Genomic DNA, 139,077 nt, shown 5'->3' with positions numbered 1-139,077 from the left:
GTTCACAAGTTCATGAGGTCACACACTCGTTGTGCTGCAGGGGACTCAGATGATGACGTCGATGGGCCAGGCTACAGAAGGCGGCTCATGGGCTTACAGCAAGAAATGCCTGGTGCACTGGGACACCTGCCGGTGAACTTGCACACAATGTCACGGAGTATGGAGGGGTCCAGCTCCAACTTAGCTCAGGGCTTTGAGCAGAGCTTGGAGCCCATCCTTTCCAACGTGGGATGGGTAGTCATCTCCATCAGCACAGCTGTGGAACTCACCATGATGCAGCGTCTGATGACCAATCTGAGAGCTTCCATCACAACTCAAACTGCTGCCATGGAAGCTCAGACAGATGCCATCTTGGCTCTGGGAACCACTGTTGAAAGGGGCTTCCAGGGCGTCACATCAGTCCAGCAATCTATTCTCCAACAGAGCCCTCGGATTGCTGAGGCTCCGTCCCAGGAGAGCGGCCTTGGCTCCATGGGAGAGGCACTTGCTGTCCTCTCTCAGGATGACAGCATGCCTGCTGCCCCGCCAGACACTCCGCCAGTGCCCTTACTGGTGCCACTCAGCCAGCCGGCCCAGACTGCTGCAGCCCAGGCCGAGATGGTGCAGTCTGCAGCCGGGCCCTATAGGCCCAGAGCTGCTCGAGGTCGTCCTCCAAGGTCATCTGCAGTCTCCCCAATGGAAGCTCAGCAGCCTTCCACCTCCCAAGCTCCAGCCACTGGGGCAGCTCCTCGTAGGAGCACCAGGATAGGGAAAGGTACACGAAAGACAGGCGCTAAGGGAATGCACAAGGTCATTTGTTTCATTTTGTTTGCAGAATGCAATGATTAGTTTGATAAATTGAGGTTTGAATTTACATTTGGTGTTGGTTTTTCTGTCTGTGGTCAAGTGAGGGCGGGAACAATAAGTGTTGGGAGAAGGAGGAGGATGTGATGGTGATTGACAGAGGAAAGGGAAGGATTGTGGGACTGCTGGTGAATGGGGAGGTGGAGTTGAGGTTCGTGGAATCGCTCCTCAATGAGCTGATCTCTTGGAGCCCTGGCAGAAAGGGGCTGTGGAGATCGCTGCCTCTCCTCCTCCTCCTCCTCCTCAGTTTGTCGGCTGATGGAGGATTTTAAGATTATGAACGGGTTTCATAGGGGAGACGGAGAGAAAATGTTCCCACTTGTGGGGGAGTCTAAAACTCGGGGTCATCAATATAAGATCATCACTAATCCATCCAATAGGGAATTCAGGAGAAACTTCTTCACCCAGAGAGTGGTTAGAATGTGGAACGTGCGACCACAAGGAGTGGTTGAGGTGAATAGCACGGATACATTTAAAGGGAAACTAAATAAACACGAGGGAGAAAGGAATAGAAGGAAATGCTGATAGGGTGAGATGAAGAGGAGTGGGAGGAGGCTCGTGTGGAGCATAAACACAGGCATAGACCAGTTGGGCCGAATGGCCTGTTCCTGTGCTGGAGACTCTGTGTAATTCTGTATAATCACTGCACCACACTTCACGAAACATCCTTCTCCCCATCCTCACACACTCAGCACTGTCACAAACTTCACTCACCCACAACTCACATCTCACACACACTCAGCTATTCCACCATGACAGCCACATTCTCCAAACACCTCACAAGACTGTTTCACATGGCTCAGTGATCGCACTCTCACCTCTGAGTCAGAAGGTTGTGGGTTCAAGCCCCACTCCAGCAACTTGAGCCGAGACTTACTCTCCAGTACAGTACTGAGGGAGTGCTACACTGTTGGAGGTGCCGTCTTTCGGATCTGATGTTAAACCAAGGCCCTATCTGCCCTCTCAGGTGGATGTAAAAGATCCTACAGCACCATTTCAAAGAAGAGCAGTCTCCTGGTCAATGTTTATCCCTCAACCAACATCACTAAAGCAGATTATCTGGTCATTATCACATTGCTGTTTATGGGATCTTGCTGTGTACAAATTGGCTGCTGCTTTTTCGACATTACAACAGTGACCACACTTCAAAAACACTTCATTGTCTGTAAAGTACTTTGGGACGTCCCGAGGTAGTGGAAGGCGCTATATAAATGCAAATCTTTCTTTCCTTTTGACTCTCACTGACACACTTCCCTTTCTTGCAGGACAATTAGGCCAATTAGTGCAACACCTGCTGTGGGGAAGTTTCTCGAATAAGAACATTAGAAACAGGAGCAGGAGTGGGCCACACGGCCCCTCGAGCCTGCTCCGCCATTCAATAAGATCATGGCTGATCGTCTAACTCAACTCCACTTTCTCACCTTTCCCCATATCCTTTGATTCCCTCAGCATCCAAAAATCTGTCGATCCCAGTCTTGAATACACTCAACGACTGAGCATCAACATCTGTTATTAGGGACAGAGTGACTGGAGGGTTTTTAATTTACTCTTTAGGGTAATCAGAGGCAAGATCAAACAAGGCTTTAAACTTTTCTAACCAATTGGTTTTATTAATATTAAAATACCAGTTTTACAGATAGAGATTGATACAAGCTTAATTAGAAGCACAACTCGAAACTCAGAATGGCCAATTCTTCTGCTTTGGGAGACTGAGAGGTTAATTCTCCATCACCATCCTGTGCTGTGATCTTCTGGTCTGTCTCTGGTCTCTCTCGTGGACTGTCTCCTTCGATCTCACGAAAATGGCTGGTTTTAGACCCTTCTTGCTGCTCAAAACACACCGTTGTTCCTTTTCCCACTCTCTCTCTTTCCCATGGTTTAAACAAGTTGATACGACATCATCTGATGTTTACAACAGCTTCTCACAGACTTTCAAGGCCTCACCGCTGTCTTATCTTTAACCGTCGAGACAGTCTGCTGAATAAGACTTTTCCAATGTGACCAACCTTCCCAGCATGCTGCCTTGAACAGTCAGTTTAACAGTTCCTTTGTTGAATTAATACTTTTAACCAAACTCAGCTCCTTTAGCAGGTAATTCATAACTGGGATTGAAAAGTCCAAAATCCTTCAGTCTCCCCTCAAGTGAATGTGAGCGATCGAACAACTGACTTTAAATCATTCAATGAATCTGAATTGCACTCACCACAGATAAGGTTAAGAATTGTTGTTTCAAGAAGTTTAATCACCGTGACATCGACACAAAAGTTCTTTCAAATATGACAAATGAAAGAAAAGTGTTCCAATCATAACAAGCTGAACAATAACAAAAAGTATAGACATGATTTTCACCCAAGGATGCTGTCCCACATTATAGACGACCTCCCACCATTCATGATTCCCAAGGGGAGAGGTCCCCTTTTCAATCTCAGCATTATGTTGTTTCATGTGCACTGTCAGTCTATCAATATTAGGGGTTTTAAACTACAGAAGTAATCGAAGAAAGTGCTTTCCCTTCTTACTTCTCAGTCTCAATCTTCAACAGCCCCTCCCTCCCCCTCCTTTGTGGGATCCTGGGGGCCTTATCCAAGGTCCTCATCTTGTTAGCATCACAGACCGATCTCCAGCCATTTGCTCTTCTAATCTAAGTTTCATTTGGTTAATATTACACATCATGATAGAGACAAAGAAAATCATAATACATTGTGGATAATTCAGGCTAAGTATTATTTCTCCCCGGCCCTCAGTTGTCCCAATTTCATTGTTAACTCAAAGAAACCCAACCCTGAATTCTGGAAATCCAAATTCTCTGTCCCTCTTTACTTTAATTTCAATCCCTCTGACAGGTCCCAGTGTGTTTAACTCGATCCTGATTGTTTCATTAACTGGTCGGTTTATGGAGTTTGTGTCAGTGCTTTGATTAAAAAAAGTTCAGATCAGTAGTGACCCAGGAGATGTCCTCACTCTCCTGAGCACATTAACCATTTCATGTAGTGATGTTGTCAACGTGACTGAGCGTGTCTGAGACCCGTTCTTCAGTGCATCTTCATCATGCATTCCACATACAAGTTGCCTCACACGCAACATATCACATTTACACACAGCGGTTTCCCAAAATCATCCCAAACGTGACATCAAATACAAACCATTCCTGCACTTTCAGTCTGTCTTATCAACAGATCGGGGGGTGTCTGGAGGTCTTTGCTTATCTCCCCCTGCACGGTCCCGATGTCTCGGGTAGTGGCCAGGTTATAAAATATTCTTCTCACTGTTCAGTATAAGCAAGGACACAACCATCTCCAAGAGAAAGCTGTCAATGAACTATTCTTAACTGCCCTTCCCTGACTTTCACTGGATTGTGCACTGATCCCTGATTGATGTCCTTTGGGGGTTGTTCCCAGGTGATCTTTGTTTCTCACCGGTCACTCACACATCTTTTTCCCGACCCGCTGGTTTTGGTCATCACAAAATGTCCCATTATCACCCATGGTCACCTGGGACACTGATTGTAGACCCCAATTGGTGGGGCAATTTTCCTGTTTATACCTCACACACTCAGTCACTTCCTCGTGTCTAATGAAGTTAAACATCCCATAATATTACCATTTCATGTTGGTCGTGAGCCTGGAGGAACCTTACTGTCCAATAAACTAAAAATCATTACCCCATAAACCATAGATTAAAAGTTCCCAGTCTGGTCCAATCTATCAATACATTGACTTAGTTTAGGACAGATGTGTTACCCCCCTGGGCAGTCCCAGAAGCTCTCAGCGATGCCCAGGAGACCCCGGGGGTGGAATTAGTCTCTGGTGTTAGTGCAACACGGGCGATAGTGAATGGACAGCCCATTTTACACCCCGCACGATTTTCCTTTCCACTGAAGTCAGTGTAACTCGGGCTGTCGATTCACCATCGCTGTTTTGAGCTACGGCCAAAGAACAATTTCAACCCCAGCCTCAGCTTTTCAGAGCAGCTCTTTAAAGAGACCGTGACCTGTCACTACTATCATTCACGACTGAGATTAATACAGTCACACCTGTCACTACTGTCATTCACTACTGAGATTAATGCAGTCACACCTGCCACTAATATCATTCACCACTGAGATTAATACAGTCACATCTGCCACCACTATCATTCACTACTGAGATTAATACAGTCACACCTGTCACTACTATCATTCACATCTGAGATAATACAGTCACATCTGCCACTACTATCATTCACTACTGAGATTAATAGTCACACCTGTCACTACTATCATTCACTACTGAGATTAATGCAGTCACACCTGCCACTAATATCATTCACCACTGAGATTAATACAGTCACATCTGCCACCACTATCATTCACTACTGAGATTAATACAGTCACACCTGTCACTACTATCATTCACGACTGAGAGTAATACAGTCACACATGCCACTGCTATCATTCACTGCTGAGATTAATACAGTCACACCCGTCACTACTATCATTCACTACTGAGATTAATACAGTCACACCTGTCACTACTATCATTCACTACTGAGATTAATACAGTCACACCTGCCGTTACTACGATTCATTGCTGAGATTAATCCCACAACAATTATGGATCTAAAGTAAAATTATACAAGTGAAGAAAACAATCAATTGTAACACTACAGTGTCACACCTGGAAGTGACATCATCAGAGTCTCAGCTGTGAGGATTAATTTAACAGTTTTAGGGATTTATTCAGACAATAAAATGCTGGAAACACGGGTTCAGTGAATGTGGTTTGAAATGTGTGTAAATGTCTCAGTGAGTCAGTGACCCGGTGAAATGACAGAGTCCCGGCCTCGTAGTCCAACTGAACTCGGATCCTGATGTTAGACGGGATCGGTGGGAGGTGAGTGAACTCGGAATTGTGCCAAACTCTGAGAAAATCAGCAGAAAATCCCAAACACCACGATTTACGGCTGTTCCCAAGATATGAGATTCCTCCCTCTCTCTCTGCACTCCCACACACAATCCCTATTCCCCAGCAATCCCCATCAGTCTCCACATCCCAGGAATGGGATCCTGAGGAGAAACTCTGGGAGCAGAGGACTTGGGGACAGTCTTTAAACCTCTCTGGGTGAGGTGGGTAGGGCTGTTCCCATTCAGTCCATGTTACTGATCTCAGATCATCAGACAGAACCAAGTTCCAGTTTACTGTCTTTGGATCCAGGCTCATCGGTGACCTTTGCCCTGGAGAGGAGAGAAGAGATTGGTCAGACAGGGTTATTCCACTCAGATCAATGATTGACAGCTGCAGGGTGGGAGAGTCAGTATTTCCCAGACAGTGTCAGCCCCATATTACCTCTTAGACTGGATTCATCCCATGTTAAATCAATGGCCTTCAATCAGAATCCCTGTTAAATAGCAGTGTGTGGGTCCCAGTGCTGGACACTCAGTGCAAACACTGCAGTGGAGACACACAGTAGCAGTCAGTTTAATCACACAAGCCCCTGGCACTGTGCTCAAGCTCTCCCAGAAACAATGGAGGGGATTAACCGGCACACAACACATCCCACAGACTCACAGTTCCAGCCCCACAATCTCAGCACCGGCTGTACTGGGAACACACAGCTCACAGGAGTGTGCCCTGGGCTCTCTCCCTCCTGTTACTGTCCCATCCTGAATACAGGAGTGTGCCCTGGGCTCTCTCCCTCCTGTTACTGTCCCATCCTGAATACAGGAGTGTGCCCTGGGCTCTCTCCCTCCTGTTACTGTCCCATCCTGCCCACAGCTTGATTATGACAGGGCGTGTGTGTCTGTGTGAGTCTCTGTGACAGGGCGTGTGTGTCTGTGTGAGTCTCTGTGACAGGGCGTGTGTGTCTGTGTGAGTCTCTGTGACAGGGCGAGTGTGTCTGTGTGAGTCTCTGTGACAGGGCGTGTGTGTCTGTGTGAGTCTCTGTGACAGGGCATGTGTGTCTGTGTGAGTCTCTGTGACAGGGCGTGTGTGTCTGTGTGAGTCTCTGTGACAGGGCGTGTGTGTCTGTGTGACTCTCTGTGACAGGGCGTGTGTGTCTGTGTGAGTCTCTGTGACAGGGCGTGTGTGTCTGTGTGAGTCTCTGTGACAGGGCGAGTGTGTCTGTGTGAGTCTCTGTGACAGGGCGTGTGTGAATGTGTGAGTCTCTGTGACAGGGCGTGTGTGTCTGTGTGAGTCTCTGTGACAGGGCGTGTGTGTCTGTGTGAGTCTCTGTGACAGGGCGAGTGTGTCTGTGTGAGTCTCTGTGACAGGGCGTGTGTGTCTGTGTGAGTCTCTGTGACAGGGCGTGTGTGTCTGTGTCTTTGTAATTTGCTGAATTATTTTGGATATTCCCAGCTGTCTGAACACAACTAACCCGACCTGCTCTCAGTCCCTCATATTGGAGAAAAGCTGCACGTTCTCACCAATGTTTCCCAATATGTCTGAGTGATACTTTTCCGATCCATTCAGCCTCTTCTGGATAAGTTGAGATATATTGGACAGGTTCAGGGTGAGCGCTGGTACATCTGGGTCTGTGACTCTCTGAGTCTCAGTCACTCTGGAATGAAAGAGGAGAGAATGTTTTTATCAGTGGGGACATTTCAGATGAGAAACCCAAAGGGGAACGAGTGATCAGTGCAACAACCTGCACCCCTTCTAATGCTCGTACTGAGACCCCGCAGCAACCCATCCTGAAAATGGCAGAATCCCGGGATTTGCAGTCTCCCTGCATTCACACTGATCTCCACACGTGCAGTGGGATCCTGGTCTGCTGCCACTTCAGCTCAGTTTGTGATTTTCAAAGCCGTCTGTGTTCAGTCCAGTTTCTCTGTACTGGAGCCCTCATCTTTCCATTATTAATAATTATTATTATCCAGAGGGTCTCCAGTCTGTGCTCCCCCCTCTCTGCAGGATCACACTCTCTACAATCATGTGAAGTGAGGAGAGAAAGAACTGCTTCCAGGTAGAGGTAGAGGTAGAGAGGAGGAGAGGTAGACGGAGAGAGGAGGAGAGGTAGACGTAGAGAGGAGGAGAGGTAGACGGAGAGAGGAGGAGAGGTAGACGTAGAGAGGAGGAGAGGTAGTCGTAGAGAGGAGGAGAGGTAGACGTAGAGAGGAGATGTTTAGGGGGAGAATTCCAGAGCTTCGGGCCGAGACAACTGAAAACATGGCTGCCGATGGTGGGGTGAAGAAAATCGGGGATGCACAGGAGGCCAGAATTAGAGGAACGCAGAGTTCTCGGAGAGTTGCAGGGCTGGAGGAGGTTACAGAGACAGGGAGGGGCGAGGCCATGGAGGGATTTAAAACAAGGATGAGAATTTTAAATTCCAGGTGTTGCTGGACCGGGAGTCAATGTCGGTCAGTGAGCAGAGGGTGATGGGTGAACGGGACTTGGTGCGAGTTAGGATACGGGCAGCAGAGTTTTGGATCAGCTGAAGGTCATGGCGGGTGGAAGATGGGAGGCCGGACAGGAGAGAATTGGAAAAGTCGAGTCTGGAGGTAACAATAGCATGGATGAGGGTTTCAGCAGCAGATGCTGAGACAGGTGATATTATGGGGTGGAAGTAGGAGGTCTTGGTGATGGAGAGGAAATGGGGTCGGAGGCTCAGCTCAGGGTCAAATAGAACGCCGAGGTTGGGAACAGTCTGGTTCAGACTCAGACAGTGGCCAGGGAGGGGGATGGAGTCGGTGACTAGGGAACGGAGTTTGTGGTGGGGACCGAAGACAATGGCTTCGAACTTCCCAATATTTAATTGGAGGAAATTTCACCTCATCCAATACTGGATGTCGGACAAGCAGCGTAACAAATCAGATGCTGTGGAGGGGTCGAGAGAGGTGGTGGTGAGGTAGAGCTGGGGGTCGTCAGTGTACATGTGGAATCTCCCATTTCCCACAGGCTGCCTGAGCCAATAACCCCTCAAACCACAGTTAAACATCACTCAATATTCCCACCATTTGAAAGCACCTTATCTGGGAAGGTTTCCAAGCGGTGATTCTACTTTCACTCTTCTCCCAGATACAGGGGAAGGTTCCCTATCAGCAGCAGGTACTGTATGACTGAGAGGAACTTACCTGGAAAGGAGCTGCTTCGAGTTCTGTGAATAAAGAGAGGAGATCAAATCAGTCAACGAACAAATCAACACCCAATGGAACCAAAGAGTGAATTTGGGATTGAGAGTAAAGAGTTCAGTGTATAACAGTAGGTGGGGCCAGTCACAGGAATGGGCAATAATCCCACATTTCACTGCACTCCATCCTGGGGCAGCGCCAACACTCCGAGGGCAGGGCCTAGGGGGCAGCACCAACACTCCGAGGGCAGGGCCGAGGGGGCAGCACCAACACTCCCAGGGCAGGGCCGAGGGGGCAGCGCCAACACTCCCAGGGCAGGGCTGAGGGGGCAGCACCAACACTCCCAGGGCAGGGCTGAGGGGGCAGCACCAACACTCCGAGGGCAGGGCCGAGGGGGCAGAGCCAACACTCCGAGGGCAGGGCTGAGGGGGCAGCGCCAACACTCCGAGGGCAGGGCCGAGGGGGCAGAGCCAACACTCCGAGGGCAGGGCCGAAGGGGCAGCACCAACACTCCCAGGGCAGGGCTGAGGGGGCAGCGCCAACACTCCGAGGGCAGGGCTGAGGGGGCAGCACCAACACTCCGAGGGCAGGGCTCAGGGGGCAGCGCCAACACTCCGAGGGCAGGGCTGAGGGGGCAGCACCAACACTCCGAGGGCAGGGCTCAGGGGGCAGCGCCAACACTCCGAGGGCAGGGCTGAGGGGGCAGCGCCAACACTCCGAGGGCAGGGCTGAGGGGGCAGCGCCAACACTCCGACGGCAGGGCTGAGGGGGCAGCGCCAATGCTGGGCCCCACCAACAATCTTCAAACAATTCAGCCCTCTCACCAGCCTCACAGAAACGCCCCATTCCCCAGACATGGCCCTGTTTATATTGAAGATGTACCTGAATAAAGGAGAGATGGTCCCTCTGTACCAGACTCTGGGTTTCTCCATCGATTAATGTAATCTGTTCCATCCTCTTGTTTAATGCTTCAGAACAGCTTCTAATCTGAGAGAGAGCTCGGAGACCCTCCTCATCGATCAGTTTCAGTGCGTATTCTTCATCTTCTTCCAGCTGTCTCCTCCATTCAGAGAAGCTCTTCGATAGCTTTCCTTTCAGCTCATTGATTCGTGTCTGAAACCCAAACCAACTCTCCTTACAAACGGCCCTTCCACACAGCTCTTACCCTGAGCACACGGCACTTTCCAGGGACGGGACAGTTTGTTTCGATCACTACTCGATCACCGTTAAAGATGGACAAGCAGTGGGGGAGGGTCTACTGGGAGAGAAAACAGAGTTTAACAAGTGTTGCCTTGAGCCTTGAGTTTAATAGAAAGAGCACTGTATTTAGACTGTGTATGGCACTGCCACCTGGTCCATCCACACCTGGAGTGATGGGTCCAGTTTTGGTGCCCACACCTGGTGAAGGAGATTGAGACTCTGGAGAGGACGGTGGCCAGAACGACACGTAGTCTGATGGATTTTAGTTCTGAGGATCGGCTCCAAGAGGGAGGGCGATTTCGAGAAAGGCAGGCCGAGAGGGACATGATTGAGGTTTTTAAAATGATCGAGGTATTATTGGACTCACTCGTTGGGTGAGGTACTTGAGATGGATCGGGATGGTGGGACTAGAGGGCCTGTGTATAAAATCCATAGGCACAGAGTTAGGTTAGACCCCAGAGTCCTCGATCTCTGGAACAGACCCCCTGAACATGTGGGGGGTATGGAGTCACTCCCACCCTTTAAAAGGGAGCTGGGGAGGAATTTCCCAGAGTTTGTCCGAATTGTCTGCAGGTGTTTTTTCTCTCTTCTGTTTGCCTTTCCCAGGTGAGTCCATGGTTCGGGGTGGATCAGTGGTGTGTGTGATTGAACCCTGTCTGCATGGGGCAGGCTCGCTGGGGCTAATGGTCTTTTCTTCCTCTTCCTTTCTATGTTCATCTGACACAGGCTTCAGGGCAAGTCTCCAACTCCCAGCCTCTGACTGTGTCTGTTTCAGGAAATCCAGTGCCCAAGTGATGTAATAATATTCCCTGGGAGGTGCAGGGAGAGTTAAGCAGCTCCCCCTCACATCAAACACACGGGGAACTCAGTGTAATCAGTGACTCGGCCCCAACACAACCAGCCTGGTTTGGAAGGCCTGTTTCTGATGTGCTCATTGACTCAGCGGGGAGAGAAACCCTTTCTAAATCCAGTCCCACTTTACCCACCTTTATTTCAGCTTCTGATCTCTCCAAGTCTCGCTGTTTGCTGGAACAATTCTGCTGGACTCCCCGAAGCCTCTCGATTTCTCTCTCCAATTCTTCCTGTAAAGGTGATTGGAATGTGTTTAAAACAATAACAACAGCCTGCATTTATATTGTGCTTTTAACACAGTAAAACCTCCCAAGGCCCTTCACAGGAAGGTAACCAGACAAAAATTGACACCGAGCCAAAGAAGGGGACATTGGGACAGGTGACAAAATGATTGGTAAAAGAGATTGGTTTTAAGGAGGGAATTAATGGAGGAGAGAGAGAGATGGAGAGGCGGAGAGATTTTGGATGAGCTCAAGTTTACGGAGGGTGGAGGATGGGAGGCCGACCAGGGAGCATTGGAATAGTCGAGTCTCCGGGTAACACATGGATGAGGGTTTCAGCAGCAGATGGACTGAGGCTGGGGCGGAGATGGGTGATATTACGGGGATGGAAGTAGGCGGCCTTAGTGATGGAGAGGACATGGGGACCGAAGCTCAGCTCCGGGTCGAATAGGATGGTGAGATTGCTGTAAGTCTGGTTCAGCCTGAGACAGTGGCCGGGGAGGGGGATGGAATCAGTAACGAGGGAACAGAGTTTGTGACGGAGGGGGTCTCAGACAATGTCTTCGGTGTTCCTCATGTTTCAGTGGATGAAATTTCTGCTCATCTCAGACTGGATGTTGGATAAGCAGCGTGACCAATCAAAGGCAGTGGAGAGGTCGAGAGAGGTCGTGGTGAGGTCGAGCTGGGTGATGTCAGCGTACATGAGGTACCTGACATTCTGTTTTCTAAATGATGTCGCCAAGGGGCAGCATGTAAGTGAGAAATAGGAGGGGGCCAAGGATAGATCCTTGGGGGACTCCACAGGTAACAGTGCGGGAGTGGGAATAGAAGCCATTGCAGGAAATTCTCTGTCTATGACTGGAGAGATGAGAGTGGAACCAGGCGAGGGCAGTCCCACTCAGCTGGACAACGGAGGAGAGACTTTGAAGGAGGATGGTTGGTCAACCATGTCAAAGGCAGCAGACAGATCGAGATGGACGAGGAGGGATTGTGCACAACGGCCACAGTCACATCGGATCTCATTTGTGACTTTGATAAGGACCGTTTCAGTGCCGTGGCACAGATCGAAATCTGATTGGAGGGGTTCAAACGTGGAGTTGTGGGAAAGATGGGCTCATATTTTGGAGGCGACAACACGTTCAAAATCTTTGGAGAGCAAAAGGAGGTTGGAGATGGAGCGATAGTTTGCGAGGACAGAGGGTCAAAGGTATGTTTGTTGAGGAGGGGGTGATGATGGGAGATCTGAAAGGGAGCTGGACAGTACCAGAGGAGAGGGAACTATTTATAATATCAGCGACCATGGGGGCCAGGAAGGGAAGTTGGGTGGTCGGCAGAATAGTGGGATTGGGTGGAGGGAGCAGAAAGTGGGTCTCATGGACAAGATGAGCACGGAGATTGCAGGAGGGGAGTTAGGAGAGAAAATGGAGATGTGAGTTCAGGGCTAGGACAGGGGGGAAACTTGGGAGAAGATTGGTTTGGTCAGCTATGGGAAGGGAGGGAAGCAGCAGAGGCAGCTGAACGGATTGTCTCAATCCACCTGATAAAGAAGATCATGAGCTCTTTGCACTTGTTGTTGGAGGTGAGGGTGGAGGGGCAGGAGAGAGGGGTCTTGCTGATAGTGGAGAATAGAAGCCGGGAATTATCTTACATTCCAGGATGATCCTGGAGTAGTGAGCAGTTTTGACAGAGGAGGAATAAAAGGGATTGAAACTGGAATGTAAAAGGGAAATGATTCCGTTCCAGGAGTGACCCCACTGGGTGTGGATAGAAAGTGGTTTGGGGATTCTCAGTGTCTGGGCCCTGAGCAGAAATATTCCCTTCTGTGACTCTCAGTAAAGAGGCGCTCCCTGCCCTGTATAAACTGAGGAACCACACACACACCGGCTTCTTTTCACACTGACTCACCGTGTGCTGCATTTTCACACGGACTCAGCTCCTCCATTTCCAGGAATCAGCCGAGGGGAAAGGGAGACAGACTCAGTCACACCAGCATTTCTCAAACACCAATTCCCTCTTGTTGTGAGAAACAGTTTCTCCCCCCAGCCCCTGAGTCTCCCCCCGTGGGTGTCCCTCACTCCCCCCACTGGTGATGGTCCTCTCCCTGCTGGTCAGATGGCAGAATACCCCAGCGTTACACAGGGCAACAACATGCTCTGCTCTACAGCCCTATGCCATGGAGTGCCAGTTCTCACAGGTGCCCACACAGTGAATTACTGAGCTCTACAGTGCCCTCACCAGGAGGGGCTGAGTGTGGGTGAGGGGCAGTCACCCTGGGCCACTCTAACACCCTCCCAGAGCCCACCCTGTTCTCTCAGACAGACTGTAAGAGAAAGGGGAGGGAGAAAATCTGACTGATGAAAAACAAACAGCCGTAAACCCAGACCCAGTGAATCAGCACTGTCTGCAATCAGTTCGAATTAATGTTGGTCATTAACAGGAAAATTCTCCCTCACTGTATTTAATATCAGGAATTGTGTCACTCACCTTAATTGCAGCTTGTGCCTGATCCAGGCTCAGCAGTGTGTGGGATTTATGTTTCCCTATTATTGTACAGGAAACACACACACACTCTGCATCATCTTCACAGTAGTATTCAAGGATCTTCTTATGGTGAACGCACTGCCTGTCTGTAAGATCCGCCTCAGGTTCGATTAGGGTGTGTCCACTGAAGGCCTTGTTCAGCAGATGTGGTTTTAAATGACTGGAGCAAAAAGATGTTTCACATTTCAGACACGTCTTCACAGCTGGGGATGGATTCTCGACACAGTAATCACACACGACATGGGCTGAATCAGCTCCAGGCTCCATCCCTGCAGCACCTGAAGCAGCTTTCACACAGCACAAGAGAGACTGAGGAACCAGAGCAGGAAGTGAAATTCTTATCAACACTCGGTGCAGGGAGTGACGATGTTAGTTTCACTTTCATGATTCACTCTGTCTGAAGATTAACCCTTTCAGTCCTGCAGTAGCAGGTCAGAACCAAAATCAGTAAAACATGATTACAATTTTACAATCTGGAGCCAGAATACAGCAAACTGGGCTCAGTAAACAAACCGAAAACTAATCAGCTCAGACCAGACGCAAAATGGTTTAAGAAACAAATTAAAACTGATATAAAGAGGAACAAAAAACCTTTACAAATCCTGCAGAGAGGAAGGTGAAGGAGATCTCTGGGAGGAATAGAAAAATATACAGAAAAAGTTGAAAGGTTCATCAGAGGGGCAAAGAGAGATCAAACAAAGCAAACCAGCAGAGGCTGCAAGTCTCAGTAAACTCAACACGAAACATGTCCAAACAACACAGAGCTGTGACCAACAAAGGTAAAATAATGTTGGACAACAAATCCAAAACAGCAGAATACAGTCAGAGGAAGTCATGATCAAACTGTACAGGGTCTGGTCAGACCCACCTCGAGTACTGTGTCCAGTTCTGGTCAGACTGCACCTCGAGTACTGTGTCCAGTTCTGGTCAGACCCACCTCGAGTACTGTGTCCAGTTCTGGTCAGACCCACCTCGAGTACTGTGTCCAGTTCTGGTCAGACCCACCTCGAGTACTGTGTCCAGTTCTGGTCAGATTGCACCTCGAGGACTGTGTCCAGTTCTGGTCAGACCCACCTCGAGTACTGTGTCCAGTTCTGGTCAGACCCACCTCGAGTACTGTGTCCAGTTCTGGTCAGACCCACCTCGAGTACTGTGTCCAGTTCTGGTCAGACCCACCTCGAGTACTGTGTCCAGTTCTGGTCAGACCCACCTCGAGTACTGCGTCCCGTTCTGGTCAGACCCACCTCGAGTACTGTGTCCCGTTCTGATCAGACCCACCTCGAGTACTGTGTCCAGTTCTGGTCAGACCCACATCGAGTACTGTGTCCAGTTCTGGTCAGACCCACCTCGAGTACTGTGTCCAGTTCTGGTCAGACCCACCTCGAGTACTGTGTCCCGTTCTGGTCAGACTCACCTCGAGGACTGTGTCATGTTCTGGTCAGACTGCACCTAGAGTGCTGTGTCCAGTTCTGGTCAGACCCACCTCGAGTACTGTGTCCAGTTCTGGTCAGACTGCACCTCGAGGACTGTGTCCAGTTCTGGTCAGACCCACCTCAAGTGCTGTGTCCTGTTCTGGTCAGACTGCACCTCGAGTACTGTGTTCAGTTCTGGTCAGACCCACCTCGAGTACTGTGTCCAGTTCTGGTCAGACCCACCTCGAGTACTGTGTCCAGTTCTGGTCAGACCCACTTCGAGTACTGTGTCTAGTTCTGGTCAGACCCACCTCGAGTAATGTGTCCAGTTCTGGTCAGACCCACCTCGAGTACTGTGTCCAGTTCTGGTCAGACCCACCTCGAGTACTGTGTCCAATTCTGGTCAGACCCACCTCAAGTCCTGTGTCCAGTTCTGGTCAGACCTACCTCGAGTACTGTGTCCAGTTCTGGTCAGACCCACCTCGAGTACTGTGTCCAGTTCTGGTCAGACCCACCTCAAGTACTGTGTTCAGTTCTGGTCAGACCCACTTCGAGTACTGTGTCCAATTCTGGTCAGAACCATTGTGTCCAGTTCTGGTCACAGGAACATAGGGACGGAATAGCCTCCGCAGCCCCTCGAGATTGTTCCACAATGAAATTTGGTCCTGGCTAATCTGTATCTTAGCTCCATTTACCCATCTTGGTTCTGTAACCCTTAATAACCTTGCCTAACAAATTCTACCAATTTCAGGTTTGAAATTTTCAATTGACCCCCACCCTCAACAGCTTTTTGGGGGAGTGAGTTCCAGATTTCCACTCCCCTTTGTGTGACGAACTGCTTCCTGACATCACCCCTGAATGACCGAGCTCTAATTTTAAGGTTCTGTCCCTTGACTAATTAACTAATTTGAAGGTTATGCCCCTTCTTCTGGATTACCGCACCAGAGGAAATAGTTTCTCTCTATCTGGTTAAAAAGCAGGAACTCAAATATAGTAATCTCTGGATTACTCCCAGTGCCACGCACGAGTGAGTATTGGAATAGTCGGATAAGACAGGTTAATGCGTTGCTGGAGAAATGGTGCAGGAGTCAGAGCGTCAGATTCCTGGGGCATTGGGACCAGTTCTGTGGCAGGAGGGATCTGTTCAAAATGGACGGGTTGCACCTCAACAGAGCTGGGACCAATGTCCCCCCGGGGAGGTTAAATAGTGCTGTGGGGGGAGGGTTTAAACAAATTTGGCAGGGGGATGGGCACCAGGAGGAAACATTCGAGAGGAGAAACAAGGTGCACAGAGGACTGGGAGGGAGACTAAAGAATAGTTCAGAAATAGGAGGGAGCAGATAGGGGGGTAAATGCGAGGCAGTCGAAGATGAGTTTAGAGTGCGTGTGAATAAATGCAGGTATCGTGATCAATAAGGTTGGTGAGCTGCAGGCTCGAGTCACCACATGGGACTATGAGACAGTGGCAATAACAGAGACCAGGCTCAAAGAAGGGGAGGATTGGGGGCTTAATATCCTGGCTACAAGGTATTCAGGAAAGATAGGGAAGGAATGAAAGGAGTTGGCGGGAGGCGGGTGGGTGATGGCAGTATTGATCGAGGAAACCGTTATAGCACTGGAAATGGATGATGTATCTGAGGGTCAAAGAGAGAATCTATTTGGTTCGAAGTAAGGAACAATAGAGGATCTATTACACCAATGGGTGTACACTATAGGGCACCAAATAGTGGGAAGGAGATAGAGGGGCAAATTTTCTGGCAAATTACAGAAAGATGCAAAAACTATAGAGTAGTGAAAATGGGGGTTTTCAATTATCACAATATAGACTGGGACAGTAACAGTGTAAAGGGCAAAGAGGGGGAGAAAGGCAAGAAATGTGACAACATAAGAATATAAGAACATAAGAAATAGGAGCAGGAGTAGGCCACATGGCCCCTCGAGCCTGCTCCGCCATTCAATCAGATCAAGGCTGATCTTCGACCTCAACTCCACCTTCCTGCCCGATCCCCATATCCCTTGATTCCCCGAGAGTCCAAAAATCTGTCGATCTCAGCCTTGAATATACTCAACGACTGAGCATCAACAGCCCTCTGGGGCAGAGAATTCCAAAGATTCACAACCCTCTGAGTGAAGAAATTCCTCCTCATCTCGGTCCTAAATGGCCGACCCCTTATCCTAAGACGATGCTCCCTAGTTCTACACTCTCCAGCCAGGGAAACAGCCTCTCAGCATCCACCCTGTCAAGCCCCCTCAAAATCTTGTGTGTTTCAATGAGATCACCTCTCATTCTTCTAAACTCCAGAGAGTATAGGCCCATTCTACTCAATCTCTCCTCATAGGACAACACTCTCATCCCAGGAATCAATCGAGTGAACCTTTGTTGCACCGCCTCTAAAGAGGGTAAGGAGACTAAAACTGTACAAAGTACTCCAGGTGAGGTCTCACCAAAGCCCGGCACAATTGAAGGAAGACTTCCTTACTATTGTCCTCCAACCCCCTTGCAATAAAAGCCAACATACCATTTGCCTTCCGAATTGCTTGCTGTACCTGCAGGTTAACTTTCTGTGTTTCGTGGACGAGGACACCCAAATCCCTCTGAACACCAACATTTAATAGTTTCTCATCATTTAAAAAATATTCCCTTTTTCTATCCTTCCTTCCAAAGTGAATAACCTCACATTTCCCCACATTATATTCCATCTGCCACCTTCTTGCCCATTCACTTAACCTGTTGATATCCCTTTGCAGACTCTCTGTGTCCTCCTCAAAGCTCACTTTCCCATCTAGCTTTGTATCGTCAGCAAACTTGGGTACATTACACTCGGTCCCTTCTTCTCAGTCATTAATATAGATTGTAAATAGCTGAGGCCCAAGCACTGATCCTTGCGGCACCCCACGAGTTACAACCTGCCAACCTGAAAATGACCCGTTTATCCCTACTCTCTGTTTTCTGTCCATTCACCAATCCTCTCTCCATGCTAATATATTATCCCCAACCCCATGAGCCCTTATCTTGTGTAACAACCTTTTATGTGGCACCTTATCGAATGCCTTTTGAAAATCCAAATAAACTACATCCACTGGTTCCCCTTTATCTACCTTGCCAGTTAGATCCTCAAAAAACTCCAGTAGATTTGTCAAACACGATTTCCCTTTCGTAAAACCATGTTGACTCTGCCGAATCATATTATGATTTTCTAAGTGCCCCATTACCACGTCCTTAGTAATAGATTCCAGCATTTTCCCAACGACTGATGTCAGGCTAACTGGCCTGTCGTTCCCTGTCTTCTCTCTCCCTCCTTTCTTGAATAGCGGGGTTACATTTGCAACCTTCCAATCCACAGGGACCATTCCAGAATCTGTGGAATTTTGGAAGATCACAACCAATGCACCCACTATCTCTGCAGCCACCTCTTTCAGATCCATGGGATGTTGGCCAGCAGGTCCAGGGGATTTGTTGGTTTTTACTCCCATTAATTTCTCCAGTACTTTATTTTAACCAGTACTAATTACTTTAAGTTCCTCACTCTCATTGGACCCTTGGTTCCCCACTATTTCTGCTATGCTTTTTGTGTCTTCTACTGTGAAGACAGATACAAAATTCTTGTTTAATGTCTCTGCCATTTCCTTATTCCCCATTATCATTTCTCCTGTCTCAGACTTTTTTTGTCGTTCATGGGACGTGGACCAGCATTTATTGCCCATCCTTAATTGCCCTTAAGAAGGTGGTAGTGAGCCGTCTTCTTGAACCGCTGCAGTCCTTATGGTGAAGGTTCTCCAACAGTTAGGTAGGGAGTTCCAGGATTTTGACCCAGCGACGATGAAGGAACGGCGATATATTTCCAAATCGGGATGGTGTGTGACTTGGAGGGGAACGTGCAGGTGGTGTTGTTCCCATGTGCCTGCTGCTCTTGTCCTTCTCGGTGGTAGAGGTCGTGGGTTTGGGAGGTGCTGTCGAAGAAGCCTTGGCGAGTTGCTGCAGTGCATCCTATGGATGGTACACACTGCAGCCACTGTGCGCCGGGGGTGAAGGGAGTGAATGTTGAGTGTGGTGGATGGGGTGCCAATCAAGCGGGCTGCTTTGTCCTGGATGGTGTCGAGCTTCTTGAGTGTTGTTGGAGCTGCACTCATCCAGGCAAGTGGAGAGTATTCCATCACACTCCTGACTTGTGCCTTGTAGATGGTGGAAAGGCTTTGGGGAGTCAGGAGGTGAGTCACTCACCGCAGAATACCCAGCCTCTGACCTGCTCTTGTAGCCACAGTATTTATGTGGCTGGTCCAGTTAAGTTCAGCCTCGAAGGGACCCACATTTACTTTTGGTACTCTCTTCCTTTTTACATACTTGTCTTACAATCTGCTTTCATATTTCTTGTTAATTTACTCTCATATTCTACTTTCTCCCTCTTTATCATTTTTTTGGTCATCCTTTGCTGGTTTCTTTAACCTCTCCCAATCCTCAGGCTTACTACTCTTCTTGGCAATATTGCAAGCCTCTTCTTTTATTCTAATACAATCCTTAACTTCTTTAGTTAGTCACAGATGGATCACTTTTCCTGTGGGGCTTTTATTCCTCAATGAATAATCCCGCGGGTCACCGAATAATCCCGCGGGTCACCGAATAATCCCGCGGTTCACCGAATAATCCCGCGGTTCACCGAATAATCCCGTGGTTCACCGAATAATCCCGTGGTTCACCGAATAATCTCGTGGTTCACCGCCCTCTCTCTCGTCGTTCACCACCCTCTCCCGTGGGTCTCCCCTCTCTCCTGTGTTTCACCACCCTCTCCCGTGGGTCTCCCCTCTCTCCTGTGTTTCACCGCCCTCTCCCGTGGGTCTCCCCTCTCTCCTGTGTTTCACCGCCCTCTCCCGTGGGTCTCCCCTCTCTCCCGTGTTTCTCCGCGCTCTCCCGTGCGTCTCCCCTCTCTCCCGTGGGTCTCCGCTCTCTCCCGTGTTTCTCCGCCCTCTCCCGTGGGTCTCCGTCCTCTCCCGTGGTTCTCCGCCCTCTCCCGTGGTTCACCGCCCTCTCCCGTGGTTCACCGCCCTCTCCCCTGGTTCTCCGCCCTCTCCCCTGGTTCTCCGCCCTCTCGCCTGGTTCTCCGCCCTCTCCCGTGGTTCCCCGCCCTCTCCCGTGGGTCTCCCCTCTCTCCGGTGGTTCTCCGCCCTCTCCCGTGGATCTCCGCCCTCTCCCGTGGTTCTCCGCCCTCTCCCCTGGTTCTCCGCCCTCTCCCGTGGGTCTCCGCCCTCTCCCGTGGTTCTCCCCTCTCCCGTGGTTCTCCGCTCTCTCCCCTGGTTCTCCCCTCTCTCCCGTGGGTCTCCCCCCTCTCCCGTGGGTCTCCCCTCTCTCCCGTGGTTCTCCCCTCTCTCCCGTGGTTCTCCGCTCTCCCCTGGTTCTCCCCTCTCTCCCGTGGGTCTCCGCCCTCTCCCGTGGGTCTCCGCCCTCTCCCGTGGGTCTCCGCCCTCTCCCGTGGGTCTCCGCTCTCTCCCGTGGGTCTCCCCTCTCTCCCGTGGTTCTCCCCTCTCTCCCGTGGTTCTCCCCTCTCTCCCGTGGTTCTCCCCTCTCCCGTGGTTCTCCCCTCTCTCCCGTGGGTCTCCGCCCTCTCCGGTGGTTCTCCCCTCTCCCGTGGTTCTCCGCTCTCCCGTGGGTCTCCGCCCTCTCCCGTGGTTCTCCCCTCTCTCCCGTGGGTCTCCCCTCTCCCGTGGTTCTCCGCTCTCTCCCGTGTTTCTCCCCTCTCTCCCGTGGGTCTCCGCCCTCTCCCGTGGGTCTCCACCCTCTCCCGTGGTTCTCCCCTCTCCCGTGGTTCTCCGCTCTCTCCCGTGGTTCTCCCCTCTCCCGTGGGTCTCCGCCCTCTCCCGTGGGTCTCCGCCCTCTCCCGTGGTTCTCCGCTCTCTCCCGTGGTTCTCCCCTCTCCCGTGGTTCTCCCCGTTCTCCCGTGGTTCTCCCCGTTCTCCCCTCTCTCCCGTGGTTCTCCCCGTTCTCCCGTGGTTCTCCCCGTTCTCCCGTGGTTCTCCCCTCTCTCCCGTGGGTCTCCGCTCTCTCCCCTGGTTCTCCGCGCTCTGCCGATTCTGACGGTTGTGCTGCTGCCGCTCTTTAAATCTTCTCCTCAGCCTCTCCCGTGGTTCTCCGAGTACCGGGAGGGAGAACGTCATCCACAGGCTCAGTCAGGCATGTCCCAGGAGTCAAGCCAATTCAGTAAAGGCTTTCGAACAGGCTTAAGAGAAACGTGTGTTGCTGCGAAATGCTGGATTGGGAGAAACCGAGGCAGGAAACACACTCCCACTATTTGTGCTCTCACATGTTTGGAATCTGCAACCAGCAAGGAAGAAAGAAAGAACTTGCATTTCTATAGCGCCTTTCACATCCTCGGGACGTCCCAAAGCGCTTTACAGTCGATGAAAAACTTTTGAAATGTCGTCCCTGTTGTAATGTAGGAAACACGGCAGCCAAATAATGCACAGCAAGATCCCACAAACAGCAGTGAGATAAATGACCGGGTCATCTGTTTTAGTGATGTTGGTGGAAGGCTAAATATTGTCCAGGACTCCGGGGAGAACTCCCTTTTGCTTCTTCGAATAGCAGCATGGGATCTTTTACATCGAGCTGAGAGGGCAGACAAGGATTCGATTTACTGTCTGATCCAAAAGATGGTACCTCCGACAGTGCAGCGCTCCCTCAGTACTGACCCTCCGACAGTGCAGCGCTCCCTCAGTACTGACCCTCCGACAGTGCAGCGCTCCCTCAGCACTGCACTGAGTGTCAGTGTAGATTTGTGCTCCAGTCTCAGTTCCACCATGGATCAGTCAGTTTACCTGAGACACGGATTTGCCTTTGTTTTGCTCTGAAACGCGTCAATGATGCAAAGTGATGGAAATGAAAGTTTACTATTCCCGTATCCATCGTCACTTTTTGTGTTGGGCAGTGAATTGATTTGCTTGGAAGCTGCCAGAAAATTTTCCCTCAAACTGTATTTCAAAGTTGAAGCCAAGTTGGCTGCTCAACAAAATGTCTGAACTTCACGATGAGAACTGACACAAATCTATGGAATGACTGGCAGGGAAACAGTGAGACTTAGTGCAACTAAACTGTGTTGATAAGGTTTGTTTCTGCAAAACTTTTTGACGACCATTTCCAATCAAAGTAGAAACCCGTAGAGAGAGTGAGGTAACAGACAGGGTGGGTGAGATGGGGGGGCTGAACAGACAGGAGGTATTGCGAGGAGGCATTGCACTCCTAATTTCGAGCTCAATAATTACACGAACACGGTGTTCCTGGCACGGGCACAGTAACTGCAACAAAGAACTCAGTTACTCTTTGAAACCACAACTCGAAACAAATGGCGTCCAATCATCTCGATTTCTCCTCATCCCCAAATATTCTTTTAAAAACAACTTTAACGTTACAACATTATCTGAGCCAAATCTAATAGATTTGGATTCCAGAGTACAGGAGGGAAAGACCATTTGGTCCATCAAAGCTGCTTCTTCTGAAAGACCCATGTGCTGTTTGAACTACAGTGGAATCTCCCAAACTGTTGTGAGGGAGGTTGAGCAGCCACAAGGGAAATTCCCCAGAGGAAACCCTGTGAAATTTCTCCAACCTCTGAAGTAACCAAACAGAAACTCCAGTGGACTGGAGAGTGGCCCAGGTTGTGTTTGACCTTGCTTATAACCTTCCATCCTTTCCCCCTGAGCTTTGTTCTTTTCTTCTGAAGGCACTGACTCTTTGCTGGGGTTAGTTCAACAGGTGCGAGTGTCCCACCACCATTCACGTGTGAGCTCCAGCAGTGTGGGCTGACAGGCTGTCCCATTGTGAAGAGAACCAGAGGCGAGCTGGGATTCTCTTCACATCCCACATTCCAGGAGGGGACACTGGATGGTGATCAGAAGTGGGGACCTTGCCTGATTTTACTGTGAATTGCAGCATCCTGACCTCTGACCTGGTTAAAATAAGCAGTCGCCAGCGTGTGACTTCCTGCCCCTTGGCTTTAATGGACAGAAAACCACAGGTTGGTGACCAGAGAATGGGGAAACTCGGGCCCACGGATCAAACGAGGGCCTCCTTGGACTAAATGGCTTATTGTCCCACCATTACCACTTAAACCGGGCTGGGACCAGCGTCCTGGTGAATTTAATAACTCGGGCTGTAGATAGGACTTTAAACTAAAAGTGGGGCGGAGGGGTCAGGGGAGGGGAAATTTAGAAATCTAATGAGAAAAGTCAAGGGAACAGAGCAGTGTAGTGATTTGGGTAAAGATAAGCAGAGTGTGGCAGGAAGGGACAGAGAGTTTACCAATAATAGAACATCAACAAGTAAGGTCAAAGCAGGAAAAAATGGTAAAAAGTCAAGATTAAAGACTCTTTATCTGAACACATGGAGCATTCGGATCAAGATCGATGAATTAGTTGCACAAATAGAGATAGGTGGGTTTGGTCTAACAGCCATTACAGAGATGTGGTTGCAAAGTGACCACGGTTGGGAAGTAAATATTCGAGGGTACGAGACTCTTAGAAAAGACAGACAGAATGGAAAAGGAGGGGGTGTAGCCCTAATAATAAAGGACATAAGGACAGTGGTGAGAAAGGATCTTAGCTCAGATCAGGAAGTAGAATCAGTGTGGGTGGAAATAAGAAATAACAAGGGGCAGAAAACACTGGTGGGAGTAGTTTATTGGCCCCCTGATAGTAGCTATACCATTAGACAGAGTATTAACCATGTAATAATAGGTGCTTGTAACAAAGGTAATCGTCGGGGACTTTAATCTTCATATAGACTGGGCAAATCTAATTGGCAAAGGTAGTTTGGAGGATGAGTTCATGGAATGCACTCGAGATGGTTTCCTAGAGCAATAAGTCATGGAACCAACCAGGCAACAGGCTATTTTAGATCTTGTATTGTGTAATGAGACAGGGTTAATTAGTAATCTCACTGTAAAGGATCCTCTGGGGAAGAGTGATCATAATATGATAGAATTTCACATTGAGTTTGGGAATGATGCACTTAGAAACTAGAGTCTTAAACTTAAACAAAGCCAATTACATTGGTATGAGGGGTGAGTTGGCTAATGTAGATTTGGAAATTAATTTAAAGTGTGTGACGGTTGAAAAGCAATGGCAAACATTTATAGAAATGTTTCAATCTTCTCAACAAATATACATTCCATTCAGAAATAAAATCTCCATGGGAAAAGTGACACACCTGTGGCTAACTAAAGAAGTTAAGGATAGAATTAGATTAAAAGAAGAGGCCTATAATGTTGCCAAGAAGAGTAGTAAGCCTGAGAATTGGGAGAGTTTTAGAAACCAGCAAAGGACGACCAAAAAATTGATAAAAAGGGAGAAAATAGAATATGGAAGTAAACTAGGAAGAAATATAAAAATGGATTGTAAGAGCTTCTACAAATATGTAAAAAGGGAGAGAGTAGCAAAAGTAAACATTGGTCCCCTCGGGGCTGAGACAGGAGAAATTATAATGGGGAATCAGGAAATGGCAGGTGCGTTAAACAAATATTTTGTAACTGTCTTCACAGTAGAAGACATAAAAAGCAGACCAGAAATAGTGGGAAATGAAGGGGCTAATGAGAGTGAGGAACTTAAAGTAATTTTTATCAGTCGAGAAAAAGTACTTCAGAAACTAATGGGACTAAAAGCCAATAAATCCCCTGGACCTGATGGCCAACTTCCGAGGGTACTAATGGAGGTGGCTGCAGAGATAGTGGATGCACTGATTGTGATCTTCCAAAATTCCCGAGATTCCAGAATAGTCCCAGCGGATTGGAAGGTCGCAAATGTGACCCCACTATTCAAGAAAGGAGGGGGAGAGAAAACAGGGAACTACAGGCCAGTTAGCCTGACATCAGTCGTCAGGAAAATGCTGGAATCGATTCGTAAGGAAGTCGTAACAGGGCACTTCGAACATCATAACGTGATAAGGCAGAGTCAACATGTCTTAATGAGAGGGAAACCGCGTTTGACAAATCTATTGGAGTTTTTTGAGGATGCAACTCGCAGGATAGATAAAGGGGAACCAGTGGATGTGGTGTATTTAGATTTTCAAAAGGCATTCGATGAGGTGCAACGTAAAGGTTGTTACACAAGATAAGGGCTCATGGGATTGGGGGTAATATATTAACGTGGATAGAGGATTGGTTAATGGACAGAAAACAGAGAGTAGGGATAAACGGGTCATTTTCGGGTTGGCAGGTTGTAACTAGTGGGGTGCTGCAAGGATCAATGCTTGGGCCTCAGCTATTTACGAAGGGACCGAATGTAATGTATCCAAGTTTGCTGATGAAACAAAGCTGGGTGGGAAAGTAAGCTGTGAGGAGGACACAAAGAGTCTGCAAAGGGATATAGATGGGTTAAGTGAGTGGGCAAGAAGGTGGCAGATGGATTGTAATGTGGGGAAATGTGAGGTTATTCACTTTGAGGTAGGAAGAATGGAAAACCAGAATATTTTTTAAATGGTGAGAAACTATTAAATGTTGGTGTTCAGAGAGACTTGGGTGTCGTGGTACAAGAAACACAAAAAATTAACATGCAGGTACAGCAGGCAATTAGGAAAGCAAATGGCATGTTGGCCTTTATTGCAAGGGGGTTGGAGTACAAGAGTAAGGAAGTGTTACTACAATTGTACAGGGCTTTAGTGAGACCTCACCTGGAGTACTGTGTACAGTTTTGGTCTCCTTGTCTGAGGAAGGATATACTTGCCTTAGAGGCAGTGCAACAAAGGTGGAGTAGATTAATTCCTGGGATGAGAGGGTTGTCCTTTGAGGAGAGGTTGAGTAGAATGGTCTTAGACTCTCTGGAGATTAGAAAAATGAGAGGTGATCTCATTGAAACATATAAGTTTCTGTGGGCACTTGACAGGGTAAATGCTGAGAGGTTATTTCCCCTGGCTGGAGAGTCTAGAACGAGGGGCACAGTCTCAGGATAACGGGTCAGCCAATTAGGACTGTTTTTCCACACTGCCTGAGGAAGGGGAAAGCCCCCGAAAGCTTGTGGGATTAAAAATAAAATCGTTGGACAAAAACTTGGTGTTGTAAAATTGTTTACAATTGTTAACCCCAGTCCATCACCGGCATCTCCACATCACATTTAGGACTGAGATGAGGAGGAATTTCTTCACTCAGAGGGTTGTGAATCTTTGGGATTCTCTACCCCAGAGGGCTGTGGATGCTGAGTCGTTGAATATATTCAAGGCTGAGATCGTTAGATTTTTGGACTCTGGGGATCAAGGGATATGGGGATCGGGTGGGAAAGTGGAGTTGAGGTTGAAGATCAGCCATGATCTTATTGAATGGCGGAGCAGGCTCGAGGGGCTGTATGGCCTACTCCTGCTCCTATTTCTTATGTTCTTATATACTGATGTGCTGGCTTAACCCACAAGACCATTGGGGGAGATATTAGTCACCTTCTCAACCAGATATTTGTCCAGTCCTTTTTAAAGGAGTTCACATTAACTGCTGTTGATGGAATTCTATTCCGCGACACTGATCTGGAAGAAGTGGGGGGGTCATAAACTGATCAGGAGAGTGACCATGGGCAGGAAGGTGGTCCCGTGCCCACTCTCTCTGTTCATACAGACAGGGAAGGAAAATACTTTACAAAACAATAATTTGGTTAAAAAATAAGAATATTTGGAGCAGGAAACTGGTGATGAAAAATGAGGATCTTTGCTGGAATTGTTTGTGTCTGAATAATTATGTATCCCATTCATGGATAAAAGGATTAGAAAAATAACCAACTGCGGCCAATTTGGGGAAAAAGTCTGAGAAATGTCTCCCCCGCTCCACAAGACAAGCTGCAGGAGACTGGAGTCACCAATGACCCATCACTGCTTCAACAATGGGCCTGAAATCTCCCCCTATCCCCTGCCCTGTGTGACAGTTTACATTTCCCACACCAACTGGACTTGTGCACAGTGAGGCTGCCAATTGGATGCTGAATAACGGTCGGCTTCTGTGCAATTAACCCAACAGGAATTGCACTGCAAACTCCCAAACTCATTTCATTACTTTCCTTTGAATAAAGATATCTCGGTATATCTACTGGCTGTACTCCCGCACACTGAAAGCCTGAATGTCACAATAATTCACACGTACTTACTGGACAAGAATTTGTCTTTTTTATGTGTTCGGGGAAATCAAACATTAATTTTTTCCTTTGGAAAAACGGGGCCTTAAAATCAATTTCTCCTGTGACCAAGGGCAAGAGTTTGAGGGATTCATTGAAATGTGGATGGAATCGTGCAATCCCCAAATCATCAGGTCCCCTTGGAATAATCAGGGAACTGACTTTTCCAGTCAAGGTAAACCAGTGACCCCAATTATAAACAGACAGAACTGCTGAATGCCATCCCCAAAACACCAGGTGAAAACCCAACAATCTCAAAATAACAACAGAATCTGACTTTGAGTCACAGTAAAGCAGTGGCTCTGATTATGAGTAACAAAGCTGGGCGAGGTCGGGAGAGGGAGAACAAAGGACGTCAGCAAGGCTGCCTGAAGATGGGAGTCTTATCTCGGGTTTTGAAAACCACTTCTGAAACCAATGAGATGGTTCGAGTCTCAGTTTTCACAGTCCCAGGATGTGATGTTAAAAACACACACAGACTTATTTTCATGTAATCACCGTAGATGATCACGTGATAAATTTGCAGTGGTTAGATTACAGTCATTAATCCTCGAGTGTGAAAGACATCAAGCATCAACTGCCTGGGCACCTCTGCCCTCAACGAGCTGGTGTGGGAGAACGGACATTGTCACACTGGTACAATTTGGTGAACACTGCTCAAACAGTACAGTAGGAGTTCTGAAGAGAGGCCAAACACATGCAGTTCTGCAAATTCATAGAATCTTGCAACACAGAAGGAGGCCATTCGGCCCATCGAGCCTGTGCCGGCTCTTTGTTAGAGCTATCCAGTTCGTCCCATTCCCCCGCTCTTTCCCTGTAACCCTGCAAATCTTTTCCTTCAAGCATTTATCCAATTTCTTTTTGAAAGCCATGATTGAATCTGCTCCCACCGCCCTTTCAGGCAGTGCATTCCAGATCATAACCACTCGCTGCGTAAAAATGTTTATCCTCACGTCGCCTTTGATTCTTTTGCCAATCACCTTAAATCTGTGCCTTCAATTCTCAACCATTCCACCAACAAAAATAATTTCTCTTTATTTACATTATTTAAACCCTTCATGATTTTGAACATTTCTATCAAATCTCCGCTTAACCTTCTCTGCTCGAAGGAGAACAACCCCAGCTTCTCCATTCTATCCACGGAACTGAAGTCCCTCATCCCTGGAACCATTCCAGTAAAAGTTTGTACACATTTTCCAAAGATTTTAAAGAAAGTTTTAGGGAGGAATTTCCACTTCCCATTTGATCAAGAATATTATCCGACCATAACAAAAGTCATTTTTATTTTGGGATACAATCCCTTCACCGTATGTTCTCCATTCACCGAAACCCAGCTGGTTAAGAGGGTGATAAGACATTGGATTAATGTCCTCCCACTTGGTATCTGAAACCATCAGCAAGGCAGAGCACCAGGACCCAGTGGAACACGGTCAGCATGGAGGGCATTAGGCTTATTCAGTACATCAGCTCAAAACACACTGTTGTTCCTTTTCCCACTCTCTCTCTTTCCCGTGGTTTAAAACAAGTTGATACGACAGCATCTGATGTTCACAACAGCTTCTCACAGACTTTCAAGGCCTCACCGCTGTCTTATCTTTAACCGTCTAGACAGTCTGCTGAATAAGACTTTTCCAATGTGACCAACCTTCCCAGCATGCTGCCTTGAACAGTCAGTTTAACAGTTCCTTTGTTGAATTAATACTTTTAACCAAACTCAGCTCCTTCAGCAGGTAATTAATAACAGGGATTGAAAAGCCCAAAATCCTTCAGTCTCCCCTCAACTGAGTGTGAGCGATTGAACAACTGACTTTAAATCATTCAGTGAATCTGAATTGCACTCACCACAGATAAGGTTAAGAATTGTTGTTACAAGAAGTTTAATCACCGTGACATCGACACAAAAGTTCATTCAAATACGACAAATAAAAGAAAAGTGTTCCAATCATAACAAGCTGTATAATAACAAAAAGTATAGACATGATTTTCACCCAAGGATGCTGTCCCACATTATAGACGAGCTCCCACCATTCATGATTCCCAAGGGGAGAGGTCCCCTTTTCAATCTCAGCATTACGTTGTTTCATGTGCACTGTCAGTCTATCAATATTAGGGGTTTTAAACTACAGAAGTAATCTGAGAAAGTGGTTTCCCTTCTTACTTCTCAGTCTCAATCTTCAACAGCCCCTCCCTCCCCCTCCTTTGTGGGATCCTGGGGGCCTTATCCAAGGTCCTCATCTTGTCAGCATCACAGACCGATCTCCAGCCATTTGCTCTTCTAATCTAAGTTTCATTTGGTTAATATTACACATCATGATAGAGACAAAGAAAATCATAATACATTGTACAGAAAACTACAGAAACTCGGCTCCCCCAAATACTACCATATTATGAAGAAATCTTGGACTTCAAAGATCCTCCAGCTCCCCCTTTTCCCATTATCCATCTTGTGGATAATTCAGGCTAAGTATTATTTCTCCCCGGCCCTCAGTTGTCCCAATTTCATTGTTAACTCAAAGAAACCCAACCCTGAATTCTGGAAATCCAAATTCTCTGTCCCTCTTTACTTTAATTTCAATCCCTCTGACAGGTCCCAGTGTGTTTAACTCGATCCTGATTGTTTCATTAACTGGTCGGTTTATGAAGTTTGTGTCAGTGCTTTGATTAAAAAAAGTTCAGATCAGTAGTGACCCAGTAGATGTCCTCACTCTCCTGAGCACATTAACCATTTCATGTAGTGATGTTGTCAACGTGACTGAGCGTGTCTGAGACCCGTTCTTCAGGGCATCTTCATCATGCATTCCACATACGAGTTGCCTCACACGCAACATATCACATTTACACACAGCGGTTTCCCAAAATCATCCCAAACGTGACATCAAATACAAACCATTCCTGCACTTTCAGTCTGTCTTATCAACAGATCGGGGGGTGTCTGGAGGTCTTTGCTTATCTCCCCCTGCACGGTCCCGATGTCTCGGGTAGTGGCCAGGTTATAAAATATTCTTCTCACTGTTCAGTATAAGCAAGGACACAACCATCTCCAAGAGAAAGCTGTCAATGAACTATTCTTAACTGCCCTTCCCTGACTTTCACTGGATTGTGCATTGATCCCTGATTGATGTCCTTTGGGGGTTGTTCCCAGGTGATCTTTGTTTCTCACCGGTCACTCACACATCTTTTTCCCGACCCGCTGGTTTTGGTCATCACAAAATGTCCCATTATCACCCATGGTCACCTGGGACACTGATTGTAGACCCCAATTGGTGGGGCAATTTTCCTGTTTATACCTCACACACTCAGTCACTTCCTCGTGTCTAATGAAGTTAAACATCCCATAATATTACCATTTCATGTTGGTCGTGAGCCCTGGAGGAACCTAACTCTCCAATAAACTAAAAATCATTACCCCATAAACCATAGATTAAAAGTTCCCAGTCTGGTCCAATCTATCAAGACATTGACTTAGTTTAGGACAGATGTGTTACCCCCCTGGGCAGTCCCAGAAGCTCTCAGCGATGCCCAGGAGACCCCGGGGGTGGAATTAGTCTCTGGTGTTAGTGCAACACGGGCGATAGTGAATGGACAGCCCATTTTACACCCCGCACGATTTCCCTTTCCACTGAAGTCAGTGTAACTCGGGCTGTCGATTCACCATCGCTGTTTTGAGCAACGGCCAAAGAACAATTTCAACCCCAGCCTCAGATTTTCAGAGCAGCTCTTTAAAGGGACCGTGACCTGTCACGACTATCATTCACGACTGAGATTAATACAGTCACACCTGTCACTACTATCATTCACTACTGAGATTAATACAGTCACACCTGTCACTACTATCATTCACTACTGAGATTAATACAGTCACACCTGTCACTACTATCATTCACTGCTGAGATTAATACAGTCACACCTGTCACTACTATCATTCACTACTGAGATTAATACAGTCACACCTGTCACTACTATCATTCACTACTGAGATTAATACAGTCACACCTGTCACTACTATCATTCACTCCTGAGATTAATACAGTCACACCTGTCACTACTATCATTCACTACTGAGATTAATACAGTCACACCTGTCACTACTATCATTCACTACTGAGATTAATACAGTCACACCTGCCACTACTATCATTCACTCCTGAGATTAATACAGTCACACCTGTCACTACTATCATTCACTACTGAGATTAATACAGTCACACCTGTCACTACTATCATTCACTACTGAGATTAATACAGTCACACCTGTCACTACTATCATTCACTGCTGAGATTAATTCAGTCACACCTGTCACTACTGTCATTCACCACTGAGATTAATACAGTCACACCTGCCACTACTATCATTCACTACTGAGATTTATACCACGACCGTTTTGGAGCTGAAGTCGTAAAATTCTACAACTGAAGTGGACAATCAATTGTAACACCACGAATTACAAGCAAACTCACCTAAAGTTACTATTTTTAGCGTTAGTGACAGACCCGCACAAAGAAAAGCACAAAGACCCCACGGATCCTTAAAAACAGCAAAGCTCTGCGCTCCTGACATCATCAGAGGGGCAGACCCGGGAGTGACATCATCCGAGGGCTGACCCGGGAGTGACATCATCAGAGGGGGCAGAACCGGGAGTGACATCATCAGAGGGGGCAGACCCGCTAGTGACATCATCAGAGGGGCAGACCCGCGAGTGACATCATCAGAGGGGGAGATCCGGGAGTGACATCATCAGAGGGCCAGACCCAGGAGTGACATCATCAGAGGGCCAGACCCGGGAGTGACATCATCAGAGGGGGCAGAACCGGGAGTGACATCATCAGAGGGGGCAGAACCACTAGTGACATCATCAGAGGGCCAGACCCAGGAGTGACATCATCAGAGGGTCAGACCCGGGAGTGACATCATCAGAGGGGCACACCCGCGAGTGACATCATCAGAGGGGGAGATCCGGGAGTGACATCATCAGAGGGGGAGATCCGGGAGTGATCCAATCAGATCCAGCCAACCCGTAAGTGAAGCCACAGTGGGCTGAGAAACTGGAATTAACGTCATCCGAGTCTCAGACATCAGGATTAATTTAACAGTTTTAGGGATTTGTCCCCACAATAAAATGCTGGAAGCACGGGTTCAGTGAATGTGGTTTGAAATGTGTGTAAATGTCTCAGTGAGTCAGTGACCTGGTGAAATGACAGAGTCCCGGCCTCGTAGTCCAACTGAACTCGGATCCTGATGTTAGACGGGATCGGTGGGAGGTCAGTGAAACGATTATTTTGCCAGGCTGTGAGAGAACCAAGAAAAAAGCCCAAACACCAGGATTTACTGCTGTTCCCAAGAACAGAGTCTTTCCCCTCCCTCTCTACACTCCCACACACAATCCCTATTTCCCAGCCTTGCCCATCAGTCTCCACATCCCAGGAATGGGATCCTGAGGAGAAACTCTGGGAGCAGAGGACTTGGGCCCAGTCTTTAAACCTCTCTGGGTGAGGTGGGTAGGGCTGTTCCCATTCAGTCCATGTTACTGATCTCAGATCATCAGACAGAACCAAGTTCCAGTTTACTGTCTTTGGATCCAGGCTCATTGGTGACCTTTGCCCTAGAGAGGAGAGAAGAATCAAAGAATCATGAATCATAGAAAGGTTACAGTATGAAAGGAGGCCATTCAGCCCATCGAGTCCGAGCTGGCTCAATGCAAGGGTAATCCAGCGAGTCCCACTCCCCCACCCTGCAAATTTTTTCCTTTCAAGTACTTATCCAGTTCCCTTTTGAAGGCCATGATTGAATCTGCCTCCACCACCCCCTCAGTCAGTGCATTCCAGATCCTAACCACTCGCTGTGTAAAAAAGTTTTCCTCATGTTACCTTTGGTTCTTTTGCCAATCACCTTAAATCTAGGTCCTCTGGTCCTTGACCGATCTGCCAATGGGAACAGTTTCTCTCTATCCACTCTGTCCAGACCCTTCATGATTTTGAATACCTCCATCAAATCTCCTCGCAACCATCTCTGTTCCAAGGAGAACAAGCCCAGCTTCTCCAGTCTATCCACATAACGAAAGTCCCTCATCCCTGGAATCATTCTAGTAAATCTCTTCTGCACCCTCTCAAAGGCCTTCACGTCTTCCCTGAAGTGCAGTGCCCAGAACTGGACTCAATACTCCAGTTGTGGACGAACCAGTGTTTTATAAAGGTTCATCATGACTTCCATACTTTTGTACTCTATGCCTCTATTTATAAAGCCCAGGATCCCGTATGCTTATTTAACCGCTTTCTCAACCTGCTCTGCCACCTTCAACGATTTGTGCACACATACCACCAGATCTCTCTGTTCCTGTACCCCTTTTAGAGTTGTGTCCTCTAGATTATATTGCCTCTCCTCGTTCTTCCTAACAAAATGTATCACTTCACATTTTTCTGTGTTAATTTTCATCTGCCACGTGTCTGCCCTTGCCACCAGCCTGTCTATATCATCTTGAAGTCTATCACTATCCTCCTCACTGTTTACTACCCTTCCAAATTTTGTGTCATCTGAAACTTTTGTAATTTTGCCCTGTACTCCCAGGTCCAAGCCATTAATATATATCAAGAAAAGCAGTGGTCCCAGCACCAACCCCTGGGGAACACCACTGTACACCTCCCTCCAGTCCAAAAAACAACTGTTCACCACTGCTCTCTGTTTCCTGTCACTTAGCCAATTCTGTATCCATGTTGCTACTGCCCCCTTTATTCCACGGGCCGCAATCTTGATGATAAGCCTACCATGTGGCACTTTATCAAACACCTTTTGAAAGTCCATATAAACCACATCAACTGCATTGCCCTCATCTGCCCTCTCTGTTACCTCATCAAAAAACTCCATCGGGTTAATGAAACACGATTTGCCTTTAATAAATCCGTGCTGGCTTTCCCGAATCAATCCACCCTCGTCCAAGTGACTGTTAATTCTGTCCCGGATTATCATTTCTAAAAGTTTCCCCACTGCTGAGGTTAAACTGACTGGCCTATAGTTGCTGGGTTTATCCTTACACCCTTTTTTGAACAAGGGTGTAACATTTGCAATTCTCCAGCCCTCTGGCACCACCCCTGTATCTACGGATGTTTGGAAGATTAGGGCCAGTACCTCCACAATTTCCACCCTAACTTCCCTCAGCAACCTAGGATGCATCCCATCCGGACAGGGTCACGTATATACTTTAAACACATACAGCCTTTCAAGTACCTCTTCCTTATCAATTTTTAGCCCATCTCAACGATATCTTCCTTGACTGAGACTCTGGCAACATCTTCTTGCTTGGTAAAGACCGATGCAAAGTATTCATTTAGTCCCTCGGCCATCCCCTCTGCCTCCATCAGAAGATCTCCTTCATGGGTCCTAACCTGCCCCACCGCAAGAGATTGGTCAGACAGGGTTATTCCACTCAGATCAATGATTGACAGCTGCAGGGTGGGAGTGTCAGTATTTCCCAGACAGTGTCAGCCCCATATTACCTCTTAGACTGGATTCATCCCATGTTAAATCAATGGCCTTCAATCAGAATCCCTGTTAAATAGCAGTGTGTGGGTCCCAGTGCTGGACACTCAGTGCAAACACTGCAGTGGAGACACACAGTAGCAGTCAGTTTAATCACACAAGCCCCTGGCACTGTGCTCACGTTCTCCCAGACACAATGGAGGGGATTCACCGGCACACAACACATCCCACAGACTCACAGTTCCAGCCCCACAATCTCAGCACCGGCTGTACTGGGAACACACAGCTCACAAGAGTGTGCCCTGGGCTCTCTCCCTCCTGTTACTGTCCTATCCTGAATACAGGAGTGTGCCCTGGGCTCTCTCCCTCCTGTTACTGTCCCATCCTGAATACAGCAGTGTGCCCTGGGCTCTCTCCCTCCTGATACTGTTCCATCCTGAATACAGGAGTGTGCCCTGGGCTCTCTCCCTCCTGTTACTGTCCCATCCTGAATACAGCAGTGTGCCCTGGGCTCTCTCCCTCCTGTTACCGTTCCATCCTGAATACAGGAGTGTGCCCTGGGCTCTCTCCCTCCTGATACTGTTCCATCCTGAATACAGGAGTGTGCCCTGGGCTCTCTCCCTCCTGTTACTGTTCCATCCTGAATACAGGAGTGTGCCCTGGGCTCTCTCCCTCCTGTTACTGTTCCATCCTGAATACAGGAGTGTGCCCTGGGCTCTCTCCCTCCTGTTACTGTTCCATCCTGAATACAGGAGTGTGCCCTGGGCTCTCTCCCTCCTGTTACTGTCCCATCCTGAATACAGGAGTGTGCCCTGGGCTCTCTCCCTCCTGTTACTGTCCCATCCTGAATACAGGAGTGTGCCCTGGGCTCTCTCCCTCCTGTCACTGTCCCATCCTGAATACAGGAGTGTGCCCTGGGCTCTCTCCCTCCTGTCACTGTCCCATCCTGAATACAGGAGTGTGCCCTGGGCTCTCTCCCTCCTGTTACTGTCCCATCCTGAATACAGGAGTGTGCCCTGGGCTCTCTCCCTCCTGTTACTGTTCCATCCTGAATACAGGAGTGTGCCCTGGGCTCTCTCCCTCCTGTTACTGTTCCATCCTGAATACAGGAGTGTGCCCTGGGCTCTCTCCCTCCTGTTACTGTCCCATCCTGAATACAGGAGTGTGCCCTGGGCTCTCTCCCTCCTGTTACTGTCCCATCCTGCCCACAGCTTGATTAAAGCCTCCATCAGTTTACAAACAGTACCGCGGATTCACCTGAGAATTCGGATGAATCTTATGCCCCTTCGGTTAGTCCCTGTTCACTGTGAGTTCCCCAGGACCCCCCTCCAGCCCTCAGTCTGAGACTCGGACCAATTCCGAGTTGAGGAGAGGACAGAGGTGCAGGAACTCGACCCTCGAATCCTCTGAGCTAAACCCTGACTGAAGAAACACCAGAGAAAAACAAAGAGTTGAACAGAAATGAATCACTGCCCCCGTGATCCTTGTGTAAGATTATAAACAGACCTTGGGATATTCCCGCTCTTCCCGTGATCCCAGTCGACAGCTGGAGGACATTCCCTGGGACAGGAGCTGCCCCAGAGGTGCTGTGTGGGGGAGGAGTTACATTCGATGGGCCACTGTATTCGGTGGAAGCTGGCACTGTAAACAAAGCACACGGTGATTGGGAATTGTGACCCAGCGAGGTCCAGCCTCCTTCATATTACTGGATGGTGGGGTTATATAGTCTGTACATTTCTCTGTAATTAAATATTAGCAGATCCCCCGTGGCATTGCTCACACTCAGCGGGCCAGGCAGCATCTGTGGAGAGAACAAACAAGTCCATGCTTCGGGCGTTGACCCTTTCATACGTCGGGGTCAAAGTTCCTCGGGGGTTCCGCAGGGTCACTGCCATTTCCAGGGGTTCCCTCTGCCCACCCCTTACAAGGCCACTGATGGCGAGGGTGCAGAGCCTGAGACAGGGACTCAGTACCCCAGGATATCCCACTGTGTTTGGCCCTGCCAGGACCCAGACAATCAGCGGAGGCCGGTTCAGTGAGTGAGTCGAGGTGTACCGGTCTCCCGAGGGGCAAACGTGTACCCCTGAAGAAAAGGCCCACGGCCTGAGCAACCCCAGCCCAGGGGCGGGCGGGCACGGCAGGAGTGGTCTGGGCACCCACTGGCCCCGTGTAAATTCGGAGCCTCGCTGACCTCGCAAACTCCAGCAGGAGCAGGAGGGCCGGGATCTCCACCCACTGATTCCCATATCTGGGTATTTCTGGAATGGGTGGGTGGGTTTCTGAAGTGCCTGGTGTTACACTGGAAGCTGTTGTTTCTCTAGACACCTGCTGCCTGTTCGAAGCAGACCGGATTGTTTGAGCCAGTAATTAAGGTCAGAGCTTGTGGAGTCTGGGGACAAGCAGCAGAATGGATCGCAAGCTGGATACAGAACAGAAAACAGAGAGCAGTGATAAAGGTAGTTACTCAGAGTGGAGGAAGTGGACAGTGGTGTTCCACAGGGATCGGTGCTGGGACCACTGATGTTCATTGGAAATACAATCTCTAAACTTGTGGATGACAATAAATTCAGGAGTATCGTTAATACTGAGGAGGACTGCGACCAAGGACAGGAAGATGTTAATAAACTTGCAGAATGGGTGTGTAAATGGCCAATGAATTTCAATATCGATAAGTGTGAGGTGGTGCGTTTTGGTGGGAGGAATGAGGAGGCCACATTCTCCTTGGAAAATAAGAGTCTGAATGGGGTCGAGGAGCAGAGGGACTCAGGTGCACAAATTCACAAATCATTCAAAGTGACGATGCAAGTTAACAAGGCCATAAAAATCGCAAACAAAGCACCATGGTTCATTTCTAGAGGAATAGAATTGAAAAGCAGGGAAGTTATGTTAAACTTGTATCGAACCTTGCTTAGACCACTCAGTGCAGTTAGGGCCTCCAGATTACAAAATGGATAGAGAGGCACTGGAGAAGGTGCAAAAAAGATTTACCAGGATGACACCAGAACCGAGATGTTTTCACTATCAGGAAAGGCTGAACAGGCTGGGGCTCTTTTCTCTGGAAGAGAGAAGGCTGAAGGGTGACCTTTTTGAGGTCTTTAAAATTATGAAGTGAGTTGATAGGGTGGATGTGGAGAAGATGTTTCCACTTGTGGGGTCGTCCAAAACGAGGGCCACTAAATATAATATAGTCACTAATGAATCCAACACAGAATTCAGGACAAACGTTTTTACCCAGAGAGTAATTAGAATCATAGAATCATGACAGCACAGAAAGAGGCCATTCAGCCCATCGAGCCTGTGCCAGCTCTTTGTAAGAGCAATCTAGTTAGTCCCATCCCCCCGCTCTTTCCTGGTAGCTCTGCAAATTTTTTCCCTTCAAATATTGATCCAATTCCTTTTTGAAAGTCACTATTGAATCTGCTTCCACCGCCCTTTCAGGCAGCACATTCCAGATCAGAACTACTCGCTGCGTAAAAAAGCTTTTCCTCACGTTGCCTTTGATTCTTTTGCCGATCACCTTAAAATTAGAATGTGGAACTTGCTACCACTTGGAGTAGTTGAGGTCAAAAGGACAGAGGCCTTTAAAGGGAAGCTAAATAAGTCCATGAGGGAGAACGGAATAGAGGATATGCTGATAGGGTGAGACGAAGCAGGGTGAGAGGAGGCTCGTGTGGAGCATAAACACCAGCACAGACTAGTTGGGCCGAATGGCCTGTTTCTGTGCTGTAAGTTTTATGTATTTGTAAGTTTTATGTAATTCTATGTAATTCGAATGGTAACCTCAGGATTATTAGCCGAGCCACGTGCTAATTGGCATCGGGACAAACGGATCAGGAAGGTGAACATGTGGCTGAAGGAGTGGTGTGGGAAGGAGGGGTTCCATTTCATGGGACACTGGGACCAGTACTGGGACAGGAGGGAGCTGGACCACTGGGACAGGAGGGAGCTGGACTACTGGGACAGGAGGGAGCTGGACCACTGGGACAGGAGGGAGCTGGACCACTGGGACAGGAGGGAGCTGGACCACTGGGACAGGAGGGAGCTGTACCATTGGGACAGGAGGGAGCTGGACCACTGGGACAGGAGGGAGCTGGACCACTGGGACAGGAGGGAGCTGGACCACTGGGACAGGAGGGAGCTGGACCATTGGGACGGACTCCACCTGAACCGGGCTGGGACCAAGTTCCTCGTGGAGAGGATAAACAGGGTGCGAAGATGTCTTTGTTCAGAAGTGTACACAATGTCACACTGTTGAAACTGGAGGCAAACACAAGACTGGGCCAATCCTGTCGGACTTATTTGGACACAAGACTGGCCAGGCTGAAGGATTTTCTTACACAGAAGCAAATAAAAACAAAGGTATTACCTGGGGTGAGGACATACTCAGAGAGCACCTGGAGAATCTGAAGAAATATATCCCAGGAACAAACATGATTTTTACAGGTCTCCGGAAGAAGAGTGATTGTGAAGACTTGAGAGCTGACCTTAAACCTGCCACAGCCAAGTAATGTTCAACCACAGCATCTGCTGCCTTTATTTATTTAAAAAGGGCTTTAAATTAATATACTGGGGGGAGGTCTCAGTCAGAAACAATAGTAAAATGATAGGTTAATGATTGATAAAAGGGATAAGAGCAGAGTTCAGGTTATAAATAGTGATAGAGACACTCCAGGTGAAGGGAACACTGAAATAACTAAAGTCGTAACAGCAGGAGTGAGAAATAAGAAACATGTTAAATTACACAAAGTGAGAAAGGCAGCAACAGGGCAGAAGGTCAGGTTCGGGTCTTTTGCCCAAGTAAGGGTTTTATTTACTAATGCACGGAGTACAAGAATTAAATTGAGTGAATTAGAGGCTCAAATGCAGCTTGGGAAGAGCAGAGTGGCTCAACTCAGAAAGGTGGTGAATTTCTTGAGTGCATTCAAGATAGTTTTCTGGAACAGTATATTCTAGAACCATCAAGAGGACAGGCCATGCTAGATTCAGTAATGAGTAATGAGCCAGACCTAGTTTATGATCTAACAGTAAGGGAACATTAATCAAACAGTGATCATAATATGATAGTTGACATTACATAATATAAATGTTAGGTTTGAAAAGGAGAAACTTAACCCAGTTACTAAGATTCTAGATTTTGATCAGGCTGACTTTAATGGGATGAGAGAGACTGACGACAGCACACTGGTCAAAACTGTTATCTGGTAAAACGACAGATGATCAGTGGGAGGTGTTCAGAAAAAGATTTGAGCTTAATACAGGATCTGTATAAACCCCTAAGGAGCAAGAGCTCAACTTACCAAATAAAACAGTCACGGTCAACAAAAGAGGTGAGAGATAAGATAAAACGAAAGGGAAGAGTAAAGTGTAGATCCAGGGGACTGGGAGAGATTTGAAGAACAGCAAAGGAAGACAAAAAAGATAGTGAGAGCTGCAAAAAGAGAGAATGAAAACAAACATACGAAGGATATCAAGATTAACACAAAAAGATTTTACAATTATATTGGAGAATGGGTAGACAAGGGGAATGTGGGCCCTTTAAAAATAGATGCAGGTAATATTGCAAATGAAAATAAGGAAATGGCAGACTTGTTGAATAATTACTTTGTGTCAGTCTTCACCACCCTAAACATTCACTCCCTTCACCACCGGCACACTGTGGCTGCAGTGTGTACCATCCACAGGATGCACTGCAGCAACTCGCCAAGGCTTCTTCGACAGCACCTCCCAAACCCACGACCTCTACCACCTAGAAGGACAAGAGCAGCAGGCGCATGGGAACAACACCACCTGCACGTTCCCCTCCAAGTCACACACCATCCCGACTTGGAAATATATCGCCGTTCCTTCATCGTCGCTGGGTCAAAATCCTGGCACTCCCTCCCTAACAGCACTGTGTGAGAACCTTCACCACACGGACTGCAGCGGTTCAAGAAGGCGGCTCACCACCACCTTCTCAAGGGAAATTAGGGATGGGCAATAAATGCCGGCCTCGCCAGCAACGCCCACATCCCATGAACGAATAAAAAATAAATGTTCCCTATTTTTATTAATGACTTTGATAACACAATAAAGGGCCTTATATCCAAATTTTCCAATGACACAAAGATTGGAGGCATATTAAATAGTGGAGACAGGATCATAAAATTATAAAGAGACATTGATAGATTAAGTGAATGGGCAAAACTGTGGCAGATGGATTTCAATGCTCATGAGTATAAGGTCATCCATTTTGGTCCAAAACAGGATCGATGTGAGTATATTTAAACGGTGAAAAGCTGGAGCAGTGGAGGTCCAAAGAGATGACGGGGTCCGTGTAAACAGATCACTGAAATGTAGTCGTCAGGTCCAAAACATAATCAAAAAGGTGAATGGAATGTGAGCCTTTATAAGTGGAGGACTGGAATATAGAGGGGAGGGAGTTTTCCTCCAGCTGGACAAATCCCTGGTTAGAGCACATCTGGAGTACTGGGTACAGTTCTGGGCACCGCACTGAGAAAGGATATATTGGCCTTGGAAGGAGTGCAGTGTCGATTCACCAGAATATTACCAGGGCTCCAAGGGTTAGATTATGAGGAGAGATTATATAAACGAGGCTTGTATTCCCTGGAGGTTAAGGGGTGATTTGATTGAGGATTTTAGGATTTTGAAAGGAATTGATCGGGTCGTTAGAGGGAAATTTTTTCCACTGGTGGGGGAGTCTAGGAAAAGGGGACATGACCGTAAAATCAGAGCCAGGCCAATCAGGAGAGAAGTTAGCAACTCATCATTTTAAATCTGAGATCGATAGATTTTTGCTCGCCAAGGGTATTAAGGGATAAGGAGCCAATGTGGGTGGATGGAGATAGGATACAGATCAGCCATGATCACATTGAATGGTGGAACAGGCTCGAGGGGCTGAATGGCCCACTCCTCACTGTAATTAATGAGATAAGACGACAGTGAGTCTGTGTGAGTGACCAGTGTCCATGTGTCAGTATTATCATCTCCTGGTATTGCAGGTGCTGGGTGTCATTGCAGATTGACATGGTTGCTGCCACTGTGTGGTTTGTGCTGATTCTGATTGACAGTTCTAGTAACGACCCAGCTGGGGGGGAAGTGTGACAGCTGCTGCTGTTTGCTTTAATTCACCTGTGTACTGTTTAACCCCACGTTACAGCACTGAGCTCTGTGGAGACTGAGCACCAGAGTTCTAAAGACTCGGAGAAAAGGGCAGCAAATACTCAAAAACACTTGTTCTGTTGGACCCAGGAAGCCAATCGATGTGTGGGAACAAGTTAAGTCCTGTTTTGTGAACTCATCCACTGATTGGCTCTTGCTTCTGTATAGTTTTGCTTCATGATAAATACTAATTACTGTTTTTCACCCGTAGAGAGAACAAAACAGACCGACTGTGTATTGTGTAGAGTGAACCAGACAGCACGGGTGTGACAGACCCGAACACAGTGAAACTGACGGGGCAGGTATTACAGTCGGTGAAACCGACAGGAAAACGGGGTGGGAATTACAGAGTGAAACAGATCAGTCAAGTATTAGAGAGTGGAACAGATAGGGCGGGTATTAAAGGGAATGGAATAGAGAGTCACAGTAATACAGAGAGTGAAACAGACAGGGCAGGGATGGGAACAATTCAATAAATAAATCCTTTTGATGCCAACTGTGGGAACAGTCAATGTTCCTTAAATCAGTCAGTATCAGGACTTCCATTGATTTCAATCTCTCTCTCTCTCTCTCTCTATCTGTTTATATTTGTGTATTTATTGATTGTGTCTATATCTATCCGAGTCTATGTGTGTCTCTGTGACAGGACATGTGTGTCTGTGTGTGTTTCTTGGCAGGGTGTGTGTGTCTGTGTGAGTCTCTGTGACAGGGCGTGTGTGTCTGTGTGAGTCTCTGTGACGGGGCGTGTGTGTCTGTGTGAGTCTCTGTGACAGGGCGTGTGTGTCTGTGTGAGTCTCTGTGACCGGGCGTGTGTGTCTGTGTGAGTCTCTGTGACAGGGCGTGTGTGTCTGTGTGAGTCTCTGTGACAGGGCGTGTGTGTCTGTGTGAGTCTCTGTGACAGGGTGTGTGTGTCTGTGTGTGTCTCTGTGACAGGGCGTGTGTGTCTGTGTGAGTCTCTGTGACAGGGCGTGTGTGTCTGTGTGAGTCTCTGTGACAGGGCGTGTGAGTCTGTGTGAGTCTCTGTGACAGGGCGTGTGTGTCTGTGTGAGTCTCTGTGACAGGGCGTGTGTGTCTGTGTGAGTCTCTGTGACAGGGCGTGTGTGTCTGTGTGAGTCTCTGTGACGGGGCGTGTGTGTCTGTGTGAGTCTCTGTGACAGGGCGTGTGTGTCTGTGTGAGTCTGTGTGACAGGGCGTGTGTGTCTGTGTGAGTCTCTGTGACGGGGCGTGTGTGTCTGTGTGTCTGTGTGACAGGGCGTGTGTGTCTGTGTGAGTCTCTGTGACAGGGCGTGTGCGTCTGTGTGAGTCTCTGTGACAGGGCGTGTGTGTCTGTGTGAGTCTCTGTGACAGGGCGTGTGTGTCTGTGTGAGTCCCTGTGACAGGGCGTGTGTGTCTGTGTGAGTCTCTGTGACAGGGCGTGTGTGTCTGTGTGAGTCTCTGTGACAGGGCGTGTGTGTCTGTGTGAGTCTCTGTGACAGGGCGTGTGTGTCTGTGTGAGTCTCTGTGACAGGGCGTGTGTGTCTGTGTGAGTCTCTGTGACAGGGCGTGTGTGTCTGTGTGAGTCTCTGTGACAGGGCGTGTGTGTCTGTGTCTTTGTAAGTTCCTGAATTATTTTGGATATTCCCAGCTGTCTGAACACAACTCACCCGACCTGCTCTCAGTCCCTTATATTGGAGAAAAGCTGCACGTTCTTACCAATGATTCCCAATATGTCTGAGTGATACTTTTCTGATCCATTCAGCCTCTTCTGGATAAGTTGAGATATATTGGACAGGTTCAGGGTGAGCGCTGGAACATCTGGGTCTGTGACTCTCCGAGTCTCAGTCACTCTGGAATGAAAGAGGAGAGAATGTTTTTATCAGTGGGGACATTTCAGATCAGAAACCCAAAGGGGAACGAGTGATCAGTGCAACAACCTGCACCCCTTCTAATGCTCGTACTGAGACCCCGCAGCAACCCATCCTGAAAATGGCAGAATCCCGGGATTTGCAGTCGCCCTGCATTCACACTGATCTCCACACGTGCAGTGGGATCCTGGTTTGCTGCCACTTCAGCTCAGTTTGTGATTTTCAAAGCCGTCTGTGTTCAGTCCAGTTTCTCTGTACTGGAGTCCTCATCATTCCATTATTAATAATTATTATTATCCCGAGGGTTTCCAGTCTGTGCTCCCCCCTCTCTGCAGGATCACACTCTCTACAATCATGTGAAGTGAGGAGAGGAGAAGGAACAGCCTCCCAGGTAGAGGTAGACGTAGAGAGGAGGAGAGGTAGACGTAGAGAGGTGGAGAGGTAGACGTAGAGAGGTGGAGAGGTAGACATGGAGAGGAGGAGAGGTAGACATAGAGAGGAGGAGAGGTAGACGGAGAGAGGTGGAGAGGTAGACATAGAGAGGAGGAGAGGTAGACGTAGAGAGGTGGAGAGGTAGACGTAGAGAGGTGGAGAGGTAGACATGGAGAGGAGGAGAGGTAGACGTAGAGAGGTGGAGAGGTAGACATAGAGAGGTGGAGAGGTAGAGGTAGAGAGGTGGAGAGGTAGACATGGAGAGGTGGAGAGGTAGACATAGAGAGGTGGAGAGGTAGAGGTAGAGAGGTGGAGAGGTAGACATGGAGAGGTGGAGAGGTAGACATGGAGAGGTGGAGAGGTAGACGGAGAGAGGTGGAGAGGTAGACATAGAGAGGAGGAGAGGTAGACGTAGAGAGGTGGAGAGGTAGAGGTAGAGAGGTGGAGAGGTAGACATGGAGAGGAGGAGAGGTAGACGTAGAGAGGTGGAGAGGTAGACATAGAGAGGTGGAGAGGTAGAGGTAGAGAGGTGGAGAGGTAGACATGGAGAGGAGGAGAGGTAGACGGAGAGAGGTGGAGAGGTAGACATAGAGAGGAGGAGAGGTAGACGTAGAGAGGTGGAGAGGTAGAGGTAGAGAGGTGGAGAGGTAGACATGGAGAGGAGGAGAGGTAGACGTAGAGAGGTGGAGAGGTAGACATAGAGAGGTGGAGAGGTAGAGGTAGAGAGGTGGAGAGGTAGACATGGAGAGGTGGAGAGGTAGAGGTAGAGAGGTGGAGAGGTAGACATGGAGAGGTGGAGAGGTAGACATAGAGAGGAGGAGAGGTAGAGGTAGAGAGGTGGAGAGGTAGACGTAGAGAGGTGGAGAGGTAGACATAGAGAGGTGGAGAGGTAGAGGTAGAGAGGTGGAGAGGTAGAGGTAGAGAGGTGGAGAGGTAGAAGTAGAGAGGTGGAGAGGTAGAGGTAGAGAGAAGGAAATGTTTAGGGGGAGAATTCCAGAGCTTAGGGCCGAGAAAGCTGAAAACACGACTGCCGATGGTGGGGTGAAGCAAATCGGGGATCCACAAAAGGCCAGAATTAGAGGAACGCAGAGTTCTCGGAGAGTTGTCGGGCTGGAGGAGGTTACAGAGACAGGGAGTGACAAGGCCATGGAGGGATTTAAAACAAGGATGAGAATTTTAAATTCGAGGCGTTGCTGGACCGGGAGTCAATGTGGGTCAGTGAGCAGAGGGTGATGGGTGAACGGGACTTGGTGCGAGTTAGGATACGGGCAGCAGAGTTTTGGATCAGCTGAAGGTCATGGCGGGTGGAAGATGGGAGGCCGGACAGGAGAGAATTGGAAAAGTCGAGTCCAGAGGTAACAATAGCACGGATGAGGGTTTCAGCAGCAGATACTGAGACAGGTGATATTATGGGGTGGAAGTAGGAGGTCTTGGTGATGGAGAGGAAATGGGGTCGGAGGCTCAGCTCAGGGTCAAATAGAACGCCGAGGTTGGGAACAGTCTGGTTCAGACTCAGACAGTGGCCAGGGAGGGGGATGGAGTCGGTGACTAGGGAACGGAGTTTGTGGTGGGGACCGAAGACAATGGCTTCGAACTTCCCAATATTTAATTGGAGGAAATTTCAGCTCATCCAATACTGGATGTCGGACAAGCAGCGTAACAAATCAGATGCTGTGGAGGGGTCGAGAGAGGTGGTGGTGAGGTAGAGCTGGGGGTCGTCAGTGTACATGTGGAATCTCCCATTTCCCACAGGCTGCCTGAGCCAATAACCCTCAAACCACAGTTAAACATCACTCAATATTCCCACTGTTTGAAAGCACCTTATCTGGGAAGGTTTCCAAGCGGTGATTCTACTTTCACTCTTCTCCCAGATACAGGGGAAGGTTCCCTATCAGCAGCAGGTACTGTATGACTGAGAGGAACTTACCTGGAAAGGAGCTGCTTCGAGTTCTGTGAATAAAGAGAGGAGATCAAATCAGTCAACGAACAAATCAACACCCAATGGAACCAAAGAGTGAATTTGGGATTGAGAGTAAAGAGTTCAGTGTATAACAGTAGGTGGGGCCAGTCACAGGAATGGGCAATAATCCCACATTTCACTGCACTCAATCCTGGGGCAGCACCAACACTCCCAGGGCAGGGCCGAGGGGGCAGCGCCAACATTCCCAGGGCAGGGCTGAGGGGGCAGCGCCAACACTCCCAGGGCAGGGCTGAGGGGGCAGCAGCAACACTCCGAGGGCAGGGCTGAGGGGGCAGCGCCAACACTCCGAGGGCAGGGCTGAGGGGGCAGCGCCAACACTCCCAGGGCAGGGCTGAGGGGGCAGCGCCAACACTCCCAGGGCAGGGCTGAGGGGGCAGCAGCAACACTCCGAGGGCAGGGCTGAGGGGGCAGCGCCAACACTCCGAGGGCAGGGCTGAGGGGGCAGCGCCAACACTCCCAGGGCAGGGCTGAGGGGGCAGCGCCAACACTCCCAGGGCAGGGATGAGGGGGCAGCGCCAACACTCCGAGGGCAGGGCTGAGGGGGCAGCAGCAACACTCCCAGGGCAGGGCTGAGGGGGCAGCGCCAACACTCCGAGGGCAGGGCTGAGGGGGCAGCGCCAACACTCCGAGGGCAGGGCTGAGGGGGCAGCAGCAACACTCCGAGGGCAGGGCTGAGGGGGCAGCGCCAACACTCCCAGGGTAGGGCTGAGGGGGCAGCGCCAACACTCCGAGGGCAGGGCTGAGGGGGCAGCAGCAACACTCCGAGGGCAGGGCTGAGGGGGCAGCGCCAACACTCCGAGGGCAGGGCTGAGGGGGCAGCGCCAACACACCGAGGGCAGGGCTGAGGGGGCAGCACCAACACTCCGAGGGCAGGGCTGAGGGGGCAGCGCCAACACTCCGAGGGCAGGGCTGAGGGGGCAGCGCCAACACTCCGAGGGCAGGACTGAGGGGGCAGCGCCAACACTCCGAGGGCAGGGCTGAGGGGGCAGCGCCAACACTCCGAGGGCAGGGCTGAGGGGGCAGCGCCAACACTCCCAGGGCAGGGCTGAGGGGGCAGCGCCAACACTCCCAGGGCAGGGCCGAGGGGGCAGCACCAACACTCCCAGGGCAGGGCTGAGGGGCAGCGCCAACACTCCCAGGGCAGGGCTGAGGGGGCAGCGCCAACACTCCCAGGGCAGGGCCGAGGGGGCAGCGCCAACACTACGAAGGCAGGGCTGAGGGGGCAGCGCCAACACTCTGAGGGCAGGGCTGAGGGGGCAGCGCCAACACTCCGAGGGCAGGGCTGAGGGGGCAGCACCAATGCTGGGCCCAACCAACAATCTTCAAACAATTCAGCCCTCTCACCAGCCTCACAGAAACGTCCCATTCCCCAGACATGGCCCTGTTTATATTGAAGATGTACCTGAATAAAGGAGAGATGGTCCCTCTGTCCCAGACTCTGGGTTTCTCCATCTATTAATGTAATCTGTTCCATCCTCTTGTTTAATGCTTCAGAACAGCTTCTAATCTGTGAGAGAGCTCGGAGCCCCTCCTCATCGATCAGTTTCAGTGCGTATTCTTCATCTTCTTCCAGCTGTCTCCTCCATTCAGAGAAGCTCTTCGATAGCTTTCCTTTCAGCTCATTGATTCGTGTCTGAAACCCAAACCAACTCTCATTACAAACGGCCCTTCCACACAGCTCTTACCCTGAGCACACGGCACTTTCCAGGGACGGGACAGTTTGTTTCGATCACTACTCGATTACCCGTTAAAGATGGACAAGCAGTGGGGGAGGGTCTACTGGGAGAGAAAACAGAGTTTAACGAGTGTGGCCTTGAGCCTTGAGTTTAATAGAAAGAGCACTGTATTTAGACTGTGTATGGCACTGCCACCTGGTCCATCCACACCTGGAGTGATGGGTCCAGTTTTGGTGCCCACACCTGGTGAAGGAGATTGAGACTCTGGAGAGGACAGTGGCCAGAATGACACGTAGTCTGATGGATTTTAGTTCTCAGAATCGGCTCCAAGAGGGAGGGTGATTTAGAGAAAGGCAGGCCGAGAGGGACATGATTGAGGTTTTGAAAATGATCGAGGGATTATTGGACTCACTCGTTGGGTGAGGTACTTGAGATGGATCAGGATGGTAGGACTAGAGGGCCTGTGTGTAAAATCCATAGGCACAGAGTTAGGTTAGACCCCAGAGTCCTCGATCTCTGGAACAGACTCCCTGAACACGTGGGGGGTATGGAGTCACTCCCACCCTTTGAAAGGGAGCTGGGGAGGAATTTCCCAGAGTTTGTCCTGAATTGTCTGCAGGTGTTTTTTCTCTCTTCTGTTTGCCTTTCCCAGGTGAGTACATGGTTCGGGGTGGATCAGTGGTGTGTGTGATTGAACCCTGTCTGCATGGGGCAGGCTCGCTGGGGCTAATGGTCTTTTCTTCCTCTTCCTTTCTATGTTCATCTGATACAGGCTTCAGGGCAAGTCTCCAACTCCCAGCCTCTGACTGTGTCTGTTTCAGGAAATCCAGTGCCCAAGTGATGTAATAATATTCCCTGGGAGGTGCAGGGAGAGTTAAGCAGCTCCCCCTCACATCAAACACACGGGGAACTCAGTGTGATCAGTGACTCGGCCCCAACACAACCAGCCTGGTTTGGAAGGCCTGTTTCTGATGTGCTCATTGACTCAGCGGGGAGAGAAACCCTTTCTAAATCCAGTCCCACTTTACCCACCTTTATTTCAGCTTCTGATCTCTCCAAGTCTCGCTGTTTGCTGGAACAATTCTGCTGGACTCCCTGAAGACTCTCGATTTCTCTCTCCAATTCTTCCTGTAAAGGCAATTGGAAAGTGTTTAAAAGGGATTGAAACTGGAATGTAAAAGGGAAATGATTCCGTTCCAGGAGTGACCCCACTGGGTGTGGATAGAAAGTGGTTTGGGGGATTCTCAGGGTCTGGGCCCTGAGCAGAAATATTCCCTTCTGTGACTCTCAGTAAAGAGGCGCTCCCTGCCCTGTATAAACTGAGGAACCACACACACACCGGCTTCTTTTCACACTGACTCACCGTGTGCTGCATTTTCACACGGACTCAGCTCCTCCATTTCCAGGAATCAGCCGAGGGGAAAGGGAGACAGACTCAGTCACACCAGCATTTCTCAAACACCAATTCCCTCTTGTGAGAAACAGTTTCTCCCCCCAGCCCCTGAGTCTCCCCCCGTGGGTGTCCCTCACTCCCCCCACCGGTGATGGTCCTCTTCCTGCTGGTCAGATGGCAGAATACCCCAGTGTTACACAGGGCAACAACATGCTCTGCTCTCCAGCCCTATGCCATGGAGTGCCAGTTCTCACTGGTGCCCACACAGTGAATTACTGAGCTCTACAGGAAAACTCTCCCTCACTGTATTTAATATCAGGAATTGTGTCACTCACCTTAATTGCAGCTTGTGCCTCATCCAGGCTCAGCAGTGTGTGGGATTTATGTTTCCCTATTATTGCACAAGAAACACACACACACTCTGCATCATCTTCACAGTAGAATTCAAGGATCTTCTTATGGTCAACGCACTGCCTGTCTGTAAGATCAGCCACAGGTTCGATGAGGGTGTGTCCACTGAAGGACTTGTTCAGCAGATGTGGTTTTAAATGACTGGAGCAAAAAGATGTTTCACATTTCAGACATGTCTTCACAGCTGGGGATGGATTCTCGACACAGTAATCACACACGACATCGGCTGAATCAGCTCCGGGCTCCATCCCTCCAGCACCTGAAGCAGCTTTCACACAGCACAAGAGAGACTGAGGAACCAGAGCAGGAAGTGAAATTCTTATAAACACCCGGTGCAGGGAGTGACGATGTTAGTTTCACTTTCATGATTCACTCTGTCTGAAGATTAACCCTTTCAGGCTTGCAGTTGCAGGTCAGAACCAAAACCAGAAACACAAGATTACAATTTTACAATCTGGAGCCAGAATACAGCAAACTGGGCTCAGTAAACACAAACTGAAAACTAATCAGCTCAGACCAGACCCAAAATGGTTTAAGAAACAAATTAAAACTGATATAAAGAGGGAAAAATAAACGTTACAAATCCTGCAGAGAGGAAGGTGAAGGAGATCTCTGGGAGGAATAGAAAAATATACAGAAAAAGTTAAAAGGTTCATCAGAGGGGCAAAGAGAGTTCAAACAAAGCAAACCAGCAGAGGCAACAAGTCTCAGTAAACTCAACACGAAACATATCCAAAGAACACAGAGCTGTGACCAACAAAGATAAAATAATGTTGGAGAACAAATCCAAAACAGGAGAATACAGTCAGAGGAAGTCACGATCAAACTGTACAGGGTCTGGTCAGACCCACCTCGAGTACTGTGTCCAGTTCTGGTCAGACCCACCACGAGTACTGTGTCCAGTTCTGGTCAGACCCACCTCGAGTACTGTGTCCAGTTCTGGTCAGACTCACCTCGAGTACTGTGTCCAGTTCTGGTCAGACCCACCTCGAGTACTGTGTCCAGTTCTGGTCAGACCCACCACGAGTACTGTGTCCAGTTCTGGTCAGACCCACCTCGAGTACTGTGTCCAGTTCTGGTCAGACTCACCTCGAGTACTGTGTCCAGTTCTGGTCAGACCCACCTCGAGTACTGTGTCCAGTTCTGGTCAGACCCACCTCGAGTACTGTGTCCAGTTCTGGTCAGACCCACCTCGAGTACTGTGTCCATTTCTGGTCAGACCCACCTCAAGTACTGTGTTCAGTTCTGGTCAGACCCACCTCGAGTACTGTGTCCAGTTCTGGTCAGACCCACTGTGTCCAGATCTGGTCACAGGAACATAGGGACGGAATAGCCTACGCAGCCCCTCGAGACTGTTCCACAATGAAATTTGGTCGTGGCTAATCTGTATCTTAACTTCATTTACCCATCTTGGTTCCGTAACCCTTAATAACCTTGCCTAACAAATTCTACCAATTTCAGGTTTGAAATTTTCAATTGACCCCCAGCCTCAACAGCTTTTTGGGGGAGTGAGTTCCAGATTTCCACTCCCCATTGTGTGACGAACTGCTTCCTGACATCACCCCTGAATGACCGAGCTCTAATTTTAAGGTTCTGTCCCTTGACTAATTAACTAATTTGAAGGTTATGCCCCTTCTTCTGGATTACCGCACCAGAGGAAATAGTTTCTCTCTATCTGGTTAAAAAGCAGGAACTCAAATATAGTAATCTCTGGATTACTCCCAGTGCCACGCACGAGTGAGTATTGGAATAGTCGGATAAGACAGGTTAATGCGTTGCTGGAGAAATGGTGCAGGAGTCAGAGCGTCAGATTCCTGGGGCATTGGGACCAGTTCTGGGGCAGGAGGGATCTGTTCAAAATGGATGGGTTGCACCTCAACAGAGCTGGGACCAATGTCCCCCCGGGCAGGTTAAATACTGCTGTGGGGGGAGGGTTTAAACAAATTTGGCAGGGGGATGGGCACCAGGAGGAAACATTAGAGAGGAGAAACAAGGTGCACAGAGGACTGGGAGGGAGACTAAAGAATAGTTCAGAAATAGGAGGGAGCAGATAGGGGGGTAAATGCGAGGCAGTCGAAGATGAGTTTAGAGTGCGTGTGAATAAATGCAGGTATCGTGATCAATAAGGTTGGTGAGCTGCAGGCTCGAGTCACCACATGGGACTATGATACAGTGGCAATAACAGAGACCAGGCTCAAAGAAGGGGAGGATTGGGGACTTAATATCCTGGCTACAAGGTATTCAGGAAAGATAGGGAAGGAATGAAAGGAGTTGGCGGGAGGCGGGTGGGTGATGGCAGTATTGATCGAGGAAACCGTTATAGCACTGGAAATGGATGATGTATCTGAGGGTCAAAGAGAGAATCTATTTGTTTCGAATTATGGAACAATAGAGGATCTATTACACCAATGGGTGTACACTATAGGGCACCAAATAGTGGGAAGGAGATGGAGGGGCAAATTTTCGGGCAAATTACAGAAAGATGCAAAAACTATAGAGTCGTGAAAATGGGGGTTTTCAATTATCACAATATAGACTGGGACAGTAACAGTGCAAAGGGAAAAGAGGGGGAGAAAGGCAAAAAATGTGACAACATAAGAAGATCAGAACATAAGAAATAGGAGCAGGAGTAGGCCACATGGCCCCTCGAGCCTGCTCCGCCATTCAATCAGATCAAGGCTGATCTTCGACCTCAACTCCACCTTCCTGCCCGATCCCCATATCCCTTGATTCCCCGAGAGTCCAAAAATCTGTCGATCTCAGCCTTGAATATACTCAACAACTGAGCATCAACAGCCCTCTGGGGCAGAGAATTCCAAAGATTCACAACCCTCTGAGTGAAGAAATTCCTCCTCATCTCGGTCCTAAATGGCCGACCCCTTATCCTAAGACGATGCTCCCTAGTTCTACACTCTCCAGCCAGGGAAACAGCCTCTCAGCATCCACCCTGTCAAGCCCCCTCAAAATCTTGTGTGTTTCAATGAGATCACCTCTCATTCTTCTAAACTCCAGAGAGTATAGGCCCATTCTACTCAATCTCTCCTCATAGGACAACACTCTCATCCCAGGAATCAATCTAGTGAACCTTTGTTGCACCGCCTCTAAAGAGGGTAAGGAGACTAAAACTGTACAAATTACTCCAGGTGAGGTCTCACCAAAGCCTGGCACAATTGAAGGAAGACTTCCTTACTATTGTCCTCCAACCCCCTTGCAATAAAAGCCAACATACCATTTGCCTTCTGAATTGCTTGCTGTACCTGCAGGTTAACTTTCTGTGTTTCGTGGACGAGGACACCCAAATCCCTCTGAACACCAACATTTAATAGTTTCTCATCATTTAAAAAATATTCCCTTTTTCTATCCTTCCTTCCAAAGTGAATAACCTCACATTTCCCCACATTATATTCCATCTGCCACCTTCTTGCCCATTCACTTAACCTGTTGATATCCCTTTGCAGACTCTCTGTGTCCTCCTCAAAGCTCACTTTCCCATCTAGCTTTGTATCATCAGCAAACTTGGGTACATTACACTCGGTCCCTTCTTCTAAGTCATTAATATAGATTGTAAATAGCTGAGGCCCAAGCACTGATCCTTGCGGCACCCCACGAGTTACAACCTGCCAACCTGAAAATGACCCGTTTATCCCTACTCTCTGTTTTCTGTCCATTCACCAATCCTCTCTCCATGCTAATATATTATCCCCAACCCCATGAGCCCTTATCTTGTGTAACAACCTTTTATGTGGCACCTTATTGAATGCCTTTTGAAAATCCAAATAAACTACATCCACTGGTTCCCCTTTATCTACCTTGCCAGTTAGATCCTCAAAAAACTCCAGTAGATTTGTCAAACACGATTTCCCTTTCGTAAAACCATGTTGACTCTGCCGAATCATATTATGATTTTCTAAGTGCCCCATTACCACGTCCTCAATAATAGATTCCAGCATTTTCCCAACGACTGATGTCAGGCTAACTGGCCTGTAGTTCCCAGTCTTCTCTCTCCCTCCTTTCTTGAATAGCGGGGTTACATTTGCAACCTTCCAATCCACAGGGACCATTCCAGAATCTGTGGAATTTTGGAAGATCACAACCAATGCACCCACTATCTCTGCAGCCACCTCTTTCAGATCCCTGGGATGTTGGCCAGCAGGTCCAGGGGATTTGTTGGTTTTTACTCCCGTTAATTTCTCCAGTACTTTTTTTTAACCAGTACTAATTACTTTAAGTTCCTCACTCTCATTGGACCCTTGGTTCCCCACTATTTCTGGGATGCTTTTTGTGTCTTCTACTGTGAAGACAGATACAAAATTCTTGTTTAATGTCTCTGCCATTTCCTTATTCCCCATTATCATTTCTCCTGTCTCAGACTTTTTTTTTCGTTCATGGGACGTGGACCAGCATTTATTGCCCATCCTTAATTGCCCTTAAGAAGGTGGTGGTGAGCCGTCTTCTTGAACCGCTGCAGTCCTTATGGTGAAGGTTCTCCAACAGTTAGGTAGGGAGTTCCAGGATTTTGACCCAGCGACGATGAAGGAACGGCAATATATTTCCAAATCGGGATGGTGTGTGACTTGGAGGGGAACGTGCAGGTGGTGTTGTTCCCATGTGCCTGCTGCTCTTGTCCTTCTAGGTGGTAGAGGTCGCGGGTTTGGGAGGTGCTGTCGAAGAAGCCTTGGCGAGTTGCTGCAGTGCATCCTATGGATGGTACACACTGCAGCCACTGTGCGCCGGTGGTGAAGGGAGTGAATGTTTAGTGTGGTGGATGGGGTGCCAATCAAGCGGGCTGCTTTGTCCTGGATGGTGTCGAGCTTCTTGAGTGTTGTTGGAGCTGCACTGATCCAGGCAAGTGGAGAGTATTCCATCACACTCCTGACTTGTGTCTTGTCGATGATGGAAAGGCTTTGGGGAGTCAGGAGGTGAGTCACTCACCGCAGAATACCCAGCCTCTGACCTGCTCTTGTAGCCACAGTATTTATGTGGCTGGTCCAGTTAAGTTCAGCCTCTAAGGGACCCACATTTACTTTTGGTACTCTCTTCCTTTTTACATACTTGTCTTACAATCTGCTTTCATATTTCTTGTTAATTTACTCTCATATTCTACTTTCTCCCTCTTTATCATTTTTTTGGTCATCCTTTGCTGGTTTCTTTAACCTCTCCCAATCCTCAGGCTTACTACTCTTCTTGGCAATATTGCAAGCCTCTTCTTTTATTCTAATACAATCCTTAACTTCTTCAGTTAGTCACAGATGGATCACTTTTCCTGTGGGGCTTTTATTCCTCAATGAATAATCCCGCGGGTCACCGAATAATCCCGTGGTTCACCGAATAATCTCGTGGTTCACCGAATAATCCCGTGGTTCACCGCCCTCTCTCTCGTCGTTCACCACCCTCTCCCGTGGGTCTCCCCTCTCTCCTGTGTTTCACCACCCTCTCCCGTGGGTCTCCCCTCTCTCCTGTGTTTCACCGCTCTCTCCCGTGGGTCTCCGCGCTCTGCCAATTCTGACGGTTGTGCTGCCGCTGCTCTTTAAATCTTCTCCTCAGCCTGTCCCATGGTTCTCCCCTCTATCCCGTGGGTCACCGCTCTCTCCCGTGTTTGTCCACTCTCTCCGTGGGTCTCCCCTCTGTCCCGTGGGTCACCGCTCTCTCCCGTGTTTCTCCGCGCTCTCCCGTGCGTCTCCCCTCTCTCCCGTGGGTCTCCGCTCTCTCCCGTGTTTCTCCGCGCTCTCCCGTGCGTCTCCCCTCTCTCCCGTGGGTCTCCGCTCTCTCCCGTGTTTCTCCGCTCTCTCCCGTGGGTCTCCGCTCTCTCCCGTGTTTCTCCGCTCTCTCCCGTGGTTCTCCGCCCTCTCCCGTGGTTCTCTGCCCTCTCCCGTGGTTCTCCGCCCTCTCCCCTGGTTCCCCGCCCTCTCCCGTGGGTCTCCCCTCTCTCCCGTGGTTCTCCGCCCTCTCCCGTGGATCTCCGCCCTCTCCCGTGGTTCTCCGCCCTCTCCCCTGGTTCTCCGCCCTCTCCTGTGGGTCTCTGCCCTCTCCCGTGGGTCTCCGCCCTCTCCCGTGGTTCTCCCCTCTCTCCCGTGGTTCTCCCCTCTCCCCTGGTTCTCCCCTCTCTCTCGTGGTTCTCCCCTCTCCCGTTGTTCTCCCCTCTCTCCCGTGGTTCTCCCCTCTCCCGTGGTTCTCCGCTCTCTCCCCTGGTTCTCCCCTCTCTCCCGTGGTTCTCCGCCCTCTCCCGTGGTTCTCCGCCCTCTCCCGTGGTTCTCCGCTCTCTCCCGTGGTTCTCCCCTCTCCCGTGGTTCTCCGCTCTCTCCCGCGGTTCTCCCCTCTCTCTCGTGGTTCTCCCCTCTCTCCCGTGGTTCTCCCCTCTCCCGTGGTTCTCCGCTCTCTCCCCTGGTTCTCCCCTCTCTCCCGTGGGTCTCCGCCCTCTCCCGTGGTTCTCCGCCCTCTCCCGTGGGTCTCCGCCCTCTCCGGTGGGTCTCCGCCCTCTCCCGTGGTTCTCCCCTCTCTCCCGCGGTTCTCCCCTCTCTCCCGTGTGTCTCTGCCCTCTCCCGTGGGTCTCCGCCCTCTCCCGTGTGTCTCTGCCCTCTCCTGTGGGTCTCCGCTCTCTCCCGTGGTTCTCCCCTCTCTCCTGTGGGTCTCCGCTCTCTCCCGTGGTTCTCCCCTCTCTCCCGTGGGTCTCCGCTCTCTCCCGTGGTTCTCCCCTCTCCCGTGGTTCTCCGCTCTCCCGTGGGTCTCCGCCCTCTCCCGTGGTTCTCCCTTCTCCCGTGGTTCTCCGCTCTCTCCCGTGTTTCTCCCCTCTCTCCCGTGGTTCTCCCCTCTCTCCCATGGGTCTCCGCCCTCTCCCGTGGTTCTCCGCTCTCTCCCGTGGTTCTCCCCTCTCCCGTGGGTCTCCGCCCTCTCCCGTGGTTCTCCCCTCTCCCGTGGTTCTCCGCCTTCTCCCGTGGTTCTCCCCTCTCTCCCGTGGTTCTCCCCTCTCCCGTGGGTCTCCGCCCTCTCCCGTGGGTCTCCGCTCTCTCCAGTGGTTCTCCCCTCTCCCGTGGTTCTCCCCTCTCTCCCGTGGGTCTCCGCCGTCTCCCGTGGTTCTCCCCTCTCCCGTGGTTCTCCGCTCTCTCCCGTGGTTCTCCCCTCTCCCGTGGTTCTCCGCTCTCTCCCGTGGTTCTCCCCTCTCCCGTGGTACTCCCCTCTCTCCCGCGGTTCTCCGCCCTCTCCCGTGGTTCTCCCCGTTCTCCCGCGGTTCTCCCCTCTCTCCCGTGTGTCTCCGCCCTCTCCCGTGGGTCTCCGCTCTCTCCCGTGGTTCTCCCCTCTCTCCCGTGGGTCTCCGCTCTCTCCAGTGGTTCTCCCCTCTCTCCCGTGGGTCTCCGCTCTCTCCAGTGGTTCTCCCCTCTCTCCCGTGGTTCTCCCCTCTCTCCCGTGGTTCTCCCCTCTCTCCCATGGGTCTCCGCCCTCTCCCGTGGTTCTCCGCTCTCTCCCGTGGTTCTCCCCTCTCCCGTGGGTCTCCGCCCTCTCCCGTGGTTCTCCCCTCTCCCGTGGTTTACCGCTCTCTCCCGTGGTTCTCCCCTCTCCCGTGGTTCTCCCCGTTCTCCCGCGGTTCTCCCCTCTCTCCCGTGTGTCTCCGCCCTCTCCCGTGGGTCTCCGCTCTCTCCCGTGGTTCTCCCCTGTGGGTCTCCGCGCTCTCCCGTGGTTCTCCCCTCTCTCCCGTGGGTCTCCGCTCTCTCCAGTGGTTCTACCCTCTCCCGTGGTTCTCCCCTCTCCCCTGTGGGTCTCCGCTCTCTCCCGTGGTTCTCCCCTCTCTCCCGTGGTTCTCCCCTCTCTCCCGTGGTTCTCCGCTCTCTCCCGTGGTTCTCCCCTCTCTCCCGTGGTTCTCCGCTCTCTCCCTTGGTTCTCCCCTCTCCCCTGTGGTTCTCCGCCCTCTCCCGTGGGTCTCCGCCCTCTCCCGTGGTTCTCCCCTCTCCCGTGGTTCTCCGCTCTCTCCCGTGGTTCTCCCCTCTCCCGTGGTTCTCCGCTCTCTCCCGTGGTTCTCCCCTCTCCCGTGGTTCTCCCCTCTCTCCCGCGGTTCTCCGCCCTCTCCCGTGGTTCTCCCCTGTGGGTCTCCGCGCTCTCCCGTGGTTCTCCCCTCTCTCCCGTGGGTCTCCGCTCTCTCCCGTGGTTCTCCCGTTCTCCTGTGGTTCTCCGCCCTCTCCCGCGGTTCTCCGCCCTCTCCCGTGGTTCTCCCCTCTCCCGTGGTTCTCCCGTTCTCCTGTGGTTCTCCGCCCTCTCCCGCGGTTCTCCGCCCTCTCCCGTGGTTCTCCCCGTTCTCCCGTGGTTCTCCCCTCTCCCGTGGTTCTCCCCTCTCTCCCGTGGTTCTCCCCTCTCTCCCGTGGTTCTCCGCCCTCTCCCGTGGTTCTCCCCGTTCTCCCGTGGTTCTCCCCGTTCTCCCGTGGTTCTCCCCTCTCTCCCGTGGGTCTCCGCTCTCTCCCCTGGTTCTCCGCGCTCTGCCGATTCTGACGGTTGTGCTGCTGTCGCTCTTTAAATCTTCTCCTCAGCCTCTCCCGTGGTTCTCCGAGTACCGGGAGGGAGAACGTTATCCACAGGCTCCCTCAGGCATGTCCCAGGAGTGAAGCCAATTCAGTAAAGGCTTTCGAACAGGCTTAAGAGAAACGTGTGTTGCTGCGAAATGCTGGATTGGGAGAAACCGAGGCAGGAAACACACTCCCACTATTTGTGCTCTCACATGTTTGGAATCTGCAACCAGCAAGGAAGAAAGAAAGAACTTGCATTTCTATAGCGCCTTTCACATCCTCGGGAAGTCCCAAAGCGCTTTTGAAATGTAGTCCCTGTTGTAATGTAGGAAACACGGCAGCCAAATAATGCACAGCAAGATCCCACAAACAGCAGTGAGATAAATGACCGGGTCATCTGTTTTAGTGATGTTGGTGGAGGGCTAAATATTGTCCAGGACTCCGGGGAGAACTCCCTTTTGCTTCTTCGAATAGCAGCATGGGATCTTTTACATCGAGCTGAGAGGGCAGACAAGGATGCGATTTACTGTCTGATCCAAAAGATGGTACCTCCGACAGTGCAGCGCTCCCTCAGTACTGACCCTCCGACAGTGCAGCACTCCCTCAGTACTGACCCTCCGACAGTGCAGCGCTCCCTCAGTACTGACCCTCCGACAGTGCAGCGCTCCCTCGGTATTGACCCTCCGACAGTGCAGCGCTCCCTCGGTACTGACCCTCCGACAGTGCAGCACTCCCTCGGTACTGACCCTCCGACAGTGCGGCGCTCCCTCGGTACTGACCCTCCGACAGTGCGGCGCTCCCTCGGTATTGACCCTCCGACAGTGCAGCGCTCCCTCAGTACTGACCCTCCGACAGTGCAGCGCTCCCTCAGTATTGACCCTCCGACAGTGCAGCGCTCCCTCGGTATTGACCCTCCGACAGTGCAGCACTCCCTCGGTACTGACCCTCCGACAGTGCAGCGCTCCCTCGGTATTGACCCTCCGACAGTGCAGCACTCCCTCAGTACTGACCCTCCGACAGTGCAGCGCTCCCTCAGTACTGACCCTCCGACAGTGCAGCGCTCCCTCGGTATTGACCCTCCGACAGTGCAGCGCTCCCTCGGTACTGACCCTCCGACAGTGCAGCACTCCCTCGGTACTGACCCTCCGACAGTGCGGCGCTCCCTCGGTACTGACCCTCCGACAGTGCGGCGCTCCCTCGGTATTGACCCTCCGACAGTGCAGCGCTCCCTCAGTACTGACTCTCCGACAGTGCAGCGCTCCCTCAGTATTGACCCTCCGACAGTGCAGCGCTCCCTCGGTATTGACCCTCCGACAGTGCAGCACTCCCTCGGTACTGACCCTCCGACAGTGCAGCGCTCCCTCGGTATTGACCCTCCGACAGTGCAGCACTCCCTCAGTACTGACCCTCCAACAGTGCAGCGCTCCCTCAGTACTGACCCTCTGACAGTGCAGCACTCCCTCAGTACTGACCCTCTGACAGTGCAGCACTCCCTCAGTACTGACCCTCTGACAGTGCAGCGCTCCCTCAGTACTGACCCTCCGACAGTGCAGCACTCCATCAGTACTGACCCTCCGACAGTGCAGCGCTCCCTCAGTACTGACCCTCTGACAGTGCAGCACTCCCTCAGTACTGACCCTCTGACAGTGCAGCGCTCCCTCAGTACTGACCCTCTGACAGTGCAGCACTCCCTCAGTACTGACCCTCTGACAGTGCAGCGCTCCCTCAGTACTGACCCTCTGACAGTGCAGCGCTCCCTCAGTACTGACCCTCTGACAGTGCAGCACTCCCTCAGCACTGCACTGAGTGTCAGTGTAGATTTGTGCTCCAGTCTCAGTTCCACCATGGATCAGTCAGTTTACCTGAGACACGGATTTGCCTTTGTTTTGCTCTGAAACTCGTCAATGATGCAAAGTGATGGAAATGAAAGTTTACTATTCCCGTATCCATCGTCACGTTTTGTGTTTGGCAGTGAATTGATTTGCTTGGAAGCTGCCAGAAAATTTTCCCTCAAACTGTATTTCAAAGTTGAAGCCAAGTTGGCTGCTCAACAAAATGTCTGAACTTCACGATGAGAACTGACACAAATCTATGGAATGACTGGCAGGGAAACAGTGAGACTTCGTGCAACTAAACTGTGTTGATAAGGTTTGTTTCTGCAAAACTTTTTGACGACCATTTCCAATCAAAATAGAAACCCGTAGAGAGAGTGAGGTAACGGACAGGGTGGGTGAGATGGGGGGGCTGAACAGACAGGAGGTATTGCGAGGAGGCATTGCACTCCTAATTTCGAGCTCAATAATTACACGAACACGGTGTTCCTGGCACGGGCACAGTAACTGCAACAAAGAACTCAGTTACTCTTTGAAACCACAACTCGAAACAAATGGCGTCCGATCATCTCGATTTCTCCTCATCCCCAAATATTCTTTTAAAAACAACTTTAACGTTACAACATTATCTGAGCCAAATCTAATAGATTTGGATTCCAGAGTACAGGAGGGAAAGACCATTTGGTCCATCAAAGCTGCTTCTTCTGAAAGACCCATGTGCTGTTTGAACTACAGTGGAATCTCCCAAACTGTTGTGAGGGAGGTTGAACAGCCACAAGGGAAATTCCCCAGAGGAAACCCTGTGAAATTTCTCCAACCTCTGAAGTAACCAAACAGAAACTCCAGTGGACTGGAGAGTGGCCCAGGTTGTGTTTGACCTTGCTTATAACCTTCCATCCTTTCCCCCTGAGCTTTGTTCTTTTCTTCTGAAGGCACTGACTCTTTGCTGGGGTTAGTTCAACAGGTGCGAGTGTCCCACCACCATTCACGTGTGAGCTCCAGCAGTGTGGGCTGACAGGCTGTCCCATTGTGAAGAGAACCAGAGGCGAGCTGGGATTCTCTTCACATCCCACATTCCAGGAGGGGACACTGGATGGTGATCAGAAGTGGGGACCCTGCCTGATTTTACTGTGAATTGCAGCATCCTGACCTCTGACCTGGTTAAAATAAGCAGTCGCCAGCGTGTGACTTCCTGCCCCTTGGCTTTAATGGACAGAAAACCACAGGTTGGTGACCAGAGAATGGGGAAACTCGGGCCCACGGATCAAACGAGGGCCTCCTTGGACTAAATGGCTTATTGTCCCACCATTACCACTTAAACCGGGCTGGGACCAGCGTCCTGGTGAATTTAATAACTCGGGCTGTAGATAGGGCTTTAAACTAAAAGTGGGGCGGAGGGGTCAGGGGAGGGGAAATTTAGAAATCTAATGAGAAAAGTCAAGGGAACAGAGCAGTGCAGTGATTTGGGTAAAGATAAGCAGAGTGTGGCAGGAAGGGACAGAGAGTTTACCAATAATAGAACATCAACAAGTAAGGTCAAAGCAGGAAATAATGGTAAAAAGTCAAGATTAAAGACTCTTTATCTGAACACATGGAGCATTCGGATCAAGATCGATGAATTAGTTGCACAAATAGAGATAGATGGGTTTGGTCTAACAGCCATTACAGAGATGTGGTTGCAAAGTGACCACGGTTGGGAAGTAAATATTCGAGGGTACGAGACTCTTAGAAAAGACAGACAGAATGGAAAAGGAGGGGGTGTAGCCCTAATAATAAAGGACATAAGGACAGTGGTGAGAAAGGATCTCAGCTCAGATCAGGAAGTAGAATCAGTGTGGGTGGAAATAAGAAATAACAAGGGGCAGAAAACACTGGTGGGAGTAGTTTATAGGCCCCCTCATAGTAGCTATACCGTTGGACAGAGTATTAACCATGTAATAATAGGTGCTTGTAACAAAGATAATCGTGGGGGACTTTAATCTTCATATCGACTGGGCAAATCTAATTGGCAAAGGTAGTTTGGAGGATGAGTTCATGGAATGCACTCGAGATGGTTTCCGAGAGCAATACGTCATGGAACCAACCAGGGAACAGGCTATTTTAGATCTTGTATTGTGTAATGAGACAGGGTTAATTAGCAATCTCACTGTAAAGGATCCTCTGGGGAAGAGTGATCATAATATGATAGAATTTCACATTGAGTTTGGGAATGATGTACTTAGAAACTAGAGTCTTAAACTTAAACAAAGCCAATTACATAGGTACGAGGGGTGAGTTGGCTAATGTAGATTTGGAAATTAATTTAAAGTGTGTGACGGTTGAAAAGCAATGGCAAACATTTATAGAAATATTTCAATCTTCTCAACAAATATACATTCCATTAAGAAATAAAATCTCCATGGGAAAAGTGACACACCTGTGGCTAACTAAAGAAGTTAAGGATAGAATTAGATTAAAAGGAGAGGCCTATAATGTTGCCAAGAAGAGTAGTAAGCCTGAGGATTGGGAGAGTTGTAGAAACCAGCAAAGGGGCTAATGAGAGTGAGGAACTTAAAGTAATTTTTATCAGTAGAGAAAAAGTACTTGAGAAACTAATGGGACTAAAAGCCGATAAATCCCCTGGACCTGATGACCGACTTCCGAGGGTACTAATGGAGGTGGCTGCAGAGATAGTGGATGCATTGATTGTGATCTTCCAAAATTCCCTAGATTCTCGAACGGTCCCAGCGGATTGGAAGGTCGCAAATGTGACCCCACTATTCAAGAAAGGAGGGGGAGAGAAAACAGGGAACTACAGGCCAGTTAGCCTGACATCAGTCGTCAGGAAAATGCTGGAATCCATTGGTAAGGAAGTCGTAACAGGGCACTTCGAACATCATAACGTGATAAGGCAGAGTCAACATGGCTTAATGAGAGGGAAACCGCGTTTGACAAATCTATTAGAGTTTTTTGAGGATGCAACTCGCAGGATAGATAAAGGGGAACCAGTGGATGTGGTGTATTTAGATTTTCAAAAGGCATTCGATGAGGTGCAACGTAAAGGTTGTTACACAAGATAAGGGCTCATGGGATTGGGGGTAATATATTAACGTGGATAGAGGATTGGTTAATGGACAGAAAACAGAGAGTAGGGATAAACGGGTCATTTTCGGGTTGGCAGGTTGTAACTAGTGGGGTGCCGCAAGGATCAGTGCTTGGGCCTCAGCTATTTACAATCTATATTAATGACTTAATGAAGGGACCGAATGTAATGTATCCAAGTTTGCTGATGAAACAAAGCTGGTTGGGAAAGTAAGCTGTGAGGAGAACACAAAGAGTCTGCAAAGGGATATAGACAGGGTAAGTGAGTGGGCAAGAAGGTGGCAGATAGAGTATAATGTGGGGAAATGTGAGGTTATTCACTTTGGGGTGGGAAGAATAGAAAACCAGAATATTTTTTAAATGGTGAGAAACTATTAATTGTTGGTGTTCAGAGACTTGGGTTTCCTGGTACAAGAAACACATAAAGTTAACATGCAGGTACAGCAGGCAATTAGGAAAGCAAATGGCATGTTGGCCTTTATTGCAAGGGGGTTGGAGTACAAGAGTAAGGAACCCTTACTACAATTGTACAGGGCTTTGGTGAGACCTCACCTGGAGTACTGTGTACAGTTTTGGTCTCCTTATCTAAGGAAGGATATACTTGCCTTAGAGGCGGTGCAACAAAGGTTCACTCGATTAATTCCTGGGATGAGAGGGTTGTCCTATGAGGAGAGGTTGAGTGGAATAGTCTTAGACTCTCTGGAGATTAGAAAAATGAGAGATGATCTCATTGAAACATAAGTTTCTGTGGGCACTTGACAGGGCAAATGCTGAGCGGTTGTTTCCCCTGGCTGGAGAGTCTCGAACGAGGGAGCACAGTCTCAGGATAACAGGTCAGCCATTTAGGACTGAGATGAGGAGGAATTTCTTCACTCAGAGGGGTTATGAATCTTTGGGATTCTCTACCCCAGAGGGCTGTGGATGCTGAGTCGTTGAATATATTCAAGGCTGAGATCGTTAGATTTTTGGACTCTGGGGATCAAGGGATATGGGGATCGGGTGGGAAAGAGGAGTTGAGGTTGAAGATCAGCCATGATCTTATTGAATGGCGGAGCAGGCTCGAGGGGCTGTATGGCCTACTCCTGCTCCTATTTCTTATGTTCTGATATACTTATGTGCTGGCTTTACCCACAAGACCACTGGGGGGGATATTAGTCACCTTCTTAACCAAATATTTGTCCAGTCCTTTTTAAAGGAGTTCACATTAACTGCTGTTGATGGAATTCTATTCCAAGACTCTGATCTGGAAGAAGTCGGGGGGGGTCGTAAACTGATCAGGAGAGTGACCATGGGCAGTAAGGTGGTCCCGTGCCCACTCTCTCTGTTCATACAGACAGGGAATAAAAATACTTTACAAAACAATAATTTGGTTAAAAAATAAGAATATTTGTGGCAGGAAACTGGTGATGAAAAATCAGGATCTTTGCTGGAATTGTTTGTGTCTGAATAATTATGTATCCCATCATGGATAAAAGGATTAGAAAAATAACCAACTGCAGCCAATTTGGGGAAAAAGTCTGGGAAATGTCTCCCCCGCTCCACAAGACAAGCTGCAGGAGACTGGAGTCACCAATGACCCATCACTACATGGACTTAACCTGCCCTCCTCACCCACCCTCTTTAATGTCCTTAGTAACACAGCAATGGACAGGACCAGAAAAGACCATTTTACATGACTAGCAAGCATTTTACACACAGCAAGATCCCACAAACAGTAATGAGATGGAGGGCCAGTTAATCTGTGTTGGTGGTGGGACTGGGTGAAACATCGTTTGGCCACCAAGATTTTCCTTCTGTTAAGTGAAGGTCCGAGTTAACATGTGCAGCACTTTTCTACACACCCTGCACTATGAGGGCTACAGCTCAGGTTCAATCTGTTCTAATGCTCCTGCTACACTGCTTCAACAATGGGCCTGAAATCTCCCCCCATCCCCTGCCCTGTGTGACAGTTTACATTTCCCACACCAACTGGACTTGTGCACAGTGAGGCTGCCAATTGGATGCTGAATAACGGTCGACTTCTGTGCAATGAACCCAACAGGAATTGCACTGCAAACTCCCAAACTCATTTCATTACTTTCCTTTGAATAAAGATATCTCGGTATATCTACTGGCTGTACTCCCGCACACTGAAAGCCTGAATGTCACAATAATGCACACGGACTTACTGGATAAGAATTTGTCATTTTTATGTGTTCAGGGAAATCAAACATTAATTTTTTCCTTTGGGAAAAACGGGGCCTTAAAATCAATTTCTCCTGTGACCAAGGACAAGAGTTTGAGGGATTCATTGAAATGTGGATGGAATCGTGCAATCCCCAAATCATCAGGTCCCCTTGGAATAAACAGGGAACTGACTTTTCCAGTCAAGGTAAACCAGTGACCCCAATTATAAACAGACAGAACTGCTGAATGCCATCCCCAAAACACCAGGTGAAAACCCAACAACCTCAAAATAACAACAGAATCTGACTTTGAGTCACAGCAAAGCAGTGGCTCTGATTATGAGTAACAAAGCTGGGCGAGGTCGGGAGAGGGAGAACAAAGGACGTCAGCAAGGCTGCCTGAAGATGGGAGTCTTATCTCGGGTTTTGAAAACCACTTCTGAAACCAATGAGATGGTTCGAGTCTCAGTTTTCACAGTCCCAGGATGTGATGTTAAAAACACACACAGACTTATTTTCATGTAATCACCGTAGATGATCACGTGATAAATTTGCAGTGGTTAGCTATCATTCATTAATCCTCAGGTGTGAAAGACATCAAGCATCAACTGCCTGGGCACCTCTGCCCTCAACGAGCTGGTGTGGGAGAACGGACATTATCACACTGGTACAATTTGGTGAACACTGCTCAAACAGTACAGTTGGAGTTCTGAAGAGAGACCAAACACATGCAGTTCTGCAAATTCAAAGAATCTTACAACACAGAAGGAGGCCATTCGGCCCATCGAGCCTGTGCCAGCTCTTTGTTAGAGCTATCCAGTTCGTCCCATTCCCCCGCTCTTTCCCTGCAACCCTGCAAATCTTTTCCCTTCAAGCATTTATCCAATTCCTTTTTGAAAGCCATGATTGAATCTGCTCCCACCACCCTTTCAGGCAGTGCATTCCAGATCATAACCACTCGCTGCGTAAAAAAGTTTATCCTCATGTCGCCTTTGATTCTTTTGCCAATCACCTTAAATCTGTGCCTTCAATTCTCAACCCTTCCACCAACAAAAACAGTTTCTCTTTATTTACATTATTTAAACCCTTCATGATTTTGAACATTTCTATCAAATCTCCTCTTAACCTTCTCTGCTCGAAGGAGAACAACCCCAGCTTCTCCATTCTATCCACGGAACTGAAGTCCCTCATCCCTGGAACCATTCGAGTCAAAGTTTGTACACATTTTCCAAAGATTTTAAAGAAAGTTTTAGGTAGGAATTTCCACTTCCCATTTGATCAAGATTATTATCCGACCAGAACAAAAGCCATTTTTATTTTGGGATACCATCCCTTCACCGTATGTTCTCCATTCACCTAAACCCAGCTGGTTAAGAGGGTGATAAGACATTGGATTAATGCTCTCCCACTTGGTATCTGAAACCATCAGCAAGGCAGAGCACCAGGACCCAGTGGAACACGGTCAGCATGGAGGGCATTAGGCTTATTCAGTACATCAGCTCAAAACACACTGTTGTTCCTTTTCCCACTCTCTCTCTTTCCCGTGGTTTAAAACAAGTTGATACGACAGCATCTGATGTTTACAACAGCTTCTCACAGACTTTCAAGGCCTCACCGCTGTCTTATCTTGAACCGTCTAGACAGTCTGCTGAATAAGACTTTTCCAATGTGACCAACCTTCCCAGCATGCTGCCTTGAACAGTCAGTTTAACAGTTCCTTTGTTGAATTAATACTTTGAACCAAACTCAGCTCCTTTAGCAGGGAATTAATAACTGGGATTGAAAAGTCCAAAATCCTTCAATCGCCCCTCAACTCAATGTGAGCGATCGAACAACTGACTTTAAATCATTCAATGAATCTGAATTGCACTCACCACAGATAAGGTTAAGAATTGTTGTTACAAGAAGTTTAATCACCGTGACATCGACACAAAAGTTCATTCAAATACAACAAATGAAAGAAAAGTGTTCCAATCATAACAAGCTGAATAATAACAAAAAGTATAGACATGATTTTCACCCAAGGGTGCTGTCCCACATTATAGACGACCTCCCACCATTCATGATTCCCAAGGGGAGAGGTCCCCTTTTCAATCTCAGCATTACGTTGTTTCATGTGCACTGTCAGTCTATCAATATTAGGGGTTTTAAACTACAGAAGTAATCTAAGAAAGTGGTTTTCCTTCTTACTTCTCAGTCTCAATCTTCAACAGCCCCTCCCTCCCCCTCCTTTGTGGGATCCTGGGGGCCTTATCCAAGGTCCTCATCTTGTTAGCATCACAGACCGATCTCCAGCCATTTGCTCTTCTAATCGAAGTTTCATTTGGTTAATATTACACATCATGATAGAGACAAAGAAAATCATAATACATTGTACAGAAAACTACAGAAACTCGGCTCCCCCAAATACTACCATATTATGAAGAAATCTTGGACTTCAAAGATCCTCCAGCTCCCCTTTTTCCCATTATCCATCTTGTGGATAATTCAGGCAAAGTATTATTTCTCCCCGGCCCTCAGTTGTCCCAATTTCATTGTTAACTCAAAGAAACCCAACCCTGAATTCTGGAAATCCAAATTCTCTGTCCCTCTTTACTTTAATTTCAATCCGTCTGACAGGTACCAGTGTGTTTAACTCGATCCTGATTGTTTCATTAACTGGTCGGTTTATGGAGTTTGTGTCAGTGCCTTGATTAAAAAAAGTTCAGATCAGTAGTGACCCAGTAGATGTCCTCACTCTCCTGAGCACATTAACCATTTCATGTAGTGATGTTGTCAACGTGACTGAGCGTGTCTGAGACCCGTTCTTCAGTGCATCTTCATCATGCATTCCACATACGAGTTGCCTCACACGCAACATATCACATTTACACACAGCGGTTTCCCAAAATCATCCCAAACGTGACATCAAATACAAACCATTCCTGCACTTTCAGTCTGTCTTATCAACAGATCGGGGGGTGTCTGGAGGTCTTTGCTTCTCTCCCCCTGCACGGTCCCGATGTCTCGGGTAGTGGCCAGGTTATAAAATATTCTTCTCACTGTTCAGTATAAGCAAGGACACAACCATCTCCAAGAGAAAGCTGTCAATGAACTATTCTTAACTCCCCTTCCCTGACTTTCACTGGATTGTGCATTGATCCCTGATTGATGTCCTTTGGGGGTTGTTCCCAGGTGATCTTTGTTTCTCACCGGTCACTCACACATCTTTTTCCCGACCCGCTGGTTTTGGTCATCACAAAATGTCCCATTATCACCCATGGTCACCTGGGACACTGATTGTAGACCCCAATTGGTGGGGCAATTTTCCTGTTTATACCTCACACACTCAGTCACTTCCTCGTGTCTAATGAAGTTAAACATCCCATAATATTACCATTTCATGTTGGTCGTGAGCCCTGGAGGAACCTTACTGTCCAATAAACGAAAAATCATTACCCCATAAACCATAGATTAAAAGTTCCCAGTCTGGTCCAATCTATCAATACATTGACTTAGTTTAGGACAGATGTGTTACCCCCCTGGGCAGTCCCAGAAGCTCTCAGCGATGCCCAGGAGAGCCCGGGGGTGGAATTAGTCTCTGGTGTTAGTGCAACACGGGCGATAGTGAATGGACAGCCCATTTTACACCCCGCACGATTTTCCTTTCCACTGAAGTCAGTGTAACTCGGGCTGTCGATTCACCATCGCTGTTTTGAGCTACGGCCAAAGAAGAATTTCAACCCCAGCCTCAGATTTTCAGAGCAGCTCTTTAAAGGGACCGTGACCTGTCACTACTATCATTCACGACTGAGATTAATACAGTCACACCTGTCACTACTATCATTCACGACTGAGATTAATACAGTCACACCTGTCACTACTATCATTCACTAGTGAGGTTAATACAGTCACACCTGTCACTACTATCATTCACGACTGAGGTTAATACAGTCACACCTCTCACTACTATCATTCACTACTGAGAATAATACAGTCACACCTGTCACTACTATCATTCACTACTGAGATGAATACAGTCACACCTGTCACTCCTATCATTCACTACTGAGATTAATACAGTCACACCTGTCACTACTATCATTCACTCCTGGGAATAATACAGTCACACCTGTCACTACTATCATTCACTACTGAGAATAATGGTCACACCTGTCACAACTATCATTCACTACTGAGGTTAATACAGTCACACATGTCACTACTATCATTCACTACTGAGGTTAATACAGTCACACCTGTCACTGCTATCATTCACTACTGAGAATAATACAGTCACACCTGTCACTACTATCATTCACGACTGAGATTAATACAGTAACACCTGTCACTACTATCATTCACTACTGAGATTAATACAGTCACACCTGTCACTACTATCATTCACGACTGAGATTAATACAGTCACAACTGTCACTACTATCATTCACTACTGAGATTAATACAGTCACACCTGCCGTTGCTACGATTCATTACTGAGATTAATACAGTCACACCGGCCGTTGCTACGATTCATTACTGAGATTAATACAGTCACACCTGCCGTTACTACGATTCATTACTGAGATTAATCCCAGGGAATTATGGAACTAAAGTAAAATTATACAACTGAAGAAAACAATCAATTGTCACAACACAGTGTCACATCTGGAAATGACATCATCAGAGTCTCAGTTGTGAGGATTAATTTCACAGTTTTAGGGATTTATTGCGACAATAAAATGCTGGAAACACGGGTTCAGTGAATGTGGTTTGAAATGTGTGTAAATGTCTCTGTGAGTCAGTGACCCGGTGAAATGACAGAGTCCCGGCCTCGTAGTCCAACTGAACTCGGATCCTGATGTTAGATGGGGTCAGTGGGAGGGCAGTGAACTGGGAATTGTGACCGGCTGTGAGAGAACCAGAATGAAAATATAAACACCAGGATTTACTGCTGTTCCCAAGAAAAGAGCCTCTCCTCTCCCTCTCTGCACTCCCACACACAATCCCTATCCTCCAGCGATTTCCATAAGTCTCCACATCCCAGGAATGGGATCCTGAGGAGAAACTCTGGGAGCAGAGGACTTGGGGATGGTCTTTAAACCTCTCTGGGTGAGGTGGGTAGGGCTGTTCCTGTTCAGTCCATGTTACTGATCTCAGATCATCAGACAGAACCAAGTTCCAGTTTACTGTCTTTGGATCCAGGCTCATCGGTGACCTTTGCCCTGGAGAGGAGAGAAGAGATTGGTCAGACAGGGTTATTCCACTCAGATCAATGATTGACAGCTGCAGGGTGGGAGTGTCAGTATTTCCCAGACAGTGTCAGCCCCATATTACCTCTTAGACTGGATTCATCCCATGTTAAATCAATGGCCTTCAATCAGAATCCCTGTTAAATAGCAGTGTGTGGGTCCCAGTGCTGTACACTCAGTGCAAACACTGCAGTGGAGACACACAGTAGCAGTCAGTTTAATCACACAAGCCCCTGGCACTGTGCACACGTTCTCCCAGACACAATGGAGGGGATTCACCGGCACACAACACATCCCACAGACTCACAGTTCCAGCCCCACAATCTCAGCACCGGCTGTACTGGGAACACACAGCTCACAGGAGTGTGCCCTGGGCTCTCTCCCTCCTGTTACTGTCCCATCCTGAATACAGAAGTGTGCCCTGGGCTCTCTCCCTCCTGTTACTGTTCCATCCTGAATACAGGAGTGTGCCCTGGGCTCTCTCCCTCCTGTTACTGTCCCATCCTGAATACAGGAGTGTGCCCTGAGCTCTCTCCCTCCTGTTACTGTCTCATCCTGAATACAGGAGTGTGCCCTGAGCTCTCTCCCTCCTGTTACTGTTCCATCCTGAATACAGGAGTGTGCCCTGGGCTCTCTCCCTCCTGTTACTGTTCCATCCTGAATACAGGAGTGTGCCCTGGGCTCTCTCCCTCCTGTTACTGTTCCATCCTGCCCACAGCTTGATTAAAGCCTCCATCAGTTTACAAACAGTACCGCGGATTGACCTGAGAATTCGGATGAATCTTATGTCCCTTCGGTTAATGTTCACTGTGAGTTCCCCAGGACCCCCCTCCAGCCCTGAGTCTGAGACTCGGACCAATTCCGAGTTGTGGAGAGGAAAGAGGTGCAGGAACTCGACCCTCGAATCCTCTGAGCTAAACCCTGACTGAAGAAACACCAGAGAAAAACAAAGAGTTAAACAGAAATGAATCACTGCCCCCGTGATCCTTGTGTAAGATTATCAACAGACCTTGGGATATTCCTGCTCTTCCCGTGATCCCAGTATCTGTTCATGTTTGTGCATTGATTGATTGTGTTGATCACTTACTGTGTCTCTGTCTATCTTTGTCTCTGTGACCGGGCGTGTGTGTCTGTGTGAGTCTCTGTGACGGGGCGTGTGTGTCTGTGTGAGTCTCTGTGACAGGGCGTGTGTGTCTGTGTGAGTCTCTGTGACAGGGCGTTTGTGTCTGTGTGAGTCTCTGTGACAGGGCGTGTGTGTCTGTGTGAGTCTCTGTGACGGGGCGTGTGTGTCTGTGTGAGTCTCTGTGACAGGGCGTGTGTGTCTGTGTGAGTCTCTGTGACGGGGCGTGTGTGTCTGTGTGAGTCTCTGTGACGGGGCGTGTGTGTCTGTGTGAGTCTCTGTGACGGGGCGTGTGTGTCTGTGTGTCTGTGTGACAGGGCGTGTGTGTCTGTGTGAGTCTCTGTGACAGGGCGTGTGTGTCTGTGTGAGTCTCTGTGACGGGGCGTGTCTGTCTGTGTGAGTCTCTGTGACGGGGCGTGTGTGTGTGTGTGAGTCTCAGTGACAGGGCGTGTGTGTCTGTGTGAGTCTCTGTGACAGGGCGTGTGTGTCTGTGTGAGTCTCTGTGACAGGGCGTGTGTATCTGTGTGAGTCTCTGTGACAGGGCGTGTGTGTCTGTGTGAGTCTCTGCGACAGGGCGTGTGTGTCTGTGTGAGTCTCTGTGACAGGGCGTGTGTATCTGTGTGAGTCTCTGTGACTGGGCATGCGTGTCTGTGTGAGTCTCTGTGACGGGGCGTGTGTGTCTGTGTGAGTCTCCGTGACAGGGCGTGTGTGTCTGTGTGAGTCTCTGTGACAGGGCGTGTGTGTCTGTGTAAGTCTCTGTGACAGGGCGTGTGTGTCTGTGTGAGTCTCTGTGACAGGGCGTGTGTGTCTGTGTGAGTCTCTGTGACAGGGCGTGTGTGTCTGTGTGAGTCTCTGTGACAGGGCGTGTGTGTCTGTGTGAGTCTCTGTGACAGGGCGTGTGTGTCTGTGAGGCTCTGTGACAGGTCGTGTGTGTCTGTGTGAGTCTCTGTGACAGGGCGTGTTTGTCTGTGTGAGTCTCTGTGACAGGTCGTGTGTGTCTGTGTGAGTCTCTGTGACAGGGCGTGTTTGTCTGTGTGAGTCTCTGTGACAGGGCGCGTGTGTCTGTGTGAGTCTCTGTGACAGGGCGTGTTTGTCTGTGTGAGTCTCTGTGACAGGGCGCGTGTGTCTGTGTGAGTCTCTGTGACAGGGCGCGTGTGTCTGTGTGAGTCTCTGTGACGGGGCGTGTGTGTCTGTGTAAGTCTCTGTGACAGGGCGTGTGTGTCTGTGTGAGTCTCTGTGACAGGGCGTGTGTGTCTGTGTGAGTCTCTGTGACAGGGCGTGTGTGTCTGTGTGAGTCTCTGTGACAGGGCGTGTGTGTCTGTGTGAGTCTCTGTGACAGGGCGTGTGTGTCTGTGTGAGTCTCTGTGACAGGGCGTGTGTGTCTGTGAGGCTCTGTGACAGGTCGTGTGTGTCTGTGTGAGTCTCTGTGACAGGGCGTGTTTGTCTGTGTGAGTCTCTGTGACAGGGCGCATGTGTCTGTGTGAGTCTCTGTGACAGGGCGCGTGTGTCTGTGTGAGTCTCTGTGACAGGGCGTGTTTGTCTGTGTGAGTCTCTGTGACAGGGCGCGTGTGTCTGTGTGAGTCTCTGTGACAGGGCGCGTGTGTCTGTGTGAGTCTCTGTGACGGGGCGTGTGTGTCTGTGTGAGTCTCTGAGACAGGGCGTGTGTGTCTGTGTGAGTCTCTGTGACGGGGCGTGTGTGTCTGTGTGAGGCTCTGTGATAGGGCGTGTGTGTCTGTGTGAGTCTCTGTGACAGGGCGTGTGTGTCTGTGTGAGTCTCTGTGACAGGGCGTGTGTGTCTGTGTGAGTCTCTGTGACAGGGCGTGTGTGTCTGTGTGAGTCTCTGTGACGGGGCGTGTGCGTCTGTGTGAGACTCTGTGACGGGGCGTGTGTGTCTGTGTGAGTCTCTGTGACTGGGCGTGTGCGTCTGTGTGAGTCTCTGTGACAGGGCGTGTGTGTCTGTGTGAGTCTCTGTGACGGGGCGTGTGTGTCTGTGTGAGTCTCTGTGACAGGGCGTGTGTGTCTGTGTGAGTCTCTGTGACAGGGCGTGTGTGTCTGTGTGAGTCTCTGTGACTGGGCGTGTGTGTCTGTGTGAGTCTCTATGACTGGGCGTGCGTGTCTGTGTGAGTCTCTGTAACGGGGCGTGCGTGTCTGTGTGAGTCTCTGTGACAGGGCGTGTGTGTCTGTGTGAGTCTCTGTGACTGGGCGTGTGTGTCTGTGTGAGTCTCTGTGACAGGGCGTGTGTGTCTGTGTGAGTCTCTGTGACTGGGCGTGTGTGTCTGTGTGAGTCTCTGTGACAGGGCGTGTGTGTCTGTGTGAGACTCTGACAGGGCGTGTGTGTCTGTGTGAGTCTCTGTGACAGGGCGTGTGTGTCTGTGTGAGTCTCTGTGACAGGGCGTGTGTGTCTGTGTGAGTCTCTGTGACAGGGCGTGTGTGTCTGTGTGAGTCTCTGTGACAGGGCGTGTGTGATTCTGTGAGTCTCTGTGACGGGGCGTGTGCGTCTGTGAGAGTCTCTGTGACAGGGCGTGTGCGTCTGTGTGAGTCTCTGTGACTGGGCGTGTGTGTCTGTGTGAGTCTCTGTGACTGGGCGTGTGTGTCTGTGTGAGTCTCTGTGACAGGGCGCGTGTGTCTGTGTGAGTCTCTGTGACAGGGCGTGTTTGTCTGTGTGAGTCTCTGTGACAGGGCGCGTGTGTCTGTGTGAGTCTCTGTGACAGGGCGCGTGTGTCTGTGTGAGTCTCTGTGACGGGGCGTGTGTGTCTGTGTGAGTCTCTGAGACAGGGCGTGTGTGTCTGTGTGAGTCTCTGTGACGGGGCGTGTGTGTCTGTGTGAGGCTCTGTGATAGGGCGTGTGTGTCTGTGTGAGTCTCTGTGACAGGGCGTGTGTGTCTGTGTGAGTCTCTGTGACAGGGCGTGTGTGTCTGTGTGAGTCTCTGTGACAGGGCGTGTGTGTCTGTGTGAGTCTCTGTGACGGGGCGTGTGCGTCTGTGTGAGACTCTGTGACGGGGCGTGTGTGTCTGTGTGAGTCTCTGTGACTGGGCGTGTGCGTCTGTGTGAGTCTCTGTGACAGGGCGTGTGTGTCTGTGTGAGTCTCTGTGACGGGGCGTGTGTGTCTGTGTGAGTCTCTGTGACAGGGCGTGTGTGTCTGTGTGAGTCTCTGTGACAGGGCGTGTGTGTCTGTGTGAGTCTCTGTGACTGGGCGTGTGTGTCTGTGTGAGTCTCTATGACTGGGCGTGCGTGTCTGTGTGAGTCTCTGTAACGGGGCGTGCGTGTCTGTGTGAGTCTCTGTGACAGGGCGTGTGTGTCTGTGTGAGTCTCTGTGACTGGGCGTGTGTGTCTGTGTGAGTCTCTGTGACAGGGCGTGTGTGTCTGTGTGAGTCTCTGTGACTGGGCGTGTGTGTCTGTGTGAGTCTCTGTGACAGGGCGTGTGTGTCTGTGTGAGACTCTGACAGGGCGTGTGTGTCTGTGTGAGTCTCTGTGACAGGGCGTGTGTGTCTGTGTGAGTCTCTGTGACAGGGCGTGTGTGTCTGTGTGAGTCTCTGTGACAGGGCGTGTGTGATTCTGTGAGTCTCTGTGACGGGGCGTGTGCGTCTGTGAGAGTCTCTGTGACAGGGCGTGTGCGTCTGTGTGAGTCTCTGTGACTGGGCGTGTGTGTCTGTGTGAGTCTCTGTGACTGGGCGTGTGTGTCCGTGTGAGTCTCTGTGACAGGGCGTGTGTGTCTGTGTGAGTATCTGTGACAGGGCGTGTGTGTCTGTGTGAGTCTCTGTGACGGGGCGTGTGTGTCTGTGTGAGTCTCTGTGACAGGGCGTGTGTGTCTCTGTGAGTCTCTGTGACGGGGCGTGTGCGTCTGTGAGAGTCTCTGTGACAGGGCGTGTGCGTCTGTGTGAGTCTCTGTGACTGGGCGTGTGTGTCTGTGTGAGTCTCTGTGACAGGGCGCGTGTGTCTGTGTGAGTCTCTGTGACAGGGCGTCTGTGTCTGTGTGAGTCTCTGTGACACGGCGCGTGTGTCTGTGTGAGTCTCTGTGACGGGGCGCGTGTGTCTGTGTGAGTCTCTGTGACAGGGCGTGTGTGTCTGTGTGAGTCTCTGTGACGGGGCGTGTGTGTCTGTGTGAGTCTCTGTGACGGGGCGTGTGTGTCTGTGTGAGTCTCGGTGACGGGGCGTGTGTGTCTGTGTGAGTCTCTGTGACCGGGCGTGTGTGTCTGTGTGAGTCTCTGTGACGGGGCGTGTGTGTCTGTGTGAGTCTCTGTGACAGGGCGTGTGTGTCTGTGTGAGTCTCTGTGACGGGGCGTGTGTGTCTGTGTGAGTCTCTGTGACAGGGCGTGTGTGTCTGTGTGAGTCTCTGTGACAGGGCCTGTGTGTCTGTGTGAGTCTCTGTGACAGGGCGTGTGTGTCTGTGTGAGTCTCTGTGACAGGGCGTGTGTGTCTGTGTGAGTCTCTGTGACGGGGCGCGTGTCTCTGTGTGAGTCTCTGTGACAGGGCGTGTGTGTCTGTGTAAGTCTCTGTGACAGGGCGTGTGTGTCTGTGTGAGTCTCTGTGACGGGGCGTGTGTGTCTGTGTGAGTCTCTGTGACGGGGCGTGTGTGTCTGTGTGAGTCTCTGTGACGGGGCGTGTGTGTCTGTGTGAGTCTCTGTGACTGGGCGTGTGCGTCTGTGTGAGTCTCTGTGACAGGGCGTGTGTGTCTGTGTGAGTCTCTGTGACGGGGCGTGTGTGTCTGTGTGAGTCTCTGTGACAGGGCGTGTGTGTCTGTGTGAGTCTCTGTGACAGGGCGTGTGTGTCTGTGTGAGTCTCTGTGACGGGGCGTGTGTGTCTGTGTGAGTCTCTGTGGCGGGGCGTGTGTGTCTGTGTGAGTCTCTGTGACGGGGCGTGTGTGTCTGCGTGAGTCTCTGTGACGGGGCGTGTGTGTCTGTGTGAGTCTCTGTGACGGGGTGTGTGTGTCTGTGTGAGTATCTGTGACGGGGCGTGTGTGTCTGTGTGAGTCTCTGTGACAGGGCGTGTGTGTCTGTGTGAGTCTCTGTGACTGGGCGTGTGTGTCTGTGTGAGTCTCTATGACAGGGCGTGTGTGTCTGTGTGAGTCTCTGTGACAGGGCGTGTCTGTGTGAGTCTCTGTAAAGGGGCGTGCGTGTCTGTGTGAGTCTCTGTGACAGGGCGTGTGTGTCTGTGTGAGTCTCTGTGACTGGGCGTGTGTGTCTGTGTGAGTCTCTGTGACAGGGCGTGTGCGTCTGTGTGGGTCTCTGTGACAGGGCGTGTGTGTCTGTGTGAGTCTCTGTGACAGGGCGTGTGTGTCTGTGTGAGACTCTGACAGGGCGTGTGTGTCTGTGTGAGTCTCTGTGACAGGGCGTGTGTGTCTGTGTGAGTCTCTGTGACAGGGCGTGTGTGTCTGTGTGAGTCTCTGTGACAGGGCGTGTGTGATTCTGTGAGTCTCTGTGACGGGGCGTGTGCGTCTGTGAGAGTCTCTGTGACAGGGCGTGTGCGTCTGTGTGAGTCTCTGTGACTGGCCGTGTGTGTCTGTGTGAGTCTCTGTGACTGGGCGTGTGTGTCCGTGTGAGTCTCTGTGACAGGGCGTGTGTGTCTGTGTGAGTCTCTGTGACAGGGCGCGTGTGTCTGTGTGAGTCTCTGTGACAGGGCGCGTGTGTCTGTGTGAGTCTCTGTGACAGGGCGTGTGTGTCTGTGTGAGTCTCTGTGACAGGGCGTGTGTGTCTGTGAGTCGCTGTGACAGGGCGTGTGTGTCTGTGTGAGTCTCTGTGACAGGGCGTGTGTGTCTGTGTGAGTCTCTGTGACAGGGCGTGTGTGTCTGTGTGAGTCTCTGTGACAGGGCGTGTGTGTCTGTGTGAGTCTCTGTGACAGGGCGCGTGTGTCTGTGTGAGTCTCTGTGACAGGGCGCGTGTGTCTGTGTGAGTCTCTGTGACAGGGCGCGTGTGTCTGTGTGAGTCTCTGTGACAGGGCGCGTGTGTCTGTGTGAGTCTCTGTGACAGGGCGTGTGTGTCTGTGTGAGTCTCTGTGACAGGGCGTGTGTGTCTGTATGAGTCTCTGTGACAGGGCGTGTGTGTCTGTGTGAGTCTCTGTGACAGGGCGTGTGTGTCTGTGTGAGTCTCTGTGACAGGGCGTGTGTGTCTGTGTGTGTCTCTGTGACAGGGCGTGTGCGTCTGTGTGAGTGTCTGTGACAGGGCGCATGTGTCTGTGTGAGTCTCTGTGACAGGGCGCGTGTGTCTGTGTGAGTCTCTGTGACAGGGCGTGTTTGTCTGTGTGAGTCTCTGTGACAGGGCGCGTGTGTCTGTGTGAGTCTCTGTGACAGGGCGTGTGTGTCTGTGTGAGTCTCTGTGACGGGGCGTGTGTGTCTGTGTGAGTCTCTGAGACAGGGCGTGTGTGTCTGTGTGAGTCTCTGTGACGGGGCGTGTGTGTCTGTGTGAGGCTCTGTGATAGGGCGTGTGTGTCTGTGTGAGGCTCTGTGATAGGGCGTGTGTGTCTGTGTGAGTCTCTGTGACAGGGCCTGTGTGTCTGTGTGAGTCTCTGTGACGGGGCGTGTGTGTCTGTGTGAGTCTCTGTGACAGGGCGTGTGTGTCTGTGAGAGTCTCTGTGACGGGGCGTGTGTGTCTGTGTGAGTCTCTGTGACGGGGCGTGTGTGTCTGTGTGAGTCTCTGTGACGGGGCGTGTGTGTCTTTGTGAGACTCTGTGACAGGGCGTGTGTGTCTGTGTGAGTCTCTGTGACAGGGCGTGTGTGTCTGTGAGTTTCTCTGTGGCAGGGCGTGTGTGTCTGTGTGAGTCTCTGTGACAGGGCGTGTGTGTCTGTGTGAGTCTCTGTGACAGGGCGTGTGTGTCTGTGTGAGTCTCTGTGACAGGGCGTGTGTGTCTGTGTGAGTCTCTGTGACAGGGCGTGTGTGTCTGTGTGAGTCTCTGTGACAGGGCGTGTGTGTCTCTGTGAGTCTCTGTGACGGGGCGTGTGCGTCTGTGAGAGTCTCTGTGACAGGGCGTGTGCGTCTGTGTGAGTCTCTGTGACTGGGCGTGTGTGTCTGTGTGAGTCTCTGTGACAGGGCGTGTGTGTCTGTGTGAGTCTCTGTGACAGGGCGTGTGTGTCTCTGTGAGTATCTGTGACAGGGCGTGTGTATCTGTGTGAGTCTCTGTGACGGGGCGTGTGTATCTGTGTGAGTCTCTGTGACGGGGCGTGTGTGTCTGTGTGAGTCTCTGTGACGGGGCGTGTGTGTCTGTGTGAGTCTCTGTGACGGGGCGTGTGTGTCTGTGTGAGTCTCTGTGACAGGGCGTGTGTGTCTCTGTGAGTATCTGTGACAGGGCGTGTGTATCTGTGTGAGTCTCTGTGATGGGGCGTGTGTATCTGTGTGAGTCTCTGTGACGGGGCGTGTGTGTCTGTGTGAGTCTCTGTGACGGGGCGTGTGTGTCTGTGTGAGTCTCTGTGACAGGGCGTGTGTGTCTGTGTGAGTCTCTGTGACAGGGCGTGTGTGTCTGTGTGAGTCTCTGTGACGGGGCGTGTGTGTCTGTGTGAGTCTCTGTGACCGGGCGTGTGTGTCTGTCTAAGTCTCTGTGACAGGGCGTGTGTGTCTGTGTAAGTCTCTGTGACAGGGCGTGTGTGTCTGTGTGAGTCTCTGTGACGGGGCGTGTGTGTCTGTGTGAGTCTCTGTGACGGGGCGTGTGTGTCTGTGTGAGTCTCTGTGACCGGGCGTGTGTGTCTGTCTAAGTCTCTGTGACAGGGCGTGTGTGTCTGTGTAAGTCTCTGTGACAGGGCGTGTGTGTCTGTGTGAGTCTCTGTGACGGGGCGTGTGTGTCTGTGTAAGTCTCTGTGACAGGGCGTGTGTGTCTGTGTGAGTCTCTGTGACGGGGCGTGTGTGTCTGTGTGAGTCTCTGTGACAGGGCGTGTGTGTCTGTGTGAGTCTCTATGACGGGGCGTGTGTGTCTGTGTGAGTCTCTGTGACGGGGCGTGTGTGTCTGTGTGAGTCTCGGTGACTGGGCGTGTGTGTCTGTGTGAGTCTCTGTGACGGGGCGTGTGTGTCTGTGTGAGTCTCTGTGACGGGGCGTGTGTGTCTGTGTGAGTCTCTGTGACGGGGCGTGTGTGTCTGTGTGAGTCTCTGTAACGGGGCGTGCGTGTCTGTGTGAGTCTCTGTGACAGGGCGTGTGTGTCTGTGTGAGTCTCTGTGACTGGGTGTGTGTGTCTGTGTGAGTCTCTGTGACAGGGCGTGTGTGTCTGTGTGAGTCTCTGTGACAGGGCGTGTGTGTCTGTGTGAGTCTCTGTGACAGGGCGTGTGTGATTCTGTGAGTCTCTGTGACGGGGCTTGTGCGTCTGTGAGAGTCTCTGTGACAGGGCGTGTGCGTCTGTGTGAGTCTCTGTGACTGGCCGTGTGTGTCTGTGTGAGTCTCTGTGACTGGGCGTGTGTGTCTGTGTGAGTCTCTGTGACAGGGCGTGTGTGTCCGTGTGAGTCTCTGTGACAGGGCGTGTGTGTCTGTGTGAGTCTCTGTGACAGGGCGCGTGTGTCTGTGTGAGTCTCTGTGACAGGGCGCGTGTGTCTGTGTGAGTCTCTGTGACAGGGCGTGTGTGTCTGTGTGAGTCTCTGTGACACGGCGCGTGTGTCTGTGTGAGTCTCTGTGACAGGGCGTGTGTGTCTGTGTGAGTCTCTGTGACAGGGCGCGTGTGTCTGTGTGAGTCTCTGTGACGGGGCGTGTGTGTCTGTGTGAGTCTCTGTGACGGGGCGTGTGTGTCTGTGTGAGTCTCTGTGACGGGGCGTGTGTGTCTGTGTGAGTCTCTGTGACAGGGCGTGTGTGTCTGTGTGAGTCTCTGTGACGGGGCGTGTGTGTCTGTGTGAGTCTCGGTGACGGGGCGTGTGTGTCTGTGTGAGTCTCTGTGACAGAGCGTGTGTGTCTGTGTGAGTCTCTGTGACAGGGCGCGTGTGTCTGTGTGAGTCACTGTGACAGGGCGTGTGTGTCTGTGTGAGTCTCTGTGACGGGGCGTGTGCGTCTGTGTGAGTCTCTGTGACGGGGCGTGTGTGTCTGTGTGAGTGTCTGTGACGGGGCGTGCGTGTCTGTGTGAGTCTCTGTGACAGGGCGTGTGTGTCTGTGTGAGTCTCTGTGACTGGGCGTGTGTGTCTGTGTGAGTCTCTGTGACAGGGCGTGTGTGTCTGTGTGAGTCTCTGTGACAGGGCGTGTGTGTCTGTGTGAGTCTCTGTGACAGGGCGTGTGTAATTCTGTGAGTCTCTGTGACGGGGCGTGTGCGTCTGTGAGAGTCTCTGTGACAGGGCGTGTGCGTCTGTGTGAGTCTCTGTGACTGGCCGTGTGTGTCTGTGTGAGTCTCTGTGACTGGGCGTGTGTGTCCGTGTGAGTCTCTGTGACAGGGCGTGTGTGTCTGTGTGAGTCTCTGTGACAGGGCGCGTGTGTCTGTGTGAGTCTCTGTGACAGGGCGCGTGTGTCTGTGTGAGTCTCTGTGACAGGGCGTGTGTGTCTGTGTGAGTCTCTGTGACAGGGCGTGTGTGTCTCTGTGGGTCTCTGTGACGGGGCGTGTGCGTCTGTGAGAGTCTCTGTGACAGGGCGTGTGCGTCTGTGTGAGTCTCTGTGACTGGGCGTGTGTGTCTGTGTGAGTCTCTGTGACAGGGCGCGTGTGTCTGTGTGAGTCTCTGTGACAGGGCGTCTGTGTCTGTGTGAGTCTCTGTGACACGGCGCGTGTGTCTGTGTGAGTCTCTGTGACAGGGCGTGTGTGTCTGTGTGAGTCTGTGTGACCGGGCGTGTGTGTCTGTGTGAGTCTCTGTGACGAGGCGTGTGTGTCTGTGTGAGTCTCTGTGACGGGGCGTGTGTGTCTGTGTGAGTCTCGGTGACGGGGCGTGTGTGTCTGTGTGAGTCTCTGTGACCGGGCGTGTGTGTCTGTGTGTCTCTGTGACGGGGCGTGTGTGTCTGTGTGAGTCTCTGTGACAGGGCGTGTGTGTCTGTGTGAGTCTCTGTGACGGGGCGTGTGTGTCTGTGTGAGTCTCTGTGACGGGGTGAGTGTGTCTGTGTGAGTCTCTGTGACAGGGCGTGTGTGTCTGTGAGTCGCTGTGACAGGGCGTGTGTGTCTGTGTGAGTCTCTGTGACAGGGCGTGTGTGTCTGTGTGAGTCTCTGTGACAGGGCGCGTGTGTCTGTGTGAGTCTCTGTGACAGGGCGCGTGTGTCTGTGTGAGTCTCTGTGACAGGGCGCGTGTGTCTGTGTGAGTCTCTGTGACAGGGCGTGTGTGTCTGTGTGAGTCTCTGTGACAGGGCGTGTGTGTCTGTGTGAGTCACTGTGACAGGGCGTGTGTGTCTGTGTGAGTCTCTGTGACAGGGCGTGTGTGTCTGTGTGAGTCTCTGTGACAGGGCGTGTGTGTCTGTGTGAGTCTCTGTGACAGGGCGTGTGTGTCTGTGAGTCTCTGGGACAGGGCTTGTGTGTCTGTGTGAGTCTCTGTGACAGGGCGCGTGTGTCTGTGTGAGTCTCTGTGACAGGGCGCGTGTGTCTGTGTGAGTCTCTGTGACAGGGCGCGTGTGTCTGTGTGAGTCTCTGTGACAGGGCGCGTGTGTCTGTGTGAGTCTCTGTGACAGGGCGTATGTGTCTGTGTGAGTCTCTGTGACAGGGCGCGTGTGTCTATGTGAGTCTCTGTGACGGGGCGCGTGTGTCTGTGTGAGTCTCTGTGACAGGGCGTGTGTGTCTGTGTGAGTCTCTGTGACGGGGCGTGTGTGTCTGTGTGAGTCTCTGTGACAGGGCCTGTGCGTCTGTGTGAGTCTCTGTGACAGGGCGTGTGTGTCTGTGTGAGTCTCTGTGACAGGGCGTGTGTGTCTGTGTGAGTCACGGTGACAGGGCGTGTGTGTCTGTGTGAGACTCTGTGACAGGGCGTGTGTGTCTGTGTGAGTCTCTGTGACAGGGCGCGTGTGTCTATGTGAGTCTCTGTGACGGGGCGCGTGTGTCTGTGTGAGTCTCTGTGACAGGGCGTGTGTGTCTGTGTGAGTCTCTGTGACGGGGCGTGTGTGTCTGTGTGAGTCTCTGTGACAGGTCGTGTGTGTCTGTGTGAGTCTCTGTGACGGATCGTGTGTGTCTGTGTGAGTCTCGGTGACGGGGCGTGTGTGTCTGTGTGAGTCTCTGTGACCGGGCGTGTGTGTCTGTGTGAGTCTCTGTGACGGGGCGTGTGTGTCTGTGTGAGTCTCGGTGACGGGTCGTGTGTGTCTGTGTGAGTCTCTGTGACCGGGCGTGTGTGTCTGTGTGAGTCTCTGTGACGGGGCGAGTGTGTCTGTGTGAGTCTCTGTGACAGGGCGTGTGTGTCTGTGAGAGTCTCTGTGGCAGGGCATTTGTGTCTGTGTGAGTCTCTGTGAAAGGGCGCGTGTGTCTGTGTGAGTCTCTGTGACAGGGCGTGTGTGTCTGTGTGAGTCTCTGTGACAGGGCGTGTGTGTCTGTGTGAGTCTCTGTGACAGGGCGTGTGTGTCTGTGTGAGTCTCTGTGACACGGCGCGTGTGTCTGTGTGAGTCTCTGTGACAGGGCGTGTGTGTCTGTGTGAGTCTCTGTGACAGGGCGTGTGTGTCTGTGTGAGTCTCTGTGACAGGGCGTGTGTGTCTGTGTGAGTCTCTGTGACGGGGCGTGTGTGTCTGTGTGAGTCTCTGTGACAGGGCGCGTGTGTCTGTGTGAGTCTCTGTGACGGGGCGTGTGTGTCTGTGTGAGTCTCTGTGACGGGGCGTGTGTGTCTGTGTGAGTCTCTGTGACGGGGCGTGTGTGTCTGTGTGAGTCTCGGTGACGGGGCGTGTGTGTCTGTGTGAGTCTCTGTGACAGAGCGTGTGTGTCTGTGTGAGTCTCTGTGACAGGGCGCGTGTGTCTGTGTGAGTCACTGTGACAGGGCGTGTGTGTCTGTGTGAGTCTCTGTGACGGGGCGTGTGCGTCTGTGTGAGTCTCTGTGACGGGGCGTGTGTGTCTGTGTGAGTGTCTGTGACGGGGCGTGCGTGTCTGTGTGAGTCTCTGTGACAGGGCGTGTGTGTCTGTGTGAGTCTCTGTGACTGGGCGTGTGTGTCTGTGTGAGTCTCTGTGACAGGGCGTGTGTGTCTGTGTGAGTCTCTGTGACAGGGCGTGTGTGTCTGTGTGAGTCTCTGTGACAGGGCGTGTGTGATTCTGTGAGTCTCTGTGACGGGGCGTGTGCGTCTGTGAGAGTCTCTGTGACAGGGCGTGTGCGTCTGTGTGAGTCTCTGTGACTGGCCGTGTGTGTCTGTGTGAGTCTCTGTGACTGGGCGTGTGTGTCCGTGTGAGTCTCTGTGACAGGGCGTGTGTGTCTGTGTGAGTCTCTGTGACAGGGCGCGTGTGTCTGTGTGAGTCTCTGTGACAGGGCGCGTGTGTCTGTGTGAGTCTCTGTGACAGGGCGTGTGTGTCTGTGTGAGTCTCTGTGACAGGGCGTGTGTGTCTCTGTGGGTCTCTGTGACGGGGCGTGTGCGTCTGTGAGAGTCTCTGTGACAGGGCGTGTGCGTCTGTGTGAGTCTCTGTGACTGGGCGTGTGTGTCTGTGTGAGTCTCTGTGACAGGGCGCGTGTGTCTGTGTGAGTCTCTGTGACAGGGCGTCTGTGTCTGTGTGAGTCTCTGTGACACGGCGCGTGTGTCTGTGTGAGTCTCTGTGACAGGGCGTGTGTGTCTGTGTGAGTCTGTGTGACCGGGCGTGTGTGTCTGTGTGAGTCTCTGTGACGGGGCGTGTGTGTCTGTGTGAGTCTCTGTGACGGGGCGTGTGTGTCTGTGTGAGTCTCGGTGACGGGGCGTGTGTGTCTGTGTGAGTCTCTGTGACCGGGCGTGTGTGTCTGTGTGTCTCTGTGACGGGGTGTGTGTGTCTGTGTGAGTCTCTGTGACAGGGCGTGTGTGTCTGTGTGAGTCTCTGTGACGGGGCGTGTGTGTCTGTGTGAGTCTCTGTGACGGGGTGAGTGTGTCTGTGTGAGTCTCTGTGACAGGGCGTGTGTGTCTGTGAGTCGCTGTGACAGGGCGTGTGTGTCTGTGTGAGTCTCTGTGACAGGGCGTGTGTGTCTGTGTGAGTCTCTGTGACAGGGCGCGTGTGTCTGTGTGAGTCTCTGTGACAGGGCGCGTGTGTCTGTGTGAGTCTCTGTGACAGGGCGCGTGTGTCTGTGTGAGTCTCTGTGACAGGGCGTGTGTGTCTGTGTGAGTCTCTGTGACAGGGCGTGTGTGTCTGTGTGAGTCACTGTGACAGGGCGTGTGTGTCTGTGTGAGTCTCTGTGACAGGGCGTGTGTGTCTGTGTGAGTCTCTGTGACAGGGCGTGTGTGTCTGTGTGAGTCTCTGTGACAGGGCGTGTGTGTCTGTGAGTCTCTGGGACAGGGCTTGTGTGTCTGTGTGAGTCTCTGTGACAGGGCGCGTGTGTCTGTGTGAGTCTCTGTGACAGGGCGCGTGTGTCTGTGTGAGTCTCTGTGACAGGGCGCGTGTGTCTGTGTGAGTCTCTGTGACAGGGCGCGTGTGTCTGTGTGAGTCTCTGTGACAGGGCGTGTGTGTCTGTGTGAGTCTCTGTGACAGGGCGCGTGTGTCTATGTGAGTCTCTGTGACGGGGCGCGTGTGTCTGTGTGAGTCTCTGTGACAGGGCGTGTGTGTCTGTGTGAGTCTCTGTGACGGGGCGTGTGTGTCTGTGTGAGTCTCTGTGACAGGGCGTGTGTGTCTGTGTGAGTCTCTGTGACAGGGCGCGTGTGTCTGTGTGAGTCTCTGTGACAGGGCCTGTGCGTCTGTGTGAGTCTCTGTGACAGGGCGTGTGTGTCTGTGTGAGTCTCTGTGACAGGGCGTGTGTGTCTGTGTGAGTCACGGTGACAGGGCGTGTGTGTCTGTGTGAGACTCTGTGACAGGGCGTGTGTGTCTGTGTGAGTCTCTGTGACAGGGCGCGTGTGTCTATGTGAGTCTCTGTGACGGGGCGCGTGTGTCTGTGTGAGTCTCTGTGACAGGGCGTGTGTGTCTGTGTGAGTCTCTGTGACGGGGCGTGTGTGTCTGTGTGAGTCTCTGTGACAGGTCGTGTGTGTCTGTGTGAGTCTCTGTGACGGATCGTGTGTGTCTGTGTGAGTCTCGGTGACGGGGCGTGTGTGTCTGTGTGAGTCTCTGTGACCGGGCGTGTGTGTCTGTGTGAGTCTCTGTGACGGGGCGTGTGTGTCTGTGTGAGTCTCGGTGACGGGGCGTGTGTGTCTGTGTGAGTCTCTGTGACCGGGCGTGTGTGTCTGTGTGAGTCTCTGTGACGGGGCGAGTGTGTCTGTGTGAGTCTCTGTGACAGGGTGTGTGTGTCTGTGTGAGTCTCTGTGACAGGGCGTGTGTGTCTGTGTGAGTCTCTGTGACAGGGCGTGTGTGTCTGTGTGTGTCTCTGTGACAGGGCGTGTGCGTCTGTGTGAGTCTCTGTGACAGGGCGCATGTGTCTGTGTGAGTCTCTGTGACAGGGCGCGTGTGTCTGTGTGAGTCTCTGTGACAGGGCGTGTTTGTCTGTGTGAGTCTCTGTGACAGGGCGCGTGTGTCTGTGTGAGTCTCTGTGACAGGGCGCGTGTGTCTGTGTGAGACTCTGTGACGGGGCGTGTGTGTCTGTGTGAGTCTCTGAGACAGGGCGTGTGTGTCTGTGTGAGTCTCTGTGACGGGGCGTGTGTGTCTGTGTGAGGCTCTGTGACCGGGCGTGTGTGTCTGTGTGAGTCTCTGTGACATGGCCTGTGCGTCTGTGTGAGTCTCTGTGACAGGGCGTGTGTGTCTGTGTGAGTCTCTGTGACAGGGCGTGTGTGTCTGTGTGAGTCACGGTGACAGGGCGTGTGTGTCTGTGTGAGACTCTGTGACAGGGCGTGTGTGTCTGTGTGAGTCTCTGTGACAGGGCGTGTGTGTCTGTGTGAGACTCTGTGACAGGGCGTGTGTGTCTGTGTGAGTCTCTGTGACAGGGCGTGTGTGTCTGTGTGAGTCTCTGTGACAGGGCGTGTGTGTCTGTGAGTTTCTCTGTGGCAGGGCGTGTGTGTCTGTGTGAGTCTCTGTGACAGGGCGTGTGTGTCTGTGTGAGTCTCTGTGACAGGGCGTGTGTGTCTGTGTGAGTCTCTGTGACAGGGCGTGTGTGTCTGTGTGAGTCTCTGTGACAGGGCGTGTGTGTCTCTGTGAGTCTCTGTGACGGGGCGTGTGCGTCTGTGAGAGTCTCTGTGACAGGGCGTGTGCGTCTGTGTGAGTCTCTGTGACTGGGCGTGTGTGTCTGTGTGAGTCTCTGTGACAGGGCGTGTGTGTCTGTGTGAGTCTCTGTGACAGGGCGTGTGTGTCTCTGTGAGTATCTGTGACAGGGCGTGTGTATCTGTGTGAGTCTCTGTGACGGGGCGTGTGTATCTGTGTGAGTCTCTGTGACGGTGCGTGTGTGTCTGTGTGAGTCTCTGTGACGGGGCGTGTGTGTCTGTGTGAGTCTCTGTGACGGGGCGTGTGTGTCTGTGTGAGTCTCTGTGACAGGGCGTGTGTGTCTGTGTGAGTCTCTGTGACAGGGCGTGTGTGTCTGTGTGAGTCTCTGTGACAGGGCGCGTGTGTCTCTGTGAGTCTCTGTGACGGGGCGCGTGTGTCTGTGTGAGTCTCTGTGACAGGGCGTGTGTGTCTGTGTGAGTCTCTGTGACGGGGCGTGTGTGTCTGTGTGAGTCTCTGTGACGGGGCGTGTGTGTCTGTGTGAGTCTCTGTGACAGGGTGTGTGTGTCTGTGTGAGTCTCTGTGACAGGGCGTGTGTGTCTGTGTGAGTCTCTGTGACAGGGCGTGTGTGTCTGTGTGAGTCTCTGTGACGGGGCGTGTGTGTCTGTGTGAGTCTCTGTGACAGGGCGTGTGTGTCTGTGTAAGTCTCTGTGACAGGGCGTGTGTGTCTGTGTAAGTCTCTGTGACAGGGCGTGTGTGTCTGTGTGAGTCTCTGTGACGGGGCGTGTGTGTCTGTGTGAGTCTCTGTGACGGGGCGTGTGTGTCTGTGTGAGTCTCTGTGACGGGGCGTGTGTGTCTGTGTGAGTCTCTGTGACTGGGCGTGTGCGTCTGTGTGAGTCGCTGTGACAGGGCGTGTGCGTCTGTGTGAGTCTCTGTGACGGGGCGTGTGTGTCTGTGTGAGTCTCTGTGACGGGGCGTGTGTGTCTGTGTGAGTCTCTGTGACTGGGCGTGTGTGTCTGTGTGAGTCTCTGTGACGGGGCGTGTGTGTCTGTGTGAGTCTCTGTGACGGGGCGTGTGTGTCTGTGTGAGTCTCTGTGACGGGGCGTGTGTGTCTGTGTGAGTCTCTGTGACGGGGCGTGTGTGTCTGTGTGAGTCTCTGTAACGGGGCGTGCGTGTCTGTGTGAGTCTCTGTGACAGGGCGTGTGTGTCTGTGTGAGTCTCTGTGACTGGGTGTGTGTGTCTGTGTGAGTCTCTGTGACAGGGCGTGTGTGTCTGTGTGAGTCTCTGTGACAGGGCGTGTGTGTCTGTGTGAGTCTCTGTGACAGGGCGTGTGTGATTCTGTGAGTCTCTGTGACGGGGCGTGTGCGTCTGTGAGAGTCTCTGTGTCAGGGCGTGTGCGTCTGTGTGAGTCTCTGTGACTGGCCGTGTGTGTCTGTGTGAGTCTCTGTGACTGGGCGTGTGTGTCTGTGTGAGTCTCTGTGACAGGGCGTGTGTGTCCGTGTGAGTCTCTGTGACAGGGCGTGTGTGTCTGTGTGAGTCTCTGTGACAGGGCGCGTGTGTCTGTGTGAGTCTCTGTGACAGGGCGCGTGTGTCTGTGTGAGTCTCTGTGACAGGGCGTGTGTGTCTGTGTGAGTCTCTGTGACAGGGCGTGTGTGTCTGTGTGAGTCTCTGTGACAGGGCGCGTGTGTCTGTGTGAGTCTCTGTGACAGGGCGTGTGCGTCTCTGTGAGTCTCTGTGACAGGGCGTGTGTGTCTGTGAGAGTCTCTGTGACGGGGCGTGTGTGTCTCTGTGAGTCTCTGTGACGGGGCGTGTGCGTCTGTGAGAGTCTCTGTGACAGGGCGTGTGCGTCTGTGTGAGTCTCTGTGACTGGGCGTGTGTGTCTGTGTGAGTCTCTGTGACAGGGCGCGTGTGTCTGTGTGAGTCTCTGTGACAGGGCGTCTGTGTCTGTGTGAGTCTCTGTGACACGGCGCGTGTGTCTGTGTGAGTCTCTGTGACAGGGCGTGTGTGTCTATGTGAGTCTCTGTGACAGGGCGCGTGTGTCTGTGTGATTCTCTGTGACGGGGCGTGTGTGTCTGTGTGAGTCTCTGTGACAGGGCGCGTGTGTCTGTGTGAGTCTCTGTGACGGGGCGTGTGTGTCTGTGTGAGTCTCTGTGACGGGGCGTGTGTGTCTGTGTGAGTCTCTGTGACGGGGCGTGTGTGTCTGTGTGAGTCTCGGTGACGGGGCGTGTGTGTCTCTGTGAGTCTCTGTGACCGGGCGTGTGTGTCTGTGTGAGTCTCTGTGACGGGGCGTGTGTGTCTGTGTGAGTCTCTGTGACGGGGCGTGTGTGTCTGTGTGAGTCTCTGTGACAGGGCGTGTGTGTCTGTGTGAGTCTCTGTGACGGGGCGTGTGTGTCTGTGTGAGTCTCTGTGACAGGGCGTGTGTGTCTGTGAGTCGCTGTGACAGGGCGTGTGTGTCTGTGTGAGTCTCTGTGACAGAGCGTGTGTGTCTGTGTGAGTCTCTGTGACAGGGCGCGTGTGTCTGTGTGAGTCTCTGTGACAGGGCGTGTGTGTCTGTGTGAGTCTCTGTGACGGGGCGTGTGCGTCTGTGTGAGTCTCTGTGACGGGGCGTGTGTGTCTGTGTGAGTGTCTGTGACGGGGCGTGTGTGTCTGTGTGAGTCACTGTGACAGGGCGTGTGTGTCTGTGTGAGTCTCTGTGACAGGGCGTGTGTGTCTGTGTGAGTCTCTGTGACAGGGCGTGTGTGTCTGTGTGAGTCTCTGTGACAGGGCGTGTGTGTCTGTGAGTCTCTGGGACAGGGCGTGTGTGTCTGTGTGAGTCTCTGTGACAGGGCGTGTGTGTCTGTGTGAGTCTCTGTGACAGGGCGCGTGTGTCTATGTGAGTCTCTGTGACGGGGCGCGTGTGTCTGTGTGAGTCTCTGTGACAGGGCGTGTGTGTCTGTGTGAGTCTCTGTGATGGGGCGTGAGTGTCTGTGTGAGTCTCTGTGACAGGGCGTGTGTGTCTGTGTGAGTCTCTGTGACGGGGAGTGTGTGTCTGTGTGAGTCTCGGTGACGGGGCGTGTGTGTCTGTGTGAGTCTCTGTGACCGGGCGTGTGTGTCTGTGTGAGTCTCTGTGACAGGGCGTGTGTGTCTGTGTGAGTCTCTGTGACGGGGCGTGTGTGTCTGTGTGAGTCTCGGTGACGGGGCGTGTGTGTCTGTGTGAGTCTCTGTGACCGGGCGTGTGTGTCTGTGTGAGTCTCTGTGACGGGGCGAGTGTGTCTGTGTGAGTCTCTGTGACAGGGCGTGTGTGTCTGTGAGAGTCTCTGTGGCAGGGCGTTTGTGTCTGTGTGAGTCTCTGTGACAGGGCGCGTGTGTCTGTGTGAGTCTCTGTGACAGGGCGTGTGTGTCTGTGTGAGTCTCTGTGACAGGGCGTGTGTGTCTGTGTGAGTCTCTGTGACAGGGCGTGTGTGTCTGTGTGAGTCCCTGTGACAGGGCGTGTGTGTCTGTGTGTGTCTCTGTGACAGGGCGTGTGCGTCTGTGTGAGTCTCTGTGACGGGGCGTGTGCGTCTGTGAGAGTCTCTGTGACTGGGCGTGTGTGTCTGTGTGAGTCTCTGTGACAGGGCGTGTGTGTCTGTGTGAGTCTCTGTGACAGGGCGTGTGTGTCTGTGTGAGTCTCTGTGACAGGGCGTGTGAGTCTGTGTGAGTCTCTGTGACAGGGCGTGTGAGTCTGTGTGAGTCTCTGTGACAGGGCGTGTGTGTCTGTGTGAGTCTCTGTGACAGGGCGTGTGAGTCTGTGTGAGTCTCTGTGACAGGGCGTGTGTGTCTGTGTGAGTCTCTGTGACAGGGCGTGTGTGTCTGTGTGAGTCTCTGTGACAGGGCGTGTGTGTCTGTGAGAGTCTCTGTGGCAGGGCGTGTGTGTCTGTGTGAGTCTCTGTGACAGGGCGTGTGCGTCTGTGTGAGTCTCTGTGACAGGGCGTGTGTGTCTGTGTGAGTCTCTGTGACAGGTCGTGTGTGTCTGTGTGAGTCTCTGTGACAGGGCGTGTGTGTCTGTATGAGTCTCTGTGACAGGGCGTGTGTGTCTGTATGAGTCTCTGTGACAGGGCGTGTGTGTCTGTGTGAGTCTCTGTGACAGGGCGTGTGCGTCTGTGTGAGTCTCTGTGACAGGGCGTGTGTGTCTGTGTGAGTCTCTGTGACAGGGCGTGTGTGTCTGTGTGAGTCTCTGTGACGGGTCGTGTGTGTCTGTGTGAGTCTCTGTGACTGGGCGTGTGTGTCTGTGTGAGTCTCTGTGACAGGGCGTGTTTGTCTGTGTGAGTCTCTGTGAAAGGGCGTGTGTGTCTGTGTGAGTCTCTGTGACAGGGCTTGTGTGTCTGTGTGAGTCTCTGTGACAGGGCGTGTGTGTCTGTGTGAGTCTCTGTGACAGGGCGTGTGTGTCTGTGTGAGTCTCTGTGACAGGGCGTGTGTGTCTGTGTGAGTCTCTGTGACAGGGCGTGTGTGTCTGTGAGAGTCTATGTGACAGGGCGTGTGTGTCTGTGTGAGTCTCTGTGACAGGGCGTGTGTGTCTCTGTGAGACTCTGTGACGGGGCGTGCGTGTCTGTGTGAGTCTCTGTGACGGGGCGTGTGTGTCCGTGTGAGTCTCTGTGACGGGGCGTGAGTGTCCGTGTGAGTCACTGTGACTGGGCGTGCGTGTCTGTGTGAGTCTCTGTGACGGGGCGTGTGTGTCTGTGTGAGTCTCTGTGACAGGACGTGTGTGTCTGTGTGAGTCTCTGTGACTGGGCGTGTGTGTCTGTGTGAGTCTCTGTGACAGGGCGTGTGTGTCTGTGTGAGTCTCTGTGACAGAGCGTGTGTGTCTGTGTGAGTCTCTGTGACAGGGCGTGTTTGTCTGTGTGAGTCTCTGTGACAGGGCGTGTGTGTCTGTGTGAGTCTCTGTGACAGGGCGTGTGTGTCTGTGTGAGTCTCTGTGACAGGGCGTGCGTGTCTGTGTGAGTCTCTGTGACTGGGCGTGCGTGTCTGTGTGAGTCTCGGTGACGGGGCGTGCGTGTCTGTGTGAGTCTCTGTGACAGGGCGTGTGTGTCTGTGTGAGTCTCTGTGACTGGGCATTTGTGTCTGTGTGAGTCTCTGTGACAGGGCGTGTGTGTCTGTGTGAGTCTCTGTGACAGGGCGTGTGTGTCTGTGTGAGTCTCTGTGACTGGGCGTGTGTGTCTGTGTGAGTCTCTGTGACAGGGCGTGTGTGTCTGTGTGAGTCTCTGTGACGGGGCGTGTGTGTCTGTGTGAGTCTCTGTGACGGGGCGTGTGTGTCTGTGTGAGTCTCTGTGACAGGGCGTGTGTGTCTGTGTGAGACTCTGTGACAGGGCGTGCGTGTCTGTGTGAGTCTCTGTGACAGGGCGTGCGTGTCTGTGTGAGTCTCTGTGACGGGGCGTGTGTGTCTGTGTGAGTCTCTGTGACAGGGCGTGTGTGTCTGTGTGAGTCTCTGTGACTGGGCATGTGTGTCTGTGTGAGTCTCTGTGACAGGGCGTGTGTGTCTGTGTGAGTCTCTGTGACAGGGCGTGTGTGTCTGTGTGAGTCTCTGTGACTGGGCGTGTGTGTCTGTGTGAGTCTCTGTGACAGGGCGTGTGTGTCTGTGTGAGTCTCTGTGACTGGGCATGTGTGTCTGTGTGAGTCTCTGTGACTGGGCGTGTGTGTCTGTGTGAGTCTCTGTGACAGGGCGTGTGTGTCTGTGTGAGTCTCTGTGACGGGGCGTGTGTGTCTGTGTGAGTCTCTGTGACAGGGCGTGTGTGTCTGTATGAGTCTCTGTGACTGGGCATGTGTGTCTGTGTGAGTCTCTGTGACAGGGCGTGTGTGTCTGTGTGAGTCTCTGTGACAGGGCGTGTGTGTCTGTGTGAGTCTCTGTGACTGGGCGTGTGTGTCTGTGTGAGTCTCTGTGACGGGGCGTGTGTGTCTGTGTGAGTCTCTGTGACAGGGCGTGTGTGTCTGTGTGACTCTCTGTGACAGGGCGTGTGTGTCTGTGTGAGTCTCTGTGACAGGGCGTGTGCGTCTGTGTGAGTCTCTGTGAGGGGCGTGTATGTCTGTGTGAGTCTCTGTGACGGGGCGTGTGTGTCTGTGTGAGTCCCTGTGACGGGGCGTGTGTGTCTGTATGAGTCTCTGTGACGGGGCGTGTGTGTCTGTGTGAGTCTCTGTGACAGGGCGTGTGTGTCTGTATGAGTCTCTGTGACGGGGCGTGTGTGTCTGTGTGAGTCTCTGTGACAGGGCGTGTGTGTCTGTGTGAGTCTCTGTGACGGGGCGTGTGTGTCTGTGTGAGTCTCTGTGACAGGGCGTGTGTGTCTGTGTGAGTCTCTGTGACAGGGCGTGTGTGTCTGTGTGAGTCTCTGTGACAGGGCGAGTGTATCTGTGAGAGTCTCTGTGACGGGGCGTGTGTGTCTGTATGAGTCTCTGTGACAGGGCGTGTGTGTCTGTGTGAGTCTCTGTGACGGGGCGTGTGTGTCTGTGTGAGTCTCTGTGACAGGGCGTGTGTGTCTGTGTGAGTCTCTGTGACAGGGCGTGTGTGTCTGTGTGTGTCTCTGTGACAGGGCGTGTGTGTCTGTGTGAGTCTCTGTGACATGGCGTGTGTGTCTGTGTGAGTCTCTGTGACACGGCGTGTGTGTCTTTGTGAGTCTCTGTGACAGGGCGTGTGTGTCTGTGTGAGTCTCTGTGACAGGGCGTGTGCGTCTGTGTGAGTCTCTGTGACGGGGCGTGTGTGTCTGTGTGAGTCACTGTGACGGGGCGTGTGTGTCTGTGTGAGTCCCTGTGACGGGGCGTGTGTGTCTGTGTGAGTCTCTGTGACAGGGCGTGTGTGTCTGTGTGAGTCTCTGTGACAGGGCGTGTGTGTCTGTGTGAGTCTCTGTGACGGGGCGTGTGTGTCTGTGAGGCTCTGTAACAGGGCGTGTGTGTCTGTGTGAGTCTCTGTGACAGGGCGAGTGTATCTGTGAGAGTCTCTGTGACGGGGCGTGTGTGTCTGTGTGAGTCTCTGTGCGGGGCGTGTGTGTCTGTGAGTCTCTGTGACAGGGCGTGTGTGTCTGTATGAGTCTCTGTGACAGGGCGTGTGTGTCTGTGTGAGTCTCTGTGACAGGGTGTGTGTGTCTGTGTGAGTCTCTGTGACAGGGCGTGTGTGTCTGTGTGAGTCTCTGTGACAGGGCGTGTGTGTCTGTGTGAGTCTCTGTGACAGGGCGTGTGTGTCTGTGTGAGTCTCTGTGACAGGGCGTGTGTGTCTGTGTGAGTCTCTGTGACAGGGCGTGTGTGTCTGTGTGAGTCTCTGTGACGGGGCGTGTGTGTCTGTGTGAGTCTCTGTGACGGGGCGTGTGTGTCTGTGTGCGTCTCTGTGACTGGGCGTGTGTGTCTGTGTGAGTCTCTGTGACAGGGCGTGTGTGTCTGTGTGAGTCTCTGTGACGGGGCGTGTGTGTCTGTGTGAGTCTCTGTGACAGGGCGTGTGTGTCTGTGTGAGTCTCTGTGACGGGGCGTGTGTGTCTGTGTGAGTCTCTGTGACAGGGCGTGTGTGTCTGTGTGCGTCTCTGTGACTGGGCGTGTGTGTCTGTGTGAGTCTCTGTGACAGGGCGTGTGTGTCTGTGTGAGTCTCTGTGACGGGGCGTGTGTGTCTGTGTGAGTCTCTGTGACAGGGCGTGTGTGTCTGTGTGAGTCTCTGTGACAGGGCGTGTGTGTCTGTGTGAGTCACTGTGACAGGGCGTGCGTGTCTGTGTGAGTCTCTGTGACAGGGCGTGCGTGTCTGTGTGAGTCTCTGTGACTGGGCGTGCGTGTCTGTGTGAGTCTCTGTGACGGGGCGTGTGTGTCTGTGTGAGTCTCTGTGACAGGGCGTGTGTGTCTGTGTGAGTCTCTGTGACTGGGCGTGTGTGTCTGTGTGAGTCTCTGTGACAGGGCGTGTGTGTCTGTGTGAGTCTCTGTGACAGGGCGTGTGTGTCTGTGTGAGTCTCTGTGACAGGGCGTGTGTGTCTGTGTGTGTCTCTGTGACAGGGCGTGTGTGTCTGTGTGAGTCTCTGTGACAGGGCGTGTGTGTCTGTGTGAGTCTCTGTGACAGGGCGTGTGTGTCTGTGTGAGTCTCTGTGACTGGGCGTGTGTGTCTGTGTGAGTCTCTGTGACAGGGCGTGTGTGTCTGTGTGAGTCTCTGTGACAGGGCGTGTGTGTCTGTGTGAGTCTCTGTGACAGGGCGTGTGTGTCTGTGTGAGTCTCTGTGACAGGGCGTGTGTGTCTGTGTGAGTCTCTGTGACAGGGCGTGTGTATCTGTGTGAGTCTCTGTGACAGGGCGTGTCTGTCCGTGTGAGTCTCTGTGACGGGGCGTGTGTGTCTGTGTGAGTCTCTGTGACAGGGCGTGTGTGTCTGTGTGAGTCTCTGTGACAGGGCGTGTGTGTCTGTGTGAGTCTCTGTGACGGGGCATGTGTGTCTGTGTGTGTCTCTGTGACAGGGCGTGTGTGTCTGTGTGAGTCTCTGTGACGGGGCGTGTGTGTCTGTGTGAGTCTCTGTGACGGGGCGTGTGTGTCTGTGTGAGTCTCTGTGACAGGGCGTGTGTGTCTGTGTGAGTCTCTGTGACAGGGCGTGTGTGTCTGTGTGAGTCTCTGTGACGGGGCGTGTGTGTCTGTGTGAGTCTCTGTGACGGGGCGTGTGTGTCTGTGTGAGTCTCTGTGACAGGGCGTGTGTGTCTGTGTGAGTCTCTGTGACGGGGCGTGTGTGTCTGTGTGAGTCTCTGTGACAGGGCGTGTGTGTCTGTGTGAGACTCTGTGACAGGGCGTGTGTGTCTGTGTGAGTCTCTGTGACAGGGCGTGTGTGTCTGTGTGAGTCTCTGTGACAGGGCGTGTGTGTCTGTGTGAGACTCTGACAGGGCGTGTGTGTCTGTGTGAGTCTCTGTGACGGGGCGAGTGTGTCTGTGTGAGTCTCTGTGACAGGGCGTATGTGTCTCTGTGAGTCTCTGTGACAGGGCGTGTGTGTCTGTGTGAGACTCTGACATGGCGTGTGTGTCTGTGTGAGTCTCTGTGACAGGGCGTGCGTGTCTGTGTGAGTCTCTGTGACAGGGCGTGCGTGTCTGTGTGAGTCTCTGTGACTGGGCGTGCGTGTCTGTGTGAGTCTCTGTGACGGGGCGTGTGTGTCTGTGTGAGTCTCTGTGACAGGGCGTGTGTGTCTGTGTGATTCTCTGTGACTGGGCATGTGTGTCTGTGTGAGTCTCTGTGACAGGGCGTGTGTGTCTGTGTGAGTCTCTGTGACAGGGCGTGTGTGTCTGTGTGAGTCTCTGTGACTGGGCGTGTGTGTCTGTGTGAGTCTCTGTGACAGGGCGTGTGTGTCTGTGTGACTCTCTGTGACAGGGCGTGTGTGTCTGTGTGAGTCTCTGTGACAGGGCGTGTGCGTCTGTGTGAGTCTCTGTGAGGGGCGTGTGTGTCTGTGTGAGTCTCTGTGACGGGGCGTGTGTGTCTGTGTGAGTCCCTGTGACGGGGCGTGTGTGTCTGTATGAGTCTCTGTGACAGGGCGTGTGTGTCTGTGTGAGACTCTGTGACGGGGCGTGTGTGTCTGTGTGAGTCTCTGTGACGGGGCGTGTGTGTCTGTGTGAGTCTCTGTGACAGGGCGTGTGTGTCTGTGTGAGTCTCTGTGACGGGGCGTGTGTGTCTGTGTGAGTCTCTGTGACAGGGCGTGTGTGTCTGTGTGAGACTCTGTGACAGGGCGTGTGTGTCTGTGTGAGTCTCTGTGACAGGGCGTGTGTGTCTGTGTGAGACTCTGACAGGGCGTGTGTGTCTGTGTGAGTCTCTGTGACGGGGCGAGTGTGTCTGTGTGAGTCTCTGTGACAGGGCGTATGTGTCTCTGTGAGTCTCTGTGACAGGGCGTGTGTGTCTGTGTGAGACTCTGACATGGCGTGTGTGTCTGTGTGAGTCTCTGTGACAGGGCGTGCGTGTCTGTGTGAGTCTCTGTGACAGGGCGTGCGTGTCTGTGTGAGTCTCTGTGACTGGGCGTGCGTGTCTGTGTGAGTCTCTGTGACAGGGCGTGCGTGTCTGTGTGAGTCTCTGTGACTGGGCGTGCGTGTCTGTGTGAGTCTCTGTGACGGGGCGTGTGTGTCTGTGTGAGTCTCTGTGAGGGGCGTGTGTGTCTGTGTGAGTCTCTGTGACGGGGCGTGTGTGTCTGTGTGAGTCCCTGTGACGGGGCGTGTGTGTCTGTATGAGTCTCTGTGACGGGGCGTGTGTGTCTGTGTGAGTCTCTGTGACAGGGCGTGTGTGTCTGTATGAGTCTCTGTGACGGGGCGTGTGTGTCTGTGTGAGTCTCTGTGACAGGGCGTGTGTGTCTGTGTGAGTCTCTGTGACGGGGCGTGTGTGTCTGTGTGAGTCTCTGTGACAGGGCGTGTGTGTCTGTGTGAGTCTCTGTGACAGGGCGTGTGTGTCTGCTTGAGTCTCTGTGACAGGGCGAGTGTATCTGTGAGAGTCTCTGTGACGGGGCGTGTGTGTCTGTATGAGTCTCTGTGACAGGGCGTGTGTGTCTGTGTGAGTCTCTGTGACGGGTCGTGTGTGTCTGTGTGAGTCTCTGTGACGGGGCGTGTGTGTCTGTGTGAGTCTCTGTGACAGGGCGTGTGTGTCTGTGTGAGTCTCTGTGACAGGGCGTGTGTGTCTGTGTGAGTCTCTGTGACAGGGCGAGTGTATCTGTGAGAGTCTCTGTGACGGGGCGTGTGTGTCTGTATGAGTCTCTGTGACAGGGCGTGTGTGTCTGTGTGAGTCTCTGTGACGGGGCGTGTGTGTCTGTGTGAGTCTCTGTGACAGGGCGTGTGTGTCTGTGTGAGTCTCTGTGACAGGGCGTGTGTGTCTGTGTGAGACTCTGACAGGGCGTGTGTGTCTGTGTGATTCCCTGTGACAGGGCGTGTGTGTCTGTGTGAGTCTCTGTGACAGGGCGTGTGTGTCTGTGTGAGTCTCTGTGACAGGGCGTGTGTGTCTGTGTGCGTCTCTGTGACAGGGCGTGTGTGTCTGTGTGAGTCTCTGTGACAGGGCGTGTGTGTCTGTGTGAGTCTCTGTGACAGGGCGCGTGTGTCTGTGTGTGTCTCTGTGACAGGGCGTGTGTGTCTGTGTGAGTCTCTGTGACATGGCGTGTGTGTCTGTGTGAGTCTCTGTGACACGGCGTGTGTGTCTTTGTGAGTCTCTGTGACAGGGCGTGTGTGTCTGTGTGAGTCTCTGTGACATGGCGTGTGCGTCTGTGTGAGTCTCTGTGACGGGGCGTGTGTGTCTGTGTGAGTCACTGTGACGGGGCGTGTGTGTCTGTGTGAGTCCCTGTGACGGCGCGTGTGTGTCTGTGTGAGTCTCTGTGACAGGGCGTGTGTGTCTGTGTGAGTCTCTGTGACAGGGCGTGTGTGTCTGTGTGAGTCTCTGTGACGGGGCGTGTGTGTCTGTGAGGCTCTGTAACAGGGCGTGTGTGTCTGTGTGAGTCTCTGTGACAGGGCGAGTGTATCTGTGAGAGTCTCAGTGACGGGGCGTGTGTGTCTGTGTGAGTCTCTGTGACGGGGCGTGTGTGTCTGTGAGGCTCTGTGACAGGGCGTGTGTGTCTGTGTGAGTCTCTGTGACAGGGCGTGTGTGTCTGTGTGAGTCTCTGTGACAGGGCGTGTGTGTCTGTGTGAGTCTCTGTGACAGGGCGTGTGTGTCTGTGTGAGTCTCTGTGACAGGGCGTGTGTGTCTGTGTGAGTCTCTGTGACGGGGCGTGTGTGTCTGTGTGAGTCTCTGTGACAGGGCGTGTGTGTCTGTGTGAGACTCTGACAGGGCGTGTGTGTCTGTGTGAGTCTCTGTGACGGGGCGTGTGTGTCTGTGTGAGTCTCTGTGACAGGGCGTGTGTGTCTGTGTGCGTCTCTGTGACTGGGCGTGTGTGTCTGTGTGAGTCTCTGTGACGGGGCGTGTGTGTCTGTGTGAGTCTCTGTGACAGGGCGTGTGTGTCTGTGTGCGTCTCTGTGACTGGGCGTGTGTGTCTGTGTGAGTCTCTGTGACAGGGCGTGTGTGTCTGTGTGAGTCTCTGTGACGGGGCGTGTGTGTCTGTGTGAGTCTCTGTGACAGGGCGTGTGTGTCTGTGTGAGTCTCTGTGACGGGGCGTGTGTGTCTGTGTGAGTCTCTGTGACAGGGCGTGTGTGTCTGTGTGCGTCTCTGTGACTGGGCGTGTGTGTCTGTGGGAGTCTCTGTGACAGGGCGTGTGTGTCTGTGTGAGTCTCTGTGACGGGGCGTGTGTGTCTGTGTGAGTCTCTGTGACAGGGCGTGTGTGTCTGTGTGAGTCTCTGTGACAGGGCGTGCGTGTCTGTGTGAGTCACTGTGACAGGGCGTGCGTGTCTGTGTGAGTCTCTGTGACAGGGCGTGCGTGTCTCTGTGAGTCTCTGTGACTGGGCGTGCGTGTCTGTGTGAGTCTCTGTGACGGGGCGTGTGTGTCTGTGTGAGTCTCTGTGACAGGGCGTGTGTGTCTGTGTGAGTCTCTGTGACTGGGCATGTGTGTCTGTGTGAGTCTCTGTGACAGGGCGTGTGTGTCTGTGTGAGTCTCTGTGACTGGGCGTGTGTGTCTGTGTGAGTCTCTGTGACAGGGCGTGTGTGTCTGTGTGAGTCTCTGTGACAGGGCGTGTGTGTCTGTGTGAGTCTCTGTGACAGGGCGTGTGTGTCTGTGTGAGTCTCTGTGACAGGGCGTGTGTGTCTGTGTGAGTCTCTGTGACAGGGCGTGTGTATCTGTGTGAGTCTCTGTGACAGGGCGTGTCTGTCCGTGTGAGTCTCTGTGACGGGGCGTGTGTGTCTGTGTGAGTCTCTGTGACAGGGCGTGTGTGTCTGTGTGAGTCTCTGTGACAGGGCGTGTGTGTCTGTGTGAGTCTCTGTGACGGGGCATGTGTGTCTGTGTGTGTCTCTGTGACAGGGCGTGTGTGTCTGTGTGAGTCTCTGTGACGGGGCGTGTGTGTCTGTGTGAGTCTCTGTGACGGGGCGTGTGTGTCTGTGTGAGTCTCTGTGACAGGGCGTGTGTGTCTGTGTGAGTCTCTGTGACAGGGCGTGTGTGTCTGTGTGAGTCTCTGTGACGGGGCGTGTGTGTCTGTGTGAGTCTCTGTGACGGGGCGTGTGTGTCTGTGTGAGTCTCTGTGACAGGGCGTGTGTGTCTGTGTGAGTCTCTGTGACGGGGCGTGTGTGTCTGTGTGAGTCTCTGTGACAGGGCGTGTGTGTCTGTGTGAGACTCTGTGACAGGGCGTGTGTGTCTGTGTGAGTCTCTGTGACAGGGCGTGTGTGTCTGTGTGAGTCTCTGTGACAGGGCGTGTGTGTCTGTGTGAGACTCTGACAGGGCGTGTGTGTCTGTGTGAGTCTCTGTGACGGGGCGAGTGTGTCTGTGTGAGTCTCTGTGACAGGGCGTATGTGTCTCTGTGAGTCTCTGTGACAGGGCGTGTGTGTCTGTGTGAGACTCTGACATGGCGTGTGTGTCTGTGTGAGTCTCTGTGACAGGGCGTGCGTGTCTGTGTGAGTCTCTGTGACAGGGCGTGCGTGTCTGTGTGAGTCTCTGTGACTGGGCGTGCGTGTCTGTGTGAGTCTCTGTGACGGGGCGTGTGTGTCTGTGTGAGTCTCTGTGACAGGGCGTGTGTGTCTGTGTGATTCTCTGTGACTGGGCATGTGTGTCTGTGTGAGTCTCTGTGACAGGGCGTGTGTGTCTGTGTGAGTCTCTGTGACAGGGCGTGTGTGTCTGTGTGAGTCTCTGTGACTGGGCGTGTGTGTCTGTGTGAGTCTCTGTGACAGGGCGTGTGTGTCTGTGTGACTCTCTGTGACAGGGCGTGTGTGTCTGTGTGAGTCTCTGTGACAGGGCGTGTGCGTCTGTGTGAGTCTCTGTGAGGGGCGTGTGTGTCTGTGTGAGTCTCTGTGACGGGGCGTGTGTGTCTGTGTGAGTCCCTGTGACGGGGCGTGTGTGTCTGTATGAGTCTCTGTGACAGGGCGTGTGTGTCTGTGTGAGACTCTGTGACGGGGCGTGTGTGTCTGTGTGAGTCTCTGTGACGGGGCGTGTGTGTCTGTGTGAGTCTCTGTGACAGGGCGTGTGTGTCTGTGTGAGTCTCTGTGACGGGGCGTGTGTGTCTGTGTGAGTCTCTGTGACAGGGCGTGTGTGTCTGTGTGAGACTCTGTGACAGGGCGTGTGTGTCTGTGTGAGTCTCTGTGACAGGGCGTGTGTGTCTGTGTGAGACTCTGACAGGGCGTGTGTGTCTGTGTGAGTCTCTGTGACGGGGCGAGTGTGTCTGTGTGAGTCTCTGTGACAGGGCGTATGTGTCTCTGTGAGTCTCTGTGACAGGGCGTGTGTGTCTGTGTGAGACTCTGACATGGCGTGTGTGTCTGTGTGAGTCTCTGTGACAGGGCGTGCGTGTCTGTGTGAGTCTCTGTGACAGGGCGTGCGTGTCTGTGTGAGTCTCTGTGACTGGGCGTGCGTGTCTGTGTGAGTCTCTGTGACAGGGCGTGCGTGTCTGTGTGAGTCTCTGTGACTGGGCGTGCGTGTCTGTGTGAGTCTCTGTGACGGGGCGTGTGTGTCTGTGTGAGTCTCTGTGAGGGGCGTGTGTGTCTGTGTGAGTCTCTGTGACGGGGCGTGTGTGTCTGTGTGAGTCCCTGTGACGGGGCGTGTGTGTCTGTATGAGTCTCTGTGACGGGGCGTGTGTGTCTGTGTGAGTCTCTGTGACAGGGCGTGTGTGTCTGTATGAGTCTCTGTGACGGGGCGTGTGTGTCTGTGTGAGTCTCTGTGACAGGGCGTGTGTGTCTGTGTGAGTCTCTGTGACGGGGCGTGTGTGTCTGTGTGAGTCTCTGTGACAGGGCGTGTGTGTCTGTGTGAGTCTCTGTGACAGGGCGTGTGTGTCTGTGTGAGTCTCTGTGACAGGGCGTGTGTGTCTGTGAGGCTCTGTGACGGGGCGTGTGCGTCTGTGAGGGTCTCTGTGACAGGGCGTGTGTGTCTGTGTGAGTCTCTGTGACAGGGCGTGTGTGTCTGTGAGGCTCTGTGACGGGGCGTGTGCGTCTGTGAGGGTCTCTGTGACAGGGCGTGTGTGTCTGTGTGAGTCTCTGTGACAGGGCGTGTGTGTCTGTGAGGCTCTGTGACGGGGCGTGTGCGTCTGTGAGGGTCTCTGTGACTGGGCGTGTGTGTCTGTGTGAGTCTCTGTGAAGGGGCGTGTGTGTCTGCTTGAGTCTCTGTGACAGGGCGAGTGTATCTGTGAGAGTCTCTGTGACGGGGCGTGTGTGTCTGTATGAGTCTCTGTGACAGGGCGTGTGTGTCTGTGTGAGTCTCTGTGACGGGTCGTGTGTGTCTGTGTGAGTCTCTGTGACGGGGCGTGTGTGTCTGTGTGAGTCTCTGTGACAGGGCGTGTGTGTCTGTGTGAGTCTCTGTGACAGGGCGTGTGTGTCTGTGTGAGTCTCTGTGACAGGGCGAGTGTATCTGTGAGAGTCTCTGTGACGGGGCGTGTGTGTCTGTATGAGTCTCTGTGACAGGGCGTGTGTGTCTGTGTGAGTCTCTGTGACGGGGCGTGTGTGTCTGTGTGAGTCTCTGTGACAGGGCGTGTGTGTCTGTGTGAGTCTCTGTGACAGGGCGTGTGTGTCTGTGTGAGACTCTGACAGGGCGTGTGTGTCTGTGTGATTCCCTGTGACAGGGCGTGTGTGTCTGTGTGAGTCTCTGTGACAGGGCGTGTGTGTCTGTGTGAGTCTCTGTGACAGGGCGTGTGTGTCTGTGTGCGTCTCTGTGACAGGGCGTGTGTGTCTGTGTGAGTCTCTGTGACAGGGCGTGTGTGTCTGTGTGAGTCTCTGTGACAGGGCGCGTGTGTCTGTGTGTGTCTCTGTGACAGGGCGTGTGTGTCTGTGTGAGTCTCTGTGACATGGCGTGTGTGTCTGTGTGAGTCTCTGTGACACGGCGTGTGTGTCTTTGTGAGTCTCTGTGACAGGGCGTGTGTGTCTGTGTGAGTCTCTGTGACATGGCGTGTGCGTCTGTGTGAGTCTCTGTGACGGGGCGTGTGTGTCTGTGTGAGTCACTGTGACGGGGCGTGTGTGTCTGTGTGAGTCCCTGTGACGGCGCGTGTGTGTCTGTGTGAGTCTCTGTGACAGGGCGTGTGTGTCTGTGTGAGTCTCTGTGACAGGGCGTGTGTGTCTGTGTGAGTCTCTGTGACGGGGCGTGTGTGTCTGTGAGGCTCTGTAACAGGGCGTGTGTGTCTGTGTGAGTCTCTGTGACAGGGCGAGTGTATCTGTGAGAGTCTCAGTGACGGGGCGTGTGTGTCTGTGTGAGTCTCTGTGACGGGGCGTGTGTGTCTGTGAGGCTCTGTGACAGGGCGTGTGTGTCTGTGTGAGTCTCTGTGACAGGGCGTGTGTGTCTGTGTGAGTCTCTGTGACAGGGCGTGTGTGTCTGTGTGAGTCTCTGTGACAGGGCGTGTGTGTCTGTGTGAGTCTCTGTGACAGGGCGTGTGTGTCTGTGTGAGTCTCTGTGACGGGGCGTGTGTGTCTGTGTGAGTCACTGTGACAGGGCGTGTGTGTCTGTGTGAGACTCTGACAGGGCGTGTGTGTCTGTGTGAGTCTCTGTGACGGGGCGTGTGTGTCTGTGTGAGTCTCTGTGACAGGGCGTGTGTGTCTGTGTGCGTCTCTGTGACTGGGCGTGTGTGTCTGTGTGAGTCTCTGTGACGGGGCGTGTGTGTCTGTGTGAGTCTCTGTGACAGGGCGTGTGTGTCTGTGTGCGTCTCTGTGACTGGGCGTGTGTGTCTGTGTGAGTCTCTGTGACAGGGCGTGTGTGTCTGTGTGAGTCTCTGTGACGGGGCGTGTGTGTCTGTGTGAGTCTCTGTGACAGGGCGTGTGTGTCTGTGTGAGTCTCTGTGACGGGGCGTGTGTGTCTGTGTGAGTCTCTGTGACAGGGCGTGTGTGTCTGTGTGCGTCTCTGTGACTGGGCGTGTGTGTCTGTGGGAGTCTCTGTGACAGGGCGTGTGTGTCTGTGTGAGTCTCTGTGACGGGGCGTGTGTGTCTGTGTGAGTCTCTGTGACAGGGCGTGTGTGTCTGTGTGAGTCTCTGTGACAGGGCGTGCGTGTCTGTGTGAGTCACTGTGACAGGGCGTGCGTGTCTGTGTGAGTCTCTGTGACAGGGCGTGCGTGTCTCTGTGAGTCTCTGTGACTGGGCGTGCGTGTCTGTGTGAGTCTCTGTGACGGGGCGTGTGTGTCTGTGTGAGTCTCTGTGACAGGGCGTGTGTGTCTGTGTGAGTCTCTGTGACTGGGCATGTGTGTCTGTGTGAGTCTCTGTGACAGGGCGTGTGTGTCTGTGTGAGTCTCTGTGACAGGGCGTGTGTGTCTGTGTGAGTCTATGTGACAGGGCGTGTGTGTCTGTGTGAGTCTCTGTGACAGGGCGTGTGTATCTGTGTGAGTCTCTGTGACAGGGCGTGTCTGTCTGTGTGAGTCTCTGTGACGGGGCGTGTGTGTCTGTGTGAGTCTCTGTGACAGGGCGTGTGTGTCTGTGTGAGTCTCTGTGACAGGGCGTGTGTGTCTGTGTGAGTCTCTGTGACGGGGCATGTGTGTCTGTGTGTGTCTCTGTGACAGGGCGTGTGTGTCTGTGTGAGTCTCTGTGACGGGGCGTGTGTGTCTGTGTGAGTCTCTGTGACGGGGCGTGTGTGTCTGTGTGAGTCTCTGTGACAGGGCGTGTGTGTCTGTGTGAGTCTCTGTGACGGGGCGTGTGTGTCTGTGTGAGTCTCTGTGACAGGGCGTGTGTGTCTGTGTGCGTCTCTGTGACTGGGCGTGTGTGTCTGTGTGAGTCTCTGTGACTGGGCGTGTGTGTCTGTGTGAGTCTCTGTGACAGGGCGTGTGTGTCTGTGTGAGTCTCTGTGACAGGGCGTGTGTGTCTGTATGAGTCTCTGTGACGGGGCGTGTGTGTCTGTGTGAGTCTCTGTGACAGGGCGTGTGTGTCTGTGTGAGTCTCTGTGACGGGGCGTGTGTGTCTGTGTGAGTCTCTGTGACAGGGCGTGTGTGTCTGTGTGAGTCTCTGTGACAGGGCGTGTGTGTCTGTTTGAGTCTCTGTGACAGGGCGAGTGTATCTGTGAGAGTCTCTGTGACGGGGCGTGTGTGTCTGTATGAGTCTCTGTGACAGGGCGTGTGTGTCTGTGTGAGTCTCTGTGACGGGTCGTGTGTGTCTGTGTGAGTCTCTGTGACAGGGCGTGTGTGTCTGTGTGAGTCTCTGTGACAGGGCGAGTGTATCTGTGAGAGTCTCTGTGACGGGGCGTGTGTGTCTGTATGAGTCTCTGTGACAGGGCGTGTGTGTCTGTGTGAGTCTCTGTGACGGGGCGTGTGTGTCTGTGTGAGTCTCTGTGACAGGGCGTGTGTGTCTGTGTGAGTCTCTGTGACAGGGCGTGTGTGTCTGTGTGAGACTCTGACAGGGCGTGTGTGTCTGTGTGATTCCCTGTGACAGGGCGTGTGTGTCTGTGTGAGTCTCTGTGACAGGGCGTGTGTGTCTGTGTGAGTCTCTGTGACAGGGCGTGTGTGTCTGTGTGCGTCTCTGTGACAGGGCGTGTGTGTCTGTGTGAGTCTCTGTGACAGGGCGTGTGTGTCTGTGTGAGTCTCTGTGACAGGGCGCGTGTGTCTGTGTGTGTCTCTGTGACAGGGCGTGTGTGTCTGTGTGAGTCTCTGTGACATGGCGTGTGTGTCTGTGTGAGTCTCTGTGACACGGCGTGTGTGTCTTTGTGAGTCTCTGTGACAGGGCGTGTGTGTCTGTGTGAGTCTCTGTGACATGGCGTGTGCGTCTGTGTGAGTCTCTGTGACGGGGCGTGTGTGTCTGTGTGAGTCACTGTGACGGGGCGTGTGTGTCTGTGTGAGTCCCTGTGACGGGGAGTGTGTGTCTGTGTGAGTCTCTGTGACAGGGCGTGTGTGTCTGTGTGAGTCTCTGTGACAGGGCGTGTGTGTCTGTGTGAGTCTCTGTGACGGGGCGTGTGTGTCTGTGAGGCTCTGTAACAGGGCGTGTGTGTCTGTGTGAGTCTCTGTGACAGGGCGAGTGTATCTGTGAGAGTCTCAGTGACGGGGCATGTGTGTCTGTGTGAGTCTCTGTGACGGGGCGTGTGTGTCTGTGAGGCTCTGTGACAGGGCGTGTGTGTCTGTGTGAGTCTCTGTGACAGGGCGTGTGTGTCTGTGTGAGTCTCTGTGACAGGGCGTGTGTGTCTGTGTGAGTCTCTGTGACAGGGCGTGTGTGTCTGTGTGAGTCTCTGTGACAGGGCGTGTGTGTCTGTGTGAGTCTCTGTGACGGGGCGTGTGTGTCTGTGTGAGTCTCTGTGACAGGGCGTGTGTGTCTGTGTGAGTCTCTGTGACGGGGCGTGTGTGTCTGTGTGAGTCTCTGTGACAGGGCGTGTGTGTCTGTGTGCGTCTCTGTGACTGGGCGTGTGTGTCTGTGTGAGTCTCTGTGACAGGGCGTGTGTGTCTGTGTGAGTCTCTGTGACGGGGCGTGTGTGTCTGTGTGAGTCTCTGTGACAGGGCGTGTGTGTCTGTGTGAGTCTCTGTGACGGGGCGTGTGTGTCTGTGTGAGTCTCTGTGACAGGGCGTGTGTGTCTGTGTGCGTCTCTGTGACTGGGCGTGTGTGTCTGTGTGAGTCTCTGTGACAGGGCGTGTGTGTCTGTGTGAGTCTCTGTGACGGGGCGTGTGTGTCTGTGTGAGTCTCTGTGACAGGGCGTGTGTGTCTGTGTGAGTCTCTGTGACAGGGCGTGCGTGTCTGTGTGAGTCACTGTGACAGGGCGTGCGTGTCTGTGTGAGTCTCTGTGACAGGGCGTGCGTGTCTGTGTGAGTCTCTGTGACTGGGCGTGCGTGTCTGTGTGAGTCTCTGTGACGGGGCGTGTGTGTCTGTGTGAGTCTCTGTGACAGGGCGTGTGTGTCTGTGTGAGTCTCTGTGACTGGGCATGTGTGTCTGTGTGAGTCTCTGTGACAGGGCGTGTGTGTCTGTGTGAGTCTCTGTGACAGGGCGTGTGTGTCTGTGTGAGTCTCTGTGACTGGCCGTGTGTGTCTGTGTGAGTCTCTGTGACAGGGCGTGTGTGTCTGTGTGAGTCTCTGTGACAGGGCGTGTGTGTCTGTGTGAGTCTCTGTGACGGGGCGTGTGTGTCTGTGTGAGTCTCTGTGACAGGGCGTGTGTGTCTGTGTGAGTCTCTGTGACAGGGCGTGTGTGTCTGTGTGAGTCTATGTGACAGGGCGTGTGTGTCTGTGTGAGTCTCTGTGACAGGGCGTGTGTATCTGTGTGAGTCTCTGTGACAGGGCGTGTCTGTCTGTGTGAGTCTCTGTGACGGGGCGTGTGTGTCTGTGTGAGTCTCTGTGACAGGGCGTGTGTGTCTGTGTGAGTCTCTGTGACAGGGCGTGTGTGTCTGTGTGAGTCTCTGTGACGGGGCATGTGTGTCTGTGTGTGTCTCTGTGACAGGGCGTGTGTGTCTGTGTGAGTCTCTGTGACGGGGCGTGTGTGTCTGTGTGAGTCTCTGTGACGGGGCGTGTGTGTCTGTGTGAGTCTCTGTGACAGGGCGTGTGTGTCTGTGTGAGTCTCTGTGACGGGGCGTGTGTGTCTGTGTGAGTCTCTGACGGGGCGTGTGTGTCTGTGTGAGTCTCTGTGACAGGGCGAGTGTATCTGTGTGAGTCTCTGTGACAGGGCGTGTGTGTCTGTGTGAGTCTCTGTGACGGGGCGTGTGTGTCTGTGTGAGTCTCTGTGACAGGGCGTGTGTGTCTGTGTGAGTCTCTGTGACGGGGCGTGTGTGTCTGTGTGAGTCTCTGTGACAGGGCGTGTGTATCTGTGTGAGTCTCTGTGACACGGCGCGTGTGTCTGTGTGAGTCTCTGTGACGGGGCGTGTGTGTCTGTGTGAGTCTCTGTGACAGGGCGTGTGTGTCTGTGTGAGTCTCTGTGACGGGGCGTGTGTGTCTGTGTGAGTCTCTGTGACAGGGCGTGTGTGTCTGTGTGAGACTCTGTGACAGAGCGTGTGTGTCTGTGTGAGTCTCTGTGACAGGGCGTGTGTGTCTGTGTGAGTCTCTGTGACAGGGCGTGTGTGTCTGTGTGAGACTCTGACAGGGCGTGTGTGTCTGTGTGAGTCTCTGTGACGGGGCGAGTGTGTCTGTGTGAGTCTCTGTGACAGGGCGTATGTGTCTCTGTGAGTCTCTGTGACAGGGCGTGTGTGTCTGTGTGAGACTCTGACATGGCGTGTGTGTCTGTGTGAGTCTCTGTGACAGGGCGTGCGTGTCTGTGTGAGTCTCTGTGACAGGGCGTGCGTGTCTGTGTGAGTCTCTGTGACTGGGCGTGCGTGTCTGTGTGAGTCTCTGTGACGGGGCGTGTGTGTCTGTGTGAGTCTCTGTGACTGGGCATGTGTGTCTGTGTGAGTCTCTGTGACAGGGCGTGTGTGTCTGTGTGAGTCTCTGTGACAGGGCGTGTGTGTCTGTGTGAGTCTCTGTGACTGGGCGTGTGTGTCTGTGTGAGTCTCTGTGACAGGGCGTGTGTGTCTGTGTGAGTCTCTGTGACAGGGCGTGTGTGTCTGTGTGACTCTCTGTGACAGGGCGTGTGTGTCTGTGTGAGTCTCTGTGACAGGGCGTGTGCGTCTGTGTGAGTCTCTGTGAGGGGCGTGTGTGTCTGTGTGAGTCTCTGTGACGGGGCGTGTGTGTCTGTGTGAGTCCCTGTGACGGGGCGTGTGTGTCTGTATGAGTCTCTGTGACAGGGCGTGTGTGTCTGTGTGAGTCTCTGTGACGGGGCGTGTGTGTCTGTGTGAGTCTCTGTGACGGGGCGTGTGTGTCTGTGTGAGTCTCTGTGACAGGGCGTGTGTGTCTGTGTGAGTCTCTGTGACGGGGCGTGTGTGTCTGTGTGAGTCTCTGTGACAGGGCGTGTGTGTCTGTGTGAGACTCTGTGACAGGGCGTGTGTGTCTGTGTGAGTCTCTGTGACAGGGCGTGTGTGTCTGTGTGAGTCTCTGTGACAGGGCGTGTGTGTCTGTGTGAGACTCTGACAGGGCGTGTGTGTCTGTGTGAGTCTCTGTGACGGGGCGAGTGTGTCTGTGTGAGTCTCTGTGACAGGGCGTATGTGTCTCTGTGAGTCTCTGTGACAGGGCGTGTGTGTCTGTGTGAGACTCTGACATGGCGTGTGTGTCTGTGTGAGTCTCTGTGACAGGGCGTGCGTGTCTGTGTGAGTCTCTGTGACAGGGCGTGCGTGTCTGTGTGAGTCTCTGTGACTGGGCGTGCGTGTCTGTGTGAGTCTCTGTGACGGGGCGTGTGTGTCTGTGTGAGTCTCTGTGACTGGGCGTGCGTGTCTGTGTGAGTCTCTGTGACGGGGCGTGTGTGTCTGTGTGAGTCTCTGTGACAGGGCGTGTGTGTCTGTGTGAGTCTCTGTGACTGGGCATGTGTGTCTGTGTGAGTCTCTGTGACAGGGCGTGTGTGTCTGTGTGAGTCTCTGTGACAGGGCGTGTGTGTCTGTGTGAGTCTCTGTGACTGGGCGTGTGTGTCTGTGTGAGTCTCTGTGACAGGGCGTGTGTGTCTGTGTGACTCTCTGTGACAAGGCGTGTGTGTCTGTGTGAGTCTCTGTGACAGGGCGTGTGCGTCTGTGTGAGTCTCTGTGAGGGGCGTGTGTGTCGGTGTGAGTCTCTGTGACGGGGCGTGTGTGTCTGTGTGAGTCCCTGTGACGGGGCGTGTGTGTCTGTATGAGTCTCTGTGACGGGGCGTGTGTGTCTGTGTGAGTCTCTGTGACAGGGCGTGTGTGTCTGTATGAGTCTCTGTGACGGGGCGTGTGTGTCTGTGTGAGTCTCTGTGACAGGGCGTGTGTGTCTGTGTGAGTCTCTGTGACAGGGCGTGTGTGTCTGTGTGAGTCTCTGTGACAGGGCGTGTGTGTCTGTGTGAGTCTCTGTGACAGGGCGTGTGTGTCTGTGTGAGTCTCTGTGACAGGGCGAGTGTATCTGTGAGAGTCTCTGTGACGGGGCGTGTGTGTCTGTATGAGTCTCTGTGACAGGGCGTGTGTGTCTGTGTGAGTCTCTGTGACGGGTCGTGTGTGTCTGTGTGAGTCTCTGTGACAGGGCGTGTGTGTCTGTGTGAGACTCTGACAGGGCGTGTGTGTCTGTGTGATTCTCTGTGACAGGGCGTGTGTGTCTGTGTGAGTCTCTGTGATGGGGCGTGTGTGTCTGTGTGAGTCTCTGTGACAGGGCGTATGTGTCTCTGTGAGTCTCTGTGACAGGGCGTGTGTGTCTGTGTGAGACTCTGACAGGGCGTGTGTGTCTGTGTGAGTCTCTGTGACAGGGCGTGTGTGTCTGTGTGAGTCTCTGTGACAGGGCGTATGTGTCTCTGTGAGTCTCTGTGACAGGGCGTGTGTGTCTGTGTGAGACTCTGACAGGGCGTGTGTGTCTGTGTGAGTCTCTGTGACAGGGCGTGTGTGTCTGTGTGAGTCTCTGTGACAGGGCGTGTGTGTCTGTGTGCGTCTCTGTGACAGGGCGTGTGTGTCTGTGTGAGTCTCTGTGACAGGACGTGTGTGTCTGTGTGAGTCTCTGTGACAGGGCGTGTGTGTCTGTGTGTGTCTCTGTGACAGGGCGTGTGTGACTGTGTGAGTCTCTGTGACATGGCGTGTGTGTCTGTGTGAGTCTCTGTGACACGGCGTGTGTGTCTGTGTGAGTCTCTGTGACAGGGCGTGTGTGTCTGTGTGAGTCTCTGTGACAGGGCGTGTGCGTCTGTGTGAGTCTCTGTGACGGGGCGTGTGTGTCTGTGTGAGTCTCTGTGACAGGGCGTGTGTGTCTGTGTGAGTCTCTGTGACAGGGCGTGTGTGTCTGTGTGAGTCTCTGTGACAGGGCGTGTGTGTCTGTGTGAGTCTCTGTGACAGGGCGTGTGTGTCTGTGTGAGTCTCTGTGACGGGGCGTGTGTGTCTGTGTGAGTCCCTGAGACGGGGCGTGTGTGCCTGTGTGAGTCTCTGTGACAGGGCGTGTGTGTCTGTGTGAGTCTCTGTGACAGGGCGTGTGTGTCTGTGTGAGTCTCTGTGACGGGGCGTGTGTGTCTGTGAGGCTCTGTAACAGGGCGTGTGTGTCTGTGTGAGTCTCTGTGACAGGGCGAGTGTATCTGTGAGAGTCTCTGTGACGGGGCGTGTGTGTCTGTGTGAGTCTCTGTGACGGGGCGTGTGTGTCTGTGAGGCTCTGTGACAGGGCGTGTGTGTCTGTGTGAGTCTCTATGACAGGGCGTGTGTGTCTGTGTGAGTCTCTGTGACAGGGCGTGTGTGTCTGTGTGAGTCTCTGTGACAGGGCGTGTGTGTCTGTGTGAGTCTCTGTGAGAGGGCGTGTGTGTCTGTGTGTGTCTCTGTGACGGGGCGTGTGTGTCTGTGTGAGTCACTGTGACAGGGCGTGTGTGTCTGTGTGCGTCTCTGTGACTGGGCGTGTGTGTCTGTGTGAGTCTCTGTGACAGGGCGTGTGTGTCTGTGTGAGTCTCTGTGACGGGGCGTGTGTGTCTGTGTGAGTCTCTGTGACAGGGCGTGTGTGTCTGTGTGAGTCTCTGTGACGGGGCGTGTGTGTCTGTGTGAGTCTCTGTGACAGGGCGTGTGTGTCTGTGTGCGTCTCTGTGACTGGGCGTGTGTGTCTGTGTGAGTCTCTGTGACAGGGCGTGTGTGTCTGTGTGAGTCTCTGTGACGGGGCGTGTGTGTCTGTGTGAGTCTCTGTGACGGGGCGTGTGTGTCTGTGTGAGTCTCTGTGACAGGGCGTGTGTGTCTGTGTGAGTCTCTGTGACAGGGCGTGTGTGTCTGTGTGAGTCCCTGTGACAGGGCGTGTGTGTCAGTGTGAGTCTCTGTGACAGGGCGTGCGTGTCTGTGTGAGTCTCTGTGACTGGGCGTGCGTGTCTGTGTGAGTCTCTGTGACGGGGCGTGTGTGTCTGTGTGAGTCTCTGTGACAGGGCGTGTGTGTCTGTGTGAGTCTCTGTGACTGGGCATGTGTGTCTGTGTGAGTCTCTGTGACAGGGCGTGTGTGTCTGTGTGAGTCTCTGTGACAGGGCGTGTGTGTCTGTGTGAGTCTCTGTGACAGGGCGTGTGTGTCTGTGTGAGTCTCTGTGACAGGGCGTGTGTGTCTGTGTGAGTCTCTGTGACAGGGCGTGTGTGTCTGTGTGAGTCTCTGTGACAGGGCGTGTGTATCTGTGTGAGTCTCTGTGACAGGGCGTGTCTGTCTGTGTGAGTCTCTGTGACGGGGCGTGTGTGTCTGTGTGAGTCTCTGTGACGGGGCGTGTGTGTCTGTGTGAGTCTCTGTGACAGGGCGTGTGTGTCTGTGTGAGTCTCTGTGACGGGGCGTGTGTGTCTGTGTGAGTCTCTGTGATGGGGCGTGTGTGTCTGTGTGAGTCTCTGTGACAGGGCGTGTGTGTCTGTGTGAGTCTCTGTGACGGGGCGTGTGTGTCTGTGTGAGTCTCTGTGACAGGGCGTGTGTGTCTGTGTGAGACTCTGTGACAGGGCGTGTGTGTCTGTGTGAGTCTCTGTGACAGGGCGTGTGTGTCTGTGTGATTCTCTGTGACAGGGCGTGTGTGTCTGTGTGAGTCTCTGTGATGGGGCGTGTGTGTCTGTGTGAGTCTCTGTGACAGGGCGTATGTGTCTCTGTGAGTCTCTGTGACAGGGCGTGTGTGTCTGTGTGAGACTCTGACAGGGCGTGTGTGTCTGTGTGAGTCTCTGTGACAGGGCGTGTGTGTCTGTGTGAGTCTCTGTGACAGGGCGTATGTGTCTCTGTGAGTCTCTGTGACAGGGCGTGTGTGTCTGTGTGAGACTCTGACAGGGCGTGTGTGTCTGTGTGAGTCTCTGTGACAGGGCGTGTGTGTCTGTGTGAGTCTCTGTGACAGGGCGTGTGTGTCTGTGTGCGTCTCTGTGACAGGGCGTGTGTGTCTGTGTGAGTCTCTGTGACAGGACGTGTGTGTCTGTGTGAGTCTCTGTGACAGGGCGTGTGTGTCTGTGTGTGTCTCTGTGACAGGGCGTGTGTGACTGTGTGAGTCTCTGTGACATGGCGTGTGTGTCTGTGTGAGTCTCTGTGACACGGCGTGTGTGTCTGTGTGAGTCTCTGTGACAGGGCGTGTGTGTCTGTGTGAGTCTCTGTGACAGGGCGTGTGCGTCTGTGTGAGTCTCTGTGACGGGGCGTGTGTGTCTGTGTGAGTCTCTGTGACAGGGCGTGTGTGTCTGTGTGAGTCTCTGTGACAGGGCGTGTGCGTCTGTGTGAGTCTCTGTGACGGGGCGTGTGTGTCTGTGTGAGTCTCTGTGACGGGGCGTGTGTGTCTGTGTGAGTCCCTGAGACGGGGCGTGTGTGCCTGTGTGAGTCTCTGTGACAGGGCGTGTGTGTCTGTGTGAGTCTCTGTGACAGGGCGTGTGTGTCTGTGTGAGTCTCTGTGACGGGGCGTGTGTGTCTGTGAGGCTCTGTAACAGGGCGTGTGTGTCTGTGTGAGTCTCTGTGACAGGGCGAGTGTATCTGTGAGAGTCTCTGTGACGGGGCGTGTGTGTCTGTGTGAGTCTCTGTGACGGGGCGTGTGTGTCTGTGAGGCTCTGTGACAGGGCGTGTGTGTCTGTGTGAGTCTCTGTGACAGGGCGTGTGTGTCTGTGTGAGTCTCTGTGACAGGGCGTGTGTGTCTGTGTGAGTCTCTGTGACAGGGCGTGTGTGTCTGTGTGAGTCTCTGTGAGAGGGCGTGTGTGTCTGTGTGTGTCTCTGTGACGGGGCGTGTGTGTCTGTGTGAGTCACTGTGACAGGGCGTGTGTGTCTGTGTGCGTCTCTGTGACTGGGCGTGTGTGTCTGTGTGAGTCTCTGTGACAGGGCGTGTGTGTCTGTGTGAGTCTCTGTGACGGGGCGTGTGTGTCTGTGTGAGTCTCTGTGACAGGGCGTGTGTGTCTGTGTGAGTCTCTGTGACGGGGCGTGTGTGTCTGTGTGAGTCTCTGTGACAGGGCGTGTGTGTCTGTGTGCGTCTCTGTGACTGGGCGTGTGTGTCTGTGTGAGTCTCTGTGACAGGGCGTGTGTGTCTGTGTGAGTCTCTGTGACGGGGCGTGTGTGTCTGTGTGAGTCTCTGTGACAGGGCGTGCGTGTCTGTGTGAGTCTCTGTGACTGGGCGTGCGTGTCTGTGTGAGTCTCTGTGACGGGGCGTGTGTGTCTGTGTGAGTCTCTGTGACAGGGCGTGTGTGTCTGTGTGAGTCTCTGTGACTGGGCATGTGTGTCTGTGTGAGTCTCTGTGACAGGGCGTGTGTGTCTGTGTGAGTCTCTGTGACAGGGCGTGTGTGTCTGTGTGAGTCTCTGTGACAGGGCGTGTGTGTCTGTGTGAGTCTCTGTGACAGGGCGTGTGTGTCTGTGTGAGTCTCTGTGACAGGGCGTGTGTGTCTGTGTGAGTCTCTGTGACAGGGCGTGTGTATCTGTGTGAGTCTCTGTGACAGGGCGTGTGTGTCTGTGTGAGTCTCTGTGACGGGGCGTGTGTGTCTGTGTGAGTCTCTGTGACAGGGCGTGTGTGTCTGTGTGAGTCTCTGTGACAGGGCGTGTTTGTCTGTGTGAGTCTCTGTGACGGGGCATGCGTGTCTGTGTGTGTCTCTGTGACAGGGCGTGTGTGTCTGTGTGAGTCTCTGTGACGGGGCGTGTGTGTCTGTGTGAGTCTCTGTGACGGGGCGTGTGTGTCTGTGTGAGTCTCTGTGACAGGGCGTGTGTGTCTGTGTGAGTCTCTGTGACGGGGCGTGTGTGTCTGTGTGAGTCTCTGTGATGGGGCGTGTGTGTCTGTGTGAGTCTCTGTGACAGGGCGTGTGTGTCTGTGTGAGTCTCTGTGACGGGGCGTGTGTGTCTGTGTGAGTCTCTGTGACAGGGCGTGTGTGTCTGTGTGAGACTCTGTGACAGGGCGTGTGTGTCTGTGTGAGTCTCTGTGACAGGGCGTGTGTGTCTGTGTGAGTCTCTGTGACAGGGCGTGTGTGTCTGTGTGAGACTCTGACAGGGCGTGTGTGTCTGTGTGAGTCTCTGTGACGGGGCGAGTGTGTCTGTGTGAGTCTCTGTGACAGGGCGTATGTGTCTCTGTGAGTCTCTGTGACAGGGCGTGTGTGTCTGTGTGAGACTCTGACATGGCGTGTGTGTCTGTATGAGTCTCTGTGACAGGGCGTGTGTGTCTGTGTGAGTCTCTGTGACGGGGCGTGTGTGTCTGTGTGAGTCTCTGTGACGGGGCGTGTGTGTCTGTGTGAGTCTCTGTGACAGGGCGTGTGTGTCTGTGTGAGTCTCTGTGACGGGGCGTGTGTGTCTGTGTGAGTCTCTGTGACGGGGCGTGTGTGTCTGTGTGAGTCTCTGTGACAGGGCGTGTGTGTCTGTGTGAGTCTCTGTGACGGGGCGTGTGTGTCTGTGTGAGTCTCTGTGACAGGGCGTGTGTGTCTGTGTGAGACTCTGTGACAGGGCGTGTGTGTCTGTGTGAGTCTCTGTGACAGGGCGTGTGTGTCTGTGTGAGTCTCTGTGACAGGGCGTGTGTGTCTGTGTGAGACTCTGACAGGGCGTGTGTGTCTGTGTGAGTCTCTGTGACGGGGCGAGTGTGTCTGTGTGAGTCTCTGTGACAGGGCGTATGTGTCTCTGTGAGTCTCTGTGACAGGGCGTGTGTGTCTGTGTGAGACTCTGACATGGCGTGTGTGTCTGTATGAGTCTCTGTGACAGGGCGTGTGTGTCTGTGTGAGTCTCTGTGACAGGGCGTGTGTGTCTGTGTGAGTCTCTGTGATGGGGCGTGTGTGTCTGTGTGAGTCTCTGTGACAGGGCGTGTGTGTCTGTGTGAGTCTCTGTGACAGGGCGTGTGTGTCTGTGTGAGTCTCTGTGACGGGGCGTGTGTGTCTGTGTGAGTCTCTGTGACAGGGCGTGTGTGTCTGTGTGAGTCTCTGTGACAGGGCGTGTGTGTCTGTGTGAGACTCTGACAGGGCGTGTGTGTCTGTGTGAGTCTCTGTGACGGGGCGAGTGTGTCTGTGTGAGTCTCTGTGACAGGGCGTATGTGTCTCTGTGAGTCTCTGTGACAGGGCGTGTGTGTCTGTGTGAGACTCTGACATGGCGTGTGTGTCTGTATGAGTCTCTGTGACAGGGCGTGTGTGTCTGTGTGAGTCTCTGTGACAGGGCGTGTGTGTCTGTGTGAGTCTCTGTGATGGGGCGTGTGTGTCTGTGTGAGTCTCTGTGACAGGGCATGTGGCAGGGGGTTGGGAACCTGAGCAGGGAGAGAGAGGAAAGCGTAACAGGAAGGGACAGAAGGTATGGAGTAATAGGTAAAGTGTTAAAAAAGGAAAAAGCAGGAACTAAGCGTCACAAAACAGATTTGAAAGTTCTTTATCTGAATGCACGTAGCATTCGTAATAAAATGGACGAGTTAACGGCACAAATAACTACGTATGGGTATGATCTTGTGGCCATTACAGAAACATGGCTGCAGGGTGACAACGACTGGGAATTAAATATGCCAGGGTATTTAACAATCAGGAAGGACAGGCAGGAAGGAAGGGGAGGTGGGGTGGCTATGTTAATAAAGGAAGGAATCACTGTAATACAGAGAAATGATATTGGGACAAAGCATCAAGATAATGAAACAGTTTGGGTGGAGATAAGGAATAATAATGGAAAAAAAACATTAGTGGGCGTAGTATATAGGCCTCCTAATAGTTGCAACTCTGCTGGAAGAAGTATTAATCAGGAGATAGTCGGGGCATGTAATAAGGGAACAGCCATAATTATGGGGGATTTTAATTATCATATTAACTGGACAAATCAAATTGGGCAGAGCAGCCTTGAGGACGAGTTCATTGAGTGCATCAGGGATGGATTTCTTGAGCAGTATGTAACTGATCCTACAAGGGGGCAGGCAACCTTGGACCTGGTCCTGTGTAATGAGTCAGGATTAATTAATAATGTCCTAGTTAAGGATCCCCTTGGAACGAGCGACCACAACATGGTTGAATTCCATATCCAATTAGAGGGTGAGAAGGTTGATTCTCAAACAAGCGTACTGAGCTTGAATAAAGGAGACTATGATGGTATGAGAGCGGAATTGATTAAAGTGGACTGGGAAAATAGATTAAAGGGTAAGACGGTACATGAGCAGTGGTGTTCATTTAGGGAGTTATTTTACAACTTTCAAAATAAATATATTCCACTGAGGAAAAAAGGGTGTAAAAGAAATGACAGCCACCCGTGGCTAAGTAAAGAAATCAAGGACAGTATCCGACTAAAAACAAGGACATATAAGGTAGCCAAACTTAGTGGGAGGATAGAAGATTGGGAATTCTTCAAAAGACAGCAAAAAGTAACTAAAGGATTGATTAAGAAAGGGAAGTTAGATTATGAAAAGAAATTAGCAAAAAATATAAAAACAGATAGCAAGAGTTTCTATAGTTATATAAAAAGAAAAAGGGTGGCTAAGGCAAACATAGGTCCCTTAGAGGATGAGACCGGGAAATTAATGGTGGGAAACATGGAGATGGCAAAAATGCTGAACAAATATTTTGTTTCAGTCTTTACAGTAGAGGACACTAAGAATATCCCAACACTGGACAAACAGGGGGCTCTCGGGGGGGAGGAGCTAAATACGATTAAAATCACTCAGGAGATGGTACTCAGTAAAATAATGGGACTCAAGGCGGATAAATCCCCTGGACCTGATGGCTTCCATCCTAGGGTCTTGAGGGAAGTGGCAGTAGGGATTGTGGATGCTTTGGTGATAGTTTTCCAAAATTCCCTGGACTCAGGAGAGGTCCCGGCAGATTGGAAAACTGCTAATGTAACACCGTTATTTAAAAAGGGTAGTAGGCAGAAGGCTGGAAATTATAGGCCAGTTAGCTTAACATCTGTGGTGGGTAAAATTTTGGAGTCTATTATTAAGGAGACAGTAACGGAACATTTAGATAAGCATAATTTAATAGGACAAAGTCAGCATGGCTTTATGAAGGGGAAGTCATGTCTGACAAATTTGCTTGAGTTCTTCGAGGATATAACGTATAGGGTGGATAAAGGGGAACCAGTGGACGTAGTGTATTTAGACTTCCAGAAGGCATTCGACAAGGTGCCACATAAAAGATTATTACTTAAGATAAAAAATCACGGGATTGGGGGTAATATTCTGGCATGGGTGGAGGATTGGTTATCAAACAGGAAGCAGAGAGTTGGGATAAATGGTTCATTTTCGGACTGGCAACCAGTAACCAGTGGTGTTCCACAGGGGTCGGTGCTGGGTCCCCAACTCTTTACAATCTATATTAACGATTTGGAGGAGGGGACCGAGTGCAACATATCAAAATTTGCAGATGATACAAAGATGGGAGGGAAAGTAGAGAGTGAGGAGGACATAAAAAACCTGCAAGGGGATATAGACAGGCTGGGTGAGTGGGCGGAGATTTGGCAGATGCAATATAATATTGGAAAATGTGAGGTTATGCACTTTGGCAGGAAAAATCAGAGAGCAAGTTATTTTCTTAATGGCGAGAGACTGGAAAGTACTGCAGTACAAAGGGATCTGGGGGTCCTAGTGCAAGAAAATCAAAAAGTTGGTATGCAGGTGCAGCAGGTGATCAAGAAGGCCAACGGAATGTTGGCTTTTATTGCTCGGGGGATAGAATATAAAAACAAGGAGGTATTGCTGCAGTTATATAAGGTATTGGTGAGACCGCACCTGGAATACTGCATACAGTTTTGGTCTCCATACTTAAGAAAAGACATACTTGCTCTCGAGGCAGTACAAAGAAGGTTCACTCGGTTAATCCCGGGGATGAGGGGGCGGACATATGAGGAGAGGTTGAGTAGATTGGGACTCTACTCATTGGAGTTCAGAAGAATGAGAGGCGATCTTATTGAAACATATAAGATTGTGAAGGGTCTTGATCGGGTGGATGCAGTAAGGATGTTCCCAAAGATGGGTGAAACTAGAACTAGGGGGCATAATCTTAGAATAAGGGGCTGCTCTTTCAAAACTGAGATGAGGAGAAACTTCTTCACTCAGAGGGTGGTAGGTCTGTGGAATTTGCTGCCCCAGGAAGCTGTGGAAGCTACATCATTAGATAAATTTAAAACAGAAATAGACAGTTTCCCAGAAGTAAAGGGAATTAGGGGTTATGGGGAGCGGGCAGGAAATTGGACATGAAGCTGAGTTCGGATCGGTCAATGCCCTGTGGGTGGCGGAGAGGGCCCAGGGGCTATGTGGCCGGGTCCTGCTCCGACTTCTTGTGTTCTTTAGATTTGTGGTTGGGATCAGATCAGCCATGATCTTATTGAATGGCGGAGCAGGCTCGAGGGGCCGATTGGCCTCCTCCTGCTCCAATTTCTTATGTTCTTATGTTCTTATGTGTGTCTGTATGAGTCTCTGTGACGGGGCGTATGTGTCTGTGTGAGTCTCTGTGACAGGGCGTGTGTGTCTGTGAGGCTCTGTGACAGGGCGTGTGTGTCTGTGTGAGTCTCTGTGACAGGGCGTGTGTGTCTGTGTGAGTCTCTGTGACTGGGCGTGTGTGTCTGTGTGAGTCTCTGTGACAGGGCGTGTGTGTCTGTGTGAGTCTCTGTGACAGGGCGTGTGTGTCTGTGTGAGTCTCTGTGACAGGGCGTGTGTGTCTGTGTGAGTCTCTGTGACAGGGCGTGTGTGTCTGTGTGAGTCTCTGTGACAGGGCGTGTGTGTCTGTGTGAGTCTCTGTGACAGGGCGTGTGTGTCTGTGAGAGTCTCTGTGACAGGGCGTGTGTGTCTGTGTGAGTCTCTGTGACAGGGCGTGTGTGTCTGTGTGAGTCTCTGTGACAGGGCGTGTGTGTCTGTGTGAGTCTCTGTGACAGGGCGTGTGTGTCTGTGTGAGTCTCTGTGACAGGGCGTGTGTGTCTGTGTGAGTCTCTGTGACAGGGCGTGTGTGTCTGTGTGAGTCTCTGTGACAGGGTGTGTGTGTCTGTGTGAGTCTATGTGACAGGGCATGTGTGTCTGTGTGAGTCTCTGTGACAGGGCGTGTGTGTCTGTGTGAGTCTCTGTGACAGGGCGTGTGTGTCTGTGTGAGTCTCTGTGACAGGGCGTGTGTGTCTGTGTGAGTCTCTGTGACTGGGCGTGTGTGTCTGTGTGAGTCTCTGTGACGGGGCGTGTGTGTCTGTGTGAGTCTCTGTGACAGGGCGTGTGTGTCTGTGTGAGTCTCTGTGACGGGGCGTGTGTGTCTGTGTGAGTCTCTGTGACAGGGCGTGTGTATCTGTGTGAGTCTCTGTGACAGGGCGTGTGTGTCTGTGTGAGTCTCTGTGACAGGGCGTGTGTGTCTGTGTGAGTCTCTGTGACGGGGCGTGTGTGTCTGTGTGAGTCTCTGTGATGGGGCGTGTGTGTCTGTGTGAGTCTCTGTGACAGGACGTGTGTGTCTGTGTGAGTCTCTGTGACAGGGCGTGTGTGTCTGTGTGAGTCTCTGTGACAGGGCGTGTGTGTCTGTGTGAGTCTCTGTGACAGGGCGTGTGTGTCTGTGTGAGTCTCTGTGACAGGGCGTGTGTGTCTGTGTCTTTGTAAGTTCCTGAATTATTTTGGATATTCCCAGCTGTCTGAACACAACTAACCCGACCTGCTCTCAGTCCCTTATATTGGAGAAAAGCTGCACGTTCTCACCAATGATTCCCAATATGTCTGAGTGATACTTTTCCGATCCATTCAGCCTCTTCTGGATAAGTTGAGATATATTGGACAGGTTCAGGGTGAGCGCTGGAACATCTGGGTCTGTGACTCTCCGAGTCTCAGTCACTCTGGAATGAAAGAGGAGAGAATGTTTTTATCAGTGGGGACATTTTAGATCAGAAACCCAAAGGGGAACGAGTGATCAGTGCAACAACCTGCACCCCGTCTAATGCTCGTACTGAGACCCCGCAGCAACCCATCCTAAAAATGGCAGAATCCCGGGATTTGCAGTCTCCCTGCATTCACACTGATCTCCACACGTGCAGTGGGATCCTGGTTTGCTGCCACTTCAGCTCAGTTTGTGATTTTCAAAGCCGACTGAGTTCAGTCCAGTTTCTCTGCACTGGAGCCCTCATCTTTCCATTATTAATAATTATTATTATCCCGAGCGTCTCCAGTCTGTGCTCCCCACTCTCTGCAGGATCACACTCTCTCCAATCATGTGAAGTGAGGAGAGGAGAAGGAACAGCCTCCCAGGTAGAGGTAGAGGTAGAGAGGTGGAGAGGTAGACGTGGAGAGGTGGAGAGGTAGACATAGAGAGGTGGAGAGGTAGATGTAGAGAGGTGGAGAGGTAGACGTAGAGAGGTGGAGAGGTAGACGTAGAGAGGTGGAGAGGTAGAGGTAGAGAGGTGGAGAGGTAGACGTGGAGAGGTGGAGAGGTAGACGTAGAGAGGTGGAGAGGTAGATGTAGAGAGGTGGAGAGGTAGACGTAGAGAGGTGGAGAGGTAGACGTAGAGAGGTGGAGAGGTAGAGGTAGAGAGGTGGAGAGGTAGACGTGGAGAGGTGGAGAGGTAGACGTAGAGAGGTGGAGAGGTAGATGTAGAGAGGTGGAGAGGTAGACGTAGAGAGGTGGAGAGGTCGAGGTAGAGAGGAGGAGAGGTAGACGTAGAGAGGAGGAGAGGTAGACGTAGAGAAGTGGAGATGTAGACGTAGAGAGGAGGAGAGGTAGACATAGAGAGGTGGAGAGGTAGACGTAGAGAGGTGGAGAGGTAGAGGTAGAGAGGTGGAGAGGTAGACGTCGAGAGGAGGAGAGGTAGACGTAGAGAGGAGGAGAGGTAGACATAGAGAGGAGGAGAGGTAGACGTAGAGAGGTGGAGAGGTAGAGGTAGAGAGGAGGAGAGGTAGAGGTAGAGAGGTGGAGAGGTAGAGGTAGAGAGGAGGAGAGGTAGACATAGAGAGGAGGAGAGGTAGACGTAGAGAGGTGGAGAGGTAGAGGTAGAGAGGAGGAGAGGTAGACGTAGAGAGGTGGAGAGGTAGACGTAGAGAGGTGGAGAGGTAGACGTAGAGAGGTGGAGAGGTAGACATGGAGAGGAGGAGAGGTAGACGCAGAGAGGTGGAGAGGTAGAGGTAGAGAGGAGGAGAGGTAGAGGTAGAGAGGTGGAGAGGTAGAAGTAGAGAGGTGGAGAGGTAGAGGTAGAGAGGTGGAGAGGTAGAAGTAGAGAGGTGGAGAGGTAGAGGTAGAGAGGTGGAGAGGTAGAGGTAGAGAGGTGGAGAGGTAGACGGAGAGAGGTGGAGAGGGAGAGGTAGAGAGAAGGAGAGGTAGACATAGAGAGGTGGAGAGGTAGAGGTAGAGAGAAGGAGATGTTTAGGGGGAGAATTCCAGAGCTTAGGGCCGAGAAAGCTGAAAACACGACTGCCGATGGTGGGGTGAAGCATATCGGGGATCCACAAAAGGCCAGAATTAGAGGAACGCAGAGTTCTCGGAGAGTTGTAGGGCTGGAGGAGGTTACAGAGATAGGGAGTGACGAGGCCATGGAGGGAATTAAAACAAGGATAAGAATTTTAAACTCGAGGCGTTGCTGGACCGGGAGTCAATGTCGGTCAGTGAGCAGAGGGTGATGGGTGAAGGGGACATGGTGCGAGTTAGGATACGGGCAGCAGAGTTTTGGATCAGCTGAAGGTCATGGCGGGTGGAAGATGGGAGGCCGGACAGGAGAGAATTGGAAAAGTCGAGTCCAGAGGTAACAATAGCATGGATGAGGGTTTCAGCAGCAGATGCTGAGACAGGTGATATTATGGGGTGGAAGTAGGAGGTCTTGGTGATGGAGAGGAAATGGGGTCGGAGGCTCAGCTCAGGGTCAAATAGAACGTCGAGGTTGGGAACAGTCTGGTTCAGACTCAGACAGTGGCCAGGGAGGGGGATGGAGTCGGTGACGAGGGAACGGAGTTTGTGGTGGGGACCGAAGACAATGGCTTCGAACTTCCCAATATTTAATTGGAGGAAATTTCACCTCATCCAATACTGGATGTCGGACAAGCAGCGTAACAAATCAGATGCTGTGGAGGGGTCGAAAGAGGTGGTGGTGAGGTAGAGCTGGGGGTCGTCAGTGTACATGTGGAATCTCCCATTTCCCACAGGCTGCCTGAGCCAATAACCCCTCAAACCACAGTTAAACATCACTCAATATTCCCACCGTTTGAAAGCACCTTATCTGGGAAGGTTTCCAAGCGGTGATTCTACTTTCACTCCTCTCCCAGATACAGGGGAAGGTTCCCTATCAGCAGCAGGTACTGTATGACTGAGAGGAACTTACCTGGAAAGGAGCTGCTTCAAGATCTGTGAATAAAGAGAGGAGATCAAATCAGTCAACGAACAAATCAACACCCAATGGAACCAAAGAGTGAATTTGGGATTGAGAGTAAAGAGTTCAGTGTATAACAGTAGGTGGGACCAGTCACAGGAATGGGCAATAATCCCACATTTCACTGCACTCCATCCTGGGGCAGCGCCAACACTCCGAGGGCAGGGCTGAGGGGGCAGCGCCAACACTCCCAGGGCAGGGCTGAGGGAGCAGCACCAACACTCCGAGGGCAGGGCTGAGGGGGCAGCGCCAACACTCCCAGGGCAGGGCTGAGGGGGCAGCACCAACACTCCGAGGGCAGGGCTGAGGAGGGCAGCACCAACACTCCGAGGGCAGGGCTGAGGGGGCAGCGCCAACACTCTGAGGGCAGGGCTGAGGGGGCAGCGCCAACACTCCCAGGGAAGGGCTGAGGGGGCAGCGCCAACACTCCCTGGGCAGGGCTGAGGGGGCAACGCCAACACTCCCTGGGCAGGGCTGAGGGGGCAACACCAACACTCCCAGGGCAGGGCTGAGGGGGGCAGCACCAACACTCCGAGGGCAGGGCTGAGGGGGGCAGCACCAACACTCCGAGGGCAGGGCTGAGGGAACAGCGCCAACACTCCCAGGGCAGGGCTGAGGGGGCATCACCAACACTCCGAGGGCAGGGCTGAGGGGGCAGCACCAACACTCCGAGGGCAGGGCTGAGGGGGCAGCACCAACACTCCGAGGGCAGGTCTGAGGGGGCAGCACCAACACTCCGAGGGCAGGGCTGAGGGGGCAGTGCCAACACTCCCAGGGCAGGGCTGAGGGGGCAGCGCCAACACTCCGAGGGCAGGGCTGAGGGGGCAGTGCCAACACTCCGAGGGCAGGGCTGATGGGGCAGCGCCAACACTCCCAGGGCAGGGCTGAGGGGGCAGCGCCAACACTCCGAGGGCAGGGCTGAGGGGGCAGCGCCAACACTTTGAGGGCAGGGCTGGGGGGCAGCGCCAACACTCGGAGGGCAGGGCTGAGGGGGCAGTGCCAACACTCCGAGGGCAGGGCAGAGGGGGCAGCGCCAACACACTGAGGGCAGGGCTGAGAGGGCAGCGCCAATGCTGGGATCCACCAACAATCTTCAAACAATTCAGCCCTCTCACCAGCCTCACAGAAACGCCCCATTCCCCAGACATGGCCCAGTTTATATTGAAGATGTACCTGAATAAAGGAGAGATGGTCCCTCTGTACCAGTCTCTGGGTTTCTCCATCGATTAATGTAATCTGTTCCATCCTCTTGTTTAATGCTTCAGAACAGCTTCTTATCTGTGAGAGAGCTCGGAGCCCCTCCTCATCGATCAGTTTCAGTGCGTATTCTTCATCTTCTTCCAGCTGTCTCCTCCATTCAGAGAAGCTCTTCGATAGCTTTCCTTTCAGCTCATTGATTCGTGTCTGAAACCCAAACCAACTCTCCTTACAAACGGCCCTTCCGCACAGCTCTTACCCTGAGCACACGGCACTTTCCAGGGACGGGACAGTTTGTTTCGATCACTACTCAATCACCCGTTAAAGATGGACAAGCAGTGGGGGAGGGTCTACTGGGAGAGAAAACAGAGTTTAACAAGTGTTGCCTTGAGCCTTGAGTTTAATAGAAAGAGCACTGTATTTAGACTGTGTATGGCACTGCCACCTGGTCCATCCACACCTGGAGTGATGGGTCCAGTTTTGGTGCCCACACCTGGTGAAGGAGATTGAGACTCTGGAGAGGACGGTGGCCAGAATGACACGTAGTCTGATGGATTTTAGTTCTGACGATCAGCTCCAAGAGGGAGGGCGATTTAGAGAAAGGCAGTCCGAGAGGGACATGATTGAGGTTTTTAAAATGATCGAGGGATTATTGGACTCACTCGTTGGGTGAGGTACTTGAGATGGATCGGGATGGTAGGACTAGAGGGCCTGTGTATAAAATCCATAGGCACAGAGTTAGGTTAGACCCCAGAGTCCTCGATCTCTGGAACAGACTCCCTGAACACGTGGGGGGTATGGAGTCACTCCCACCCTTTAAAAGGGAGCTGGGGAGGAATTTCCCAGAGTTTGTCCTCAATTGTCTGCAGGTGTTTTTTCTCTCTTCTGTTTGCCTTTCCCAGGTGAGTACATGGTTCGGGGTGGATCAGTGGTGTGTGTGATTGAACCCTGTCTGCATGGGGCAGGCTCGCTGGGGCTAATGGTCTTTTCTTCCTCTTCCTTTCTATGTTCATCTGACACAGGCTTCAGGGCAAGTCTCCAACTCCCAGCCTCTGACTGTGTCTGTTTCAGGAAATCCAGTGCCCAAGTGATGTAATAATATTCCCTGGGAGGTGCAGGGAGAGTTAAGCAGCTCCCCCTCACATCAAACACACGGGGAACTCAGTGTAATCAGTGACTCGGCCCCAACACAACCAGCCTGGTTTGGAAGGCCTGTTTCTGATGTGCTCATTGACTCAGCGGGGAGAGAAACCCTTTCTAAATCCAGTCCCACTTTACCCACCTTTATTTCAGCTTCTGATCTCTCCAAGTCTCGCTGTTTGCTGGAACAATTCTGCTGGACTCCCCGAAGCCTCTCAATTTCTCTCTCCAATTCTTCCTGTAAAGGTGATTGGAAAGTGTTTAAAACAATAACAACAGCCTGCATTTATACTGTGCTTTTAACACAGTAAAACCTCCCAAGGCCCTTCACAGGAAGGTAATCAGACAAAAATTGACACCGAGCCAAAGAAGGGGACATTCGGACAGGTGACAAAATGATTGGTAAAAGAGATTGATTTTAAGGAGGAAATTAATGGAGGAGAGAGGGAGATGGAGAGGCGGAGAGATTTTGGATGAGCTCAAGTTTACGGAGGGTGGAGGATGGGAGGCCGACCAGGGAGCATTGGAATAGTCGAGTCTCCAGGTAACACATGGATGAGGGTTTCAGCAGCAGATGGACTGAGGCTGGGGCGGAGATGGGTGATATTACGGGGATGGAAGTAGCCAGCCTTAGTGATGGAGAGGACATGGGGACAGAAGCTCAGCTCCGGGTCGAATAGGATGGTGAGATTGCTGTAAGTCTGGTTCAGCCTGAGACAGTGGCCGGGGAGGGGGATGGAATCAGTAACGAGGGAACAGAGTTTGTGACGGAGGGGGTCTCAGACAATGTCTTCGATGTTCCTCATGTTTCAGTGGATGAAATTTCTGCTCATCTAAGACTGGATGTTGGATAAGCAGCGTGACCAATCAAAGGCAGTGGAGAGGTCGAGAGAGGTCGTGGTGAGGTCGAGCTGGGTGATGTCAGCGTACATGAGGTACCTGACATTCTGTTTTCTAAATGATGTCGCCAAGGGGCAGCATGTAAGTGAGAAATAGGAGGGGGCCAAGGATAGATCCTTGGGGGACTCCACAGGTAACAGTGCGGGAGTGGGAATAGAAGCCATTGCAGGAAATTCTCTGTCTGCGACTGGAGAGGTGAGAGTGGAACCAGGCGAGGGCAGTCCCACTCAGCTGGACAACGGAGGAGAGGCTTTGAAGGAGGATGGTTGGTCAACCATGTCAAAGGCAGCAGACAGATCGAGATGGACGAGGAGGGATTGTGCACAACGGCCACAGTCACATAGGATCTCATTTGTGACTTTGATAAGGACAGTTTCAGTGCCGTGGCACAGATCGAAATCTGATTGGAGGGGTTCAAACGTGGAGTTGTGGGAAAGATGGGCTCATATTTTGGAGGCGACAACACGTTCAAAATCTTTGGAGGGCAAAAGGAGGTTGGAGATGGAGCGATAGTTTGCGAGGACAGAGGGGTCAAAGGTATGTTTGTTGAGGAGGGGGTGATGATGGGAGATCTGAAAGGGAGCTGGACAGTACCAGAGGAGAGGGAACTATTTGTAATATCAGCGACCATGGGGGCCAGGAAGGGAAGTTGGGTGGTCGGCAGAATAGTGGGATTGGGTGGAGGGAGCAGAAAGTGGGTCTCATGGACAAGATGAGCGCAGAGATTGCAGGAGGGGAGTTAGGAGAGAAAATGGAGATGTGAGTTCAGGGCTAGGACAGGGGGGAAAATTGGGGGAGGATTGGTTTGGTCGGCGATGGGAAGGGAGGGAAGCAGCAGAGGCAGCTGAACGGATTGTCTCAATCCACCTGATAAAGAAGATCATGAGCTCTTTGCACTTGTTGTTGGAGGTGAGGGTGGAGGGGCAGGAGAGAGGGGTCTTGCTGATAGTGGAGAACAGAAGCTGGGAATTATCTTACATTCCAGGATGATCCTGGAGTAGTGAGCAGTTTTGACAGAGGAGGAATAAAAGGGATTGAAACTGGAATGTAAAAGGGAAATGATTCCGTTCCAGGAGTGACCCCACTGGGTGTGGATAGAAAGTGGTTTGGGGGATTCTCAGTGTCTGGGCCCTGAGCAGAAATATTCCCTTCTGTGACTCTCAGTAAAGAGGCGCTCCCTGCCCTGTATAAACTGAGGAACCACACACACACCGGCTTCTTTTCACACTGACTCACCCTGTGCTGCATTTTCACACGGACTCAGCTCCTCCATTTCCAGGAATCAGCCGAGGGGAAAGGGAGACAGACTCAGTCACACCAGCATTTCTCAAACACCAATTCCCTCTTGTTGTGAGAAACAGTTTCTCCCCCCAGCCCCTGAGTCTCCCCCCGTGGGTGTCCCTCACTCCCCCCACCGGTGATGGTCCTCTCCCTGCTGGTCAGATGGCAGAATACCCCAGCATTACACAGGGCTACAACATGCTCTGCTCTACAGCCCTGTGCCATGGAGTGCCAGTTCTCACAGGTGCCCACACAGTGAATTACTGAGCTCTACAGTGCCCTCACCAGGAGGGGCTGAGTGTGGGTGAGGGGCAGTCACCCTGGGCCACTCTCACACCCTCCCAGAGCCCACCCTGTTCTCTCAGACAGACTGTAAGAGAAAGGGGAGGGAGAAAATCTGACTGATGAAAAACAAACAGCCGTAAACCCAGACCCAGTGAATCAGCACTGTCTGCAATCAGTTCTAATTAATGTTGGTCATTAACAGGAAAATTCTCCCTCACTGCATTTAATATCGGGAATTGTATCACTCACCTTAATTGCAGCTTGTGCCTGATCCAGGCTCAGCAGTGTGTGGGATTTATGTTTCCCTATTATTGTACAGGAAACACACACACACTCTGCATCATCTTCACAGTAGTATTCAAGGATCTTCTTATGGTGAACGCACTGCCTGTCTGTAAGATCCGCCTCAGGTTCGATTAGGGTGTGTCCACTGAAGGCCTTGTTCAGCAGATGTGGTTTTAAATGACTGGAGCAAAAAGATGTTTCACATTTCAGACACGTCTTCACAGCTGGGGATGGATTCTCGACACAGTAATCACACACGACATGGGCTGGATCAGCTCCGGGCTCCATTCCTGCAGCACCTGAAGCAGCTTTCACACAGCACAAGAGAGACTGAGGAACCAGAGCAGGAAGTGAAATTCTTATAAACACTCGGTGCAGGGAGTGACGATGTTAGTTTCACTTTCATGATTCACTCTGTCTGAAGATTAACCCTTTCAGTCCTGCAGTAGCAGGTCAGAACCAAAATCAGTAAAACATGATTACAATTTTACAATCTGGAGTCAGAATACAGCAAACTGGGCTCAGTAAACAAACCGAAAACTAATCAGCTCAGACCAGACCCAAAATGGTTTAAGAAACAAATTAAAACTGATATAAAGAGGAACAAAAAACCTTTACAAATCCTGCAGAGAGGAAGGTGAAGGAGATCTCTGGGAGGAATAGAAAAATATACAGAAAAAGTTGAAAGGTTCATCAGAGGGGCAAAGAGAGATCAAACAAAGCAAACCAGCAGAGGCTACAAGTATCAGTCAACTCAACATGAAACATAGCCAAACAACACAGAGCTGTGACCAACAAAGATAAAATAATGTTGGACAATAAATCCAAAACAGCAGAATACAGTCAGAGGAAGTCATGATCAAACTGTACATGGTCTGGTCAGACCCACCTCGAGTACTGTGTCCAGTTCTGGTCAGACTGCACCTTGAGTACTGTGTCCAGTTCTGGTCAGACTGCACCTCGAGTACTGTGTCCAGTTCTGGTCAGACCCACCTCGAGTACTGTGTCCAGTTCTGGTCAGACCCACCTCAAGTGCTGTGTCCCATTCTGGTCAGACTCACCTCGAGTACTGTGTCCAGTTCTGGTCAGACTGCACCTTGAGTACTGTGTCCAGTTCTGGTCAGACTGCACCTCGAGTACTGTGTCCAGTTCTGGTCAGACCCACCTCGAGGACTGTGTCCAGTTCTGGTCAGACCCACCTCAAGTGCTGTGTCCCATTCTGGTCAGACTCACCTCGAGGACTGTGTCATGTTCTGGTCAGACTGCACCTCGAGTACTGTGTCCAGTTCTGGTCAGACCCACCTCAAGTGCTGTGTCCAGTTCTGGTCAGACCCACCTCGAGTACTGTGTCCAGTTCTGGTCAGACTGCACCTCGAGGACTGTGTCCAGTTCTGGTCAGACCCACCTCGAGTACTGTGTCCAGTTCTGGTCAGACCCACCTCGAGTACTGTGTCCAGTTCTGGTCAGACCCACCTCGAGTACTGTGTCCAGTTCTGGTCAGACCCACCTCGAGTACTGTGTCCAGTTGTGGTCAGACTGCACCTCGAGGACTGTGTCCAGTTCTGGTCAGACCCACCTCGAGTACTGTGTCCAGTTCTGGTCAGACCCACCTCGAGTACTGTGTCCAGTTCTGGTCAGACCCACCTCGAGTACTGTGTCCAGTTCTGGTCAGACCCACCTCGAGTACTGTGTCCCGTTCTGGTCAGACTCACCTCGAGGACTGTGTCATGTTCTGGTCAGACTGCACCTCGAGTACTTTGTCCAGTTCTGGTCAGACCCACCTCGAGTACTGTGTCCAGTTCTGGTCAGACCCACCTCGAGTACTGTGTCCCGTTCTGGTCAGACTCACCTCGAGGACTGTGTCATGTTCTGGTCAGACTGCACCTCGAGTACTTTGTCCAGTTCTGGTCAGACCCACCTCGAGGACTGTGTCCAGTTCTGGTCAGACCCACCTCAAGTGCTGTGTCCAGTTCTGGTCAGACCCACCTCGAGTACTGTGTCCAGTTCTGGTCAGACTGCACCTCGAGGACTGTGTCCAGTTCTGGTCAGACCCACCTCAAGTGCTGTGTCCAGTTCTGGTCAGACTGCACCTCGAGTACTGTGTTCAGTTCTGGTCAGACCCACCTCGAGTACTGTGTCCAGTTCTGGTCAGACCCACCTCGAGTACTGTGTCCAGTTCTGGTCAGACCCACCTCGAGTACTGTGTCTAGTTCTGGTCAGACCCACCTCGAGTAATGTGTCCAGTTCTGGTCAGACCCACCTCGAGTACTGTGTCCAGTTCTGGTCAGACCCACCTCGAGTACTGTGTCCAATTCTGGTCAGACCCACCTCAAGTCCTGTGTCCAGTTCTGGTCAGACCTACCTCGAGTACTGTGTCCAGTTCTGGTCAGACCCACCTCGAGTACTGTGTCCAGTTCTGGTCAGACCCACCTCAAGTACTGTGTTCAGTTCTGGTCAGACCCACTTCGAGTCCTGTGTCCAATTCTGGTCAGAACCATTGTGTCCAGTTCTGGTCACAGGAACATAGGGACGGAATAGCCTCCGCAGCCCCTCGAGATTGTTCCACAATGAAATTTGGTCCTGGCTAATCAGTATCTTAGCTCCATTTACCCATCTTGGTTCTGTAACCCTTAATAACCTTGCCTAACAAATTCTACCAATTTCAGGTTTGAAATTTTCAATTGACCCCCACCCTCAACAGCTTTTTGGGGGAGTGAGTTCCAGATTTCCACTCCCCTTTGTGTGACGAACTGCTTCCTGACATCACCCCTGAATGACCGAGCTCTAATTTTAAGGTTCTGTCCCTTGACTAATTAACTAATTTGAAGGTTATGCCCCTTCTTCTGGATTACCGCACCAGAGGAAATAGTTTCTCTCTATCTGGTTAAAAAGCAGGAACTCAAATATAGTAATCTCTGGATTACTCCCAGTGCCACGCACGAGTGAGTATTGGAATAGTCGGATAAGACAGGTTAATGCGTTGCTGGAGAAATGGTGCAGGAGTCAGAGCGTCAGATTCCTGGGGCATTGGGACCAGTTCTGTGGCAGGAGGGATCTGTTCAAAATGGACGGGTTGCACCTCAACAGAGCTGGGACCAATGTCCCCCCGGGCAGGTTAAATACTGCTGTGGGGGGAGGGTTTAAACAAATTTGGCAGGGGGATGGGCACCAGGAGCAAACATTAGAGAGGAGAAACAAGGTGCACAGAGGACTGGGAGGGAGACTAAAGAATAGTTCAGAAATAGGAGGGAGCAGATAGGGGGGTAAATGCGAGGCAGTCGAAGATGAGTTTAGAGTGTGTGTGAGTAAATGCAGGTATCGTGATCAATAAGGTTGGTGAGCTGCAGGCTCGAGTCACCACATGGGGCTATGATATAGAGGCAATAACAGAGACCAGGCTCAAAGAAGGGGAGGATTGGGGGCTTAATATCCTGGCTACAAGGTATTCAGGAAAGATAGGGAAGGAATGAAAGGAGTTGGCGGGAGGCGGGTGGGTGATGGCAGTATTGATCGAGGAAACCGTTATAGCACTGGAAATGGATGATGTATCTGAGGGTCAAAGAGAGAATCTATTTGGTTCGAATTATGGAACAATAGAGGATCTATTACACCAATGGGTGTACACTATAGGGCACCAAATAGTGGGAAGGAGATAGAGGGGCAAATTTTCGGGCAAATTACAGAAAGATGCAAAAACTATAGAGTAGTGAAAATGGGGGTTTTCAATTATCACAATATAGACTGGGATAGTAACAGTGTAAAGGGCAAAGAGGGGGAGAAAGGCAAAAAATGTGACAACAGAAGAAGATCAGAACATAAGAAATAGGAGCAGGAGTAGGCCACATGGCCCCTCGAGCCTGCTCCGCCATTCAATCAGATCAAGGCTGATCTTCGACCTCAACTCCACCTTCCTGCCCGATCCCCATATCCCTTGATTCCCCGAGAGTCCAAAAATCTGTCGATCTCAGCCTTGAATATACTCAACAACTGAGCATCAACAGCCCTCTGGGGCAGAGAATTCCAAAGATTCACAACCCTCTGAGTGAAGAAATTCCTCCTCATCTCGGTCCTAAATGGCCGACCCCTTATCCTAAGACTATGCTCCCTAGTTCTACACTCTCCAGCCAGGGAAACAGCCTCTCAGCATCCACCCTGTCAAGCCCCCTCAAAATCTTGTGTGTTTCAATGAGATCACCTCTCATTCTTCTAAACTCCAGAGAGTATAGGCCCATTCTACTCAATCTCTCCTCATAGGACAACACTCTCATCCCAGGAATCAATCGAGTGAACCTTTGTTGCACCGCCTCTAAGGAGGGTAAGGAGACTAAAACTGTACAAAGTACTCCAGGTGAGGTCTCACCAAAGCCCGGCACAATTGAAGGAAGACTTCCTTACTATTGTCCTCCAACCCCCTTGCAATAAAAGCCAACATACCATTTGCCTTCTGAATTGCTTGCTGTACCTGCAGGTTAACTTTCTGTGTTTCGTGGACGAGGACACCCAAATCCCTCTGAACACCAACATTTAATAGTTTCTCATCATTTAAAAAATATTCCCTTTTTCTATCCTTCCTTCCAAAGTGAATAACCTCACATTTCCCCACATTATATTCCATCTGCCACCTTCTTGCCCACTCACTTGTGGGTCACCGCTCTCTCCCGTGTTTGTCCGCTCTCTCCCGTGGGTCTCCCCTCTCTCCCGTGGGTCACCGCTCTCTCCCGTGTTTCTCCGCGCTCTCCCGTGCGTCTCCCCTCTCTCCCGTGGGTCTCCGCGCTCTCCCGTGTTTCTCCGCCCTCTCCCGTGGGTCTCCGCCCTCTCCCGTGGTTCTCCGCCCTCTCCCGTGGTTCACCGCCCTCTCCCCTGGTTCTCCGCCCTCTCCCGTGGTTCTCCGCCCTCTCCCGTGGTTCTCCGCCCTCTCCCCTGGTTCTCCGCCCTCTCCCGTGGTTCCCCGCCCTCTCCCGTGGGTCTCCCCTCTCTCCCGTGGTTCTCCGCCGTCTCCGGTGCGTCTCCCCTCTCTCCCGTGGTTCTCCGCTCTCTCCCGTGGTTCTCCCCTCTCCCGTGGTTCTCCGCTCTCTCCCGCGGTTCTCCCCTCTCTCCCGTGGTTCTCCGCCCTCTCCGGTGGGTCTCCGCCCTCTCCCGTGGTTCTCCGCTCTCTCCCGTGGTTCTCCCCTCTCCCGTGGTTCTCCCCTCTCTCCCGTGGTTCTCCGCCCTCTCCCGTGGATCTCCGCCCTCTCCCGTGGTTCTCCGCCCTCTCCCCTGGTTCTCCGCCCTCTCCCCTGGTTCTCCGCCCTCTCCCGTGGGTCTCCGCCCTCTCCCGTGGTTCTCCCCTCTCTCCCGTGGGTCTCCGCCCTCTCCCGTGGTTCTCCCCTCTCTCCCGTGGTTCTCCCCTCTCTCCCGTGGGTCTCCGCTCTCTCCCGTGGTTCTCCCCTCTCTCCCGTGGGTCTCCCCTCTCTCCCGTGGTTCTCCCCTCTCTCCCGTGGTTCTCCCCTCTCTCCCGTGGTTCTCCCCTCTCTCCCGTGGTTCTCCCCTCTCTCCCGTGGTTCTCCGCCCTCTCCCGTGGTTCTCCGCTCTCTCCCCTGGTTCTCCCCTCTCTCCCGTGGGTCTCCCCCCTCTCCCGTGGTTCTCCCCTCTCTCCCGTGGTTCTCCGCTCTCCCCTGGTTCTCCCCTCTCTCCCGTGGGTCTCCGCCCTCTCCCGTGGGTCTCCCCTCTCTCCCGTGGGTCTCCGCCCTCTCCCGTGGGTCTCCGCCCTGTCCCGTGGTTCTCCGCTCTCTCCCGTGGTTCTCCCCTCTCCCGTGGTTCTCCGCTCTCTCCCGCGGTTCTCCCCTCTCTCCCGTGGTTCTCCGCCCTCTCCGGTGCGTCTCCCCTCTCTCCCGTGGTTCTCCGCTCTCTCCCGTGGTTCTCCCCTCTCCCGTGGTTCTCCGCTCTCTCCCGCGGTTCTCCCCTCTCTCCCGTGGTTCTCCGCACTCTCCGGTGGGTCTCCGCCCTCTCCCGTGGTTCTCTGCTCTCTCCCGTGGTTCTCCCCTCTCCCGTGGTTCTCCGCTCTCTCCCGCGGTTCTCCCCTCTCTCCCGTGGTTCTCCCCTCTCCCGTGGTTCTCCCCTCTCTCCCGTGGTTCTCCCCTCTCTCCCGTGGGTCTCCGCTCTCTCCCGCGGTTCTCCCCTCTCTCCAGTGGTTCTCCCCTCTCCCGTGGTTCTCCCCTCTCCCGTGGTTCTCCCCTCTCTCCCGTGTGTCTCTGCTCTCTCCCGTGGGTCTCCCCTCTCTCCCGTGGTTCTCCCCTCTCTCCCGTGGTTCTCCCCTCTCCCGTGGGTCTCCTCCCTCTCCCGTGGTTCTCCCCTCTCTCCCGTGGTTCTCCCCTCTCTCCCGTGGTTCTCCCCTCTCTCCCGTGGGTCTCTGCCCTCTCCGGTGGTTCTCCGCTCTCCCGTGGGTCTCCGCCCTCTCCCGTGTTTCTCCCCTCTCTCCCGTGGGTCTCCCCTCTCCCGTGGTTCTCCGCTCTCTCCCGTGTTTCTCCCCTCTCTCCCGTGGGTCTCCGCCCTCTCCCGTGGTTCTCCCCTCTACCGTGGGTCTCCGCCCTCTCCCGTGGGTCTCCGCCCTCTCCCGTGGGTCTCCGCTCTCTCCCGTGGTTCTCCCCTCTCCCGTGGTTCGCCGCCCTCTCCCGTGGTTCTCCCCGTTCTCCCGTGGTTCTCCGCCCTCTCCCGTGGTTCTCCCCGTTCTCCCGTGGTTCTCCCCTCTCTCCCGTGGGTCTCCCCTCTCTCCCGTGGGTCTCCGCTCTCTCCCCTGGTTCTCCGCGCTCTGCCGATTCTGACGGTTGTGCTGCTGCCGCTCTTTAAATCTTCTCCTCATCCTCTCCCGTGGTTCTCCGAGTACCGGGAGGGAGAACGTCATCCACAGGCTCAGTCAGGCATGTCCCAGGAGTCAAGCCAATTCAGTGAAGGCTTTCGAACAGGCTGAAGAGAAACGTGTGTTGCTGCGAAATGCTGGATTGGGAGAAACCGAGGCAGGAAACACACTCCCACTATTTGTGCTCTCACATGTTTGGAATCTGCAACCAGCAAGGAAGAAAGAAAGAACTTGCATTTCTATAGCGCCTTTCACATCCTCGGGACGTCCCAAAGCGCTTTACAGTCGATGAAATACTTTTGAAATGTAGTCCCTGTTGTAATGTAGGAAACACGGCAGCCAAATAATGCACAGCAAGATCCCACAAACAGCAGTGAGATAAATGACCGGGTCATCTGTTTTAGTGATGTTGGTGGAGGGCTAAATATTGTCCAGGACTCCGGGGAGAACTCCCTTTTGCTTCTTCGAATAGTAGCATGGGATCTTTTACATCGAGCTGAGAGGGCAGACAAGGATTCGATTTACTGTCTGATCCAAAAGATGGTACCTCCGACAGTGCAGCGCTCCCTCAGTACTGACCCTCCGACAGTGCAGCACTCCCTCAGTACTGACCCTCCGACAGTGCAGCGCTCCCTCGGTATTGACCCTCCGACAGTGCAGCACTCCCTCAGTACTGACCCTCCGACAGTGCAGCGCTCCCTCAGTACTGACCCTCTGACAGTGCAGCACTCCCTCAGTACTGACCCTCTGACAGTGCAGCGCTCCCTCAGTACTGACCCTCTGACAGTACAGCACTCCCTCAGTACTGACCCTCCGACAGTGCAGCACTCCCTCAGTACTGACCCTCTGACAGTGCAGCGCTCCCTCAGTACTGACCCTCCGACAGTGCAGCGCTCCCTCAGTACTGACCCTCTGACAGTGCAGCACTCCCTCAGCACTGCACTGAGTGTCAGTGTAGATTTGTGCTCCAGTCTCAGTTCCACCATGGATCAGTCAGTTTACCTGAGACACGGATTTGCCTTTGTTTTGCTCTGAAACGCGTCAATGATGCAAAGTGATGGAAATGAAAGTTTACTATTCCCGTATCCATCGTCACTTTTTGTGTTCGGCAGTGAATTGATTTGCTTGGAAGCTGCCAGAAAATTTTCCCTCAAACTGTATTTCAAAGTTGAAGCCAAGTTGGCTGCTCAACAAAATGTCTGAACTTCACGATGAGAACTGACACAAATCTATGGAATGACTGGCAGGGAAACAGTGAGACTTCGTGCAACTAAACTGTGTTGATAAGGTTTGTTTCTGCAAAACTTTTTGACGACCATTTCCAATCAAAGTAGAAACCCGTAGAGAGAGTGAGGTAACGGACAGGGTGGGTGAGATGGGGGGGCTGAACAGACAGGAGGTATTGCGAGGAGGCATTGCACTCCTAATTTCGAGCTCAATAATTACACGAACACGGTGTTCCTGGCACGGGCACAGTAACTGCAACAAAGAACTCAGTTACTCTTTGAAACCACAACTCGAAACAAATGGCGTCCAATCATCTCGATTTCTCCTCATCCCCAAATATTCTTTTAAAAACAACTTTAACGTTACAACATTATCTGAGCCAAATCTAATAGATTTGGATTCCAGAGTACAGGAGGGAAAGACCATTTGGTCCATCAAAGCTGCTTCTTCTGAAAGACCCATGTGCTGTTTGAACTACAGTGGAATCTCCCAAACTGTTGTGAGGGAGGTTGAACAGCCACAAGGGAAATTCCCCAGAGGAAACCCTGTGAAATTTCTCCAACCTCTGAAGTAACCAAACAGAAACTCCAGTGGACTGGAGAGTGGCCCAGGTTGTGTTTGAACTTGCTTATAACCTTCCATCCTTTCCCCCTGAGCTTTGTTCTTTTCTTCTAAAGGCACTGACTCTTTGCTGGGGTTAGTTCAACAGGTGCGAGTGTCCCACCACCATTCACGTGTGAGCTCCAGCAGTGTGGGCTGACAGGCTGTCCCATTGTGAAGAGAACCAGAGGCGAGCTGGGATTCTCTTCACATCCCACATTCCAGGAGGGGACACTGGATGGTGATCAGAAGTGGGGACCCTGCCTGATTTTACTGTGAATTGCAGCATCCTCACCTCTGACCTGGTTAAAATAAGCAGTCGCCAGCGTGTGACTTCCTGCCCCTTGACTTTAATGGACAGAAAACCACAGGTTGGTGACCAGAGAATGGGGAAACTCGGGCCCACGGATCAAACGAGGGCCTCCTTGGACTAAATGGCTTATTGTCCCACCATTACCACTTAAACCGGGCTGGGACCAGCGTCCTGGTGAATTTAATAACTCGGGCTGTAGATAGGGCTTTAAACTAAAAGTGGGGCGGAGGGGTCAGGGGAGGGGAAATTTAGAAATCTAATGAGAAAAGTCAAGGGAACAGAGCAGTGTAGTGATTTGGGTAAAGATAAGCAGAGTGTGGCAGGAAGGGACAGAGAGTTTACCAATAATAGAACATCAACAAGTAAGGTCAAAGCAGGAAAAAATGGTAAAAAGTCAAGATTAAAGACTCTTTATCTGAACACATGGAGCATTCGGATCAAGATCGATGAATTAGTTGCACAAATAGAGATAGACGGGTTTGGTCTAACAGCCATTACAGAGATGTGGTTGCAAAGTGACCAAGTTTGGGAAGTAAATATTCGAGGGTACAAGACTCTTAGAAAAGACAGACAGAATGGAAAAGGAGGGGGTGTAGCCCTAATAATAAAGTGTGACATAAGGACAGTGGTGAGAAAGGATCTTAGCTCAGATCAGGAAGTAGAATCAGTGTGGGTGGAAATAAGAAATAACAAGGGGCAGAAAACACTGGTGGGAGTAGTTTATAGGCCCCCTGATAGTAGCTATACCGTTAGACAGAGTATTAACCATGTAATAATAGGTGCTTGTAACAAAGGTAATCATGGGGGACTTTAATCTTCATATAGACTGGGCAAATCTAATTGGCAAAGGTAGTTTGGAGGATGAGTTCATGGAATGCACTCGAGATGGTTTCCTAGAGCAATACGTCATGGAACCAACCAGGCAACAGGCTATTTTAGATCTTGTATTGTGTAATGAGACAGGGTTAATTAGTAATCTCACTGTAAAGGATCCTCTGGGGAAGAGTGATCATAATATGATAGAATTTCACATTGAGTTTGGGAATGATGCACTTAGAAACTAGAGTCTTAAACTTAAACAAAGCCAATTACATTGGTATGAGGGGTGAGTTGGCTAATGTAGATTTGGAAATTAATTTAAAGTGTGTGACGGTTGAAAAGCAATGGCAAACATTTATAGAAATGTTTCAATCTTCTCAACAAATATACATTCCATTAAGAAATAAAATCTCCATGGGAAAAGTGACACACCTGTGGCTAACTAAAGAAGTTAAGGATAGAATTGGATTAAAAGAAGAGGCCTATAATGTTGCCAAGAAGAGTAGTAAGCCTGAGAATTGGGAGAGTTTTAGAAACCAGCAAAGGACGACCAAAAAATTGATAAAAAGGGAGAAAATAGAATATGGAAGTAAACTAGGAAGAAATATAAAAATGGATTGTAAGAGCTTCTACAAATATGTAAAAAGGGAGAGAGTAGCAAAAGTAAACATTGGTCCCCTCGGGGCTGAGACAGGAGAAATTATAATGGGGAATCAGGAAATGGCAGGTGCGTTAAACAAATATTTTGTAACTGTCTTCACAGTAGAAGACATAAAAAGCAGACCAGAAATAGTGGGGAATGAAGGGGCTAATGAGAGTGAGGAACTTAAAGTAATTTTTATCAGTGGAGAAAAAGTACTTGAGAAACTAATGGGACTAAAAGCCGATAAATCCCCTGGACCTGATGGCCGACTTCCGAGGGTACTAATGGAGGTGGCTGCAGAGATAGTGGATGCATTGATTGTGATCTTCCAAAATTCACGAGATTCCAGAATAGTCCCAGCGGATTGGAAGGTCGCAAATGTGACCCCACTATTCAAGAAAGGAGGGTGAGAGAAAACAGGGAACTACAGGCCAGTTAGCCTGACATCAGTCGTCAGGAAAATGCTGGAATCGATTCGTAAGGAAGTCGTAACAGGGCACTTCGAACATCATAACGTGATAAGGCAGAGTCAACATGGCTTAATGAGAGGGAAACCGCGTTTGACAAATCTATTGGAGTTTTTTGAGGATGCAACTCGCAGGATAGATAAAGGTGAACCAGTGGATGTGGTGTATTTAGATTTTCAAAAGGCATTCGATGAGGTGCAACGTAAAGGTTGTTACACAAGATAAGGGCTCATGGGATTGGGGGTAATATATTAACGTGGATAGAGGATTGGTTAATGGACAGAAAACAGAGAGTAGGGATAAACGGGTCATTTTCGGGTTGGCAGGTTGTAACTAGTGGGGTGCTGCAAGGATCAGTGCTTGGGCCTCAGCTATTTACGAAGGGACCGAATGTAATGTATCCAAGTT

At 51.9% G+C, this 139,077-nt stretch overlaps 3 protein-coding genes across 3 annotated transcripts; all 3 read right to left on the bottom strand.

Moving 5' to 3' along the window:
* Positions 1-5,794: 5,794 nt before the first annotated feature.
* Positions 5,795-13,990, bottom strand: LOC137309932 (tripartite motif-containing protein 29-like). Its single transcript, XM_067977934.1, has 5 exons — positions 13,645-13,990; positions 11,074-11,169; positions 9,770-10,000; positions 8,891-8,913; positions 5,795-6,055 (listed from the first exon to the last, which is right to left on the bottom strand). The coding sequence occupies exons 1-5, from the start codon at positions 13,966-13,968 to the stop codon at positions 5,995-5,997; spliced, it is 735 nt and encodes a 244-aa protein (XP_067834035.1). The 5' UTR covers positions 13,969-13,990; the 3' UTR covers positions 5,795-5,994.
* Positions 13,991-32,146: 18,156 nt separating this feature from the next.
* Positions 32,147-49,856, bottom strand: LOC137309937 (E3 ubiquitin/ISG15 ligase TRIM25-like). Its single transcript, XM_067977938.1, has 7 exons — positions 49,614-49,856; positions 48,837-48,932; positions 47,531-47,761; positions 46,075-46,097; positions 43,564-43,697; positions 36,216-36,354; positions 32,147-32,835 (listed from the first exon to the last, which is right to left on the bottom strand). The coding sequence occupies exons 1-7, from the start codon at positions 49,854-49,856 to the stop codon at positions 32,322-32,324; spliced, it is 1,380 nt and encodes a 459-aa protein (XP_067834039.1). The 3' UTR covers positions 32,147-32,321.
* A 19,308-nt stretch (positions 49,857-69,164) lies between these two features.
* On the bottom strand, positions 69,165-124,786 carry LOC137309936 (E3 ubiquitin-protein ligase TRIM39-like). Its single transcript, XM_067977937.1, has 6 exons — positions 124,768-124,786; positions 123,851-124,128; positions 122,630-122,652; positions 120,022-120,163; positions 71,155-71,331; positions 69,165-70,464 (listed from the first exon to the last, which is right to left on the bottom strand). The coding sequence occupies exons 1-6, from the start codon at positions 124,784-124,786 to the stop codon at positions 69,865-69,867; spliced, it is 1,239 nt and encodes a 412-aa protein (XP_067834038.1). The 3' UTR covers positions 69,165-69,864.
* Between the last annotated feature and the right edge of the window lie 14,291 nt (positions 124,787-139,077).

The sequence above is a fragment of the Heptranchias perlo genome, unplaced genomic scaffold, assembly GCF_035084215.1.
Source record: "Heptranchias perlo isolate sHepPer1 unplaced genomic scaffold, sHepPer1.hap1 HAP1_SCAFFOLD_192, whole genome shotgun sequence".
In the NCBI taxonomy this organism is placed as follows: Eukaryota; Metazoa; Chordata; class Chondrichthyes; order Hexanchiformes; family Hexanchidae; genus Heptranchias; species Heptranchias perlo.
The sequence above is the reverse complement of the archived record's forward strand: the minus strand, read 5'-3'. Positions and strand labels throughout refer to the sequence as shown.

What these genes read in the sequence shown, in the direction of transcription:
- LOC137309932 (XM_067977934.1), bottom strand. Translation starts at nt 13,968, where the DNA reads ATGGAGCCTGGAGCTGATTCAGCCCATGTCGTGTGTGATTACTGTGTC. An exon ending in AGGCACAAGCTGCAATTAAG is followed by an intron (nt 11,170 to 13,644) that starts GTGAGTGACACA and finishes TCACCTTTACAG; the next exon opens with GAAGAATTGGAGAGAGAAAT. An exon ending in GATCAGAAGCTGAAATAAAG is followed by an intron (nt 10,001 to 11,073) that starts GTGGGTAAAGTG and finishes TTTGGGTTTCAG; the next exon opens with ACACGAATCAATGAGCTGAA.
- LOC137309937 (XM_067977938.1), bottom strand. Translation starts at nt 49,856, where the DNA reads ATGGAGCCCGGAGCTGATTCAGCCGATGTCGTGTGTGATTACTGTGTC. An exon ending in TCGAAGCAGCTCCTTTCCAG is followed by an intron (nt 43,698 to 46,074) that starts GTAAGTTCCTCT and finishes CTTTCATTCCAG; the next exon opens with AGTGACTGAGACTCGGAGAG. An exon ending in AGACATATTGGGAATCATTG is followed by an intron (nt 36,355 to 43,563) that starts GTAAGAACGTGC and finishes CTTTGTTTACAG; the next exon opens with TGCCAGCTTCCACCGAATAC.
- LOC137309936 (XM_067977937.1), bottom strand. An exon ending in ACCATCTCTCCTTTATTCAG is followed by an intron (nt 122,653 to 123,850) that starts GTACATCTTCAA and finishes CTTTATTCACAG; the next exon opens with ATCTTGAAGCAGCTCCTTTC. An exon ending in TCAGGTCAATCCGCGGTACT is followed by an intron (nt 70,465 to 71,154) that starts GTTTGTAAACTG and finishes CACTGTCTGGGA; the next exon opens with AATACTGACACTCCCACCCT.